Raw genomic sequence first — 120882 nt, forward strand, 5'->3', positions numbered from 1 at the left:
TCTGAATTTATGCTAAGGTATGCATAGAGGGTGAGAATTAGATATCAGCATGTGTTAAAGGTCTGTGCTGGTGGCGGGATAGTCTTGTTATTTATGAATCAATCAATGTCACATTGAGAATTGTTAGTGACCATGTTTAATCCTGTATGGCTGTAATTTACCATCCTATGGCCGCAATTATAGCATGATCCTGGTCACCAGATCTAAAAAAAAACACCTTAAAATATTGGCGTCGTGAATGTGGATGTATCAAATATATTAAGTTCTAATAAAGAACAGCTACACTTAAGTAAGATGTCTGTAAGGGGTTACAAGAGGTTACATTTTTGACTGTAGGCGTAGGCTGGGTATAAAGGTCAAGGGATTTTCCTTTTTGGCTTTCTGAGAGCTCCGGTTTATGACGTATAGGTCAATCTCAGTTCCCATTTTTTTTTTCTTCCATTCAGTTTCTCTTTTTTACAATTGTCATGACTAACTAAACGGCACAGTTCAAGAAACTTCATCACAATAAGTGCATATTTTAATTGTCACATTCAGTGTGGGTGTTTAGCATAGAACAGCGCTGTGCGCTTTATATGTTTGTCTTAAGTGAAAATATGAGGAAACTTTCAGCCTGGCTTCAGTTTCGAGGATACGCGCCAGCACTGCTTAGCTACGTCAAATAACAGGAAATGATGTGTCACCGAGCATACTGCTCTGATTTTTAGACACAGAAAGACATGCTCTCATACATACAGCATGTTATGACAGATGAGCTCACCTGTGACAGAAATCCTCACAATCACAATCCAAACCAGAGCTGCCAGTTGGAGGAAAAACCCCCGATTCCTTTTTTCAGAAATCATAGACAGAGAAGAAGAAGAAGAAGAAGAAACGTTGGTCACATGGTTTCTCAGGCAACGCTGCACATTAGAGTTACAAGGTGTTAGCGAGGTGTATATAGTACACAGTCACACTACTGTAGAGATGCTTCAATCCACGACCTCTGTGGCCACACATTGATCCCCAGATCCTCAAGATCCATATCATATTGATAATTCCTGGGGGAGTTTACTTCACGAATAAATGCATGTTTAACAGACATTTAGAAAAGCAGCTTTTGTTTTTTCTGCATGTTCTCCCTGCTTGTGTGTGGGGGTTTTCTCTGGGTTCTCCAGTTTCCTCCCACAGTCCAAAAACATGCAGATTTGGGGTCAAGCTGGACACTCTGAATTGACCGTAGATGTGATGGATAGACTGGCGACCTGTGCAGGATGTACCCCACCTTTTGCCCTATGTCAGCGAGGATTGGCCCATAGGATAAATTGGTAGAGGGTTGAGGGGTTTTCATTTTAGTTGTAGTTTAATGACATACTGTGTCTTTCTCTATCAGTGGTACCTGAAGCCTGTGAGGCAGAGTCTGAGTCTGCTTCATCGTTAAGAATTTTAAATAAAATGGCAGACTAAAATTGCCTAAAATTCCTCAACAGAACCGTCACTCTATCATTGTTTTCTTCACAGCTGATGTTATTGGCAACTATTTTCTGTTATATCATTTGTGAAGAGGAGAAACTCTGACTTTAAATTTAAGAAGCGATGGTGTCATAAACTTTGTGTACAAGTACAACCGTAGCAAATACATCTAACATTAGTTTTCGGTATCTGTGCAGTTGTGCATAATGTTGCTTTCACACCTGAGCTCCAGGATCACAAACCGATACAAACCAATAGGTACAGAATTTGAGATTTCCCAGAATTCCCCACAATAAATGAAGTGTTTGAATCCCAGCCAACAATGACATCAACTACCTGAGCAGTAGATGTTCCTAGAATTTAGGTAACAGCTCCACCCAAATATAAGTAACGTCATGGTTCATTTATGTGTATGAGTCATCGCTCTTACCGGAAACAGTGTAGGGTGTAACTGGACACCTGTTAAAAAAAACAAAAAAAACAACAAGTTGATGGATGAATTTAATTAGAAATATATTGTGAATTAACAATCACTTAACGTAATGTATATGAATGTACTGCAATATATGAAAACTAAATGGTAAGTAAATGTTGTGCAATATGTAACTTGTATGCAGTTATACAGTAAAATATTGTCTCTGATATCTTTACTCAAACAACAAACATGAAATTACATGAAATTTCACAGTTAATAAAAATGGTTCCATTGTCCTGAAAGAACACTCCCAAAAACTGTTGGGAAAGCCCCAGTGTGGAGTCTAAGGGAATGCCCAGATACTGTATGTTAACTTGAAGAATGAACCTAGTGGAACTAGAAAAAAGTATCAGTAACTGTATAGTTCCAACAATGGACTACAATGAGAAAATGAATTTCTGTTTTGACTTGTTAGAGAGCTCATTGTCACTGACCTAAGAAATATCCCAGGTGAGCAATTTGAATTGTATTGGTTGTGAAATAAATGAAAGGAAAGGGATAATGAAAGTTGTCAGAAAATGATTTTCTAAATCATAGGCTACTTTCACCACTTTGTGAAGTTAATGAAAATGTCCAACATTTAAATAGATGTTGATGTTGAAAAAAAAAAAAAAACCTTAAACACAACTGTATGATTCAGGGGGAACACCAAGGAGCCGAGTGTTTTTGTCCAGAATAGAAACTAAAGCAGGAAATTCCCATGGGTTAATGTTGTGAAGTTAAGGGAAATGTTGTGTCTTAAAAAAAAAAACGAGACCAGAAGAACTATGAAAGGGATATTAATAACCACGGAATACTGATTCGGAATAAGTCTAATAAAAACAACACCCTTCATGTGACCTTTAGAGGTGACAACTGTCAGAGATGTTGTTGCATTTTTCTTTGGAAGTCTCAATTATATTAGCCACTTTTGTTTGTCAATTGTTGTCAACTATGCACTGAACTTGTATATATATATTTATATATGTATGTATATATATATATATATCAAATGTCTGGGTTACTTTTTGTTTTCCCTGATTAATGTTCAGGAAGTGAGAGTTGAAATGTGTAATGATGCAATGTTTTCTTTTTTTTTTTTACAATGGACTTGTAAAAAAAGCCAGCAACAATAATCCCATTACGGCTGGTTGTGTGTAGTGTTTGTCTTCTCAATGCGTTTGCTAATTCTGTGATAGCAGTTATCAGCAGTATGGGGATTTCCTTTTGACCTCATACGTAGTGTACTCGCTCATCAGGTTCTTTTCTTATGAGGTAACATGTCTCAACACAATTTTTTTTTCATGTGGTTGACACAATATGTGAGTAACTAAAGTTAGATAGTTGTACATAGGTGTTTGTTTCGTTGGTATTCCTGCACAGCTGAAGTTTCAGTAATCTGAATTTTATTTTATTACTTTTATTTAAAAGACAACACGTGCTGAAACTCTTTGGTTTTTCTTCGTCTTGCTCAATCTTTTTCATGTTTCAGATTACTCTTCATTCCTGGGCTTTATTTGCCTTTACCGCTTGCCTTTCACTTGGCACTTAACCTAACCTTTGTCATCGACCGCAGACTCGAGTATTGTTTCTTTAATAATTAATTTGCAGTGTTCAAACCGCTTGTTACGTACTAAGTTCTTTTGAAAGTCCTGATCTGGCCACCTAAACAACTGCAGAGCACTTGTGAAACCCTTGACACCATTCACCTTCCAGGTGTAAAAGGTCTTTTTGCATGTCTTACTATCATTGCAAGGTCAACTGTAGGCATCATACAGTACCTCGACTAAATACTTAAAACTATTACCTTATTCCACCCCTTACCTTCAAGCCTTAACTTAATCACAACCTCTGACAGATACACACACACACTCCTAATATCCCTAAGCATAACACAGAAAACTATGTCAATGCATCTATCAGCATGATGATATCTAAATCACAGCTTTAATCACCACTATTTGCTTTAAACAAGACAGGAGAAAGAAACGGCTGCTACAAATCAAGAACTTACCATAATGCTGCCCTTCTCTCTGTGTGTCTGAAAAGCGACTGCAAAACCACTTCCTCCTCATTCTAGTTAAGAAAAATGGGCGGAGCCGTGTGAGTCATCTGGCCATTGTATATTTCTTTGGCTGCAGTCCGCTGATCTTGCTGTTATTGCAAAACATATACAGTAACACTCTATGAAACTGTCACATGTTCCGCAGAATCATGTGATTTGTGTGTGTGTTTGTGCATGTTTGCATGCATTCTCTATCAGTGATGTCACACCTAACATCCAACTTCCCTGTCAGTGCATAAATTCTTTAGAAGTGAACTCAGTCATGTGAAAAACAGACGTCATATCTCTGTCAGAGAGTTAAGTTTAATGACCCCTACCACCCACCATTATTATTATTATTAATGCTCATAGGGCCTCTTACATGCAGCCTTTCTTTGGTGATGAGCAGGAGTTTGCTGCTTAGTAGACAGGGTGTGGAGAAAGACTCAAATCATAACCAAAATATCTAAAAGAGATCATAAACAAATCGGTTCTCATTATTCTTAGGGATTTGGAAACTTTTAACTAGTGCCAACTCTGAGTCACATCTCTCTCTGAAAGGTGCCTCATTGAAACCCTTTATTTGTGTGTGTATGTTAACAGTCCCACAGGTTTTCTATATACATAGTTTGACGATTTTCATGCAGGGGATGCTCATTTCTTCTTGGAGGACATTCCGTTCTAACAAAAATGGTGTAAATGCAAGGCTTATGTGTGTATGCACAAAGAAATTAAGTGTATATATAGGTGTGTTTTAAGTACGTGAAAGCTAACATAGTGAATGTGAGAACCAAAAATAGTGAATGTGAGAGCTAAAAAAGGTGAATGTAAGAACTAAAAACAGTGAATGTTAAAGCTAAAAAAAAGTATACGTGAGAGCCCATAATAGTGAATGTGAAAACAAAAAAAAATTGTTGGTGAAAACAAAAAAGTGTATCAAATTGTGTATGTGAGAGGTAAAATTGTGTATGTGAGAGGTATTGTTTGTGTATGTGAGAGGGAAGATATGAATTATGGCCTATGCTGCCCCTCATAGTCTGTGGCTCTCTCTTGTGTTTGTGATATTGGGCTACATACTGTACATGATAAAATAAAATAAAAAATTGACTCGACCTGCCTTGACTTCTTAACCTTTTGGGATCTCAGAGCACAATAGCCTGACAAAGGTTGACAATAATAGTAGTTTGAAGCAACCAGGACTGAGAGGATTTGCCCTGTAAATAAAGTAAAAACTCTGCAGAAACATGGAGGACTAGCCTAAAGCGTAGGTCTGAACCACAGTGTAGAGTGTAGCTCATTCACTGCTATTTCCTCTTCTGTCCATATATGGTCAGTGACAGAAATGGAATTCTAGTTTCAGAAGAAGAGAATCCATTTTTTAAAGCAAGCGGTTTTGCATTGGTATACAACTTTGACATTTTATAGTTTTAGGCCCAGATAAATGTGATTAATTTAGCCAATAACCCATATTAAATTTAAGCAAAAATAATATTAAATGGTTTGTATTTATATGGTGCTTTTCTATTCTTGATGACCACTCAAGGTTTTTTTTTTACATGCAGGTATATTGTAGTCATAAGTAAGTAAGTAAGTATATTTTATACATTCTTATGTAAAATACATAAAATACCAGCAAAGGGAAAAGGGGAGAGCGTTCCACAGTCTAGGTGCAACTGCTTCGAAGGAGCGATCACCTCACTTCCGTGTGAAGTGTGAAGCTGTAGCAGGTCAGAGATGCAAGGTTTGACCATGCAACGCTCTCAAGGTATTAAAATGGATTCCAAAATTCACTGGTAACCAGTGAAGGGAGGCTGAAACAGTGCCAGTGTTCCAGTTAAAAGACCTTGCAGCAGAGTCTGGACAACTTGAACGTGGTCAAGGGCCTTCTTATTTAAACAGACAAAAAGACTATTATAATGTGAGAATATAAAAGCGTGAATAATCATCAATTCAAACTTAGACACAAGAGGTTTCAATTTAGAAATATTACGGAGATGGAAGAAACTGTTTAGGATGTTGCTCAAGGACCTTGCAGAGTCAGGATAGCACCTAGGTTCCATCACATGTTTCTGATTGTCTAATATTTGACTCTTCTCTCTATAGTTTATACACTGCAGTGAATATACTGTAAACCAAGCTCAAATCAGTCTATAAGAGGAGTGCAAGAGGAAATGGGAATATCTGGAGAAAACCCACACAGAGGGACACTGCAAACAGAGCGGTGTTGCTGTGTGGGTTAAACACTGCACCACCCCAATCTGCTAGTTCTGGAAGTTCCTAACTCTAAAGTGAGAAATGTGATTAATTATAAACCTAGGTATTTTTTTGGGGGAAAGGCAATAACTTCAAAAAGTTGGTTTGTGGTAGCCTCTCAGTTGTCTCCCATTGACTGACATGATGAAGGAAGGATGAAGGAAATTCTGTCCTTGACAGTGAAGCCCTGTAAGGACTTTCTTCGATGGTGAATTTCCCAAATTTCCCAAATTACAGTTTTAAAATAAATGATCACATAATCCAGTTTAGAAATAACCATTAGAATAAAGTGAAAAGAGGGTTTATAATAACGTATTTCTGTGTTACATTCGTTATATTTACAAATGAAATATGAAAATATAATAATTATTTTAAATAAAAGTATGTTGACTTTCTTTTGTTATGTTTATGGTATTATATGGCTGATTTCCTTTTGAAGCAGCGAGGCACCATGTTTTGGGAAATCAAAAAGCGTGCGTTGAAAAACGCGTGACATGCGGAAAACCCATTTCAAGTAAACTGCGTACTGTACGTCGGCTGCGTATGATTCTAATTCTGGTACGTCACGTGGTACGAGAACTCATAGTGGCTGCCTGGTAACCACGCAAGCATAATACTGGAGAGCACACACACGGACAGGTTTGTCACAGCTTCGTCAAATGGACTGAGTCACAAAAGTCAACGAGTACAACGAATAGCCAAAACGGTATGACACGAAGAATGCTAATGTTTTGCAAGAATACTAACGGCGAGCCAAGGGGACAAAATGAACGTACTTTATCCACACAGGCGGCGAGCTAGCATTAGCTAGCTAGTCAATGTTACCTGTCCTCTGATGTCTTTGCTGAAGTTAGCTCAGAGGCAACGTCGTAGCTTTGCTAAAATCTCTTTCCATGCAAGTAGAGGAGGCTGCTCAAACAAAAGCGAATGTTGCAACCCGACCTTGTTAGAGAGATTGGAGTCACTATATTGTAATTGAATAAGTGCAGTACTCATACAACGAAATTTGCAACCCCGAATGTTACAGTTACAGTTCAATAAGTCATGAAAACAATTCAGGTATTTGTAACGGTGAAATGGTACAGTGACTGTGTAAAGGTAAAGTGGTGTTTTACTTATTTTAAGACAGTATGGCAATGACATGAGCAGTGATAAAACTGGTACTTTTACTACACTCTTACACTCTTCTTTCACCTGCTTGACCACTCATGTACTTTTGGATAAAGGCTGTTGTTTTTGTCATATTAGTCATATTACAGTAGTTCATATAGTCCATCAGTCTAAGTTTGCCAAGTTAGTCTTTTCAGTTCAGAAAATGCATTATCATACCCACTGTCATAGCTGTTTGTCTTTAGTTCTAACATGTTATTTAGTTTTCTTTAGCTTTTCAAGATACCTTTGTTCTAATCAATCTCAGTGGTCTATGGTATCTTTTTTTGCCCCTCCGACACATTATTCCTTATATGCTATATCAATATATATTTACGTTTTGTATTCCTGTTATGTACAATTGTAAAATGAGTGAATAAAAAGAAAGATGTTGAGGGCCTGGGACCAAGTGGAGACCAAGATTAAGACCAGTGCACTATATAAATGTGTGTATTGTGGACATTGCATACATATATCAAAACAACTTAACCACCTATGTAAGTGACTGCGTCATATCTGAAATAGACATTTTCCATCCAATCACAATAATGATTTGCGCACATATATACGTTTTAGTCTTGATTGGTCTTTTTTTATTTAAAATGTTGAATTTGAAATTTGAAAGTACAACAACACTAGATAGAACAGTACAGATCCAAGTCTAATTCATCTGAGATAATATAAGATGCAGTACAATGATTAAAAAAAATGCTCTTTTAACAAATCAGTGGAAGGTTTTCATGAATTTGCAGTTTTTCCATAAATGCACACCAGTCCTCCACACTAGATTTGTAATAAATAGCATTCTCACTGTCTACTATTAATTCACTTCCAGCTTAAAGATGCCCCATGGTTCTGATGATGCTCGCAAGACATTTATACTGACCACAACTGGAAACTTCTATGGGCTAAAGCCTTCGTCTTCCCTGGTTGACAGCCCAGAGCTCAATAACTTCTTGGATGATGGAAACGAATTTGTCCTGTCCATCAGCAGACATGACAATGACCTTCACTTGTCGAATAAGGTAACAAAAGTGTGTTAAAAATGTTTAACATTACATTTTTTTGTGATAAAGGGGGAAGATTTACTGAAGTCACTGACCTGCAGTATGTTGATTTATTTGTAAACTACAACTGCCATGCAATTCAGTTGTATGATGACTTGAAAATATCTTTTAATCATCTCGTCTTCATCGGACAGATTGAAACATCAGGGGACAGCAGAGACAAAGTGTTGGTCTTCTTCAAGCTCCATCCCACAGTGATCACTGAAGATAACCTTCACAGCAGCGTCCTGGTGTCATCCATGTTGGAGTCTCCTATCAACACTCTCTATCAGGCTGTCAGACAGGTCTTTGCACCTGTACTGCTGAAGGTTCGTCTGTACTTATATACAGTATACTGTAGGCCTTGGTAACATTGACCACAGTGAAAGATTCTGCCAGATCACAGGGTGAACACAATCTAATGGCAAAATATGATATTTTAACTTGGCAGTATATTTTATATACTTGTAGTTAACAAATAAAATCCGTACTAATTTACTCTTACTCCTTTCTTCCCACAAGGATGAGCGCTGGCGTTCAGCATTTGACCCCAAGTTGGCAGGTCTGCTGAGTGAGCTGGAGCTTGGCCTTGGCTCAGTGGTCCGCCAGTCTGGAGCACAACCATCTTCCAAGAAAGGTCACAGAGAGGAAGATGTACTAGGTATGTTACAGTTGTGAGAGCTGGTTGGTCTGTCAAATATTCCACTTTTTGGGGGAGGTTCTTAGATGTTGAGAATAGAATAGAATAGAATTACTTTATTGGTCCCAGACTGGGAAATTATTTTGTCACAGCAGCAGTGGGTCTGCAAAAAACACTACACAATATAATTAGCAGGAAAGATATATACAATGCAATATATACAGTGCAAACAATGCTATAAGCAATACAAGAAAAACAAATACAAGAATAACCAGTACCTATGAGTGAGAGGTAAGATAATTATTATGTAAAGTGATGGCTTGTGGCAAAGAAGATTTCCTGTATCTGTTACCACGACAGCGAAGCTGAAGCAGCCTTTGGGAGAAGGTGCTCCTTCAAGGTCTTTTTCACAGGTATATTGTTGATAACATTTTAATATATACTGTATGTTTCTCTGGAAGAGTCAACAGAAGCTGTAGTGACATAATGCACAACTGCACTTGCCTCTCTGTCTCAGACTAATATATGTATAAGAATATAATAAATATATTGTATAGTAAATTGTATGAATCTGTGTGTGTGACCTATCATGTTAGTGTAGGAGTCTACAGTATGGAAACATTTCATTAGCATTTTATTTTCTAAAGTCCGTTTTCTGGTAAAAAGAAAAAAGATGAATATGTACAATATAATTTATAATATATAATTTTTTTTTTTTTTTTTTTTAATCCCCCCATGCAGGTATCCTAACTCCTGGTGATGAGTTCCAGTACTGGGCAGATGCGTGTCAGTCAGCAGAGAAAAACAGTGTGAGAGAAAGAGCAGCTTATTTCACCGAGCAATTTAAACCCATACAAAAGGTATGTTTGCAAACCGTTGTTTGACTGTCTACACAGTTCTTAATTAATTTACAACTAGTGAGAGATTATTAAGCAAGGAATTCACAGGTTGATAAAATAAACCCATTGTAGCTTGTCATATTTACAAATTTATACTTTAAGTTTGTTGTTTTTTAAAAATTACTTTTGTCTTGTGATTACAGGTAAACATTTCACACAGTTAATATTACAAATCTAAGGGGGAGAAATGTACATGTACACACTGTATTGCCATGTTTTCTTTAGGATTATGGTGGCCTGGATGGCTTGTCTATGTCTGATGTTGCGGATCTGGTGGAACAGAGCAGAGACGCTCTGGATGATGTTTGGCGGCAGACTGATTTTGAGCCATATCCAGAAACACGCATGGTTCGACTCATGGATGTCATCGGTGGGGCTCTCTCACACTTACACTGATCAGAAACAGAATGGAAAACACTTTTACACTTGTACATCCACATGTGGACATTATTTAGTGACTGGTTGTTGAAATGAAACCAACTTTATTTATCATACAACACTACACACTACAATACAGTTCAGACATTATGACATTCTTAATTAAACTGTAAAATGATTGAGATAAGTGTGTAACAAATACCAAGTTGTTTACATGTGTATAGCCTAGTGTTTGGATATGCAGTATGTGGGTGCCTTTGTAAGTTGCTATTTTGTCTTTTGTTTTTGTGTGAATACATTATTAGGTGGAGCTCTGGGAAGATATGTGCAGAGGAAGCTGAGTGGTCTCAATATTTTTGAAGTGCCCTTTGTGTCACTGAGAGAGAACCTGAGAATGGGTGTTGTCATCTGTGAGCAGTGGGTGGTCGCCTGTGATCATCTGACAGGACAGGTATGGATTTGAACAAAATAAACAAAACAAACACAAAACAGTGAAATACAAATGAAACCCATGTTACATTTTTTTTACAGAAGCTAGTGTCATTACTAAGCTGTTTTATTTAGATAAATGTTGAAATCATGATTTTTTTTTTTTCAGGTGTGGAAGAGACATGCGCTTCATGCCTGGAAGGGAAACAAACACTGCCCACAGAGCCTCCATTGCCTTGCAAAGCGACTGGATGAGGTAAGATGTGGTTCTAAAGTGCATATCTTTGTTTTTATAAATGTACTGTATAATTGTATTTCATATTGAGTGGATGAAATTCTCCTTTTAATGGAGCTTTTCTCGTTCCTGCATATACATCTTTATTTAAAGTCACTGATGAATGATCTGTCCTAGTACTGTGTGCACATCAGTGATCATTTTCTCCTGTTATCATTTGCCAGTAATGATATCACACATTAGTGTGTCACTTTACCACACTGATGGCCATATTAACAATTAAACAGTTAACAATCTGTAGAATGTCAATATTTACAAAATCATTTTGAAAAACCAGACACATGAATGAAACATAGATATATATGCTCCCATGTTTTTGTTTATCAGGTGCTGTCTCTGCGTATGGTTCATGAGAAACTCCTGCATTTGCTACCAGGGGGGAAGCAGCAAGCTCTGACGTCAGATCGTGTTTTTGAACCTTTCTCTGGACTCAACCCTCTACATTACAACCCTTACACTGAGGTAAACTGCAGGGGATTATGTGTGCATTTGTGTGACTTCTACATGACATAACTGTCGTCATGCTCCTGTAGCTGTAGTTATGATCATATCGGTGGACTGTGCAATAGGTTTTTTTTCTCTTCCTTAGATGATGTGTATCATAAATCTCATAAATTATTATCTGATGATACTGATGTAAGCAGACTATACATCCCGGTATCTCCACATATTTTACTTACTAGGTGCATTACTGTTTTGTAGCCTCTTTGGAGAGCAGCAGTTGCTCAGTTTGAGCACCTAATGGCTCCGTCAGAGCAAGAGATAGCTGCCAAACTGAAGAGCTACATTGCTGACGTGCAGGACAATCCCCAACAGGTAATAAAAGACACTGCTTTAACTTAGGTTTGAAATATTTTGTGTTGACAAGTCAACATGTGCCTTATATTGTGTGTTTGCTGCTGTTAAAGCTGTTGCAGGTGTTTCAAAAGCACAAGGAATTGATCAGACGTTCCACCATCAGTAAAGAGCTTCAGTCAGAGAGAGAGACCCTACTGGCCAGACTACTGGATTACAACAAAGGTACATAGTTCTGTCTTGGCAATAGTGTGACAGTGGGTTACTGGGTGGGTTTTTCAGACAGGGCAGCATTATTAATTAATTCAAGTAAATGCAGCATATGAACACACTGAGCAATGCTACATGTAGCTTTGTGGTAGAGATGAAATTGTGGCATAGAGGTGCAGATGTGGCTGATGTGATATAAACAGGAAAACTTCCCGAAAATAACAGAACAATTGAGCTGTAAAACAAGTATATTTTTTAGATTTATTTTCAGACACTGGTGCACTTAGCTTGCCTGAGGAGAGCCAACAGTGTCAGACTTCAAATTACCCCGATTCAGACTATTGCATTACATTTCAAGACACCCACTCACTTTTTCAGAAATGCTTTCATGTAAATGGGGAATGAAAAGGTCCATGTGTCATAGAAAGGCTTTACCACTCCAGCTGCTCACACATAGTAAAATACTTGTAAATGATTGTCTGCCAAATGATGTATGTTAAAAATAATAATTACCAAACAAAAATCCACAAGCCTTCTCTGCTTCTCTGCTCATGTTTATATTTCTTAGGACTGAAGACTGACTTTGAGGCCCGTTGTCATGGAGGTCCTGGTGAAAAGTCTGGGCCTCTTATTGGCAAGAATCTTCCAGAGGTGGTCAATAAGATCGTGTGGGTCCGACAGCTGATACACAAGGTCATTGAGTGTTTACAGTAAAGGTGCCTGAATTTGCATGAATTGAATAGTTTAATGTGGGCTTTCTTCATCACACAAAACTGTGTCTCGTATTTTTCCTCTGATTAGGTGGAAGACTCTGTCTGCATAGCCGAGGCTCTGCTTTCAGACTTGTCTGGATTCAAAGGGTTTCTACAGTTCTGTGATGACCTACTGGAACTTCTGAGAACCTATGAGCAGGAACACTTTGAGGATTGGTCAAGAGATATACTGTCTGGACTGGCTGACCCAAAGTCAGGAATCAGGTTGGAAACATTGGACACTGGAAATTAAATTTCAGGGCCACACTAATTTTAAAAAGTATTTTGACAATTTATATGTGACAGTGTTATCAATATAATCCTTTTCATTTGTGGAGTTCAAACTTTTATTTATAGTTTTCTTTTCTATGTTCATCATCACCCAGTAGTAACAACATATTCGCTGTACATCATAATTGGTGCTGGTGGTTGGTATTTTCAGTCTTCAGCCAATGTCTCCCTATGTACAGTCTCCAGGCCAGTAATCGTGTCATGGACCTGGACCACGTGGACGGCAGATTAAAGATCCAGTACTCGGACAAACTGGTCAGTCTGCTCCGGGAGGTCCGGCAGCTCTCTGCTCTGGGCTTCCCCATCCCAGCCAAGATACAACAGGCTGCTAATACTGCAGATAAATTCTACCGACAGGCCATTGTCCTAAAACAGGTCAAGAAACAAAAAATACATAAAAATTCCCCCTCATCTATTTACTTTTGTTAACACAATGTTACTGTGTTATAGGTGGCTCATTTCTACAATACCATTGACCAGCAAATGATCCCCTCTCAGAGACCTATGATGCTTAGTCTTGCCTTGGCCTTTGAACAGGTCATCAAGGTATGGCTCACATTTACTGTTGTAATTTCAAACAACAATAATAATAGAAAGTGGTATCTTTCAGAGAAAACCTTTTGACTTTTCTTTTTCAGAATCCTCGCTCACAGTCAAAGGAAACGGGGGGTAAACTGCAGATCACCTGGGACAACCCCAAAGAGTTGGAAGTATACATTTCCAAGCTGCAGTCTGCTGCTGAGAAACTTTCCTCCGAGAACAGAAAGCTACGCAAATGGCACACCGACTTTAATGACAAGGTTGTTTTTTAATTCACTTTTTCACTGAATACAGTGACAGTTAGCTTTAATTTGCTCTATATTATGTAAGCACTGCTTTCTGAAACATATTATGAGATGAAACACCTCCTGTTGTTTATCTGCATACCTCTTTGTACTCTGTGTTTCTCAGGTGGTGTCACTAATGAATGTGGACCTGCTCAGACACCAGCAGCGGTGGAAGGATGGCCTTCAGGACCTGCGTATGGGATTTGCCACTCTGGAGGCTCAGGTAAGTCAATTTCCAGTGAGAAACAGAACATAGAAAGTAAATAAAATGGAAAATAGAAAATACGAAAGAAAATAGAAAGAAGCTCAGTGCTTACGGGTTATTTTCTGATCCAGGTGCACATCATTATCATCGTCACATTATTGCAGTTGTACATGTGATACAAATTGGCCTATCTACTGCTACTCTAGTCAAACACTAGCTACTGCATTCAAAATCAATGGCTTTCTTAGTCCACTCTTGTTTTACTAGTACACTCTTTTGTCACCTTCTTGTCCATCCAGCAAGAGGCTCATTGTCGAAGACTCCCCCTTTTATAGAAGTCAGTGTCGCCTTGTCTCTCTTCCACGGTGTCAGTGATTGACAGGTGTCAAATTAATTAGATGGTTCAGTTACCCTTTAAGGATGATAGAGCAGACACACATATGCAACCTGTACAATATCTCCTAATTGTCTTCTTTAGAAAGCTGATGAATGTATGTCTGTAGGGCTTCAGGTCTGATGACATGCAGGCATGGCGTCAACACTGGAACCATCAGCTTTACAAGGCTCTTGAACATCAATACCAGATGGGCCTGGAAGCTCTGAACATGAACCTGCCTGAAATACACATAGACCTCACTTTCAGGTCAGTACACACCTTCTGTCGTCCACATTTCTGTCTCGCACTATGCTCTTATTTCATCCTTGGACATTTCCTCTTACTCTTCCTCCCAAACATACTGTACAGTATTTTCTCCTCATCTTGAACTGCTAACACTGAATCCTCTCTTTTCTTCTCTGCCTCTTGTGGCCATTTTTCTTTGCCTTTCCGTCTTTCTCATTCTCTTTGCAAACTGATTTGCGTGAAATAAAGGATAAAACGTGCCTTTGATTTTACTCCCCCCCTCTTCCTGTGAAAAGGCAAGGCCGTTTGCAGTTCCGTCCTCCATTTGAGGAAGTCCGAGCGCGCTACTTCAGGGAGATGAAGCGCTTCATCTCAATCCCAAACCAGTTCAAAGGGGTCAGTGCCCAAGGGGAGGAGCTTATCTTCAGTGTCATGATTGACAGAAATGCCACTGGGTTCCTCACCATCTTCAGAAAGGCTGAGGACCTCTTTACTCGCTTGCAGGCTATACAACACAGATTTAAGGTGCCTGAATGAATGATTTTTACATAAATAAGAACTCTGTGCCATCCTGTAAATAGTTTTGTTTTTTTCCATGTATTCAGCCTGCACTGAGTTACATAATATGAAGTCATTAATCATTTGCGGCAGCATCTAGGAAGCTAAGTGTCTTCTATAACCTTTTGATCTCTACTGTGACGCTGTATTTCAGCTTGATATTGGGAGATTAACCTTTTCTCACCAAGTGTTCAATGGAGCGTTGCAGTGAGACATTGCTATGATGTTTTCTCTGAAAGATTGCTGTTTGAATTAGTCATGCTTCCATATTTACATACTGAAGCTCTCTTGTTTTCATTGCCTGTGGTCTCCCCTTCAGTCTACTGTAATTGAACAGTGAGCATAGTATAGTTTTCCCTTTTTGTTGTGCAGGCATGCATGTCTAAACAGTAGGGGTAGGCCCTTGGCCAACACCAGACTTCTCTATTATCTCCCCTTTTTTGTTCTCTTTTCATCTAGTCATCTGTTGTATGTCTAGCTTAGATGTGACTTTTGTCACCTTTGGCACAGAAACATTTAAAATAAGGAAATATGCACTGCACCTAATCTCACAATAATTCTGTGTGTGTTACAGGAGTGGGTGGTTCCAGGACAGGTGGATTTAGAGAAGTTGGTGGAGAACCATTTGCACTCTGTGCAGGACTGGGAGAGAAATTTTAAGGCCCTGAAAGCCCGGGGGAAAGAGTCAGAACGTCTGCCCAGGTACATATACAGTATCACACATGGTTAAATAAAATGAATATCAAATCAGGGACAAGTAATACCTAATTTACTCTAACTTCGTGTGATATTTACACAGAAAGACCCCTATCAGACACCTAAAGGCAGATCACTTTATTAAATAGTGAAATGAATGAAGCCTTGTCACATTTGTGACACATCATTGACTAAAGACTGAAAATACCAACCACCAGCACCAATGACCAAACATCAAACTTAACATGTTCACTAAATGTGTCCTCATGTTTATTACTCTATTCACCTCCCTGTTCATCCTCTTTTCAGCTGACTTCAGCTAACTGATGTCTCTCAGTCTTGATACAGAACGTTGTTGCTCAAGAAGAAAAAAAAAAAAGAGACCCTCTCTTTTGTTATCTGCAATCAACCAGGTTTAGTCTCGGCCATTTGTCACTGGCTTTTATTTGTCCTAGCATGTTTAAGTTCTTGATGTTTCACATTAAAGGGGCAATATTATGCAAAACCAACTTTTTAATCATTTAAATCCTAAAAACTCTGGAGGCCCTATCAGTCGGCAAAGTGTGAAAAAAAACGACTCACTCATGTTTTTGTGGTCCTCCTCAGTCTAAGTACAGGAGATTAAACACGCGACGTTGACTTCCACACTCATTGGGACGTCACAATGCGCTAAATTCCTGGAATCGTTGTTTCTCGGAGCTCCGCTTTGTTCCGTAAAACACACGAGAATGCTGGCGAGGGCAACGGTATCTGAAAACCGGAAGTCCGCAAAAAGTTATATTCTTGGCTCCACTGTGCAGCACAGAGTTCTACACAAACTTCTAGCCTCAGAGGATTTATCTGTGCAGTGGAGAGCCTGCTAATTATCCAAATGCTAGCTGCTGTTAGCTCCCAGTAGCCTCTGTGGCTGATGTAATTTTCTGTCCCTTAAAGGGACAATGTGTAGTATTTATGGGTTTATATAACCCCAAATCCACTTTTTTATACATATTATGTGCTCCTGCATTGTCTAGTCGCTGTATAATAGTTTTTGTTTCATTTTCGTAGTGTTTCAAAAAGTCATGTTAAATAACATGGTCGCAGGCCGCGGTTGCATAGCCACTGTTAGCAGCGAGACGCCATGTTTCTACCGGAGCCTGTAAGGACAAACGCGAGAGAACAAATCAATCGTCGCTTTACTTGTAGCGGAAGTCCCGCCTCCTCTCTCTCCGCGTCGTCTGCTACGTCCGCGGTAGCTCGCCCTTTCCCTCGCCTCACGAACCTCATCTGCTGACACGGAGAAAGACGACGAGGACGACATTTGACCAGCTGCGGATACCGTATCGCTCAGAGAAGGGAGGGGGTGAGCTGAGCAACAGTTCTTTGTTGTAAATTTCAGCCTCACCTCTAGATGGCACTATAAACTACTTACTTCACCTTTAAGTTTCGTTTTACTTTTTTTTTTTTTAGGTGGACCTAAAGAGATACTACTAAACAAAGTGTCTAGAACAGGGCTTTTTTGGCAGGGTGATTGAACTGCTGTGGTGCTTCATCCATTTTGACCAAAGCATGTCACAGACATGTTCATTAGGACAACGGGGAACTAGTTTAACTTGGAGAAATAGGATATAATATGACTCCTTTAAGAACTGGGTAAAGCAGTGATTTTAAAGGCCCTTTGTCAACTGACACTACAAATAGCTGAACATTTGAGTCACAGCCACAAACCTTTTCTTCTTCCTCCTCTGTCAGTCAGGAGAAGGTAGACTGCATCACAGTCAACTGTGAACCAGTGAAAGCTGCCATCGATGATCTGATCCAGAGACTGTTTGACGTTCTGCTCTTATCACTAAGGAAGTCCATACAAGGTATAAACAAATGCCTGCATCTATTTACTTTCAGTATTAGTATAACCACAAACTCAAACTTTCCATATTCGAATTGCTTTGTCTCTGTTTTTAATTTCGTTTTCAATTCTTTCAAACTAATCACATGTCCTTGCTCACGTGTGTGTGTGTGTGTGTGTGTGTGTGTGTGTGTGTGTGTGTGTGTGTGTGTGTGTGTGTGTGTGTGTGTGTGTGTGTGTGTGTGTGTGTGTGTGTGTGTGTGTGTGTGTGTGTGTGTGTGTGTGTGTGTGTGTGTGTGTGTGTGTGTGTGTGTGTGTGTGTGTGTGTGTGTGTGTGTGTGTGTGTGTGTGTGTGTGTGTGTGTGTGTGTGTGTGTGTGTGTGTGTGTGTGTGTGTGTGTGTGTGTGTGTGTGTGTGTGTGTGTGTGTGTGTGTGTGTGTGTGTGTGTGTGTGTGTGTGTGTGTGTGTGTGTGTGTGTGTGTGTGTTGCCTTTTTCCTTGTTCTCAGGCCACACACAGGCGATAGACACTTTTGTGTCAGAGTCGATGGGGGTCTTGTCCATGCGACCAGAGAACATGGAGGAGATAGGTGCAGCCAGTGGCAAATACAGACAAATACTGGCTAGCAAAACTGAGGTTTGTCAAACACAACAAAGGTGTCATGCTTGAGATGACTGCAAGCAAGTTTTGATTTATTCTTAATTTCTCACATTAGGTTAATTGTAATGCAGATTGTGTTAGCTACCGTCAGTACTGTCAGTATCACAGCATGCACGGATATATTTAAGTGTATACAGTTATACTGTATGTCATGTTATATTTTTTATTATCTAATTTCTTGCCTGATGGGCCAAATGTTTGATTTCACAATGAAAGTCACTAATGTATACACACTGTATGCACTTCATGTCTATAGATCTTACCTCAGTTCCAGTGTGTTGAGGAGAAGAACCGCTTGCTGCGAGCAGTAGCAGGATCAAGCCTAGACTCACTGTCCTCTCTCAGAGCCAAGTGGGACAAACTGGAACTTGTCATGGAGAGTCACCAGCTCATGGTCAAAGAGCAGGTAACATAAATGCAAAAAACTTCTACCTAAATGTAAAGTTTCCTCTTTTTGTCCTTATTTTCTGTCACGGGCTGTGTTCTTGTGCTGCTTACTTTCTCTTCCCCTGTTTCTCCATCAGGTAGAGGTAATGCGAAGTAACGCTGCTGGACGTATCGACACATACAAGGCAGATCTGCAGCGTTTTAAGGCTCGCTGGGACCAGCTGAAGCCTAAAGATGAAGTGCTTGAGACGGGTGATCATGCTGCCCTTCTTGCATGTCTCCAAACGATCAGCGATAAACAGCAAGAATTCCAGGAACTCGAGCTTGTCCGCAATAAATTGCTGTAAGTTGTTAAAATGCTGAATGTATAGATATTTCTATGCTTTCTAAGCACCAGTGATAGCTGTGGTCAGAGGCGTGATGTTTTTGTCTCGCCCGTGCTTTTGTCCTATTTTTATGAATATGATATCCCAGGAATGGAAATGCTTTCTGCCACTTGGCTGGTTGGCAGAGGCACACAACCATGATGTGGTTGTTTTTTTCACTGAGAGTGAGGACTTCTTATAAGGATGATTAATGCCTTCATTCTTCTGCAAAATGCTCCAGTTAGATAAAAGGTATAAATCCTTTTTCTGTGGAGATGGGATTTTTAGTAGATTTCCTACATTGTATGTAATCAGCTATTACAGGTCCAAGCCTTACTAATAGGTGGACAATATTAGGGTCCTTTTGGTTTAATTACTTATGCATTTCCATTAACACATCCTACCCAAAATGACGAGAAATACTACAAAGATGTCACGCTCTCCTCTCCTCTCTTCTCAGTGAGGACTGTGGCTATTTTGACCTGGAAGCACCAGATTTATCTCTGGCAGAAGAGACAAAAAGAGACTTGGAGGAGTACAGCCAGATGTGGGGTCTATATGAGGAGTGGCAGCAAGGCTTTACAGAGAAGGCCCAGGAGGACTGGATCACATTCAGGTAAAGGGTTTAATCTTGGTACTTTGAGTACTTTTTACTCTTTAATAACCATTACTGTATGTACTTATATGCCCTTGGTTAACATATATGTTTGTTTTTGTTTTTTAATAGGAGTAAGACCTATGTGTTTGAGGAGTTTCTCTTTACGTGGCAGGACAGGCTGCAGAAGCTGGAGCAGCCTACTGTCATGTCTGTTAAACTACAAGCTGAAGTGGACAAATACAAGGTACTAAAAATTTTGCATATTTGAAGGAAAAGGGAAACGACATCGATTTAGTAAAATGCGTTAAAGTGATTATAATATAGCCTTTGTTCGATTTGGATATCTGCAATTGATCTTTCCATTTCCGTGTCTAGGACATGATTCCAGTGCTAAAGTATGTACGTGGAGAGCACCTGTCCCAGGACCATTGGTTGGATATGTTTCGTTTGCTGGGTCTCCCACGAGGGACAACTTTAGAAAGATTGACTTTTAATGACCTCCTCAGTGTGGCAAAAAACGTTATTGAAAAGGCCATGGAGCTCAAGGTTTGTACTTTTAAATATGGCCTGAGTATTAATATACAGTATATAAAAAGTACTGTCGGAACTTTTCTGTTTTTAGACCATAAATATTGCGCTAGAGGTCATAGGACACCAGGGGGCAGCAGCAGGTTGGAAATTGGGAAAACTGTGTTCTGTATATTGATATTGGAAGGGCTTTTATATGTGCATTGCACACCCAGCTTAAAACATTTGTTCATATAGATTCAACGGTATATTCACATATGCTATACTTGTGTTTTAGCGTTTGGCCAACTCTTTTGTTTCAATTTGCATCTTGATCTGAAAGATTTGATATAAAAATGTATCTAAAATTTGGAATGTACTCCATTTTCTTTGCCGAATAAATATGTGTGTCTTATTCCATTTAGGACCTGAACAGCCGTGCCCAGGCAGAAGTGACGATCAGAGAAGCACTGAGGGAACTGGATTTGTGGGGAGCTGCAGCTACCTTCAGTTTGACTGAGTACACAAACAGCAGTGGTCACTCTCTAACACTCATTAAGGACTGGAAGGATATAGTCAACCAGGTACATGTGTGCGCATACATTTATTCATCTGTAAAGATGTTGAGCTGTAACATAAAATACACTTCAGTTTGACAATAATACACATGACATCTGACCTAAGTGAGCATTGTTTTTTCAGCATTTCTGTGGTTACCCTGTTCTGTATAACTGACATTCACTTGTTACACAAACAGTGTTTTATAGTATTTCATCGTCATCTTTACTACTTCACATTCACACAATGTTTCAGAGAAATCTAGGCTCTACCTCCTTTATTGAAATAGTATACATGATCTACTTCGACAGTGTAACCTAGGATGTAACTACCTGATGTTCTAGCTCATTTGACTAAGTGGCTTGCAATATGATGAGGAAACTGGAAACATGTTGGGTGAAAGCAGAGAAAGGTTTACCTGTTCATTTTAATGCATGAAAAGATATTATGGCACAGTTAAGCAGCCTTTGAAATGTGAGGGCTGAATATTTTCTTAATTTGAATGAAAAAACCCTCCAGAAATGAAAAATTGAGAGTGATTTTTGGTGAGAAATGGATGATTTCATCACATACCTCTAGAGAAAAAGACAAACAACAACTAACATCATTAAATAGATTTAAACATCAATACAGTTCATTCCAACGGGCTTGCTTTCTTTTTATTGCTCTCTTTGAAATTTAAATCAGGATTTAGCACTGTCAAGCTTTTAACAGTTATTAAATATTTACTTTTGGCACCTGACACTGCTTAGTCACCAGGTAATTATTTAGGATAAGAGAGTGCGTCAACATGAACATGCTTTTTTTCTTATATTGCTGAATTCTAGTGCATTATAATCCTTGTATACAGTATATTAGTATTCATATGTGAATGAGTGGACCACACCAATGCAGACGACTTACTTATTTGATCATGCACACATATACAAATGCATATAAGATTGTTTCTAAATTACTTTATTGCCTTCAGTATCCTTCAGTATCCATCAGCTGTTATTGTCACTGTTTACCTGGCCCAAACTTAGTTCATTACAGTTGTTAATGGTAATTTCACGCGGGTCATGTAAGGAGTTAACTTCTATTGACCGATTTGTAGATTTAATATAAAATGCAGACACATTTACTGGCACATTAATTGAAATCTTAAGAATTTGCAGACATTGGCTTTATCACCACTCTATGCTCATCCAGGTGGGAGATAACCGCTGTCTGCTGCAGTCTCTGAAAGACTCTCCCTACTATCACAGCTTTCAAGACAAGGTCAGTTCAAAGGCTTGAATCTATATCTGAATCTTCCAACTTTTTCATTTTTATTCACGAGGAAGAAAAAATAAGAAATTCCTAAAATCCCTCTTTTGTAAAGAGAAACAATTTGTTGGATCATTCTTTTTTTTTTTTGAATTGTTTGCGATTCACAAGATTGACAATCATCTCTTCATGTATATCCAGGTCAGCCTGTGGGAGGTTCGTCTGTCAGACTTGGACGAGTACCTGCTGAGTCTGAATGCCATCCAGAGGCGTTGGGTTTATCTGGAGCCTATTTTTGGAAGAGGGGCATTGCCACGGGAGGAGGCTCGCTTCAAACGTGTTGATGAAGACTTCAGGTAATGTTTATGTGTGTCTTTTAACTTGAGAGAGCACTAGAGAGAGTCCAGTCCATCACAGGGCCAACACACAGTTATGAATAGCCATTCACTCTCACATTCACATCTGTAGTCAATTTAGAGTGTCCAATAAACCTCTGCCTGTTTTTGGACCGTGGGAGAAAACCCTAGAAAAAGCCATGCACGCATGAGGAGCATCAGCAATTTCTATATTCTATTTGTTGCACAGCACATTATAGAGAATTGCATCAATAGCAATAAATTAATATTATTGCGTATGAACCACTTACATACAGATAACACAGATTGTGCTAATCAAACCAAAAGACTATGTCCACCTTTTATATACAGTCAATGATCAACACACATAAGTAGAGGCCATGGCTAGCATTGTGCCTCACAGCGAGAAGGATGCTGGTTCGTGTCCCGGACTGGGCCGAGTTTGCATGTTCTCCCGGTGTGTACATGGGTTTTCTCCTGGTACTTTTCCTCCCACATGTCCTAAAGCATGCCGAATTTAACGACCCTGTGATGGACTGGAGATCTGAATGTATAGTAACAGTATCAAAACATCATCTTGACATTTTTCTTACATTAACAGGTCCATAATGTCAGACATTAAGAGAGACAATAGAGTTGTTTCTCTGAGCTCAAGGGCTGGCATCAGAAACTCTCTGGTCACCATACTAGATCAGCTTCAGCGCTGCCAAAAGTCACTCAACGAGTTCCTGGAGGTACGCATGTGAATTTCTGTTTGCATGGGTATTTGCATGCATGACACGTTATAAGTGTCACATTATATTTGTTCTTTTGTGTGTTTCTTGCAGGAGAAGCGTTCTGCTTTCCCACGGTTTTATTTCATTGGAGATGATGATCTGTTAGAGATTCTTGGACAGGCAACCAACCCAACGGTCATTCAGTCACACCTCAAGAAACTATTTGCAGGTCAAACACTTGTTTTTTTCTAGTTTATGATGTCATTCTCTTCTATTTTTTTCTTCATTGGTCTGGCACCTACCCTTTTCTTATTTAAATGTATTTATATCAGGGAAGGTCATCTTTGTATGCTCTCTGTGTAGGCATCCACAGCGTTGAGTTTGATGAGCAGTGCCAGAATATCATTGCCATGTGTTCTTTGGAGGGAGAGACCGTGTCACTCAGGAACTGCATACACATCTCCAGCCATGTGGAGGTAAAACAGTTTTTGTGTAAAGCTTTTCACATGTAGTATAGTAATAGTTTGTTAATACAGTGTGTTTAAAGCAAAGCTTCTTCTTTCCAGCTATGGTTAAAGGAGCTGTCTGTGGAAATGAAGGAGACTCTGAAGCAGCTGCTCTGTGAATGTATGTCAGCAGGGAAGAAAGGGAGTGTGGACCCGTCACGCTACCCATCACAGGTACACACACTTTTATGTTCCAACATGCAATATCTGTTCTGTGAAAGCATTTGCAAAGGTTTTTAAGGTAACCGATAACTCAGTGTATTTTAAACAGAGGCAGTGACTTATTTTATTATTGTTGCATTTTAATGAAATAGCACAGTATTCAAGACTATATTTCATTAAGACCTAGTCTGTGAAATAACTGTCTCCTAACTTTTCTGAACTTTTCTAAACCTTTCTGACTTTTGGTGTAGATTCTATGTCTGGCTGAACAAATCCAGTTCACTGAAGATGTGGAGCGAGCTCTAAAAGAGCAGAATCTGCAGCAGCTGGAGCTGGAGCTCAATGCAAAGTTGGAACATTACACTACAGTGGACACTAGTTCTGATGATCACGTGAACACAGGTAGGCCCGTGTGTACGTTTGTGTCGTGTGCAGTCATTGTTGTGTGTGTTCAAGTCATTGGTTATGTCACCACTAAACTTTGCTAAGTAGACAAGTATTTCCTAACATGTTAGGACAGCCAATTGTATAATTTTATGTGATTGATTGATTGATTGATTGATTGATTGATTGATTTTCATGTGTTTAATTATTTTCCATTCATTGTCTACCGTTGCAGGGCCAACGTATAGAGACAAATACCTTCCAATCACTCATTCGCATTATATTATATTACATTACATTACATTATATTGTATTATATTATATTATATTATATGCTATTCTATACTATTCTAGACTATACTATACTATATTATATTATACTTTCCCACACTCTGGGATGTCAACATCATGCGGCTAGTGAGTAAGATAGATGCTGATATTATTTGTCAAACATTTGAATATTACATGGGATGTATGTATTTGCAGCGCATCAAATGCAGAAATGTGTCCCTTTTATTTTATTTTATTTTATTTTTGTAGCAGATTGAGTCACATTCTTGACAAAGTTAATCTCTCTTTTAAAGCCGTAACAGTTGCTCTCTTGACACCTGTGCTTTCTTCCACTATCGGACCTCCCCTTGTGTTGTTACTTCAGACAGAGAGTATAATGGCTGAATGCTCTTTGCTGAATCTCTTGAACACCAGTCAGACACAAGAGCCTGCCGAGCGATAGAACTGTTAAAAGCTTCAGACACTACTGTATCTGGCAGGCTGCTTTAATGACCTGGCGCTGAATATAAAGCGGTGCAAGCCATTAAAGATAAATACATTTTTCTTATGTTTTTGAAGACAAAGAAATACATTTATATTTTAATCAAGGTTTCTCCATGCATGAGATGAAAATGTGTCTCTCAAAATGTGTATATATACGTATTCATGAAAACAATGCTTGGTTCGAGTTGCTGGGCCAATTTTTCTTTATACATTACATTTTTAAATTAATCATATTCATAGAAAGAGATACTAGAAATTTCAGCAAGGCACTGTGATGTGTGTAACACAATGTGCAGATAATATTGTTTCTTTTTTAAGTTTTGTATTTGAAATAGAACTCATTTCCATTCCATTCCGGCTATACCTGAAAACAACCGGGTAGGCTGAAAAGGCTGTACAGTAGTAGGACTGATTAAAACAGCTAAAGTAATGGCATGAAGGATAATCGAATTACCCAGTCAACACAAATGAGCCATAAACCTAGGCAAGGAGTAGGAGGTGTCTCCCATTTTAGTGTTGAGATAAAACAGAAGGGTGTACTTTTGAGGTATTTTGTATGCCTCTGGGGTGAGGCTGATGTCAGCGATGCATTATTTGGAAGGCATCTATAGTACATAGCAGATAACAGAATGCCCATTATAGTTTAAAATGACACAGGTCTAAAGCTTTAAAAGCATAAATAATCTGTATCTTTTTACTATATATTCACTTAGTTGTGACCCAGATACACACACGGGGAAGGGCATTGTGTTCAAACCACAAACCGGATGTACAGTTCCTACTGTATTTGTAAAAAAGAAAAAAAAAGGTTTCATTTTCTTAGTTTAATTATCACAGTGTGCTTAAAGATTAGGGATGCTGTACAAAGTAGTAGCTACAGCACTGTTTATAAAATGCCTCTGTAGTGTACCTTGTTCTGTGTTTTGTGCAGTCGTTGGCACTTAAGCAAGCATTTGTTGATGATATTGTCTTTCCAGGACATCAGTGTGATAGCTGTACTCATGTCTGACAAAGTCTCCCCTTTTACATTGTTGTTTAGAAATTTCACCTGACATGTTGCCTTTGTTTTCACAGTGAGTGGTCCCATTTATTTTTTCTCACAGATCAATACACTTCTGCATTTTCACTTGACAAGTGCTGCTGTTGTGTGGAAATGTAGAAGCTATTGTTATTCTATCTGCTTACAATGAAGGGCCATCATCTATTCAGAACAAGGCAGCTAAAACAGTTCCTGGCAGGGTTATATGTAAATATCTATTGACCAGGGGTTAATATCAATCCCACACCACTAAATTGAGTTGTATTTGGTTTGTTGGAGCTTAGACCTTTAAATGTTTAATCTAACTGATATAAAAGAGAAAGAAGGACACTTGAATTGAATTTCAAAACATGTAGTTTAAGTAACAGGACTAGTAAGAGGTCTAAATGGCATTATGTATGATGATGAAAATAAATAGGTTATAACATGGGCTGTAGTGGGCAGGTCTAACCGCTGACCACAGATCTGAAGCACCAGAAGATAACAGTGTAATTTTATGCTTTGCTGTCATCCCTAATACTGATACATGTCTTCCTGTGCAGAGTCCAGTGTCTTGCAGCTGAAGTTGAAGGCCTTAATCCTGGACATAATCCATAACATCAGTGTTGTGAAGCATCTTAAAGAGGCAGTAGTTACCAGTCCTGATGCCTGGGCCTGGAAGAAGCAGCTTCGCTTCTATATGGGAGCAGACAAATGCTGCCACATACATATGGTGGATGCTCAGTTCAGTTATACATACGAGTACCAGGTATGTCAGCATGTACTTGCTATATAAAAATATATAGTCCCTTTTTTGTAATTGTCTGCTGATCAAAACATTATTTGTAAGCTGATTATTTCCTCTGGGTGAGTCTAGGGTCGAATAAACTGCTGCTTATTAACAAATATATATAAGATGTACTTGTGAATTCAAACTCATATTTATTTAATGTCTCTTTAAATGCCACATTGAGAATTAGTACTGACAAATGTTTTATTTTAATAGATAACATGAGTTGAAAAACACATTATAGTGTGAAAATAGTCCAATTGTTTTTCCCCTAACGTTTTAATCAATCATTTCTATCCCCTGCTTCTCTCCTTACATCCCGCCCTTTTCTTCTGTCTGGTCATTTCACTGCATTTTTTTCGCTCTTGTTATCACTCACTTACTCCATTTCCATCCCAGGGGAATGCAGCAAAGCTAGTGCACACTCCACTGACTGATAAGTGCTACCTGACTTTGACCCAGGCCATGAAAATGGGGCTTGGGGGAAACCCTTATGGACCCGCTGGCACAGGCAAAACTGAGTCAGTCAAAGCCCTAGGAGGGCTGTTTGGACGTCAAGTACTTGTGTTCAATTGTGATGAGGTAAAGGATGCTCTTAATGATAATCTGAAGGATTTAAAGTATCAAACTTAATCTATGACTACACACTATTTGTTTTTTTTGACAACACTTCCTCCAGTTATACACATTTGAGTTAAATCTGGGATACAAATTATGTGGAAGCACACAGATGCACAATCACCTCTTCAAATCATTTAACATGCACATTTACAAGGTTGCTACTTGTCAATAAGAACACATTAGATCTCTCATGTGGGTTCTGTCTGTTTTTCAGGGTATCGATGTGAAGTCAATGGGAAGAATCTTTGTGGGCTTGGTGAAGTGTGGCGCATGGGGCTGCTTTGATGAGTTTAATCGCCTGGAAGAGGCAGTGCTATCTGCAGTTTCCATGCAAATCCAGGCCATACAAGACTCTCTCAAACACCACAAACACACATGTGAACTGCTAGGGAAGGAGGTCAGAAAATACCCAGATTAACACTTTCATTTTTCCTGGCCAAAAACAGTTTCTCACTATTACTCCATGCCATGTCTTTTAGAACATCTTTAATTATTATCTCTACATTTTATAATTGCATGTTTCAACTTCCAACTTGTCTTAATCAATATGTATTTATCCAGTGTGGATGAGTTGGTTGATTCATTAATCTACAATCAGTCTGTATTCAGGCAACTGTGAAAAATGTTGTGAGAATAATGTAATGTAGGTTTTCTTGATTCTCTCTATCCTCCAGGTGGAATTGGATCCAAATTCTGGAGTGTTCATCACACTGAACCCAGCAGGAAAGGGCTACGGAGGCCGACAGAAGCTACCAGACAACTTAAAACAACTGTTCAGACCTGTGGCTATGAGCAGGCCAGACAATGAGCTCATTGCTGAGGTCATCCTCTACTCTGAGGGCTTTAAAAGTGGAGAAATACTTGGACGGAAATTGGTTGCAATTTTTAACTTGGCCAGGTATAAATCTTAGGTGTAGCTGTTTTTTTTAATTTAGTTTGAAGTTTTGACGCTAGATGAAGAATATTTATTACATTATCTGCATACGTAAAATACCAATTTGATCTTCTTGTCTGTGGTGGTTCTGCTGTGCTGTTTTTTGTGTGTGTTTTTCTAAAACCCCGAATGCCACAAAAAGTGCTGCAGTTAATTGAGAGTGTGTCAGTATGCCTTTATCTTTCTGTCCAGGGAGCTGTTAACACCCCAGCAGCACTATGACTGGGGTTTACGTGCTCTGAAGACGGTACTGAAGGCCTGTGGCAGTCTCCTGCAGCAACAAAGGAGGAGTCACAACAAGGACAAAAGTAAGATCCCCACTGGCTATTCACTTATTTTAGGGTACAATATATCTGTGAGGCATCCTTACTTTTCCAGTAGTGACACAGAGAGAAGCTGGGTGCATCTTTGGTCATGACCTGGAGTCGTATTCATAGCTGTTGACAGTACATAGAACAAACTCATATTATATAAGGGGAACACAACTACACCAACACATTGCATAGATATGGGAATGGAAAGAACTAACACTGAGCATTATGACTTACTGATTGAAAAGAACATATTGAGGTCCACGATGCCAAACAGTCCTTTATTCTATGCAAACACAACAATAACTGAATAACAACTGTTGTAACCCACTTCTCATGTCTGAGGTTATGTACTGTGAACCAATATAAGCTATAAACACTCAAGTCCACTGCTGACCTGACAGTAGTTGAATTATTTTGATGGTAATGCTTAATGTGCAGGTTCAGAAAATAGCGAACAGTATTTAAAATAATTCAAAGATTTCTTGTTACTTCGAATTTGTCCTTTATTTAACCCTTATCATGAATCTTAACATACAAAATTGATGGGGCATTGTCATGAATTCTCTCAGCCCTTCTGTACAAATTTTAAATGTATTTATAGAGATTTTGGTAGTAATACAGTTAATATTAGACCTGAAAACCCATGTGTACAAATGGAGTTATGCTTGTAGATGGCATAAAATGAACAATACATACTGTTTGTCAGCATTTAATCTACACAATTTAAACAAGGTATTTATAGTCATCAAGGGTCATTATAGGCCCCACATAATGGAAAGCCAATAAAGATTACATTGTCAGACTTTTCAACGCGACATGAACATTTATTTGTGCTTCACAAGTGGAAGAAATTGTACAGCAATAAAACAGAAGTCTATTAAATAGCACAATTAGGCAGAAAAAATTAAGTGACCATTTTACATGCTGCAGTGGTTCATATCAAAAAATCTCCCTGACATCCTAAAGTTGATTTGGCGCTTAGGAAACGCCTGTACATAATATTTGAAAACAATGATTTGTGCCGTAATTCCTGTCAAACTTAGAAGAGTTCAGATATTTGAAATCTAGATTTGCTACTGGTGAGTATAACTCATCCTGTCCATCCTGTGCCATGTAAATACACAGAAAAAGATCGCCATCAGAAATTAGGGCCTCTCAATCGACTCACACTAAATGTCGGTGCTGTTTACAGGAGATGAGCCAACGAACTGAATTGAATTAGGTATATTAGGTCACCTGGTAAGATGAAAAATGCATTCTTCAAAAATGTGTTTAATTAATAATCAAATATTGTGGTTGTTGGATGCCTGTGGCCATAACTTACATGTATTAATTGTTTTACATGCACTAAATCCAGTGTTGATATTAGTAATAATTTATAGTGCAGTAGATCATTGTGAAGGTAATCGGAGGACAAAAGTTACAGTTGTTCCATTTCATTCGTTTCATCCAAGTGTTTTTTGGAAGTGCTGAAACTGCTGCGCTAACAGTGGCTTCTGACCTGAAAGAAAGCTAGTTATAGAGCTCATAGGAAAGATTCTAGGATAAGGTGGTAGTGAAAATTGAAGTAGTTTGTAGAGGCTTATCTTATACCCTGGTGGGTCACACTGTGAAAGTTTTGTTTATTTGAGTCTCTGCTGTATGTGTGTATATAGTATCTTGTAAATGCAATTCAATGTGTGTGTGTGTGTGTGTGTGTGTGTGTGTGTGTACGTGTACTTGAACACTAGATAAAAGGTTTCAATTCAACAAGTCTTCTGTCTCTATTTCCACGCTGTTGTCCTTTTCGCTCTCTTTCCAGAGTTATATTGTTTACTTCTTCAGTACTTCTTCCACCACCTCCTTCTTCTCTCTGACCCCCGTTTTAGCTCACTCTTTCTCATACCTGCATGCTAATGCCTCTCTAGTTGTTCTCGCTTGCTATCCTCTATTTACCCCCCTTTCTTTTCTGTCCCTTCTCATTATATATATATACCATATCTTTTCATTTCCCTCTCTGCTTCTTCTTAAAACTATTTGTCTTTTTCCCTTTAAAATCTTCTGTTCCACTCCCCACCCTCTATCCGTCCGTCCGTCCATGTTCCTTTTGTCCATTAGTGAGTCCCCAAGGTGTTCTTGTGTTTGTCTGACCAAGTGTTCCTCTCTGTTGAGAAAAAAAACAAAGCAAAAATAACACATCTCTGCCTGAAGGGACGGCCGACAACTTTGGAAAAGAGAACAAAAGTATTGACAAACACTAAAAACACGGCAGACTTTGATGATTACTGTGTTTTATAATAAGGCACAGTTCAATTTCATAACCTTTTTGATCTTCACTATCAAGCCTGTTATTTATTTGCTTTTCTTTGCATACAGTGTTGTTTTTTTTTACTGGCATACAGCTATTTTTCGATTTAACCAATATGTGTCATTTACATTCAGTCCAGGAGAGCAGTCTTGTGGTGCAGGCTTTGAGACTGAACACCATGTCCAAGCTGACGTTCACCGATAGCTCTCGGTTTGACGCTCTGGTCAAAGATGTCTTTTCCGGGGTAAACTTCACCGACGTGGAGGACCAGATACTCATGCAAGCACTAGAGCACGTCTACAAGGAGGCACGACTTGAGCTAATACCCAGCCAGGTGTGTACATAGAGATTTATTTAGTGGCTGAGTACACACATTATCGTTATGGTACATGATATGAATCGGTACTCACATAATGTTTGGAGTCATTATCATACATTATTAAACATTTATCAAAATGTATTAACCAACTGCCATCTCTATGTAGCTGAAGAAGGCGCTTGAGTTGAATGAGCAGCTGAGACAGCGCATGGGTGTCGTCGTTGTAGGGCCAAGTGGAGCAGGGAAGTCTACACTCTGGAGGATGCTGAGAGCAGCTCTAAACAAGACAGGCAAAGTGGTGAGTGTGTGGATTTTCATTTATTGATGCAGATTGTGCATATCATTGAAAGCTGCGTTATTTAGATATCAGGCAGCATAAAAAGGTATTTTTCAAAAAATGAATGAATGTTGAGTGGTTCCTTGCTGATGCTGTGTTTCTGTAGGTGAAACAGTACACTATGAATCCCAAAGCCATGCCCAGGAAGCAGCTGCTTGGACATATAGACATGGACACCAGAGAATGGGCTGATGGTGTCCTCACACATAGTGCCAGAAATGTGGTCAGAGAACCACAGGGTGAGAAGGAGTTTCATATAGATCATAATAATTTGTCTTGCTCAGCCAAACCTTTAAGGACTAACATGAAGTTTGAGTTCTGCACATGATGTACTGGGTTTGATGATATGTATTGTGTATTTACATATCTACATTTTTGTTTCTAGATGTAAGCTCATGGATTGTGTGTGACGGTGACATTGACCCAGAGTGGATTGAGAGTCTCAACTCTGTGCTTGACGATAATCGTCTGTTAACTATGCCGAGTGGAGAACGCATTCAGTTCGGACCCAATGTTAACTTTCTGTTCGAGACTCACGATCTCAGCTGTGCATCTCCAGCCACCATATCTCGCATGGGCATGATCTTCCTCAGGTCAGTCAGTAGAAAAACTCAACAATTGGATCCAAATTCCCTTTTTCCTTCTTTAGTTAGCTTTTTTTAACCACCTTTTTTTCTCTATTTGTAATTTCAGTGATGAGGACATCGATGTAGGCGCCTTGGTGAAGTCATGGTTGAGTGGTCAACCAGAGGAGTGTCGCAGCAATCTTGAAAGCTGGCTGGGAGACTACTTCCAACGAGCCCTGGACTGGGTCATCAAACAGGTAGTTTTATTTTAGGTTAGTTTATTAGTTCAGTTGACAGGGAACATGTACCGAGCCGGGTCTATACCAGAGAGTCAATATCAGCAACAAGACAACAACAGCAATAACAACATTACAGAGAAAACATCATACAAAACATTATACATTTGGTGTTCTATATACAAGATCAATGATCACATGATTGATTCTCTTTCAGCCATGTCTTCAGAGAAATTTTAAAACTGTTAAGAGTTGCGCAGTCTCTAATATGGAGTGGGATTGAGTTCCATTTTCCAGTTGCTTGGAATTAATGTGTGTGTAGAACTATCTCTATCCTTCTCCTACTTAAACAGTCAAGCTATTTCATTGTGGTCTGGATGCACTGAGAAACTTGCTTCAATGTTATACAGGGTTGAAATATACATAACTTTTTGATACATGACCTCCACTTGCACTGGTGGTTGGGGGTTGGTTTTAATGGGTTTAATTGCTGAAGTGTGCTAAATTCATGTCAAGTAATTTGTGATCAGACTGAGTGGATAGATCCAGTCTTCTTCAGTCACATACTAGGCTTTATCCCATGTTCGCCACAGTTTTTCTAAAATCTTTGTAAAGTTGTGATTTAAAGTTATACAACCCTGTCACTGCATTTTTTTGTTTTCTTCAGAATGACTTTGTGGTGGAGACCAGTCTGGTGGGTACAGTGTTCAACGGCCTGTCTCATCTTAACGCCGTGACAGAGCGAGGTCAGTTCATTGTTGGTCTTCTTAGAGGTTTGGGAGGAAACCTCAACTTCAAAACACGACAGGAGTTTGCCAAGGAGGTAAGGACCCTCGTGTTTTTGTACAAGGACATACATCCACACTCAAAACTGTTTAGTATTAAGGTTTTATTTTCTTTTTTATTTCACACATATAGTGTTTTTAGTCAAAAAACATGTAATTTTGTACTTCTGCAGGAGTGTGTTGATGTAGAATTATGTAAAATCACTACTCAGAAATGTACTACTCCTCGCGCTGGTGTCTGCTCTCATGTCTTTGTATTTCTGCAGCTGATGAGCTGGGCCAGGGAAAGTCCACCAGACGCTCGGAAACCACTAGACACCTACTACGACACTGACAGCGGCCATCTAACAGCTTATGTATTCCAGCGTCCTGAGGGTCTCACACTGGAACAGCTTTCTCATACACACACACTACCTGTTATAGAGACTCCAGACATGCAAAGAGGTCTGCACTGTTTCTCTCCGTGGCTCACTGCTCAGCACAGGCAGCCCTTCATGGTGGCTGGACCAGAGGGCTGTGGAAAGGGGTAATTATATGTATACGCTACATGAAAATGAGCAAAATCATATGTGATTGTATTTGTCATAAGTACAAACTTACACAATTATACACACAGCCAGACATTTTATACCATAGATGTTGGTACTCGCATAATTTGATGTAAATCTTATACTCCTACTGTCAGAATGGCAACAGTAAACATGCACACAGTACATTCTGACATAAAAGAAAAAAACACAGCTTGGTAGTTACAAAGTCATTGTTGAGTTCATTTATATTCACTCCCTTAGTAAAAAAAAAAACTAAAGTAAACAGTTGAGGCAGACTCTCCCAGTCAGACCTCATGTTGTTGAAAATGGGTTCGTGAGGTCATGCTGAAGGATTGTGTATTTGGGATTGTGAGATGAAACACACAGGCACACAGTCAGCACTGATATAAATGCATTTTTCAAAAGTTTGCCTTTTGTGTGAAGACACTGACAAGTCAGAATAAGGATTAAATCTTGATATGGATGGGTTTTTTTTTTTTGCTCTGGGTTTTGCAAACAGAAGTGCTGCCTCAAAAGTAATTGCCTCCCAACCCAGGAGTTTGATAAAGAACAGTTGTTGTGTTTGCCTTTTAAACTCCAGTTGAGTCGCTGTACATTTCTCATCATTTTGCCTTGCATCACTTTGCCTGAAAGGTCAGTGACGTTGGGTTTGTGACTTAAATCCACTGATCAAATAATATCTTATTCATTACATTAATTTACACATATACTGGAAAGTGTGCACATGTATGTTCAAGCACTCCTTATATAGTCTCTATATTTTGTGTGAAAACATTTCTCTAGGTTCCAAAAGCTCCCCGTCCCCACATGACCCTTTTTCTTTTATTGCTGCACCTTCCTATACATCCATGAAACAAATGTATTTAGACATGCAGCTGAAACTTAAACACAAAGTTATATTTTTTCACTTCACACGTAACTTTCTAGTTTCTTGATATTTCATTTATTTATCGTTTTTTGTGTTTAGTATGCTCCTGCGCCATGCCTTTTCTCGGCTGCGCTCCACTCAAGTTGCTGTGGTTCACTGCAGTGCACAAACCTCGTCTCGCCATGTGCTGCAGAAGCTCAGTCAGACCTGTCTGTTGCTCAGCTCTAACACTGGCCGAGTGTTCAGACCCAAAGACTGTGAGAACCTGGTACTTTACCTCAAAGACATCAACTTACCCAAACCAGACAAATGGGGGACCAGCAACCTCACTGCCTTCCTGCAACAGGTGGAGCATAGATATTTAACACTTTGAATGAACAGTATATGACATGGGATTTTAATGGCTGAAACAAGCATTTTATTTCCCGACCCTGTCTCTCCTCTAGGTTTTGACGTATAAGGGATTCTATGATGAAAATCTAGAATGGGTCAGTCTGGAGAATATCCAGGTGGTAGCCTCCATGTCTACAGGGGGTGCAGCTGGGAGCCATTCCCTCACCTCACGCTTTTCTTCTATAGTGCGCATCTGCACCATTGAGTAAGTTTTGTACAAAAAAAACACAGAGAATACATTTACCCTTTATATACCCCTATTATATTTTCCAACATTCACATAAATCTTTTTCTACTTCTCCATTTTGTGGATTTCCTCCCTTTTACCTCCTCCCGCACCCACACCCGTCTGTTTCTCTGCATCTTTGCCTCGGCTTTTAGCTATCCAGACAGGGAGCAGCTGCAGACGATCTACTCAGCATACCTGCAGCCAGTTCTTCAACACAGCCTTGGCAGCCAGGCAACCTGGGCCAGCACAGGGAAGACACACCAGCTGGCTGGTTCTTTAGTGCAGCTCTATGAACAGGTACTGAATGGGAGTTTTTTTTTTATGTTCCTGTCCACTGATTTGTTGCAGCAACAGTTATCAGACATACTGAGAGTATAAATAATTCACTGCAGATATAAGACGTATACATTTACACATACTGACTGGTGGTAGTGATCAGGAAGAAATTGCATACATTTTCAGAAAAAATTTACGAGAGCTGAAACAATTAATTGAATGAATTGTCATTATTAAAACAGGATTTCTGATTGTTTCAGCGTCTTAAATGTGAATATGTTCTTAGTTTCTTTGCGCCACATCGAACATTGTCATTTCCAGGTTTGACAAACACTGATCAATGTTTTTTAACATTTTCTGGACCAATCGATTAATCCAGAAAACAATCTATGATCTGTCAACAGGGAAAAAGTCTTATATGCTTTAAAAACATAACCTTGAATGGGCTTGTTTGAGTACTTTGCATTGCACGTACATTCAAAATGATAACAAGCTGCTATCTGTTGTACTATTTTTATTGACATCATGACAAAGTATTTACTATATTGCTTGGATAGGGAGGATGTCAGAATAGAAATGTACATCAAGGGCCCTCCCAATTTATATGACAACTTTTATTGGCCACACTAAATTATTGATTGATTTCCCTCTTTAATGCAATAGCGAGAGCAGCCTCTTTTTGGCAAAGTGTCTGACATCAGATGGCTATGATGCTAACAGCTGGTTCCAGCCAAAAAGCAAATCGTCCCTTGTATTAAAGTGGGCAGTGAGCCTATGCTGGTAGGGCAGTATTTGTAAGGAGTGGACTGTTGTTTTGTTGCAGGACAGAGAGAAAAATGTGAGATTTGTGCCTTATCAGTAATTCACTCTGCTGCAGTTCACTGTGACAAATTGATAAAACTGATAAAGAAGAGTTTTTTTTGTTTTTTTGTAGCAGCTGCAAAAAGATACTCCTGCACAAATTCTCTCGAAGGAGATTTAAGCTTCTAAGTTGTTCTTCAGAATATGGCCTCATAAAAGCTGTTTCTTGGGCACACGACCTTTAATGAAGAGCATTATCCACATGCATGACTTGTGACTCATCCTGCGTGTAATCCTTCAGCTGTAACGACGCTTTGGTTTCATTTTCCTCATCACTGCAAGCACATCTTCACAAACTTAGTCACGCTGTCTTGTCCTTAACGCCAACAAAACTCAAGAATCAAGATTCTTTTTTGTGTGGCAGAGCAGAACGAAATTACAAGCCTGGTTTTCGATTAAGAAAACACAGATTAAAAACACAGATAAAAGGATAAACCGGTTTAAAAAGGGAACAATAAATATAAATAGAATTATCAGACTGAATAGAATAGTAAATAAAATACAATGACAAGTGTTGTGCTACACATGAGTTGAATAAATAATACTGCTTTTGTTGCAGCTCAGAGAAGCAGTTAGTGGTATTTGATTGTGTTTCTGTGTGGGGATGCTTGTTGGTGTTGACAAGAAATAGCTTTGGTTTTCAGTCACTGTGGCTGTGACTTTACAGGCATAGATTCAGATGGTTCCTTCCCTGATGGCCATGTGTTTAATGTTGGGGACTGTAGCTAACTGCTTATTACCAGCTTATGACCCAATCATACACTAAAATTCCCCATATAGTGATAGGTAAGTACTCAACATTTTGTCCATAGTTTCACTGTACTTACCTTCTTATTATCAGCAGTAATAACCCACTAACACACTATAATTTACTTTATAGTTACCAGGTAAATGCCCAGTATTTTGGCCATAGTTTAATTGTATTTACTGTCTTATTACCCTTGGCAATTACCTGGTAACTGGTGTTACCATGAATTTACCAAACTGTGTTACCAAACTGTATCTCTGGCTGGAACACAATATTTGCTTTTAGAATCCATTTAGTTGTGTCCTTGTTTTTTTTAGTGCTGATGAGGTAGACCACAATTTTTTCATAGATTCATAGATTGAATTTATTGTTCTAAATGAATTATCTTGCAATATCATCCTTCACACACAGGTAAAAGCCAAGTTTACAGTGGACGACCACAGTCACTACTTGTTCACCCCGTGTATTCTCACTGAATGGGTCCTCAGCCTGCTGCGATACGACCTCACTGCAGGTAACCAAAGCTTTCTGTGTGCTTCAACACTTTTTCGACAGGTGTAAGATTGATGAAATGACCTGGGATATCCCAAACTTTTAGAAGTCAGACAACAAGCAACAACTTGCTGTGTTTCACTGGGAACCCAATCTTATGAACCTATTTTTACTCTTGTAAGGCAGGAAGCTGTAAGAATCAGGCCAATTTGAAACATTGCTTTATACAAACAAATAATGGCAATTCTTCACGTGTACAATTTGCTGTATTGAAAAACATGAAGCATTAACAACTTGTGTCAGTTTTCATGCCAGACTCCAGAAGGACAGCACCAGATGGTTTAGTTTTTTGTCAGGATTCTTTTAGCTCAGAGCTACTTTCTCTACCTTTCACCTTTTCCTCATTGAATCTCTTTGTCATTGAATTTCCTCTCTTGCCGGCGTACACGCGCTGCCACTCTTCTGGCCTCCATTTTTTCCTGTATAATTATCCCCTTCGTGGCTGTCTTTTCATCTCTCCCTCTACAAGGTGCTCCTGCTGTGGTAGTGAGTTCAGTCATTTATCTTAATTTAACATGCCAGCAGACAAAATGTCTCCATTCTCATCATTTTTAAACTTGCTCTTAGTTCTTACTGTTTACCTTCATTGTGTTATGTAAAAGACCCCCAACTACAAACACAGGTTTCATCTGTCATCTGTTATTTTAAATCTTATTATAAACTCATTATAGTATCGCTAAAACAACAAACCCAATGGTGGTCTAAGATGTTTACTTAAAATAAAATTCAGTATTGTCAGGTTTTCTGTAAAATAACCACTGAGGCACAGACAATGTATAGAATGACAGCTTGGCACTTTAAGTGTTTTCTTCTGTGGTTTTAAAAATTTAATGTCGCTGGGAAAACCCCAGAGTGTCAACTGTGTCTCTGTGCGAGTCTCTTTCTTCAGCTCTTTCAATATAATGTGACAGACATTGTTGAGGCCAGGGCCTTATGAGAGCACAGTTCTGGATTCTTTTCCCTACAGTGCTCTCTTCGTGTCAGGCTGCACTGTGTCAAGTTTTGAGAAAATGTAATTAATTTAGTCCGAATTAAGGGAGGTTGCTTTTTTTCACCCAAAAAACAAACCTCGACAAATTTTGAGACACGTCATAATGTAATTACTGGTCCTGTCAGTTCTTTGCTGAAGCTAGAACATGCTCACACTTATGTGTTATACTTAATGTAAAAAATGGAAGCACATCTTTTTTGGCGTGACTTTGAAATGTGAGCGTGTGCAATGCATGTTTTGTTTTTGGTGTGTTCCTTTTTAGCTCAGTCTAATGTGACAGACAACGTGTTGGAGGTGGTATCATACGAGGCCCGGAGGCTGTTCAGAGACCGGCTAGTTTCCTCCAAAGACCTCCACTCCTTTGATAACATCCTCTCCTCCATCATACGGGGAGACTGGGGCTCTGATGCTCTGGACAACATGACAGGTATGGGTTAGATCTCCACACACTCACATGCAGTTCACGTTTATCCGAATCCTACTTACAAAATTAATCAAAAACTATAAACATCTTAATGAGGATATGAAAGTTGACAGGAACTGATTAGAGATTTAAATAGTTTCTTATTCTAAATTGGCATGATAAAACAAGCGCATCGCATTTTCTCATTCACCAGAGAATGGAAGTTGAGAATGTAATGTAATGACATCATTCGAAAATTCTTGGTACAAGTGAGATGTGTGCAGCTGCTTTTTAAATTCCTTGTTGGTCGTCTGTCAAAGACTACACACACACCAGCCTGCCAGTTTTTTTTTTATATATGAGATTAAAAAGGACAAGTCATGAATCAAGAGTCGTATCAGATTAATGTCCACTGCCTCCTTACTGCCCAAGGAAAAATGAGAGTGAAAGACACATCGAGAGCTTGTCCTCACGAGAAGTGATCACACACTCACACACACACGACACACGCATGCACACACACACACACACACACACACACACACACACACACACACACACACACACAGTGATAAAATTAATTTTATTTATATTGCACTATAGCATATAAACTGACAAATGAATAAGAAAATATGAAGTGACAATACAATTATAAAAGCTGATTTCATAATAGCTCAATAAATATTTAATTAAAAAAGATTATACAAAATCTCATTTAAACACCGTCATAAAAAAAGAAAGAAAACAGTTACTATTTGGATGTTAATGAAGAAATTAAATAGAATAGCGACCAATAAAAATGCCATAAATGCTTGGCAGTATCAACTATATACAGTATTCTTCAAAATAAGGTTAATCTGTAAGTGGTTCTAAACCAATGTTTGGTCCTAATACGAAGTCGAGCAACAGATTCATATTGAACATGTAAAACACTTCTGAGAAATGTCTCTTCTAAACTATGGCCAGATGTGCTGTCTGCCTGAAAAATAAACATCTGTCTTCTTCTCTGCAATATCTAATAATTTTAGTCTGGGATCTGAAAATGGCTCAAAATGCCTTTTGCATCCAGACTCTAATTTTCCCATTAATGTGAATGGTATTAGCTGTGACGGCTCATTTTTTTGTGTGTATTTTGTCTCACATCTGTGGAAAGCTTTGTGTCATGTGAGGTGTTCATGCAGTGTGTTACTAAGAGTCTATGATGTTCTCCCCTGTGTGCAGATGGTTTCTATGTGACATGGGGAGCCTCTGAAGGGGCTGTAATGGCTCCGGGCCAGTCGCTGCCTCCTCATGGTAAACAAGTGGGACGTCTGGATTCTGCTGATCTGAAACAAGTAATACAGAAGGTACAGAGCGCAAGGAAGTGTTTTTTTCTGTGTGGTCTGGCTTGCGTCTGAATTACATTTTGTACTTTTTCCAGCATTGCAGTACTTTGACCATTTTGAGATTTTAGTTGAAAACATATGGTCTTCTTAGCTGCAACAGTCAATTGCCAATTGTCAGTCTATTCAATACAAAGTCGAAAGTTAAAGATGAAAGTTATTGTGTTACTTTAGTAAAATACTGAATGTAGCATCTCACTTTTACAAGTTAAAAAATTATAGATCCATATAGGGCAGCTGCTAATGATATTTTGAATATTGATAACATGATCATTTCTTCATTAATTGATTAGTTGCCTGGTCCTTAAAATGTAACAAAAAGTGTTTCCCAAACCTCATAATCCTGTTGTCCTCAAAATTAATGTCCTGGTTTGTCCACAAACCCAAATTATTCAGTTTTAATGATTCATTTGTTAAATGGAGCAAAAAGACTGAAAATAGTCACATTTAAGAGTCTCAAAGATCAGAGGGCTTGTTTTTATGATTAAAAAAACCCCCATAAAGTTGTTGTCAGGTAATAATTGATTAATGGTTGATCTGTATTTCCTTTTCACACTGTGTGTCTTTGCTGTGTGTGTGTTTATGTTTGTTCTCGTCGCCCCTGAAGGGCGTAGTGCTGTACAGTCGTGATAACAGGGAGCTGGATCTTCTCCTCTTCACGGAAGTCTATGACTTTGTATCGAGGGTGGATCGGGTCCTGAGCAGACCCGGTGGCTCTCTGCTACTGGCTGGCCGGAGTGGAGTGGGTCGGCACACGGCCACGTGCCTGGTGTCACACATGCATGGATACACGGTGTTCACGCCCAAAATCTCCCGTGGTTATGCTCTCAAGCATTTCAGCAATGATCTGAAAACGGTAAGAGTGTAATGCTTTTTATAAGATTTCACCTGCATTATTGGTTCACATCTTTCTAAGCTATACGCTTTTTGCAGAATGCATTCAATAATGGCATTGTGGTCGCAAGCACTTTAATTGTCTTCCCATTAACAATCCATCCAAGTGATTGATTAGTCCATGTATAGTTTCGGAAGGAAGATTGGTGTCAATATACATGTATTGTTTTGTGATGTGTCCATATGTATATCACATTTCTTTGTTTATCTGAGATGTACTGTATGTGTGTACATTTTTATTTATCCTTTGTGCCGTTTGTGTAGGTGATGCAGCTGGCAGGTCTGGAAGGTCAACAGGTGGTTCTGTTGTTGGAGGATTATCAGTTCGTTCACCCAGCTTTCTTAGAGATGGTGAACAGCTTGTTGTCATCAGGTGCGTGTTGTGTTATTGTTTGTTGTTTTGCTTTGATTTTTATGATAATTAATTTGATTATTAGAACCTCAAGAGAACCTTATTATTAGGTTAAAATTGAAATCTGAATTACATAGCCGCACCTGTTTGGAGGTTACATGATCCTGTACTTAAGTGGTGAAATTATTGTGTGCATAATTTCCATTTGTTTTCATGCATCATGGCCCAACCACCTAGTAGGAAGTATTAAGATTGACTTTTTCTAACATTTATGTGTTTGTGTGTATGTTTTGTTGAAGGTGAAGTTCCAGGTCTGTACTCTCCAGAGGAACTTGAGCCCCTCCTCTCCTCTCTCAAAGATTCTGCCTCCCAGGATGGATTCACTGAGCCACTCTACAACTACTTTTTGTACAGTCAGTTTCTCTCTATGTACCGTATATTATGATTATATATGACCCCACTATGCTGACTTGTAGTGGCGTGTGGACTGCAGAAACTCTGCATCGTCGCTGAGGTTAAGGTTGCTCCTTGAGAATCAAATCAATAGCTCTATTACTGTCTAAGTAAACAAACTTAACAACTCCCTGCTCACACCCACTATCCCAACTCTGCCCAGGAGGCATCAGCTAATATCGACCACCACAAGTGTATATCTTCACATTGTCCCCGATTGTCTCAGACCACATTGTTTGTGTCATACACCACTTAGGAATCCAGAAGAACCTTCACATTGTTTTGATCATGGATTGCTCCAACTCCAACTTCACCATCAACTGTGAAAGTAACCCAGCTTTCTACCGCAAGTGCTCTGTCCAGTGGATGGAAGCATGGACAGAAAGCAGCATGAAGAAGGTTAGACCAAGACTAGATATTAAATCAAGAAAGTGAAATACTTTCATCTTATTTGGAAATGCCGAGACCTCTTTGATAAGATTTCTGGGGGAAAAAACCCAATGCAGCTCCATGCATCCTCGTATGCCAGTATCTAGTGTCTCCATATCCAAGATTTAATTTGCTTCCTGTGTTATCTCATATTTATAAACTGAAGACTTTGCACATAAAATTTAAAAAGCAGATAAGAGAGATCCATTTTTAGTTGTGTTTTATACCATCCGTTTTAATTTTGCATCAATACTTTGTCAGATTCCTGAGCTTCTACTGGCAAAGACAGAGGGAGGAGGAGAGGAGAATGAAAGAGAAAAATCTGCCAAGAGAACAGACTCAGGTAAAATCACATGCACATGAATTCAAAGTTCATTATGATTCATAGAGACTCCAGTTGAATGTATACATGTTGCATTTGTAATAAGAGTTTTTGGGATGAGGGGGTTAACACTGAAACTTCTTGTTGCTATGTGACTAATTACAGTGCTTTTCGTGACATTTGAATTAATGTCTCATTTCTTTTCACTTATTTTATTACTTTTCAAATAATATCTGATAATCCAATAACAAAAGTTCACTAAACAAGAAACCAAATAATATGAAAGACCTTTAAATGATTTGAGACAATTAATTTGAGTCACGACAAGCATTTCTGTCAGTATGCAGTAACTCTACCACTTTTTACCTTTACAATAATGACATATCAATGAGTCTTTTACCTAATTTCCTATCTTTATATGTTTAGTGTCAGTTGCAAATGACCATGTTAACTTTAATGTCAGTGCAGTCTGTACTCACAGGCTTCTTCTTTTCCAAGCAGGGTCCGGCCAGGCAGCTCTGTGCCGTTTGTTCCTGATGGTCCATGAGTCCTGTAGAGAGCATGGTGCAACACCCAGCCAATACATGGCCTTTCTGCATGTTTACACTGCATTATACAAGCGGAAGCAAAGCCAGCTCACAACAAGACAACAGCACCTACAGGTAAAAAGACAACTATACATTATTCACAAAAAAGTACAACCACTAAAACAACTACGACTCATTAACTACTTTTTTTACTTGCATCTGAAGGCAGGTGTGTCTAAACTGAATGAAGCAAAGGCACTAGTGGATGACTTGAAGAGACGGGCCGCAGAGCAAAGTGCACTGCTGAAGACTAAACAACAGGAGGCAGATTCTGCCCTCCAGGAAATTACTACCTCCATGCAGGTGGGTGTCAGTGTTTGTCATTGTGTGCGTATGACTGTGTATAAAACAGTCACCCTGCAGGGTTTCATTTTTACATGTCCATCATCCTCTCAACTCTCTCTTCTCTTCCAATCTCTTCTATTCTCTTCCCATTTCTCCTCTTGTCATCTGCACTGTGTTGTAAAAACACTCTTTTCTGGATTCCCCTAAGCTGTGAACCGAATGATTTATAGTTTATGTGTGTAGGTGTGTTGGTCTAAATGCAATGGTTTGTTTCTAACCGGAGCACGTAAACATGAAACTTTCAAATCTCCTCTTAAAACTCACTGTTACTCCTTCAGCATGATAATTTTTTTATTTAATTTTAAATTGTTTAAATGCGCTATGTAAATATAGTGGATTTGATTGATTGGATATAACTTTGCATCTAGTGTTTGCTATATCCTGACTCATCATTTCTTATGCTGGTCGTTAAAAAAGAAACTGAACCCTGTTAATTAGTTTTATGTAGTTCCGTATTTACCCAGTAAGATGAAGGAAACTGTCGGCCAGTTTGCAGAGTGATAATTAACTTCTAGACTCACTGTATTAGATATGAAACCATGAAATGGGCTGAAAGAAGATGGAAACATGGGAGAGAGAGGTTAGTGGAAGATGAGATTTGGTGAGGGAATAAAAAAGTGGGCAGCATATAGAAAGAGGTCAAGGTTTAAGTGTGGGAGTAATGGATGGATGGAGACACAGTCAATAAAGCTTAGCTTGAATGAGGATATGATGTGATATGAATCTAGAGAGTAAAATGCTGCAAAACATTCACCGCTTCTCCATTTTCCTCCTGAATCATCGTGTCTTTCCCTAATTATTACAAAACCAAATTATCCTAGAGTTCCGTATTATATCTGTGAATAGCACCTTGAGTTGAGTATATTTTATCCATCACAATGAGTCAATAGAGCTGCAACTAACATTTATTTTCATCATCAATTAATCTGCAGATTATTTCCACGATTAATCGATAAATTCTTTAGTCCATAAAATGTCATAAAATGTTAAAAAATATTGATCAGTGTTTGTCAAACCTGGAAATGACGATGTTCTCGAGTGTCTTGTTTTTTCCACAAACCAAAATGATTCCGTTTTTAATGATTTATTTGTTATATGGAGCAAGGAATCCAGCAAATATTCACATTTAAGAAGCTAAAACAATCAGAAATCTTGTTTTAATCATGAAAAAAGCTTCAAACCGATTAATCGATGATCAAAACAGTTGACGATTAATTTAGTTATCGATTAATAATCGATTAATTGTTTCAGTGCTAGAGTCAAACATCACATGATATTTCTGATTGTCTTGTCCAGAATGCCAGTGACCAGAAGACAGAGATGGAAAAAATAAAAGGGAAGATGGCTCAAGAAGTGTCAAAGATTGAAGAGAGAAAAGCCAAAATTGACGATGAGCTGAGAGAAGTACAAGTGAGTTGGCTGAGTGACTTGTGCTGCCAATACAACGTTTCTCTGTCTGCTATGAAAATCACAATCACTTACACCTACCCTGTACTTTTTTACCACTTACAATCTCAGCTGTACTTATCCCTCACTTACCTCTGTGCCGCTCTCTCTCTGCTCACCATTGTTATCCTCTAGCCTTTGGTAGATGAAGCAAAGCGTGCAGTGGGAAACATCAAACCTGAAGCTCTGTCTGAGATCCGCTCCCTGCGCATGCCCCCTGATGTCGTCAGAGACATCCTGGAGGGCGTACTCAGATTGATGGGCATCTTTGACACCTCTTGGGTTAGCATGAAGAGGTGAGCGAGAGAAGAACATGTAAAGGAATAGACAGGGGAAGGGTTAAAAAAGAGGGAATGGGTTGATGAATTGAGACAAAGTTACCACATACTTAGTAATTAAACTGACAGGAATTTCATCACTTCTTGGGTTACGGAAAAGAGGTGTGAAGAAGTGAGGAAGTGTGAAGGGAGGAAGAGGAGGGCAGGTTTGACGTAGTTGAAAGGAGATATTATCAACTTTTGCGTAAAGTTGAGATGTTTTAAAAGTGACAATCATCACATAAATTCACATTGCTTAAAATAAATGAATGTGTGCAAAAGTGATAAATATGTGAAAGTCATTAAGACTGTGAACACCTTCACAGACATCACATAATAGATACCCTTTATTAATGAATGGCGTGTTTTCAGTTGACTTGATAAATATCAAATACAAAGATTGGGATAACATTTATTATTCACACATTCATTTTATCCTTGATGACGCCTAATTTGATTCACTTTCCATTATAGTTACCAATAAAACTGAATTATTTGTCATCCACTTTGTAGCTTTCTGGCTAAGCGTGGTGTGAGGGAGGACATAGCGACATTTGAAGCCAGGAACATCAACCCTGAGATTCGACGGAGTGTGGAGGAGCTGCTCAACAGGAACAAGGCCTCCTTTGACCCCAAGGTCAGCCATTCATGGTAGTAGAATGAGAATTTGATGTTCGCCAGGTGGATCGTATTAACCTCTTGTTGATGTTTTTTTTGTGTGACGGTTGTATTGAGGTTTTGTCACTGAGTTGTGTCCTTGTGTTGCTGTCGATGCTGTGGTCAGAATGCTAAGCGTGCAAGTGCAGCAGCTGCTCCTCTGGCCGCCTGGGTCACAGCCAATGTCCAGTACTCCCACGTCCTGGAGAGGATAGAGCCACTCGAGAGAGAGCAGGCCGGACTGCATGAGTATGAACCTACACCTACACCCAACACATCTGACCATTTTCAATTGATTTAAATTGATTTTTATCTGGATATTAGATGTGTGCACAATCAAGATAAAGGTTGTGGCGTTAATAAACAACATTTATTTTGTTATTTTTGTAAAGATTCCTTATTTTCACTTTTCCTGAGTGACTTCCTGATGCTTTCACTCTTTGTCTGTGTGTTCACAGAAACCTGAGGAAAACGGAGAATAGAAAGAATAAGCTGGAGGATCAACTTAACTCTGTCGGAGCCAAAGTCAGCGACTTGAAAGACAAGTATGCTCTCCTCTAATTTTACATCTCTCCTTTCAGCCTTTGATTGTTCATGTTTTTCAGCTGCGAAAACAAACAGTACACTGGAATAAATCACCATCGTGATGTGTTTGTAATAAATCATGTTTCCTAATTTGTCAACATCGTTATGCCGTTCAGATGTCAAAATGTTTACCAATGTCTACTAGAAAACAAAAAAAACAAACACTGGAAACAATCTGCCTGTCATTCAGCATCCCTCTCAAAAACTGTAGAAATACTGTTGGAGGTGGGATTTTTGTTTGCATTCCTCTCGTCTCTACCTTGTCACAATGTCTGCTCTGCATACAGATTCTTTTTTCAACGGTGTGGAGTTCATGTAGAGTATCGTTATCATATGTAACTTTGCTAATATCTTTTCAACCTCTTCTGACCTTTCATAAAACACATTTATCTTACTCGTGATCTCTTTTACTCCTTGTCACCTTTTTCTTCAGTTTCCAGTGTCATACTGCAGAGGCAGCGAAGTTGGAGGCTGAGGTGACAAAAGCCCAGGACACCATTTCTGCTGCTCAGCAGCTCATATCACAACTGGATGGAGAACACACGCGGTGGAACACACAGGTAGTTTGATGTATGAGTATGGTGATGTATGTATTGGTGATGTATGTATTGGTGAGGGAGGGTGATGCACATTTATTCAGAGCAGGGATCATTTACCATCTAAAAGCATTGTGTGTGTGTGTGTGTGTGTGTGTGTGTGCGCGTGTGTGCGTGTGTGCGTGTGTGTGTGTGTGAGTGTGTGTGTGCGTGTGTGTGTGTGTGTGTGTGTGTGTGTGTGTGAGTCTGAGTCTGAGTGTGTGTGGGTCTGTGTGTGTGTGACAGGGGATGAATCCTGCTGTCTTGGGTTCCTTCTGGCTGTTTTTACTCCTCTCCACAGCATCTGTCTGCACCTTAATTAAAACACTCAATCTCCTCTTGACACACTCACACTCCTGTACACACCCTCACACTCACTGCCTCCCTCAAGGCGAGCACCAAAGAGACAGTTTACTCGCTGCTCACGTACAGTAACGCCACATACTTACACATACACATTTGTGTTAACATACATACTTCCCTCCAAACAGTACTTGGTAGCTAAAGTTCCGTAATTGTGCATTTTAGCTGAATTTCAGAAGAAGGGATGACCATAGAAAGATAAGAGCATGTAGCATTAGTGTAACTGGTTTTGACTTTTAGCAAGATTTTAATTGAAGCTCAGACGTTATTAGGATATTTGATAGCATTAAGAGCAGAATTTTTTTTTATTTAACCTTTATTTTACCAGGATAATCCCATTGCGATTGTAAATCTCTTTCCCAAGGGCGTCCTGGCCAAGAGGCAGCAGCAACAAACACATCAGCAAGAATAACTCTTCCAATTTTCAATAAAACAATAACAGACATTAGAGAAACAAATGACAGAAACTTAAGAGCAGTCACGGACCAATGATTTGGAGCACTTCAGAATGATTTTAAAATTAAAATTATCCAGAGTATCCGGAGTTTGAGGGTGTTCTGTTCAAGTCCGAAGTAGCACAAGAGTGAAAGAGTGTGAAATGCGTAGTATCCAACAGATCTTTGGTGAAAATGTGCACAAAGGTAATGAGTGGTGTGGTGTCCTGATGTATAATTATTTACCATATTATTTAACATATATGATCCTATGGTATGGAACAGTAGAACCCCATAAGATCTATCATTAACCTAGAAATCACTGCACTGTGGGGCTATGAGTTGGATTTACCCTTCTTTATATCCCTTCTTTCATCCCAGTGCCCCTTTACATTCCAATCCTCATTGTCCCCTCCTCTCATTTATTTTTCTCCTTTTATACTTTTGTAACATGTACCTTGTGCTTCTCTTTCAATCAGATGTCTGAGATAAAGAATGAGTTGGACACTCTCCCTGTGAGGACAATGCTCGCCGCAGCCTTCATTACCTACCTGTCCGCAGCTCCCGAAGACCGTAGAAGACACTGTCTGGAGACTTGGATGGCTCAATCTGAACTACAGAGTAAATTTACTGTTTAGGCTAATGCACCAGACGGCCATCATAAACACACTTCTATCCACAAACACACATACATGGCACGGTGCATTGTGTTGATACATAAGCTACAAACACAGCACAGTCATCACATTTAAAGCAGTGGTGCGTAAATGTAAATTTTAATTTTACATTTTAGTTGATGTTGTTAATCTCCCGCTGTATCACTAAATGCTGCGTCGTTCATCTGAAAACTGAATACTATCAGACCTGAATGAAGGTCCATAACTAGTGACTGATACCACAAATGTATCATGAAAATCTTTACTGATATTGTTGATCACAAGTGAGTTATTTTTTAAATTTGATTTGCCCCATCATAGCTATTCAATATGTAATTATTTTCATGTTTGGCTTGGAAACGGAATGCAAAATATATAAAATATAAATATAAAAATATATATATTATACATGTATTGTATACATAATATACCACAACATGGGATCTAATAAACATTGCTATTCTGACAAATACAGAGAGAGTTGTTAATAATTTAAGTTACATTTCAAGTATATATTAAGTTATACACTACAGTTTGAACTCCAAAAAAATCATTTATTTTGAAATGCACTCATTAGAACATTCTGATTTACTGTCAGCTCTTGTGTTCGGAAATGAGCATGCTATCCACACAAATCAAACTATATAATTAGTGCATTCCGTTTCAGCATTAATTGCTGCCTCAATATTAGCTCACATCACATAATTTAACTTGACAGTCTGTGCAAGTAAATCTAAAATGGCAACCTCTTACAGGGCCATCTGTTGATTTGACTTAAGTGGCTGTTGCAGTGTCCAGTAAATGCAACATCTCGGGTTTGATGGAAATCACCAACCCTATTCTTGGCTCAAAATATAAATTGTGTAATAAGCAAGTACATTTGTGTTGTTTGTGTGTTTTTGTCAGAGTTTGATTTGCGGTCATTCCTGTGCTCGGAGAGTGAGCAGTTGATCTGGAAAAGTGAAGGTTTGCCATCTGATGACCTCTCCATGGAGAATGCACTGGTCATACTACAGGTCAGACTGATTGCCTTTCAGTCACCTCATGTTAATATCTCTGCTTTTATTGTAATCACATTGACTGATTTCACATGATCTACGTGTATGTTATTGAAACAATTTCATCACTAATCATCGATTTCTGTGTGATGTAACATCCAGCATTTACCTCTAACAGCTATTCTCTACCTTAATTATTATCATGCTCTTGCCATTCATCTGTCCTTCACTGGTCCGTGTTGTGCTTGTGTGTGTTTTTTTTTGCCATTGCTGCATTCAGATCAATGATCTCAAGTTACGGGTAAGAAGTTATTTGGTCCTTCATCCATGAGTGAACACTGAGTTTTCTGTGTTTTTTTGCTGTGTTTTTTGAGTTCAGGGTCGACCATGTACACCCATATTTATTTTTGACAGAAGTTACTTTGGTTGCTTTGTTTTAGTTGTTGTTTTTTTTAAGCAAACTTTAAATGAAGAGTCTCAGCAAATCTGTATATTTTTTGTACAGATCAAATGTACACTACCGTTCAAAAGTTTGGGGTCACCTGTTTTTGATTAAAAGCCACACTTTTATTCATTCAAGAGTTGCAAAATCAATAGAAAATTTAGTCAAGACATTGACAAGATAAGAAATGAAAATGATTTTTATTCAAAATAATAATTTTACCCTTTTGTCAAAGGACCAGCAAAACTGTTTTAAGCTCTGCTAACATCATTGCACAAGGGTTTTCAAACACAATGTACCATTAGAACACTGGAGAGATGGTTGCTGGAAATGGGCCTCTATACACCTATGTACATATTCCATTAAAAACCAGACGTTTGAAGCTAGAATAGTCATTTATTTCTGATTAATTTATTGTTGTATTAATTGAAAAAAAAAAAAAAGTGCTTTTCCTTCAAAAATAAAGACATTTCTAAGTAACCCCAAACCTTTGAACGGTAGTGTATCTTTAGTCATTTTTGTGCCTGTATATAAGGATTATAAATAAGAGTCCCGTGTCTTCCTCAGTAAACCATCTCATATCAGTGTAACCTGAAAAACAATTCTCTCTAATTTTTCTAACACCTCAAGAGTGTTGCCTGTCCGTTCCTGATTGACCCATCATCCCGAGCTACAGAGTGGCTGCGCACGCATCTCAAACAGCACAGACTAGAGGTTATCAACCAGCAGGTAAACACACACACATGCATTCATACCGCTAAAGAAATTCATGTTCAACATTTCTGTTCCCCAGGTTTTCCTTGAGTCAATTTTTCAGTCAGCAGCGATGCACCTGATGCTAAAATTCCATATGATCATTAATATCAATGTGCCTCTAATGATTATCACTCATAACTTGCACAAGTGAGCACCAAAAGCTGCAAATTAAGATACAAAAGACCACATACCAGGTGTTACGCTCAGGAAAATCTCTTTATTACCGACCATGGTTATGTTTCAAGCACCTTTAGTAAAACATTTATAAGCTGCATGGATTATTAACGTATTTCAAATGGGCCATGCCGTCAAGACATCTCCTCATGGACACCGACACAATACCACCATTACTGAAAAAAATTCTGAAGGAAAAAAATGACTTTTAGACCGCAACTAATCAGTCTTCAATCAGTTGCTGACTTTGGCATACTTATTTCATGGTATAAAGCAATGTTATTAAACATTTGGACTTTACTATTAATCTCTCAATGTTGATACACTTTATTTTATACACAGTCTACAACTACTTTCTTTAAAGTAAGCAACATTAAATAGTTAACTTAAATAGTGTTTACCTATTACCTACATATTAGAATGAGAAATAAACATTTCATTTGTCGACTTTTTGAATTTTAATAAGCAATAAGTTTCTGGGCTTAATAGCAAAAATATCTTCAGTGGGTTCTTGCATTTACAGTATATGTCTGTCTTTTTACTCTCTTTAGGACAACAACTTCATGACATCTCTGGAGTTAGCAGTCAGATTTGGAAAAACCCTCATTATACAAGAGATGGATGGAGTTGAACCCGTACTCTACCCACTGTTGAGGAGGGACCTTATAGCACAAGGTATTGCACTCCCACACACTTTTTCAGTGAAGTAAAATCTAATTCTTTACAGATTATTGCATTATCCTCATTATTTTAACCAGCATGACCAAGTTTGATTATCCAATCCTGAGAGGTGTGTGTTGCTTCAACAGATATTTTATTTTCCAATAATAAGAATAAAGTGCTGGATTAAAATCCTGTATTCTACTCCGTATATAGCCTCACTCCATCATGTTTGTGTCTTTGCAACAGAGACAACAGAGAGTAGGCTGCAGTTATTTCCCCCCAGAAAAATTGTAAATATACACAGTGGCCTTTGTATATCAAACTTGGGCAGAAAGATTCAGGTGTAAATATCACCCTATACCAAGTCTAATGTTTGATTAATGAATCAAGCGTACACCAGGATTGAGTGGCATACGCCTGGTCAGCCTTTGATAAATAAGACGGCTGATAATGATCGTAATTTGAACACCACACCCTCATAGATTCACGATTTGGAGTTGGTTCTCAGATGAAACCGAAAAAAGTAGTGGTTGTTCCTCACAAACCGTGACATCATCAGTGGGTGTTTCATATTCTGTGTCATGAAGACTAGCGGGAAGTAGAGGAAGTATGGAGATTTTGCCGGTGTTGTGGTTACTTCGGCCTGAGTAATGCGGTGTAACGTCCTCCCACTTTGGTTCCTCTTAAACTGGTGTAAACACCGGTTGTTATACCAGCAAACAACACGGTTCTGAGGCTCCAGAACCAGAATCATATCTGTCTGAAAGAACTACCCGATGCAGAATATGACCAATAAGAGAAGCTTAAAGCTGAAAATAAGCATCATAACGTCCGAATTTCAAAAATAACAAGGTCATTCTGTTTGTTGGCCTGAAAATTTGGATCAATGGAAGTCGGAAAGTAACAATCTGGAGAGAAATCACTGCTGCGGTCAACAGCTATGGTGTTGACAAGCTGAGTTTCTAATAAAATGTATCCATTCGTATTAAAACTTGTTGCTCGATCAGACCTCAAAATCGCGTGTTACTGTACTTCTCCCAGCCTGTCACTGAGGGAAGGGGGTCTGTTTCACTGTCAGACGGCACACACCTGTGTCTGAGAGCTAGATAATAGTAAACATTTAAACTTGCCACATTCACAAGAAGTAGATGCACTTTGAATATTTTGAATTTATTATTAACACAGATCCTACATACACCATAGACATGTGTTGTGAGTTCTGAAACCGGCCTGGAGCTCCACAGAGCCACCTCCACATCCAAGACCCTGGTCTTGGATGATTAAAAACAGCCAAAAAATGTGCCAGTTAATTACTGACAAAAATTTGATTTCTCTCTGTTTGCAATAAATGACACAATGAAAGAGATCAATGAAACATCTAATAAGTGCATCAAAGAAAAATCAATGTGCAGTGTGTTTCTTGTGTGCATATTTATACATTCATTTCCATTCTTCCGTCAGCAGATCCATGCTATATATATGTGTGCATATATATGTATATCACAGAGACGCCTCAGGTGTCAACTCCTTTTAACACATCAGATGGGTTAATTAATCCCACTATTAAACTTGAAGGGTTTTCCCCCATGTAGTATTTATAGCTATATGTACTGTCAAAGTGCTTAACAAAGTTGGGGAAAAAAAGAAGATAATTTCACATCGTATAACTTTGCTCATCAGAAAAGCTGATTGTGTGAGCCACTCATCTGAAATATTCAGACAGACAAAAGCTATGTAATTAGTGGAAATAAATATTTACTGCATAAAATATGCATGCACATGTGCCGTGCAGTAATTTATTATATCTACTAAAAATGACGAATTCTTCTGTGTGTGAAATTTAAATGAAATAACCTTTTTGATCGCGCAGTTTCTGACGTAACAGACGACGTCTGTGTTTCTGCGTTCCAATAAATTCACACCAACGACTAATACTACGAGTGTAAACAGAGGGTGGAAACACACCAACCTTTGGAAAAATGAGGGTGAGTCATGAGGTTCTCGGTTCATCCGGGGAGAACTGGTTGTTTATTTGAAGCTCCGAATGAGTGGGCGCAGAGAAAGTTAGACAAAGGGCAACTTATTCATTTGGAAGTAGTGTTGAACACGACTCAAAAAAGAGGCAAAGAGACAAAGGCTCTGCGACACTGCATTTCAGGCATCTAGATATGACGGTGAGAGGAGAATGTAAAGCCATGAAGATAGAATTTAAAGTGACCATTGAAGACAAAGCCTGAATGGTACACTACATGTTGCTAACAGGTCTGTTTCTTTCTGTCAAACATCTACACACATGGACACTCACAAAGGCCCTAGATATGTGGTTCAGATAGGGGACAAGGTTATCGATTACAACGAGGACTTCCGTCTCTTCCTGGCAACGCGGAATCCCACACCCTTCATCCCACCTGATGCCGTTTCCGTGGTTACAGAGGTCAACTTCACTACCACCAGGGCAGGTTTGCGAGGACAGGTAACCCACAATTATACACAAAATTCATTATAACTGCTTACGTTATCTCTGGGTATTGATGTTTAACATAACACTTTGTCACAGCAGTGTTGATTGGACTCCCTGAAAAAAAACAGCTTTTATAGTGGACAAATAAAATGCATAGCCTGTATATACTGTATGTTGCAGCCATACTGTTTGTGTCTCTGTTGTCATAATGTAATGCTTGTTTGTGCCTGTGTTTAGCTGCTAGCCTTGACCATTCAACAGGAGAAGCCGGAACTGGAGACTGAGAAAACCAGACTTCTTCAACAAGAGGAAGACAAGAAAATACAGCTGGCTCAGCTGGAAGAGTCGCTGTTAGAGGTATGCAGACAGACGCCACCAATTATGTTGCCATATGAAATGATGCTATAATGTGCTTACCATTTGTACATATTATTTGGTAGAATATACCTTAAAGAGGTAGTTTGAAACATTAAATTGTATGACACAGACCCCTGGAGTAGAGTGGATGCAATTTTGTTAAATCATTTAAAGAGTTTCTGGTTCGGAGCAGAGGAAAGTAGATATCATTATATATTATGTGTGTGTGTGTGTGTATATGTAATACACACACACACACACACACACACACACACACACACACACACACACACACACACGTTATTGAAGTCTAATTTGATTCTGTCTTATAATCCACACAATAATAGTTTTTAACAGGAAAAGGTGTATTGATCACACAGTGGAGAAATTCATCTTCTCCATGTGACCCATCCTAGGGTTAGGGTAAGAAATCGATTAATTCTTAATTTATTTTTCCTCTCTGTAGCTTCAGTCCCATCTCCTTGCATCACTTCTTTCTCTCTCGTCTGTGTACTCTGGTTCATAAAGATAACCCGTTGGATTTTCTCGACACGGTTCATCTTCATCAGTTTCATAGTCAGACATGTTTGTTTGTTTGATTTCCCTCACTCTCTCTGACTAAAACAGGTGAAACACTGCGACTTGTGACTTGCGCAACTGCCTGCCGTAGTGACCTCAGCTCTCTAAACGATTTAATGACGTTACATCCACTCTACTCCTTGTCTGTGTCGTACAACTTAATGTTCAAAAATCCCAACTATATCTTTAAGCCGACATATTATCCTTTGCCATTTTTTATTTTATTTTAAAGGTTATTTCTCTCAGCACTTGAGTTGTAGAACATAGTTACTTACTGCCACTGTTGGCCTGAGAAGAATGTTTAAGACAGAACACACAGTGTGTGCAAACCAAGCAGGAGGAATCCATAGTGTTGGAACAAGGATGTGATTTGTCACCAGCTTTCCTCCCCTGAACACAATCAAATGTGTTTGATGGAGCACCGGCCAAGTTGGATACACTACTGCTGCTGCTGGTGGTAGAGACAGAGGAGTGATTTACTTTCTCTGCACTAACTAAGCCACCTTAATTGGTGGGATACCTTAGCTGACTTTTGGAAGTCGCAAACTTTCTTAAATTGCATTTCTCATCACTTATTCATGCACTTTCTATGCAGCCTTTCTCTCATTTCACACGCACGGTAATGAGAATATCATTAAATGGGTTTTAATGCCCAAATATTGTAATGAGGATCCCTCTACTTCCAGGCAAATACTCCATGCAAATACACTTTAATGGTCAAATACACAGAGTTAAATGATATTATGCAACATGGACACACAGCATAATGATTACTTCTTGTGCCCATAGTTTAAGTAAACTTTAGACACAGATCGGCAGATCCAAGAGCTGGATGTCAGTGCTTCAGTGGTACTAGACATGTAATTAATCTAGAATTGTAGGAGCATATTTGACTTGACATGTCCATGCTCTACTGCTTTCACATCAATTTTATTTGAATTTATTTGAATAGATTTTATCCGTTGGTTTCAGAGAATAGATTCCACCAAGTGAAGAGGGGACACTCAAAAATGAATGTCCTGCAGCCAGTTGAGCGATACACAATAACATTATGTTTACTTCTTGTGCGTTAACACAACACCTCTGTTGTTCTTTTGCTTATCAATGACTCACTCTCTCCCCAATTCTTGAGATATATTTTGTTTGAATCTGTCCACTTCCTGTGTCAGACCCTGGCTACAGCTCAGGGTAATATTCTGGAGAATAGGGAGCTGATAGACAGTCTGAACCAGACCAAGGCGAGCAGTGCCCTCATCCAGGAGTCACTACTGGAGTCACACAGCCTGCAGGCATCTCTGGACCAGGTAATGTGCTTCATTTACACACACACGCATGCACGCACACACACACACACACACTGAAATCAGTTCTGTTCAGACCTTTATTATGTCCCTCAAGGGGAGAATTTGGTTTGCAGCAGTGGTTTCACGTAACCTGAAAAAAAATCACCTGTAAGAGTGTTTGTTTAAAAAGTCCACTAAAATATCAGCAACTTATTATTACAATTTATTATTCACCCACTTATTGTCTGTTTCAAATTTCTGATATAGATGCTGCTGTATTCCAATTATCTTGTTGGCTGTATGAATAATTCAGGACAGATGACTTTTTATTTTGAATTGGGAGGTTGCCATACCATGAGAGAGCACATAAGACCCAGCATTTATACTTTACTGTCAAAGATCCTAAAATGTTCTTATGTAATACATAAATGGTGGAACCAAGTTATATTTTGATGTTCTCAGAATTGGACTAAAAAATGTATCATATATCAAAAGAGCTATAATGTAATATCTATCAATTGCATTTTCCCCGCCTAGTGTTACCATGAGTTTTTGTAAACAATTTTTTATTCAATAGTGGTAAGCTCACTTTTTAACAGCTTATCCGTATGAACTGGAACAGTGTCTATCTATGTAATTGTGTTACAGGAAATAAACTATTTCAGAGAATTAACTGTGGAATACTGAAGCATAACAACCAAGATTCCACAGCACACACTGGAAGTGCGGAGATTTAATTTAGTTTGATTTGGTTTAGTAAGTCAGGTGTTCCCTTCATCAGAAGAAGCTGGTCAGAGATACAGAGGCAATACTTGTGAAATCCATAAGGACGTTTTCTATCCACTCTGCAAAAGCAGGATGAACTGTACTTTGGTGTTTCTGAAACAAAGCGTTGTTTTATATTTGGATCAATTTGAGGCCATTGGATAAAGCTGATTGTTACACTCACTCTACAAACATCAGCATTCAGAGATGTACAAGCTTGGAGCTATGTGTTTCATAATCTGACTCTAGGGTGCAGTGTTACACCAGAACTATTTATTTAATTAATTAATTATCCCACTGTTTTTGTCTTTCTTATACACTCTCCCTAGTCTTACCTTGCTTCATGCTGCCCATATTAATTTCCCCTTCTCTCTCCTTTGATCTTGATTTTCTTTTCCTTTTTTTTGATCTTTGAGATGCCTCTTTTCATGCTGCTCCTTGACTTGTTTCTAATTTTTTACTATTTTAACTTTACTCCCTCTCCTTATTTTTCTTTCAGGAGCGGGACGCCTATCTACCTCTCGCAGAGAGCGCCAGCAAAATGTTCTTTGTCATCACAGACCTGGCAAAGATCAACAACATGTACCGCTTCAGCCTCGCTGCTTTTCTGCGCATTTTCCAACGCGCGCTTCAGGCCAAGAAGGTGACTGGAAGCAACTCTAACAGCACTATACTCCTATTTTCATCCAACACAGCAGTGTTATGCCACCGTGTTTATCTAAGTAATTCAATAGATAATTAAAATACTAATACGCACACTTAAAAGTACATTTTCTCAGACATGTATTACAGTTTGCCAGCTTTAGCATACAGGATATGCTAACGCGTAGTGCTACGGTTTGATGTCATACTCCACATCAAACCCATGTATTAATCCATGTTTTACTTGGTTCCACTAGATTAGAAGATGCACATTGGTTTTGTTAACCGCAATTCTGCGTCATTGCAGTGTGCAGAAGTATATAACTGTGCTGCTTTTAATGTAAACTGCACTCTTGTGTTGTTGTTTTTTTATTTAGTTAAAGTCTGTGTAACTAATGTCTCACTCATTGGACCATCATGCTAGCATGCTAACCCAGCTGCTGACACTGCCATGCAGACTGTGCAGCAAAGACTTTTGGATGATTGTTTTATTGCCATAAACTCAAGGGAAAAGATGCCAGAATGTAAAGTTTTAGTGTGGTGTCAGCTAGTCAGTAATAAGGTGGTTAAATCTGGTTGGTTTTTAATGTGTAGACGGTCCACAGTATCTGTGCATGTCTGCTTTCTCTTTGTAAAATCTAGGGCTGAAGCCAGCAGCTGGTCGTTCTGTCAAGTAGTAATAGTTCACACCAAAAAGCTATTTTCTTTCAATCTTTTGTACCAGACTATTTATTCATAGATCATTTTTTTATGTAATTCTCGGCACAGTCTTTTTAAAAAGCTGTGTGCTTTGGGTTCGTACTAGGTCGTGAATCGGGGAAGTTTTTGTCTTAGTTGGGGTCAGTTTTATATCGTGTATATCAGTGAATTTTTGTTTTCTTCAGCGATTTTATCTCAGTCTAACCTGTGCAGCTGTGCATCATCATCATCCTCATCATTATGGACTGTCCATCACACCGCAGCTCTCCATCTGAGCCCTAAACAATGTCTGATAACCAGAGTACACACACACACACACACACACACACAGAGAAAGAGAGGGAGAGAGTGTGAGCCTGTTTGGTTATTTGTTATATTGAATGAGCATGTTTAAATTGAGCCGCAGATGGTTTTTGAGATCTTGAAGATAATCCTGTCCTCCTCTGTCTAACATGGCAGTACTCATCAATCTGATCGTAGTACTTTACATCAAACCAATGTTTTCAAAAAATGCCAAACAGAAAATCAGGCAGGAAAAAAAACAAGAAGGTTGACCTGGAAGTAAGGAAGGAAATGTATATATATATGTTTTTATCATTTCTCTTAGGTTATCTCCCTCCTCATGTTACACAGTTTCCCCCCCCTCCCCCTCTTTTCATTTCACCTTTGTATATCAAAGGGATATTTCTATTCCATACATTCTGTGACAGTTTTGTGGAAATCACAATGCAGCCTCAAAGCCTGTAAAAGCAACCACTGGTGCCCCGATCTGATCTTGTGCATGAGGGAGAAAAAGAACCGGTGTGTGTGTGTGAAAAAAGAAGAGTAGTTGGTGTCCTTTGAACAACCAGAGTCAATCAGGTTGTCCTGATATGACTCATTTAATGAGAGAAAAGAGAAATGAACTCGGTGAATCTCTGTAGTGGCAGGATACTGTATCTCACAGTCTAATATCTCATTCACTTTAATGGCTCTTGCCCCTCATCGCTCACCCCACTAATTGTTTGTGTGTGTGTGTTTCAGGAAGTAGAGAATACAGAAGCCAGGATTGCTGCTCTGGAGGCCAGCTTGAAGTATATGGTGTATGAGTATGTCTGCCGCTCACTTTTCAAGGTAATCACACACATATGCTTTATTTTTTCTTTTGGCTGGTCCTGTAGGAAACACCACAATGGATTCTCCCTGCACCTGCATTGTTAATTTGGCAGACACAATCCTCTGTGTCACCGGGATATCATTTATTTAAACCCAGCGGCTGGATTTATTTTACAATTTGGGGTTAAGTGTCTTGCCAAGGGAACACATTGGCATGTAAACTAGATGAGCATGGGGTTGAACCCATAACCTTCCTGTTGGAAATGACCTGCTTTATCACTGAACCACAGTTCCCAGTGTATGGGGGGATACACTCATTTCTTTAGAGCAGGGGTCACCAACCTTTTTGAGACAGAGAGCTACCTTAAGGGTAAAAAATAATATGGAGGGCTACCATATAATATTTTTTTGTTTGTTTACCATTTAAATGATTAATATTATGCATTCAACTGCATACACATTCATTCCAGTGCTTACTCCTAACGATTACCAGTTTTTATAAACAATATCAAAGATATTTTACTGAGCGATCATACGGATACATGCAAGTGAGGTGAAGTGAAGTGAGCCCGCGGGCACCGTATTGGCTGCCTGCGGGCTACCAGGTGCCCGCGGGCACCACGTTGGTGACCCCTGCTTTAGAGCATCTCTAAAAATGTATCTTCTGGTTTGTTAGTGGTGATTCGTGGGTAATGACAGCAAAAGGGACATTTTCCTTGAGGTATGAGATCATTGCATTGCAAATCAGGATCATTTTTAAAATTCTCATTTATTAAAAAAGATCCCAGAATTGTTATCTCTGACCTTTAGTTCCTTGTTAAAGTGAATGAAATAATGAATTTTATCTTAAAAAACAAAAGTCAACACATCAACACATTCATTTTTATCCACTCACAGTTCCCTTGGTGACACGCCTGATAAGAACTAGTGAAAAAAAAGATTCTGTAGACTAGAAGTTAACTTCATTAACATAAACTGACTTGAATGTATTTATTAATTCTGAAGCTAACAGACCTAAAACTAGACAACAAATATGAAGATTTATGCAACAAACATTGCAGGTATTCCCAAGGCCTGTGAAAACCATCACTATTTGCTATTATTTGGTCTTCCAGCCAATCATGTTGCAGCTTATTGATCTTTTAGTCCACAAGCACAGTTGGACGAGCACATACATTTACACATTTATACAATCCAACCTCTTCCATTAACACACTAATGAAGTGTCAAATATTGACCAACACCGCAATCATTGCATTGATCAGGCACTAAATAGTTAATGTAATTCCTCAGTCTTTCTCAGTGTGTGTGTGTGATTGTGAACTGCTGACCACGTCCATAGGCTATCTGCTTGGACACAAACGCATGCACCCACAGATGCTGCAGCCCAGTTATTAACAGAGAGGAAGCACGAGACTATGTCATCAGAGCGCTGGTCAATGTCCCCGTCTGTGTGGCTGAGAAATAATTCTAGGCAGAAAAAGCAGAAGGCACCCAATGAAAAGATAAAGGTGGATAAAAACAGAGAATAATTAGAGAAGGAAAGAGACTTGAGATAAGAAAACATCACGGTATAAACCTCTGTAAAAAGAACAGATCACCCTCTACTTTCAAACAGCTGTGTTTGTGTCATGGTGGTGATAGTCGGTGTGTTAACCACACATTCACCACAAACACAACTGATTCAGCTTAATAAGGTATTGATTGAGCGTGGCTCGATACATCAAAGCTGTAATAAAGGATCAGGGTTATTCTACCAAATATTGATTGTTGGACCTCTCATGAGCAAAACTGTTTTTTTTTTTTTTTCCTGCAGGCCTGGTGTCATTTTGTCAAGCTTGTGTTATTTGACCTATAATGAGAATTTTATTTTGAGCAGCTTTTGCTTTCTACTCATACATTTAGCACAATGCACAGTATGCCATATGGATTTATCCAAGTGATATATGTAGTTAATTTACATTATTTATAGCTAGGACTGCAAAGATTATTGGATTTATTCATTATTAATCTATTACTAAATTAACTGTGAACTATTTTGATAATCGATTAAGTGGTTTGAGTCTTTTTTAGAAAAAAATATTATTAAATAATTAATACATTAAATTATATTTTTAGCGTCAGCGGCGCGGTTCTGCTTCGTCCTCTGCCCAGCGTCAATCCCCACCGGGCACGTTACAGCAGCGGCGCATATTGTGTTTTATTTTGAAAGGGGGGCGGAAATGTTTTACTTCCTGTCCTGTCTGGTGCGATCTGCTCTGTTGAAATTTACGAGGTTCAGCAGCGGCAACGGCAAAAATAGAACTGCTACCTATCGATAGCGCTGCGGTCCGAAGACCCGTTTCTGGGACGCTGCTGAGACGTTCTGCAGCGCGCTCAGTGGAAATGCTCTCATTGATTAGAATGGAAGCGATTTGCAACGGTGACCCGCTGACTGTAACACGTCCAGTGGAAATCCAGGGTTAGTATCAGCTCAGCTTGGTTGGAACATTGCCAGAGTGGGTACTAAAAAGTACCAGGTACTAGGTACTATCCATAATGGAAAAGCAAAATAAACCAAGTAGTGCTACAACTGTGTAGTGAAAACTCACTGCCAGTGGTGAGACTACAGTAACTCCTTCTCTCACCCCTTCCTTTCCTAAGCACGTCAGGGTTTGCATAGCAAAAAGGATGTACGACGAAAAAAAAATGTGCACACTCAAAGACTTGACAGACACAAATACAGCAATACGAAATGTTTGCCATTCTTTGTTTGACTGGTCATATATTTGTTGGATCTCTCACCCCAACTGAGTCCACTGTCAATTCAGAAGGTGAACTTGAACTTGGCAGCTTCTTGTAAATCATTCAGGCGTTGAATCAAAAAGATGAACAGAATAGAAAGAGAGGGAGGGCAAGGTAGTCACAGAAGGTTAACATCATCCCAGCTCAAGCTGCCTCTGCAGTTGTGTGGTCAAGGTACAGAGTGTAATAATAGGACACAGCCAAAAAAGGAAAGGTTTTGAAGATTTGTAAAAATGTTGATACACACAGATCCATTTGTCTTCCTGTTTAAGACATGTCAACAATTACTGGATCTGACAGCAGCTACAGTGAACGGCTAAACCTATTAGATTAACACAGCTGCTTGACGTATTAGCACTTAAATAAATCATAACAAAAAGAGGTATTTTTGTCTTCAATTCTGCTTTTAATTTGATTTGATTGTCCATGCAATGCATTGGTCTTGATAGCAATTCATCCATGCATTTTCTACCTCTTTATCTTCCACAGGAGGGTCATGGGGGGTGCTGTGCTAATCTCAGCTGACATAGGGCGATAGGCGGGGTACACCCTGGACTGTTCGCCAGTCCATCTCAGGGCCACATGTAGAGACAGACAACCATTCATTCTCACTCTCACACCTACTGTCAATTTAGAGTGTCCACCTAATATATTGCATATTGCATGTTTTTGGACCGTGGGAGGAAGCTGTAGAACCTGGAGAAAACCCACACACACACAGGGAGAACATGCAAACTCCTAGAAAGGCCCTTGTTCCAACCGGGGCTCGAACCTGGGTATTCTTGCTGCAAAGGCAACTATTCTCCTTAACCACTTCTTCCCTAACCCTCGAGTCCCTGCTCGAAAATGACATGCCCAAACTAAATAGAGTGAATCTCTGAAGTTACAAGTTCTATGTGGATTATCTTGGTATCAAAATACAGATAGCACTTGTGAGATTCCACCAGAGGTGTAAGTTTCACTGCAGATGCCACTGTGTCAGAGTAAATGTACATGGAACACAGCATAACTGAAGGATTTTTTTCTCTCGCCTAAAAAAATATTGCATTTTAAAGCAAATATCACCTTTAAAATATGCAGTAGGAGCTTAAAAACACGTGGAGGTCATGTAACAACATGTGGACATGTTTTGAAAAAAAAAAAAAAGGTATGATAACTCGCTGTAAATCAATGCTCCCTGTGCGGTGCGTAATAACAGCTCTGTGACTCTGCAGCGTCTTCAGTTACGCAGCGCCATAGCTCTGGCTTACCTTGGTCAATTAGGGTGATTGACAGCTCGTTTTAAACCTCTAAACCGGTAGAATCAGACCCCAGACTCCAAATGTGTGTGAATCACTTCATTAGCGAGTCAAAAGGACACAAATGCATATGACGCATTTGTGTGGACATTAGCCCTTCTCTAATCGGAACGATCTAATGTCGCTCTGTAATGATCAATCAGACCGGGACTTGTTCCCAAAGCATGCTGGGAAGTGTAGTTCTTCATTAGAAGTGGTTTCGTTCCGGTGGAAATAACTTGTTTTGATAAACAGCAAAGGTAAGACAACATTTCTGCTTGTATTTCTTGAAAGTCAGTTGTTGTTTTGCTCTTATTTTGGGGCTGGATCCGTGATTCTTGGTCGTAGAGTGATAGGTACCACTGGAATCTGTAGATTCTCCGTTGTCCAGTCGACACATGTTTTTTTGTTTACATAATCACGCTGATGCTCCGGTCCCACTCCTGCTGTTTGCATGTCTGTGTTTGTTAAAGTGAGATATGGTTTTATGACGCTTTTGTCGCTGCGTCTGACGCTACCCCCTATCCTGGGGGCAACTGTGAAGAAGAGGTTACTGGATTTTGTTGGTTATCTCTCCTAAATGACCAGCAGATGAGAAAGAAAGAGAGGGAGGTATAAAAAGAGTGTTGGGATGATACAGCCAGTGGAGCTGTTACAGTTTTCAGGCATTTCTGTCAGTTTGTAGAAACCCTTTACAAGCCCTAAGGGTAACTTTTCAGAGCTGCTTATCTTGCAGTTTGAGTGCGAGCTCATGTTTGCCCTTGTGCGGGTGAGGTTTTGAATTTTTTTGTTTGTTCTACCATGGCATTCTGCTTTTGACTGTTGTAGGTTCGAACATGACAAATTCATTTTCTCATTTGATTCCCATGTCATCTAAACATCAATCTCTCCGTGTCTCTGTTTCTCAGGCTGACCAGTTAATGTTTGCTATGCACTTTGTGAAAGGCATGCACCCCGAACTCTTCCAAGAGAATGTGAGTATTTAAAAAAATATATATATTGAATCCCATCATGCTGACTTTAGTAACAGATCAAATGTGGAACAAATGGAATTCTGTCTTCCTTTGTGGTAGGAATGGGATGCCTTTACTGGATCCATTGTAGGAGAAATGTTTAAAAAAGAGGTAAGAGTGCTGCATCTTTTCTCTTAATAAGAAATCCTCCACATTATTTCTGTCTTTGACTTTTATCTCTTTTCACAGGAGTTCCCTTCCTGGATTGATCCGGAGAGGCATGGAGCAATGGCCGTTTTTAAAGTAAACACTCCTATAGAAACATTTGTTAATGACACGCTTAATCACACATCAGCTGCATATACAGGATTGTCATCTGCACCTTGTAGACAATCAATAAAAGTTATATGTAATATAATTTGTTAATTACTGAAATAAATTATTACATGTCATCCGTTCATTTAAACTTTTGCCATCCTATATTCGCAGACTACATTTCCAGCCCTCTACCAGTCCCTGTGTTTGAGTGACTCAGACCTTTGGCTGTCCTTCTCACAGAGCTCACAGTGTGAACAGGAAATCCCGTCCTCTGTTGCCAAGAAGATTACTCCCTTCCAGCAGGTCAGCTTTCAATCAAAAGCGCTAATTTCCTCTGCCAAATTGAAAGACTTAAATTAGTGACAGACCACACCAGCAGTGTACATACAACTGACAAAAAAGTGTTTTAAGATCAATTTATTTAATTGCTTCTGTCAATTTAGCAGATTTAAATGAAATATTGGTAAAGTACATTACATTTTGGCTTGTCCTTATCTTGCAGCTACAATTTCATCCAGCTTTCCCCCTCTCAGTGTGGCTTATGCGACAGTTTACATTACTCCTACGTGCATTTTTCATGTGCAACCAAATGTAATGGCATTCAATCTATTGATGGTAGCAGAAAATAAATAGGTATCCTCCAAATATTGGTATTTCTATGTTGTAAATCACAAATTTTCTCTTAATGTCGCTCCAAACGTAGATGCATTTCAAAACCTCACATTGAGGAGGACTGACGGAGGTTTATACTAAATAGCCTATTATTACTTTGAAAGCTGTAATGACAGCCCATTAAATTGATTATTTTTTTCTCACACTGTTAAAGAGAAGACATCATGATAACCTCAGAAAATGAACAAAATGATGGTCCTTTAGCTCACATATGGTTCTGAGATAAAAGAAAGATTGAGTTTATTTAGTAGTTAAAAGAGCAGACCAGCTTCTGTGAACTTGGTAGTGGATATGTATCCAGGGACTGACCTTCGAGCTTGCACATTTTTATAGACACCTGCTGTTTCTTTCTACATCACATATCTCTCTGCCGTTGCTCTCCTCTTTCCTCAGCTATTATTGGTTCAGGCAGTCAGACCAGACCGACTGCAGAGTGCCATGACTTCATTTACCTCCCAGGCCCTAGGTAAGTGGTTCATATTCAGTACTTAAATTTTTCACTATAACTCCAGCCTCAGTTGGCTGCAGTAATATTCGGAAATATTCTCCAAACGTGGGTCAGAATTAGCATGGATCCTACAGCTTTATCCTCCAGATGAGGAGAAAGGAGGTGCTGTGTCAATCTCAGCTGACATAGGGCAGTAGGCAGGGTTCACCCTGGACAGTTTGCCAGTCCGTCGCAGGGCCACATAGACAACAACCATTCACTCTCACACCAACGGTCAATTAAAGTCTTTTCACACCTAATAGTCTAGACTCGGTAGGATTGGGGACTTTCAATTGGGGGTTGCAACATTCTTTCCCGATTTTTTGAATAGCGTATTCCCCTCCTGATTCGTATTAGAAGGGCTGGTGCGAATACACATTTAGAGTATCCCATTTACCTAATCCCCATATTGCATGTTTTTGCACCCGGCGAAACAGAATAACCAATAAAAAACAAAGTAAAATAAAATTATACATTCACAGTATCCAAGAGACCAAAACAAAAAAAACATAATTGATTACAAGTTTTCTCCTCTTTCCTTGCTCACACTTGCTTCATGAGCAATGCTGTCATCACAATAATGTTGAGTTTTGTATTTGTAAGCAAAGGATAACCATGGAAATGGAGGAAATATCTCTGCCAACATAAACCAGATACATAAACCAATGAAGAAGAGAGTGGGAGGGTGGAAGTGGTGGAAGTGTTGTGGAGGTGTTTACATCCTATCTAGTATGCAAAGGCCATTGTAGTTCCCTGATTCTCGTGGGAAAGGGAGGGATAAGCACAGGAGTGAGTCCTCAGCTTGTTGCTCGATGTCACTAATTCCTACACACTGGACCTCTAATTGTGTTACCATAAAAAAACTAATTAAGCACAGGTTTGGAGCCATGTTCATGTGAAGCCTTACAAAATTAATTAAAAACCATTTACCATTTCATTTTAACATTTACAAGAAGTTGGCTAATTAAAAGCTTTTAGACGTAGGTCTGCCTTCTCACCATATGCTGCATCAGAGTCGCTCCAACTGTTGCATACGCATTCGTACACAGTCTGTGTTTGACTGCTAAACATTGACGTCATGTTGTTTGTTTGCGGGTGTGCGGTTGTTACATTATTTTCCCAGTCAGCTGCATGCTGTGTAGAAAGCGTGTTTGGCATGTACTGCTGTGACTGAATGCGTTTTAAGCAAATGCAGGACTGGAATTATAAACCGAATCTGTGTCTGTGCTAAATAAGACAATTATGATTAACTGCTGAAAAGTGTACACAGTTTAATTTGGTGTTTTCTGACAAGCTTGCGGTGTGACTTTTCCCTTCTGAACTTCAGTGTGAATGCTCTGAGTAATTAGCTGCAAACATGGATGGAAAGCGTGTTCTGTTGCCCTTTTGCTCAACTACAGCTATTTTACTGTGTCGAGATGCTTTTCACACCCTACATTCTGCCTTCATACACTACACTCAAGCACAATATTCTCAGACAAGTCTTTCACACTTACCTCCTGAGCCAAAACTGCTCGACTTCTGATCAAATATTGTTTTTCTCACAGTTGGTTTACTTGAACGTTTACCTTTCTCGCTCTGTCAGTGCGTATCCACATCACATTACACCACATCATCAAATTACATTACTTATTTTTAGTTTTGCTCTAGCCTTAACCATATATGTCTAAACCTTATTGTACCTTAACTTGAAAGCATGTGTTACTTTACCTTTTGTCCTCATAAGGAAGACAGTTGATTACATTTAGAGTTACTGAACAGATTTAGGGCCCCAGACTCCCCACAACATCAATAATAGACCACACAATCACACTCATCACACACAAACATTATAGAGCATCTTGGAATATTTCCTGAAGACTTCCCTTGACCCTCACCATAAAGACTAATTGCCAGTCCATCACCATTACGCTAACCTTAAGCTAACCCTAAACATATCCACTCACCCAAAGGTTAGCATTTCCCAGCAGGGAACACAGCTTTTGTCTCGATTTGGGCAAACTGTTCCCAAATAACTGGCTTTTAGTCTGACGTTTGTCCTCTATGGTAGTTTGAGACAGACAAACACACATGGATAAAGAGTTGTGATGTAGCTACTGTTGTGTTTTTATTATGCTTAATGAGCTCATTCATTTAGTCCCAGACAATTCTAATTTTGTGTTGGTGTTTGATAGCACTATCTGGGGAACTGGTAATTGGTGTCAGGTGAAACTAATATGTAGTTGTTTGTCTGCTCAAAAAACAACAGTAGACAAAAGTGAGAGGAGGAGATTCTGGATTGAATGCAGCATTACTACCAATCACTGAAGCCTAACAAATAATGAATCACTACTGAATAACTAAATGAAAGTTCATCAAACCTTCAGAGGCCACTGGATTTGTTGCATGTTGCAAGCAATAATCCATCTTGCCAGGATTATTGCTGTTTGCCTCTGGCTAAACAAAAGTGGACCAATCACTGTCCCATGAAAGAGAAACCACTGGCAGACATGGACTTGTCTTAATTGTGAGGATAGCTGGAAGTTACTTTTTTTAATGTGGCTCATGAAGATGCTACTGTGAATGTTGCTATAGCTTCAGTAATATTACAGGTACATTTGGTGTTATCACTTCATCCAGAATGGTAAACAGAGTTGTTTTGGTCATTAACTGGGGTTGTTGAATCACATTTGGTGTGAGTTTATCAGCAGGACTCAGTCCTCATGTGTAGCCCATTGATGTTGTCTGGACTTTTTATCATTTCATTTTGGTGTCATTGGATTTATTATCCAAATAAAGCCATTGTCCCATGTGAGGGTTTAACTCACAACCTTCAGATTATGAGACTGATGCTTTTGCCAACAACAACATTCGCTTAGTTTGTGTGCACCAAAATGCCCATACAATCTATAACCAACTTAAAATGCTTTGCACAAAAATGAGCCACTGTTAAATCCATGACCATGCCAAAACAAACTGCCCACATAAAAGCAATAATCAACATTAGATGCACTTGTACATTGCCCCTTCAAAATGTGCCTGTCAGTAAGGGCTGATTGCTTGGCCTGTCAATCCGTATTCTAGTTTCTTGAGCTCGTCATCCCAACACACTCAGTGACATTATTGCAGTCTTGCAGCACAATATCTTAAAGCACATACTGTAGTGCAGACTGTAGGAAAGTTCTTAGAAAACAAAACACTGAGAAATGTAAGATTCCTCAGTGTTTGGCATCACTGAAGGCTTTGTTTTTTAATTCTTTGCCACGCTACTGACATTCTCACCACATTTAATTTGACTGCAGCAGAAGTTATTTATCTCCATATCACACTTTTTTTTTGATAATTTTTAGCTGAATGTTTGTGTCATATTTTTTTCTCAACTCTAAAGTAGTTTCATAAATGCTTTAAATTGGACACTCAGTGGAGAACCAGCTGAAAATAAGTGGTCGCAAAAAGAGATGAAAGTGGGGGGAGCTATGGGCATGGAGAGATACAAAAAAAAAAACACTTTTGTGAGCTGCAGTATTCTGACTGCCTTGCTTCCTGCTTATAGCAGAAGCTCTATTGACTGAAACTCAGTGTCAGCTGTTGAGCAGCTGCTAAAGAGGGCTAATAATGATGCCGGCTCATTGAAGACGAGAACTGTAGCTGTATTTATAAATGTCTATTTTCAGTCTTTGAAGGTGTGTATGTTTTTATTCTGCCATTATCTTTTTTGCCTCTCTATAATTCATCATCTTTAAAAATATGTCCTATGTGTGGTTTAAATTCACCACCTTCAGATTATGACACTGACACAGCAACCTACTGTACCAAGAAGGCCATGTCAGGCTTTGTCAAATGTAGTAAGTGATCGGGTAAACATACAGTACCATTAGTGTAGTATAATAACATTAAAATGTAGAATATAGGAAACATGTACACAGTTTTGATATAACTTTACATTTCTGTGGAAAAAAAAACAGCTTCTGCAGGTTAACGTGTCAAAGATTTAGTGTGAGCTATACACTGACATTTGAGCAACAACATGACCCTGGCTCTCTGGAGTGCAACCCTAATTATTTTTACTGGTAAAACTTGTGTTTGTCCTACTATTTCAAACTAACAAATATCTGATGTGAAAAAGGTTACAGCGGGTTATTTCGAGACATGATTGAACACGACCGTGCATGTGCACGCGCTTCAATATAGCACTCATATTATGAGTTGAACTGGTTGAAAGTTCCTAATATATACGTATATATACATATATGTATATATATACATCCAACTTTCAAACACATCATTCCTACCTTTGTTTTTGACAATGTGCATGTACGTAGGCCCATGTGTGCACGTCCACACTTCAGATTTTGTGGATTTAATCCTTCTCTCTGATGTCGGTCAAACCTCTCTCTGTTTGTCACGTCTTTATCTCGCCTTTTTGTCTGTCTGTTGACAGTGGTACTAAAACACAGCGTTATTGTCGATATCATGATAAATGAGAGATATCAAGCGCACTGACCACAAAGTGAACCCCACCAGTGAAGGTGGAGTGTGTGTGCATGAGGTGTGAATGTGTGTGTCTGTGTGTGTGTGTGTAAATGAAAGAGTGAGAGATGGAGACACAAAAAAAGGCAGGAGAGTAATATTTTGTGTTTATGTGTTTGTGGTGAATCAGTATGCTAATGAGGCAGGGTCTGTAATCCTCTTACAACTAATCTCGCTCAATCCTCCCAGTCCAGGCACAGGCATTGCTCATGCACGCAGACATGCCTGATTGAACACACACACATTCATTCACACACTGGCTTGTTCACTTAACTTTTATGCATTAAAAAAATCCTCCCTCTCTCTGTATCTCAGTAATTACCCTTTCCATTGCAGTGGGTTTTTTTTTATAAAACAATAAAATAAGTATTAATGGGGAAAGTTAAATGTGTCTCATGTCAGTTGCGGTGTGTAGTGAAGTGTCTGCTCTTTAATTCTTGGCCATTCGTGGCTTCCACACCTGAACTGTGTATGAACCACACGGAGACTGTAGCACTCTGTTTTTCTGGGTTCATCTTTGCCCTGGTTGTGTGTCATAAAAGCCAAGGTGAACTTTGCTATTCACAGACAGGTGTTGCTGTCTGCAGCACGAATACTGATTACCTGCACCGTGCGAGGTAGTTGGGTATTCATTTGTGCACATGCACGTTTTTTTTCCCAGTCAGACATCACAAGCCATGTGGTCAGATGACTGTATTTTTTTTTTATGTTGCCATGGCGATGCAGCAAAAGGTCGCTGTGAGATGTTGTCTTCCAAGACCTTGTGTGCATGTGCGTGTATGTACTTTAGTGCAGCAAATTGCATTTGGCAGCAGACACCAAAGTATATTCAGACTGGGTCAGTTGTTTCTACAAGAGAAGACAGCACTTGTGTGTTTGTGTGCAAGTGTGTGTGTGCATATGTATGTGAGTCTGAGAGAAATCCACTAATGATGAATTACATCAACAATCTCTGAACCGCTGTGTGCTTGTATCTCTGCTTGTGTGTCACTATTAGCTCATAATGTGATTCAGTATATTACAGCAGGATTAGAGACTTATGCTCAGTGAGAGAAAACACACACACGCATGCAGATGCTCGCACACAGACTTAGACACATTTTCAAAAAAAAGCCTGACATTTCAACACCATGGGGCTGACTAGGTACTTTTCTGCTGCTTGAGTGTATACTTAATACTCAGTATGCACAGTACATTATCCTCCTAATCTCTCACTCTGTGTCTTCCTCTTACTCCCTCTTTCTATCATTGTCCAATTTATGCTCTCCCTCTTCTTTATAGACCCCCCCCCCCCCAACCTTTCTACTCAGCATCCCCATAAGGGAAACATCCCATCCCTTTTTGTCATCTTTTTCCAGGTGATTTGGCGACCATGGGTCTCCATCATGTCCCTTGTTGTTACTTACTTACCTGTACCCCATTACATTGTTGGCTGTTATTCTTTATAATTATTTTATTATTGTTGTCCTTTATTTAACCAGGTAAAAAAGCTAAACTAACTAAATTTAAAACCTATTTTCCAAAAGTGACCTGGCCAAGACGGCCCTCTCTGTGCAGTGATTCACTTTGGAGTAGAATACAGAATTGTCATATGAAACTACTTTTTGTACATTTCAGAACTATCTTTCATACTTTTCCTTTTCCTCTTCCCTGCAGGAATGAAGGAGCTCTCCCCCCCTCCACTGAACCTGCGGCGTCTCTACAAAGAGACATTAGAATGGGAGCCAGTGTTGATCATTATCTCTCCAGGGGCAGACCCGTCCCAGGAGCTTGCAGAACTCGCTGCAGAAACCATTGGCAGAGACAACTATCATGAGGTAGAAACATGAGGGGATTTTTTTTCTCCCCGAACAATTACCAAGAGCAGATTTGCAGCAAAGGCTGTCTTCCACATAAAATGATCGTGCTAGAGCTTGTTGAGTGTTCTATTTAAATGGAAACACAGGCCTTACAGCTTTTGTTAATGTTCTGACAGTGTAGCTCATTTGTTTTTGTTCGCAGTTTGATCATTTTTTTCTTTGTAAGTATACAATTGTTATATACAATTATTTTTTAGAACCATCTGCATTATACGGACAAAAGTATCTGGATGTCTGACCATTACATGAACAGGGACTGCAATGACATAATCAAATACATATACTGGACTTTTATGTGGAGCTGGTCCCCCTTTTGCAGCAATAACAGCTTCCGTACTTCTTGGAAGATTTTCCTCAAGATTTTGAAGTGTTTCTCTTGGAATTCATGCCCATTCATTCTGTAGAGCATTTGTGAGGTCAGACACTGATGTTGGACCTAGCTCGCAATCTCTGTTCCAGTCCAAAAGGTTCTCGATGGGGTTGAGGTCAGGGCTCTGTGCAGGCCAGTCAAGTTCTTCCACACCAAACTCGTCAAATCATGTCTTTATAGTCCTAGCTTTGTACACTGGGGCACAGTCATGTTGGCCGTCCTAGTTTAACGCATAGCGATGTCTAAAATGTGTTGATATGCTGAAGCATTGAGATTGCCCTTCATTAGAAATAAGGGGCTGAGCCCAAAGCCTGATTGAAACAGGTTTGTCAAATACATTTGTCCATATACTGTAGGTAGTATGTATTTTATTATTATTATTATTATAGGAGTTCACAGACAGCGGTTTTTACCGCAGTACTGTAGATAAGTAGGTAAGTAAGTAGATTCATATAAATCAGATAAATTTTGAGTTCCTGGCCTATGGGAGAGGGTTATATTGGGACAAATCACATTGTGAATCTCCCTCTTCAGGTATTTTATAGTTTCCTCCACCAAGAAAAGATATGAATTAGATTACTGAATGAGATTACTTGCTACTAACTTCTGAAAACTTTCAATGTACAATCACATTTTCCCACTGATGTCTCCCTTGGGCTCTCTAGATCTCTATGGGTCAGGGACAGGCTGATGTGGCCTTAGCAACTTTACGCGAATGTTCCCGAAACGGAGACTGGCTTTGCCTGAAAAATCTTCATCTCGTCACTGCATGGCTTCCACTCCTGGAAAAAGTAGGTTCTTTATATGTGTTTAAGTCTTTGAATGCTGGGAGAAGCCTCATAGGAAGGACTTTATACAGTATGTGTCTGTGTAAAGCTGTTTTCAGACATCACCTCCAGGTAATGTCTGCAGATTTCGGCCTTGGGTTTTTCTTTTCACGAATCATCCAATCAGTGGAACATTGTTTGAGTGACAGGCGTTGACAAAAACAGAAGAGTCTCTGGAGGATACAGGTGAGGGAATGGTGCCTGGCTTGAGAAGGCAGGAAGCAGGGTACTTTCCATATTTACTTGCTGTGGATTCCCCCAGAGTTTTCCCTGCTACATTCTCACACAAGCTCACACAGATCATGTGTGAATGGAAATATTGTTTGCTGCACCTAGAATCTCCATATGATCTCAGACAGCTTGTTGTGGCCGTGGGTCATTCACATATCACCAACACTAATTTGCCTAATCTTGGTCTTTCACTTTGGTAGAAACACACAAGGATGGTCTGCAGGAACCTTTACTCTCCTTGAAAAAGGTTTCAGCACAGTCTTCTAACTCTAACTGATGGACTTTGCTGAGGCATTGCTGCATGTCTCAGTACATTAGCACCGCCTGTTTCTTAGAGAAGTCGTGTGACAGTATTGTCAGGACGTGTGTACAGGACAAGAATAAAAGTTTCATGGTATTTCAGAAGTCCAAAACTCCACGCAATTTCGCGCGCACACACACACACACACACACACACACACACACACACACACACACACACACACACACACACACACACACATCCACAGCTATTCTTCTTAGGACACTGCTTTCACTTTCATTAATTTTGACAGCCTAAACAGTCTTCTCCCTAACCTTAACCATAAGTGGTTACCCCCAACCTTAACCTATAGCTACAAGTAACCAGTTCCTGTGAAAGGAGGTACTGCCTCATTTTGGACCACGTTTTGGTCTACTGGTCCCAGCAAGGTCAGTGTTTATGCCAGAAAATGTCCTAAAGAGAGAGAAGTACACATACCAACACACACCCACCTTATATTGCAGTGCAAATTTCCATTTCTCAACCTTTCCCTCACATTAAGGTTTTCTACTTGTGGGCCAAATTGGTCAGTGTGCTGCTGTTCTCGGGGCTGTTATTTGGACCATCTGTTATTATTTGGCTTTCTGGATATTTGTTTGTCTGTCTGTGGACAAACCTACAGTTATCATGCGTTCCTTTATTGTACATGTACTGAGTGTATATATGTAGGGTACACATTCACACCCTTATTCTGTGAGTCTTCATCATGGTTTTGTGTTGATGTATTTGTGTGCAGGTGCTTTTCCTGCAGTTTCTGTTTAGTGCTCTGTAACTGTAGCAGGTCATATGTCACTGGGAGGCACAGCTGCTGGCAGTGATTGGCCTCTATGTGAGCACATGTGTGTATGCGCCCTCAACTTTGGGAGTGTGTTGCGGTGTTGGTGTGTATTTGGTTGTTGCGGTTGTTGGTGTGTATTTGTACTGTACATGTGTATTGTGAGGTCGGCCAGAGTTCCTTCCTGTCCAGAGTTGTCTGTGCTCCCAGTGTGATTTTAACCATGGATTAACACAGCAGTCCTCTTCTACTCTTATCCGTCTCCATTGCACTCTCCTCACCAACCCTCTCTCTACCTCCACCCATTAATCGTTTGCTTTTTCACTTGTTTCCATCTTTGTATACCAGCAATTTTCTCCTTATTTTCCTTTCCTCCAGTCCGCCTTCATATAGTTTAACTAAAATCCCTTTTCTGTCTGGTCATTGCTTTTTCTCCTTCCATTTCTTTTTCGAGCTCTTTGCCCAGCGACCGAGGCTGAGGTCCCGGCAGTCGAGCTTGAAATGAAAAACCGATACAACAAGGGGATTGAGGGCGGCATGGAGCATGGGAAAGACAGACTCAAGGAACTATAGATGTGAAAGGAGGGAAGCAGATAAAAGATGAGTTGAGCCTCAGCAAGCAAGTGGAAATTCTACCCAGAGAGGAACATGTTTTAGGATGTGCCTGTGTTAAACTTCCATAACAGGCTTTCTTCTTTTTCCATTTTCATTTTGCCATCTGTCTACCCAGTCACTCCGTTCTTCCACTAACCCAGTTGGTCGGTCAGAAAGAAAAGTGGAAAGTGTTCATAATTGAAGTTGGCTGCATCTCCTCTCATCCCTGTTCACTCATATTCTTCCTTTTGTTTTCTGACACTCTTTTTTCCACATCTCTTACTCTTACTTATTCATCTACCTAAAGTGCTATGTATTTTATCTGTCAATCAAAATCTCTTTTTATATTCATTCCATGATGAGCAGAATAGGTAATGCAGAGTTTTGTTGCAGATCTTACAGAATCAAATCATTTGGGATATGCCTAATCCAAAAAAGATGACAGAATTGTATCATGATTTGTAGAGCAATAAAGATGTAAGCTAACAAACAACTGACAGTAAAATACTGGTGGATGACAAATAAGATACAGATGCTTCTTTTTTACGAAAGATGTTGGCTCTTCTCTTTTTGAGTTTGAGATTTTCCGTGATAGTTTTTGCTTCCATGATCTTCTTCTCAAAAGAAAGAAAGAAAGAACCCACCTCCCTCCCTAGAATTCATAAATGGATATAAGTCAGTGGCAGTGCATTGTTGGGGTATGAAAAAATGCTGTATAAAGAATTTACTCTCAAAATGATGAATGTATGCACTTGAGTGAACTTTGCGGTAAGTACTTTTACCTCAGACAAGCAAGGATCTGAGTCTGAATCCAAACCAGCTGACTGCAATCTTTGTCTTTGTGGTTTTACTCAGATATAGAATCCATCAATCCCTAGAGTTTAGAAGACAAATTAAACTGCATGACGCAGTGGTTGGACAATATTTTTCTGAAAATGATCAAGTCTTGTCTAATTGCTTTAACTCATAATTGACACTTGTTTATTTGACCTTTATGATCTCTAAGCTATGTCTCATAAGTTTAATGTGTGCATTGTCTCTGTCACTCAGGAGCTTAATGTTCTGCAACCCAAACCGGGTTTCCGTCTCTGGCTGACGGCAGAAGTTCACCCCAGATTCCCCTCCATACTGCTGCAGTCCAGTCTCAAGCTCACCTATGAGGTACTCGAACACGCACACAATCACCATCACACACCCACAGATATAAACACCAAAACAAACGTTACTTCTACCATAGTTAGCATTACATTTTATATTGGGTATGGTTGACCTAATGGCCAATTCACTCTTTTGCTGTGGAGGCATCAAGTGAAATGCTTCTCATTCATTTTGGATTGAGCAACATCAAGGGTTGCTGAATTGCACGATTCCTCCTGGGGTTGGGGTATCCGCTGGAGACCCATGTCTCTGCTTCAGACCCACTCGCACTCGCCCACAGGCCACTTCCCCAGGCCTGGCTCCTGTTATCCTCCAGGCAGGCTGCACTGGCCATAACACATTGTTGGGGTTCTTCAAAATGGACATGCACCTAGGACCAATTTAATTACATTTATTTTTATTTATTATTTATTTACTTTTTATCCAAAGCGACTGACAATAACTGCATTTCAACATTTGGTGACAAACAAGAGCTAGAAGTAAGTAAGTGCCAATATAAAATAGTTTAGTACTTAGCATTTAGCTCTTTGTAGGGTCTCTGAAATGCCCCTGACAACTTAGCGTGTAGGATAATTAGGGCACTCAAATCTGTCTTATCTCCAAGATAATTACTTCTGTTTCCATGTGGATTAGGCCATAATGTGACACTGATTTGTGCACAAATGCACCAACATTTTTTTAGCATTATGCAGTGGGCTTAAGCAGGTAGAGAGGCCTGCAGCTTGTGAGTTAGTGATGTGTGCTTTAGAGCTCAGTGTGATTCTGAGGGGAGTTGTGCTTGCGGGGGTTCACTACTTCAGCAGCTAACCATGCTGCACAAACAGCCCCTCTCTCTGACACGTATACTATCATACTGATATGCTTACTTACTGATATACATTAGAAGTATGCACCCACACATCCTGATTCCATATTCACATCAAGGCAGTGGGATATATTATTTCTTCCCTTCCCCAAGCATTTTTAATGAGGCCACTCATAAATATGATATATTCCCTATTTCCTTACCTTTACCTGAGCCATCACACTAAAATGCCGTAGCCTAACTCTAGCCTAAAACTATTTCTAATAATAATAGTTCTAAAGCAAATGTCCTCACAAAGACGGGTTTGTATCAAAATGTGTCCTCCCAACCTACTACAGACTTGGACTCATGCACACACAAGAAGACATATCATCCACTTTACCTGTCCTACAACCCACTTTACAAAAATAAAAGACACCCCTTAAGGAAATAACTGAATTAATAGAATACGAGTGTAGCCGCTCAGCCTTTTTCATAGGGTGAATGTTACATTATCTCCAATGAAGATACACAGAACCAGAATGTAGTAACTTCAAGTCATAAAAAGTGACAAGGAAATTGATAATTGCATTCTTACTATCAACAGTGAAAAACAAAGTCATGGGGGTGCTGCTTTGCTGAGGTTGATTTAAGTAACAATGTTAAAATAATAAACAAACACCATGCAAATAAATGAAATCCACAAAGGCTGATAACATATGTAGTGAATTTGAAAATCAGGAGTGCTTTTTCAATGTACAGTTAAAACCTCCAGATGGACATAGCAAATGTTCAGCCAAGCTGATATTGTGTGAACTCATCTCAGTGTGTGCTCACTGTTTCTATCATGGACGTAACATATTGTTAACAGATGAATCAGTTGTACTGAGAACTTAAAGGGACAATATGTAGTATTTATGGGTTTATATTACCCAAAATCCACTTTTTTATACATATTATGTGCTCCTGCATTGTCTAGTCGCTGTATAATATTCTTTGTTTCATTTTCGTAGTGTTTCAAAAAGTCATTTAAAATAACATGGTCGCGGGCCGCGGTTGCATAGCCACTGTTAGCAGCGAGACGCCATGTTTCTGCCGGAGCCTGTAAGGACAAACGCGAGAGAACAAATCAAGCGTCTCTTTACTTGTAGCGGAAGTCCCGCCTCCGCTCTCTCGCTTCGTCTGCTACGGCCGCGGTAGCTCGCCCTCTCCCTCGCCTCACGAACCTCATCTGCTGACACGGAGAAAGACGATGAGGACGACATTTGACCAGCTGCGGATACCGTAGCGCTCAGGGAAGGGAGGGGGTGAGCAGAGCAGCAGGTCTTTGTTGTTAATTTCAGCCTCTCCTCTAGATGTCACTATAAACTACTTACTTCCCCTTTAAAGAGGCAGTATGTATGTGCTGACTCGTGAGGACCAACTGAAGTACAGTATGACATACATGACAGCATTTTTAAACACATGCACCCTTTGAAATAGAAATAAAAGCATGCACTATCATGGGCTGTGGCCCTTTTCCTCTCTCTCCTCACTGAATGTTACAGTTAATTAATAGAATTTTATTTTGTTCATTAACAATGTGTGTTTGTATATGCACAGAACAACTTCAACATTTTCCTTCCTAACATTCACTTCTTCTTTGGCTCCACATTGTTAAACCAAAAGATTTGTTCCACTAATGTGAGAATTTTCAAATTTCACATGCGGTCCACTGTTTGCTGGTCCTCCACGCTGGGGGTTGAGCACAGAACACAAAGCCGACTGAAAAGAATCAACTTGACACACTTTTCCGAATTGTTTTCTCACCGTCTCTCTGGCCTCACCCAGGCACACATATTTGATAAAGGGGGGGGATTTGGGAAACACTCTTGGCCACCTCAGGAAATTATGCTTCCTACTTCTCACAATTCAGTCTTCCAGTCTCACAATAATGCAGCCTCATGTGGCGCCCTAATCTAGTAAACACAACAAAAACAGAAAATAAACAGTTCCAAGCTCTTACAGCTGGCCTCCAGTGTAACTGCTGTTTGTGAGGTTGATTTGATTTTGCTCGCTGTAGACACATTTGTGTCTTTTTTTTTTACTTGTTTATCATCTGTAGCAGCTTCTGTATCTATTATTACGTCCCTTTTATTCAAACATGCATTATCAGTGCTTAATATATATAAATTTACATTCAGATAACAGACTTCCTACATTGGTTCAGAATAAGGAAATTCACTGCAGCAACTGAGCTGCGTCAAATCATTGGACGTTGTTGTGCCTGTACAGTATAGTAAACAAGATATTATATTTTGGAACCTTTGTCCTCATACACTTTAATATTGCTGTGCTTTTATGACAGTATAGTGCTTTGACCTTGGCGTTTAAACTAGCATTTTAAACTTCAACATTTTCCATTTTTACATTGTCCATTTCCTGTCTAAAATGTCTCTGTTTGTCTGTCTCCAGGCTCCTCCTGGGCTGAAGAAGAATCTGCTGAGGACATATGAGTCATGGACTCCTGAGCAGATCAGCAAAGGTTGGTTTCCTTCTCTTTGTTTCTCTTCTTGCAGTTTCTGTCATTTCTGTTCTGTTTTATTCTGAATGATTCTGATGAATAATAATAATATTAAAAAAAAAAAGAAGCAATTCCTCCCTATGATTATAGAATAAAGACACAACAATAATAATGATTCAGTATTGTAACTGGTTGGGTTCTGACATGGTGTTGCTTGTTTGTGTTAAGGAGGCGTCTTGGCGAGAGCTCAGTCTCTGTTCTGTCTGGCCTGGTTCCACGCTGTTTGCCAAGAGAGACGCAACTACATACCACAGGTAAAATACACAAGCAAGATCAGTTCCATTGCTGTGTACTTTCCCTCACTTCAGGGGTTCCTAGATCACAGGAAGCAGGGGAAGACCTCTGTCTTGTGGCTACATTTTTCGAATGGTGGGTGAATGAGAAATGCACATGATGTCATACACTGGTAAGTGTTGGGAAGGCAAAAAGGGAGACATACTACAAGCGTCTGATGGTGGTCACTGTTTTATGTATTTTGATAACTGATGTGTTTTTAAACTCAGCTTCACCAGTCTCACAACACCTCCAAATAAATCACAGGTAGTGTTGTTTTTTTTATACCTGTGCCAGAACCAACTCATAATATTTCTTTATTTGAACTACAGCTCTGGTGATAAATCTGTTTTTACATAACAAGATTAGAGGCTGGGAACATAATTTGTAATCCTAAAGACAGATCCAGACTGTTTATTTTTCAGATGAAACCCAGCGAGTATTTTGTGTGCATTACCACAAAATATATACAGCGTGAATTAAACAAATTGAGAAATTATGCCTGGAATGGAGTTTTTTTTGACTAATTGAACTCAAAAACTGCAGTTGCAGTAAGGAAATTTATCAAGATAAGAATTTGTTTAATGTCATCACTGATACTTATATAGTAACTTTAACTTCATATTCCTACTACTGCTACTACTACTAGCTTTAGGACACATTACTTAAGTTTGTACATTAGTCATTTAGTGTGCATAAATATTACTACTAGTACTCCAACTACTACTACTATATATACTTGAACACAATTAACTTATAAGTGTTGTAAATAGATTTCTTTGAATTTCCAGGCTTTTGTATATTTATGCTGTTATGCTCAATTTTAGGCAAACCAAACATCGAAATATTCTAATACTAAGATGGCGACACATTATACAACAGCCAGGAGAAGCAGCGGTCAGCTCTCCGGCACACAAACGGAGCACTCCAAGTTAACCAAAACACAAGGAAAGACTGTGGCAAAGAACAGGTTTTTATTATTAAACTTCCACAACTCCTGCACAGTTGTTTCTCCTTTGTCTGTCTATCCTCAGGCTTGATTCCAATACGCGTGCCTTAATCACTCTCTTATGTATAGCTGTTTGGAGAAAAAACTGACCTAACCAAACCAAAATATGAACCCTTAACACCACCTATTTTTTAAATATAAAATTATTATTTCTTTCTTAAGTTGTGCTTGGTGATTAACTTATTCTCTTTGTCTTTCCTTCTCAGACTAATACACACATACACATTGACATCTGACCCTTACACAGTATTTACGACTAACTTAAGACGTCATATTTTGTTCTCTGCAAAAAAGAAATGATTTGTGTCTATTTTTAAACTTTAGAGTGAGGAAGTAGGATCTGATCATAGTTCTCTCTGGAGAGGCCTTCAGGTAAAAATCTAATGATGGATGTGAAAATGTCCACAAAGTTCTGTTCTCAGGGCTTTCACAATAAATGGGCCGGTGAATATATATGCACCCAACACCTTTCAGATTTATATTTGTAAATCATGTTTTCCCCCTACTTTGAGTTATGCACTATTTTGTGTTATGCTCCAGCAGGTTTTTTGATAAAAGTATAGTAAAAGTAATGTTACTTTGCAAAGAAAGTGATAGTGTAAAGAAATGTATTAGGTTTAATACAAATAACGAGTAATATGTAATATATTAATATATTAACTAACCCAACACTGTTAAACCAATGCTCCTGTCACAACTTTTCACAAGTACAAATGAACAAGATAAGCAAAACAGGACGATTATGTAGCTCTTTAAGTCATTCTAGTCATTACCTGATATATCTACATAAAACAGTTGCCCCTAGTGAGCATGACCTTCTCATGACCTTCAGATTATAAGACTGACGCGCTGCCCACTACACTAACGAGGCTGCGTCTGTCTGATACCATTCGAGGGGGCTCACATTGTTGAGGAAGCAAAGACCAAGAACATAAAATGCAGTTCATTTGGCACACAGTAATGACGGTATTGTAACAGACTCCATAAATGTTGTTATTTTATTTGCATATCAGGCCAGAAAATGGGACTGGATCACAATTTGTCACTCGTGACACGTGAACACACATTGTGCCAGGTGTCAAATGACACATTTATAACTGTCCACTTAGTTGTAGCAAGTAGGTTAAAACCACATTTGAACACACTGCATTTGTTTCTAATTTGTCATGTCATCGTGCAAAATACTTTGTAAAACCAATGCCCCGTGTGAGGCTGGAACTCACAACTTTTAGAGTAAGAGACTGCTGAGTATAGTAAGTGAAGGACCAAGCAGATAACTGCCAGTCAGTCAGTGATGGAGTGTCCAGATATTCTGATGCTTTGCCTCCTGTGCTAACATTGCTACAGCTATGTGTGTATGTGTGTGGAATGAATTCCACTTCAGAGGAGGAGGTTAATGAGGTTTATTTGGCACTCAGTCACTGATAAAGTGGAGACGCATTCTAATGCCAGGTGTGAACTGGCTGATGGAAAGCTGTCCACAGCAAGTATACACCTATTAACATATTCATCAAATATAAGTATAATGTGCCCCAGACACTCGCACTCAAGCACATCATTTCTGAACTTGGTGTCACCTATAAGAATCTGAAATCCAGTTTTGAAGTCTTGAGATCTGTCATTTGTTCGGCACCATGTTAAGGCTCCAGGCTCCTATTAGACAATACAGCGGTCTGTCACACTGGCGTCGACTCATATGCGGCGTGCTTTATCATCTCTTTTCCTCCAAATGGGAACAGTAATTACAAAACTAACATCATGTTGTAATGAAGAAGACCTAAGACTGGTGAATGAGACGATTAACTCCTCAGGGAAATGGTTAGTGAGGTTGTAAATGAAGTGAGGAATAATTTCCCCATTGACTTCTATTCAAACAGAGTTATTTTTGCAACCAGTGGAGTCGCTCCTTGGTTCCAATTCAATATAACTTGCTTTATATGGTCTGTGGTAGTCTTTTACTACTAAGTAAGTAAGTAACACATTAGCTCTTAATATCTTGAATCCACTGTGAAATAAATAAATATATGTATTTTTTTTTATTATTATTGTTAATTTTCCCTCCTATCTGCTTTGTCCAGGGTTGGACTAAGTTCTATGAGTTCTCATTGTCAGACCTCCGTGCTGGATTTGAAATCATCGACAGGCTCTTTGAAGGTAAGAGAGCAGGTGACAGATCACAGTGCTGTTATATTGTTCATGTCAACACATGAAACATTTACATCTCAGTGTTTTGTGTATATTATGCCACTTACGCAACTATATACTGTACGTATGTCTTGGTAATATGGTAACAAGCTGTATGTCTACCTGTGTCGCTGTCTCCAAGGAGGTAAATCTTTCCAGTGGGAGTTTGTACACGGTCTGTTGGAGAGCGCCATCTACGGCGGCCGCATTGACAACCCCTCCGACCTCCGCATCTTGCGCTCGTACCTCGAGCAGTTCTTCTCGGCGCGCCTCCTCTCGGCTGGTCAGAGAAAGAGCAGAGGAGGAACACGGATCTTTCCATCTCAGATCAGCCTCCCAAATTCATGCAGCATATTGGTAGGTTGTCAGAATGATGAAGTTTGTCACACACACACACACACACACACACACACACACACACACACACACACACACACACACACACACACACACACACACACACACACACACACACACACACACACACCTGAATAACATGAATGCATATGTGTTGTGTAAAGCATTCTCCAACATGTTCAAGGTATTAACTCGCTGAGCACTGCGTTCTTTGAATACTGAATAGCTTATTGGGAAGTGGGTGTATGTGCACATCCTAATTATGTGCACAGGCACACACACACATCTACTGTGTGCTGTGCAGAATCAACAAAACAACAACAGGGTGTCCATGCATCCTTAAAAAGTCTTAAAAAGTTTTAAATTCATGTATATAAAATTAAATCTTAAATTCAATACTCATAAGTCTTAAATTATTCGGGGCAGGACTTTTTCTCGCGGGAGAAGGAGGTGTAGAGAGGTGCTGATATAAATGGTTATCTGCATGCTTGCTAGCTAGTCTGCGACTATGGGTAAGTGCAAATTTATTGAGAGTTGGCTGGACGACGAGCCTATCTTTATAGTGTATTCGGTCTTAAATTTCATTCAAGGTGGCATTAAAAAGGTCTTAAAAAATCTTGAATTTGACTTGCTGAAACCTGCAGATACCCTGAAGAAATCATTAAAATGCTCCCACAAAAAACTGACTGACCGGGTGACGTTTTTAGCTTCTTCAGACCACATCCGAACAGTCGTAGGTCAACTGGTGAAAAGGCTAAATGAAGGCAATGAAGTTGTACTCAATGTCATACAAGTGAGTAGATTTATGGTTTGTGGTTAAGTCACTATTGGATTTTCATTTGTCTGTGTTGTTGGCTTTATTTTAAGTTGGTTTATGAAGTTGTAATTTCCCTCAAGTTCCCACAATTTGTCTGCACATAATTTATATTCTGTGTTTGCAGTTTAATATACACACACAAATGAGTGCCCATATTATGTCCAAACTGTTTATTAGAGGCCTGTTTTTTCCAGGCCTTTTAGAATGTTAGCAGACTGCAAAGACATCGAAAGATCATTTTGTGAGCAGCATAAATCAATGTGAAAATCCTTGTTTTGGATCTGTTTATACAATTTCTAGCAGAAAGTTTTAACAATTTAAGTTATTTGGTGCCATATGCAATATTATTAGAAATGATGCATTTCTTATGTCTTTTCTTGCATGCAGCCATAAAATAAAGGTTCATTACTAAATCGGCATCGAAGCATCAGAGCAATGAGTCAAATAAAATAATGAAATCATTATCAACCTGCAGTCAAATGGAGCATGTTTGGAGCATGTTTTGCTTGGAAATGTAAAACTTGTGTCGGGTTAATTCTCATTCTTGTATTTACATTACTATTCATGCATGTGGATGAGTTTGTGTGTGTGTGTGTGTCTTCTCAGGATTACCGAAGTGTAATCGAGGGTCTCCCAGAAGACGACAGACCTGCGTTCTTTGGTCTGCCCGCAAACATAGAGAGATCTTCTCAAAGGATCATCAGCTCCCAGGTGCATACACACACACACACACACACACACACACACACACACACACACACACACACACACACACACACACACACACACACACCTACACACACACACTCACACACACACACACACACACACAGAAAGGAACTCAATCTTACTCCAATACATACAGGCGTGTAAACAAACACATTCAACAAATTAGATTAAATTACTCTACATGCCCGTACATGTTAGTTGCTCTTATAATCTATATTCCTTGTATAATCCAAATTTATTATCTGGATGTTTTGGAAACAACGGGACTTCAGATTGAATTTGATTCTGTGGCTCAGGGACAGAACCGTCATAACAGCTGTGCACTTTAGACTCACGCCTAATAGGGCTACCTCAGCCGGTGTCATGTGAGCCATTTAATACGTTGACTTCATACTTAGCGCAAAGCCCCGCTGTGTTTATTTGTGCAAGCTTGACATTCTTTGCGGTCTGTGTTTATTTGCAGCCAATGCATCAACAGAACTGATGTTTGCTCTGGTTTAGCAGAGTAAGACCTTGCATAAACTCAGTGTTTGCATTGATATGTGTGTGTGTGTGTTCTGTGACAGCTCAAAGTAAGACTGGTTTTAAATAATTACCAGGGAACAGGTGGGTCTGATTTTTTTTTTTTTTTTTTTTTACTTCTGAATTCCCTTTTCCCTCTTCATTCCTTATTTAAGACGAATGCTCCAGTAAAAACATGTCCACATCTATTTCCTCTCAAGTGCCAATCTGCATCATGTTCACTTTATGCATGAGTTCATTCTCTTTTATCAGCTGGCTGCATTAACTTTTTCACTATATTATACTATTCAGTATCAGATAATAAAAAAATATATTTAGATTTGTTTGTTAATTTACATTGTGGCTTTGTTGTCTAGTCTCCAATTTGTTTTGCAACACTTAATCACGTGTGTGTGTGTGTGAGAGAGAGAGAGAGAGAAAGAGAAAGGTAAAGAGACAGAGAGAAAGTACTTGAATTTGTTACCTCTTTAGGAACTTTTCTGGCATAAACCCAGGACCAGTAGTCCACATGGAGCCCAACACCCGGATTATTTTAGGACTAAAATTTGAATTGTGTTTAGTTTAAGTTTAGTTTAGTGTTCATTGTTTAGTCCAAATGAACTAACTTAAGTCAGTGCAGTGTCCAAAGAGGAATAGCTGTGCAAACGTGTGTGTATGTGTGTATGTGTGTTTGTGTGTGTTACTTTGAACACAAACCTGTTGCTGGTAGTCACCTTCATTCTGGTGACATAAAAGCAGTTTACTCTGGGGTCAGGACTTCAATTTAAGGTTAAAGCATTGTACCAGGAAGACATCCGTTTCAATTTATTTCAGTGTGAAATAAAATTCACCTTGCACAGACATGAAACTGGGTTTGGATGGGTAATCCATCACAGTGAGGAACATGTCTGCTTTTATCATCGTCAAGGTTATATTATTATTGTCAGTATGCCGTATTGGTGTAAGGTCTGAGAATGTAAATTGATTTTTAAAAAACATGTACACTGCAGCAGGGATGGACCTTTCAGTTCAGCTGTATGACTCGCCAAACGGTTGAGGATGGACATGCCAATGTTAAGGTTATGGCAGCGATTCTCACCATGGAATTGACATGATTTGTCAGGTTACTGACTTTTTCATACTAAATGTTATCCATCCATCCGTCTTCTACCACTTTATTTTGCAGGGTGGCCGCGGGTCCTTAAAAAGTCTTAAAAAGTCTTAAAAAAGTCATAAATCAATTTTCCTAAAAATAAGGCCTTAAATATTATTAAATTGTCTTAAATTCAGATTGCATGGGTCTTAAATATTTGTGTGCCATGTCACCGCGAAAATGCGGTCAGTCTAGTTCAAATATTTTATTTTCCCAGTAGCCACTGCGTTATCTATGGGCTGGTTCAGAGGCTGTAATGGTTGGGTGACAAGTGAAAGATGAGACCCTATCACTGCCGCTGATAGAGTCTAGGTCTCGTCTTCAACTCGGCACTAGCCTACTGCACAGCTTTTTATGATTTAGGCTAAAGCGTCTACAGGTGGCGGGCAGCATTGATTAACCACTCGACAACATGGGAAAGTGCAAGTTTAATCACAAATGGCTTGAAAATAATGAGTATTCTTGGTTGAGGTCGGTGCCTGGCAGCGCGTATGAAGCCAGCTGCATCATATGTCATAAAAATGTTCCACTTTTGATATGTATTTCCATTGTAAGTTTGGTCTTAAATTTCATTTAGAGGTGGTATTAAAAGGTCGTAAAAAGTCTTAAATTTAACTTGTTTATACCTGTAGACACCCTGAGAGACTGAGGTGTTCTTGATGAGTTGTGTGTTTCTTTTTGTGTAATTATTCTCAATAAGCACCGTTGAACCACACATAAATGCATATGGCTCTTAATGTCCATTCATAGTGTCAGTGTGGTCAGCTGATCACTGAAGCCACCAACCTAGTTTAATTCACACAACTCCCTCAAGGGCACTTGTGTCCCTCCACCTATCTCGTCCATATGTCATTGTCGCCCCTCCTGCTGTCAGTACATGCTCTCTCTCTCTTTATCGCTCTTTCTCGCTCTCTCCCCCCCTTCTTTTCCCCTTTTGGTGGACACATAAATGATCCAACATTAGAATCCATAATAATAATAATAATGCTTGTTTGTGTGGATTATATATGCTTTATGTTTAGTTGAGCAGTCAGTATAACCGCATCTGTTTCTGTGTTCTCTTGGGGTCTTTATTGAACATTTTCACTATGACCATGAGAAATATTCCCCCAATATTCCACAATCCCGGATTACACTGATTTAATCTAAAAGCCTCGCCTGAATGGACTGCTACCAGTATGATTAAAAGTGACTTACCTGCACATATTGTCTCAACCCTTTTTTTTCCCCAGTTGGGTATGATGGTAAAAGTCTCTGCCGGGTAGTCAGTGGCTGAGATAAGGGCAAATCTTAATATATTTAAATCCCTTTACATTTGAACCCCAATATATTTGAACGCTCCATCCTCAGCTGCCCTCATTTTTACCGCCGTCAAGATGAAGTTCTAGATTAGCTATCAGTTTTTATTCTTCCTTTCCGTCCTTGCTGTCTCTCTCTCTCTCTCTCTCTCTCTCTCTCTCTCTCTCTCTCACACACACACACTCTCTCTTGCTCTCTCCCACTCCCTATGCACACACACACACTCTCACACCTTCCCTCCTGAGCAGAGAAGATAAAGCAGGTGTAAGTAAAGAGTTCTCCTGGACCAAATGAAAGCCATTTATCATACACTTTGCCTTCCCCACAACACTCACACACTCACTACATACAGAGCCACACTACTGCACAAACACTCACACTGTGTCTAGGTAAAAGCACTATCCGGGGCCTTGAAGCCTGAGGCGAAACCAGTTTGATTAAGTGTGTGAGAAGCTGTTAGGAGATGTGTTTGGGGTCATGCCTTTCTCACTTGTAATATTTCCACATGTCATTGACCGTCATTGTAGTATTTAGCCACCAGATTATGTACGTGATATTGTATTACTGTGCTTTTGGGCCGAATTAGTGGTAACACTTTGGATTAGGGAACACTTATTCACCATTAACTAGATGCTTACTAACGTGCATATAAGTGGCATACTAGCCCTTTATTAGTACATTTTAAGAACGTATTAACACCTTATGTCAGAAGCATCTTAATTTATGTCGTAATAGAGGTAGAATAAGGTTATGTAGAATAAGGTGCTAATATGTGCTTAGTGATTACTAATAAAGGGCTAGTATGCTACGTATATATGTTAGTAAGCACATAGTTAATGGTGAATGTGTGTTCCCTAATCTTGTGTGTTACCTTAGTAAAAGTTTGTACTGTATTCATATTTTACACATTCTTTCAAAGAGGACAAGTACAAGTTATGTACAGGAAGTTGCAAACAGTATTGGATTTATTTTGGTATAATTGTGTACACTTAGTCATAACTTTACCTCAGTATAATTCCTTTGTTTAATTCAATCATTTGTTGGTGTTCATACTTCACTTCTCATTCCCAGGTGATTTCTCAACTACGTATCCTGAGCCGCTCAGTGGCAACTGGGTCAAAGTTTGACAGGGAGCTCTGGTCGAGTGGACTTTCCCCTGTCCTCAACTTATGGAAGAAACTTAATCAGGTCAGTTTTTTTCAAGTCTGGCTTCTTAAAGCTTACTATTCACAGAGAGATCACAGTTAAAAAAAAAAAAAAAGTTCTTTCTCTCTTTGATGTCACCCTTGACTCGGGGAAACCAAAAAGCAAAGATTTCTATGTGTATTTAAAGGTCCAGTCAGAGTCAAATTTAGGTGAAATTATTTTCATTTGACAGAAACAAATTCTTGTTTTTCATTTATCCAATTTGAGTCTTTAACCGTTAATGCTTACACGGCATGGATCTTTACCCTTGGTAAAGTGCCCTGGGAATAACACACAACTCCTTATATGGACATCCTGGGAGTCTGTGTTTATAGGTCACATATTCAGGCTTTTAAAAAAATTGTTTTTACGTCTTCTTACGCCTTGTTGTGACAAAGATATGATTAATGTCATATCGCATTTCTAGTATAAATTATAAAGTAGCAATAATTAAATAGACCATTTTTATTTTTATTTTTGTTCATAAAAACGAACTTTGAACTGTGACGTATTTCCAAATGTCCCTATTTAAATCCGATTATCAGGTGTGTTTATATAGTTGGTGAAAATGAAAAAAAAACATCATCAGATTGCTTAGGTTGTGCTGAAAATAAAGGATATAAGACACTATATAGCACATTCTTATAGCCTCTGTATACTGTACGTTTTGAAATAGTAATCGAAAAAAGCAGCAGAAATGCTAAGTGTTCTAAGGGTTAATATTTACAGGGGCCAGGGATATTGAACTGCAAAATGCAACTAATACTGTAAATCATACGTTCATTTCTAATATCCTTGATATAAGCGATGCTCTTAATAGAGACATATTACCGTTGCATTTTCTTCTATCAACCTCCACAGTACCATCGTATTTCTGCCTTAATAAACGAGCCTTAATTATCCCATGCAAGTTTTATATTTTTTCCTGTGCAGCAGCAACTAATCTAAATTAAAAGTTGTGAAAGCTAACCGGAAAGCAGAAGAGTCTAATCTAGTTCTGTGTATGACAACTATTGGCTTGTCTGGCCAGTCAACAGGGTTGTGTGAGGTTGCTTGGAGACCAGCACCTTTCAAATCAAGGAGCAAATCTACCTCAACATTAAATAATTTAGCCCCCATATTCCTGTTCTCCCTCTCTCGCTCTGCCTCTTATTCACAATCTGATGCTGTACAAATGTCCTCGCTTTCCCTTTGTCTCCCTTTTTCATTAACTTCCTGAGGGTGTTTTTTCCCCAATGTGTAGCTTTATACACATGCTTGAGCTTATTCAGTGATTCTGTGCATGTTTTTGGATTTGTCTGTGTTTATTATAATCTTTATGTGCATGGTTTAATGTTTGTTTAGATGCAACGTAATGTAGTCTAGGTGGTGCAGGGACTCTCAAGGCAACATAAACTGTTTGTTTGGCTGTTCAGTTCCATCTCCGAATAGAGTTGTAGACGAGCTGAACGCGCTTTTTCCCTTTCTCGTCTAATTTATCTCACTTTCCGTTGTCTCCACCCTTCTGTCCAACAGACCTACTATTCCTCTCGCTCCCTTCTCCTCTGCCTCTTAACAAGTATTTGTGTGAAAAACCAAATAGAGTGTGAGGAAGTACAGGGTGTGACATTTGCAACAGAGTACAACCGAATCTCCATATTTATTTATATTTTCTGGGTACATAAACACCCACACACACTCGATTTATGTGTAAACTAATGCAAGGAAATTGTGATCCTTGTCGACTCTGGAGACAGAAAGGAACTCTTTTCTGTTTGTTGAAAGTTTGTTATTTTGAAACACTTTATTAAGTTATAGAGGCAGAAGGTGGTTCAGTGGTTAGCACAGTTGTCTCATAGTAAGTAGGTTATGATAGCAGCAGTCAATCTTGTTAGTATTATCTTGCCATTATGTACGTAAAGTTGTGTTTTAAAATTGTGTTTTAAAGCCATGCCTTTATATTGTGTATATATAGCATCCACCCTGTCAATCTGCTCTGTGTCTCTATCTTTATTCTGTTTATTTATATGTCAACGTTCTCTGTCTGTCCGCCGTTGATCCATCAGGGCTCCACACTGATCCATCAGAAGGTGGCCCCATCAGCAGAAGGTCACTCCTCACCAGTTTTATCATTCATTGCCTTGGAGCAATTCAATGCAGTCCGCTTGGTCCAGGTATGTCGGGCTAGCAACTAGCAGTTTTATGTGCTAATGTGTATATTTGAAGTGATTGAGTTGAGATATGATCTCAAAATCATAGGATTTTCTGTGGGCGTGCTGCTGCTGCTCTCTACCATTTGTCACCAAGCCATCCAATACAAATCGATTGTGTCTTGCAATATAAATGTGATTGGTAGAATGTGGGCTGCTTCACAGAGATGCATGAGAAGACTGTGACTCACACACGGCGAGATTATGTATTTTCATCCTTGTGTGTTATGGGTGTTTTGAGCCAGTTGACTGTCATTTTGGGAACGGGTTAACACCACAGGTGGTGATGAAATGTGCACCTGTTCTCTCATTATATAATAAAGGCCTCAACAGTTCTGTCATGCAGCTCTACTGTATGTGTTGATGTCTGTAACCAAGTCTTTTTCTTTTGGAGTAAGACTTGATTTGATTTTTGAAAGAAGGATTCAAGTGAAAATAAGAAAGATTATATCTTGCTATTCAGACACCTATATTAATAGAAAAAACACAAAAATTGTGCTCAGATATCACCTGCTGTCCACACTACCCTGTTTTTTGCGAGCCAAGAAAATGTAGACATGTAGCCCGAGCAGAGATTTGGTCTGCTCGGGCCAAAAACTGAGACCTTTGAAAACGATGACACAATTACCTGCATCCACTTCCTGGTTGGTTCTTATCTGCCAGAGCTAACTGTTATTAGCTGTGAATGAAAAGCTCTGTTAACACTGAACTTTTTAGTTTCAAATTCACCTCGTCCTCAGTTTCATAAATAGAAATCCTCCTGAGAGGTCACATGATGTACCGTACAGGTGTGTACGTGTGGATGCAGATTACTTCTGATACGGAGCTGAACTCTTGTATGGATCTTTTTTATGTTAGAAAAAACACTGAGTCACATGAAATAAAGGAGCGTTGGTTCACACAGACCATGGTAATCATCATACAGCCCAGCTGTAATCAGCTGTCAACCAACTGAATGCAGTCTATTAGTCATGCTCGACTGACAGCCATGTCACACCAAGGCTGTTCCTCACAGTCCATGTAAATAACGCTTTTCCTTCACATATTTCATGCTACACCAATGATGCCTCTCACTGCTGCCGCTGGGAAAGATTTTCTGTCATCACCTTTGTCTCCACCTTTCTAAATCAGAGTCTAAAAGGTTCCAAATTTGAATTTGCTGCTTGGCCAATTCAGGGAACATCCAAAGAGCAGTGCCATCAGTGCCAAGTCTGCTGCAACTGCATTTCCATTTGTTGCAATAAATAGTTTCATTATGACATTCATTATTCACAGAGTATCCACCAGTCCCTGGCTGCACTTAGCAAGGTCATCAGAGGGACACAACTGCTGACTCCGGACGTCCAAAAACTGGCCACTGCCCTGCTCAATCAAGAGGTAATAGAATTTTAATTAATGCTGGAACTGCTCCTTTCACTGGATCTAAGGTTAAAATGTCAGGATTTTTTTGCCAGGCCCACAGCCTTTTGGGGCAAACAAACATGGGTAAAAACTATTTCATGGGGTAACAATCAAAAATGATACCTAATATATTGTAATAAACTTGAAACCAGGTCTATAATTGTAAATTATAACACTGTTAAAGCTGTACTCATGGTCACAGTATACCAAGGATCCTCAAGTCAGCTAAAAGAGATTAAAAGATTTATGGTTTCCATATTTGTACTTTAAGTGTCCATCTGTTTTGACTTTTTATGAATGAGGACACCTTGCAGTGCATTATGGCTGACATAGGTAGCTGCCAAGTATGAAACACAGATAAGCTTTTATTTCTGGTTTAAAAATATATGCCTTCCTCCTTGGAATTCAACCGCGTTGGGAGTACAGCATCTTTCCTTGATCATTGCGAGAACCTACTTTGATATATTCTGTGTTGTCGTGTGTGTGCAATGGAAGTGCAATATTTCAACGACTTGTTGGATAATCAAGCAAATGCACTCTTTGCAAGGCGGCGCATCTTTGCAGAGTTTTAACAAGGCTTGCTTTAAAAAAATTACAATCATTAATTATGATGCAGAAAACGTAGTTCAGGCTGATGGCTGGCTACTTCCAGAGATTAAAAATTCCTGCAGACCTACATCACAGTATATCAAAATGTATATATTAAAACTAAAATAGCTTAGTGTATCATTTGCTGACTAATTCCATGAGACCTTGGAAATGGCTGCAGCAGCAGCTGCCATCTTTGATGATGATGCCGAGGAACAATTTGCCAAGCCACAAAGTCCCTGACAAATACTAGATTTATCACTGGCAGAATTGAAAAGCTAATCACTTTTGTGGCTCTAATTTGGCAAAGTTTTACATCGCTGCCAGAAAGATGACAGAGCCACTTGCTCTTCGTGTGGAAGACCGAGAGAACACGCAGTAACAAAGTGAAATGAAGAGACCAACATTGTATTTGATTATTCGATATTTTTTGCCTCATTTAAAGACTGTGAAGTTGTGAAAAAGTGTGTTAGTGTGTGAATCCTGTTACATTCTGCAGTAATAAGAATCAAAATAGGGTAAAGCGTTTAGTGCCGGCACTTAATTCTATGCATGTGTAATCATTCTTCACTATATCAATGTAGCATATGTAACAAAAACAATGACAGATATGTAGGAGATTTCATTGTCTGTATTCATTATTTGTGTCTCATTTTTCTTTTCCTCTGTTTGGGATGTTTTTTAACAGTTTTAAAGTTAAGCTACCTGTGTGTAAATGACAGTGGAAATGCAAGGAGTAGAGGTAAATAATACCTGGGGTTAATCATCTAAAGTAATGGACAGTGCACAAGAGAGGTGAAGAAGAGAGTGCTGGCAGGATGGAGTGGGTGGAAACGAGTGTCGGGGGGTGATGTGTGACAGAAGGATAGCAGCAAAAGTGAAAGGGAAGGTCTGCAAGACGGTAGTGAGACCAGCTATGATGTATGACTTAGAGACAGTGGCACTGTCAAAAAGACGGGAAGGGAAGCAGGAGGTGGTAGAGCTGAAGATGCTGAGATCTTCCCTGTGGATGACCAGCATGGACAGGATTAGAAAGAATTGAGCATATTCAAGGGACAAGGGAGATGGTTTGGTCACATGCAGAAGGGCGATAGTGATGTTGATGATGGAGCTGCCGGGCAGAAGGAAAAGAGGAAGTGCCCCAGAGAAGGTACATGGATGTTGTGAAGGAGGACATGAGGACAGTTGGTGTAACAGAAGAGTTAGGGCAAGATGAAGGCAGATTCTAACACTGTGGCGACCCCTAAACAAAAAGAAGACTTGAAACCTTCAAGGTTAAGTAACATTAGATATTTCTGACCAATAGCTGCAGCCACTGTCTTTTAATAACCTGGATGTTCAGCTGCTAGGAGTTACATTATTGTCTGTATTGTAGTCACGATTGAAACTATATTTCAGTGTAATATGTGTCTGTGACAAATCACGGTCATTTTAGGACATTTCTTAGTGATAATGTAATTTAAAAGGAAGTAGCTATAGGACTCAAAGACCTGTACAACTTCTCCTTGAAGATACTGTGAAGGTTGTCAGTCATCTGGGTCATTGCATCACCACAAGCCCACTGAACTTGTTTGAGTTTTCTTGAGGATGTGTCATCTCTCATCCAAGATGCTTCTTCATGTCCCTGGAAGAGTTATCAACAGTACAACTCCAGTGTTTCTCCTCGTTGTCCTGCTCTCTCCGTTTCACAGACATGTCCTGCTTGACCACAGCAAACCACTCAATTAACAATTAGTAAACTTCCTGCAGAGTCTCTTTTGTCATATATATCATCATATTATATCATCAAAAATGGCTGTAAATAACTGATGTCCCTGTCTGTTTCTGTCTCAGTGTCCTTCAAAGTGGCAGAATAAATGGGAGGGACCAGAGGAGCCGATGCAGTACCTCAGAGCTGTGGTAACACGGGCAGTCGCCATACAGGTACATATATAGGTGCCCGATGTGCACATCGGCCTGCTGCTATTACCATCTCCATCAAATAAAGTGGTTTCCTGCACTTGGAGCAGACATTTGTTAACAGCCTCACAAATGTCCTTGGGATGAAGCCTAAGAGTTTTCTAATCAGCATTAGTGTAATGACTGAGGGATCCATTTAAATCCATCATGCGTTTATTTCACGCAGAGATCCTTTTTCGTCTCTTTGTTATACATATAAACAGATTTTTTTTTTTACCATCAAATTATCTGAAAAATGACCTTACACCCCATATCTTAAAACATCCACTGGAGGCCCGCGTTTTGCCGCAGACCTCGTTTGCGGTTTGCCCGCCCACTGCCAAAAGTCTTTTAGCTGACCAGAGTTAAGTACTGCAACGTTATGACTCTTGACTGAAATTATTTCCCCCAAAAGCAGGGTTCATAAATAAAAGCATGAGGTTCTCGGAAGTACCGGCAACAGGTCGGTGCCAGGATATAAAGTTTTGCGGCGGAAACTGCACTCTGCCTTCTTTTCGACTGTGTTCTCCTACCTCAGTATTCATACACACACTTTCGAAAATGATCCATTTCTATGTGAATTAAATGCAATTGATTATTTGTGGAGGTGTGTGTCTGCTGGCTGGCCCGGCCCGCCTGCCTACACATCTGTTTGTCTGTTTTTCTTCCTGTCTGCCTGTTATCTCCTGTCTCCCTTCATGTTTACCTGCACTCCATCTGGCCTCATGGAGAGAAAGTCTGTCTGGAGGCTTCTCTGTCCTTAACTGTCTATTTCTACCCATCGGCACTGAGTGATATCTCTGTTAGCTGTGTGTGTGTGTGTGTGTCCTGTAAGCTAATCAGTCTAATAAAGGTGGAGTCAGCGAGAGCTGCTGTTGAACGTAGAGCAAACAGCACAGCAGTGCAGGACGACCTTGGAAACACCCAAATGCTCACACACATACACATTTCTTGTCTCGTTGCGTTTGTTTGTCTCTCTTGTACGACCGTGATTGTGTGTACACATAACCATAAGCGTCTACCTGCAACTATGAACCTGTGTGTGGGAGTATGGGCTTGCATTTATGCGTATTTGGTATAATGCTTAATCCTAAGTTAGGTCTAAAGCTGGCGCAGACTGATGTTGTGATTAAAACCAGTGATTAATTTAATGTAGACACTGGATCCCTCTCTGCCTTTAGTTATCAGCAGTTTTATTTAACTCAATGACTCCAAACCCACTAGTTTCTATGGTGACACAGAGACAATGGCCCCCGAGCTTAGAACAGAGGTTTAAAGTAATGAAATGCATTTACTTGTGTTACTTTAATTGAGTATGTTTTTTTTTTTTTATAGTCATTTTTAAGTTTACTTTTTAACTGAATTAAGACAATAAAAAATTGTAAATTCATGGACCAGAAACTTTAGCAGTGGATGATGAGGACAGATGAGGACAGATGAATTAAGGTCCCTGATTAAGTGAAGGCCACATTATACTTCTCCGACTGCGTATGCGTTATCCGTCTGCGTCACCACGGAGACGCCTCGAGCATTTATACTTCAGCGTCGTGGTGACGGACACTCGCTGCAATTTCCCGCCCGATCAGTAGGGGTCGCTGCGCAAGGTTGTTGTGCTTCTGGCTACAGTGAGCAATGGCGTCCGAGAAAGAAAGAGAGAGAAAGACTGTTGTTGTTGAAAAAGTGGCCGTTTCTCACTTTTCTGTGTCACAGAACGCAGTTTTAAGATAATTTGAGGCGAGAAATAGGCCATTTAGAGTCTAAACATGTGCTGTGTGTGTTAAGATATGACGTATTTATAGTTCGGCAGCGGCGTTATCGGCGGGGATCAGCTCCGCCTCTGTCAGGACACCCGGAGCGCACTGAGAGCCGGCACAGAGCAGCTTAGCTCGGCCTGTCCTGAGGACCAATCGCAGCTCTTGCCGTCTCCGTAGTCCCTTGACGGAGTGACGGACACTTAAAAAATATTTCGTGCAGACGGAGACTACGCAGAGGCTCTTCGACAGTCTCTGCGTCGACGCAGAGTCTCTACGTAGCCTACGCAGAGCACTTTACGCAGAAGTATAAATTGGGCTTGAGAAAGTGAAAGCATTTGTGACCTTTGACCTATTTTGACTGATGCATGATGTGTTTACATATTTTATTGTGTCAGCACTTTAATTTGCCTTTAATTAAAAGCAATTAACGTGAGAACTTTTAGTCGGAGTACATTTTATACAAGCTACTTTTTTTTTCTTTACTTTAACTAGAGTACATTTTTAGACCAGTACTTTTACTTGTACTTAAAGGTGCATTATGTAATAAATAAATGTCACAGAGACTCAGGAATAATGTTCATAGAACATACGGAACTCACCAACAACAACAGTACAGCCAAAATATTAGCATTAAAAAAATATTTTGCAGACTGCAAATCATGTTTATGTTTTGAAATCATGCTTTGGCATGTGGCTCCACCTACCGCTGTCTACCAATCATTGCAATCAGTAGAGTCTCAGCTGCCGAGCAACCACGGGTTGCCAGTTACGTCTGAGCTACAATAGCGTAAAAAAACGAAAACCTAAAAGGACCTCAGTATTTTAAATTTGAGTGTAGTAACCGTTTTTGACCACATTCTTACATATGGCGCCTTTAAGTAAAATTTGTGTTTTTTACTTACTCTTTCCACCTCTGGTTCAACTAATATAATGAAAAAAAAAGTCCCAGAAAAAGATTTACACTTCAATCTAATATAAACTCTCAATATGACCACTTCTGTCATGCTAATCATGGCTACACGTGTAAAGTGGGCAATGAAATCAGTTGTGTCATAGCAATGAAGACAAAACTATGAGGACTTCGGTTGAGTGTTTTAAGTAGTCTTTTCCAGTGACTCAGAAGGAGCCTGTTCATCTGATCACAGCACATGTTGTCGTCTTCATGTTTGTGTACTCGTGTGTTTGTGTTTGCATACACATTCCCCTCCTGTGTGTGTTCTCCATTAGAAGTAATGGGTAGGCTCAAGTGTTATCAGCTTTGTTGATGTGGCGATAAAAGGATGAAGGCACATTAAATTACGCCGCCCAGCTGCACAATTTATTCACTTTGTGTTAATTGGTAAAACCTCTTCTTCTCTTGTTTACAAATACGCACCGACTCCGACGCGATTGTTGTCCTCCATGCGAGCGTGACGAGGCAAACGTAACGCGCAAACATCGGCTTTTGCGATTTTGTGCAAACAAACTATTTCGAGTTGTTTAAAAGAACGTGTTAAACGGCTGTCGTCATCCATAATGTAGCGTAACTGCCTTCTTCACGATTCGTTCTTTAAATACTTAATGAATTTTTTCTCGTACTCCCTGGTTCTTGCTCTCTTTTCCCTTCATCATCACACTCCCTCCGCAATTTGTTCCTGGTGAGAGGGAGCGCATATTTTCGAGCAAAATAGTCTCAAGAAATGTGAGGCAGCTCTGTTTGTGACACATTACACTGCTTGTACTGAAGAAGAATATTTGTGTTTCCCTGTGTGTGTGTGTGCACGCCTTTGTTTTAACAGAGTTGGGTGGAGCGTGCAGGCCGACAAGCTCTTCTGTCAGACACTCTGGATCTGTCTGAGCTCTTCCACCCTGACACCTTCCTCAACGCCCTGAGACAGGAAACTGCCAGGTAACATTGAAACTTTATTATACGTGTGTTTTTATACGAGCAAAACACTGAATAGCACTCCCTTTCCTCTCTTAAATGTAGGCACTTGGGTTGTTCTATGGATAGTTTGGTGTTTTTCTCAACGTGGAGGAGCCCCATCCCACAAGCCAAACTACAAGTGAAGGTACAGTTACAACAACATGCACACAGAATCTCCCCTCTGCTTATATTTTTTTTCTCTTCTTCCTTTTTCCTTTCTTTGTATCATTTAAAATAATTGACTTTCTAAAAAATAAAGTCACAAAAAAACAACAACACAAAGCTGCAGGTCATGTACGAGTATGAAAGCGGCATCCAATGCTGCGGCAGAATACTGGCCCTACGGACTGAGCGAATTAGAATAAAAATGTCAGAATAAAATCCCAGATGCAGCAAATATGGCCGAGTAAAGACAAGCGTGTGAAATAAAGATCAAGTAAATGTGCTGCATATCCATTAGAGACAGTTAATCTCTGCACCTGACGGACAGATATGGAGCACTCCTGGTACGGCACTCTCTGTGTTTATTTGATTCATTCCTTTAGGTACATTGTCTGTCATTTTAATGTTTTAGTTTTTCTTTTTCTGTCATGCCAATAAAGATGGGCACAGCTTAACATGCTCCTCTAAATATACAACGAGAGAGAGAGGCTGAGGGGTGTGGGTGCTTAAAGAGAGGCTGCAGCTGCAGGGAGAGAAGGCGAACACTCAGACATCTGACAGTGAAAGAGAAAGGGGATAATTGTTGTGAAACTCTCACACACACACACACACACACACACACACACACACACACACACACACACACACACACACACACACACACACATATACACATATACACAGTGCAGCTTTTTCTGGATGTGTTCCTTGTGCTCTCTTTTGCTTTTTTTCCCCCCCGTCTCTCTCCGATTATGGTGATTTCAGTGTCTTGTGTTTGAAGCCGAAGTTCCCTTTTTGTCTGAGTCACTCGACTTAATTCACCGTGATAAATAATCTGTCTCTCTCCCGTGTACCATGTGCATATCATGTTCATCTGCTGATAGTCATGTGTACTTTTGTGTCACCGTTCTTACTCCACTTTGTCATTGTCGTATCCTTTTCTTCTTCTTTGATTCTTTTTTGTTAACCCACTTTATTTCCCCTTGGACTTTTATTTGTGTCTCTACCTCATCTCACTTCCTTCAACTCGTCACTCACACACACTTTTGTTTTTAGGTCGGAGGTCTCCAGTTGGAGGGGTGTAGTTTCGATGGTGCCCATCTTTGTGAGAATCAACACAATTCTCCCAGTGTGTCGGCTGTTCCACCGTGCTACATGGCCTGGGTTCCCCAAGTATGTGTTTGTGTTTAAAAACATCAACATACTGAATTCTTACCTGCAAAAAGTAGAGAATTGTTGTTTTTCATAGTAGGTTAACACATCTGTAACAAGATAGTTTTGTCAGAAGCCAAAATATAATATATAATGATATAAAACAACAGCATAATTTCAAAATATGTAGGTTTTTTTTGCTACATTTATTAGTAAATTAGTACATTGTGTGCATTTTCATGAAATCATTCTGATTCTACCTGTGATAAATGACTCAGTTATCCAGCTCTGGCAAAAATGCTATCAACATTTTATCACTCCGCTGCTTGTAAATGACTTGAATATACAGTAATTGTGATTTTTTTTTTTTTGCGTCCGATCGCAGACCTCCGTTGCTGACTCGGCTGAATCAGAGGAGACGATCTGGCTGCCTCTGTACACCAGCTCAGAGAGGGTGAAGGTGGTCACGCACATCTGCCTGCCCTGTGGCACCAACCCTAACCAGTGGATACAGACGGGAGCTGCTCTCTTTCTCAAACAGCAGTGAAGGGATGTGAGTGATTTTTAGTGAAGAGTGTCAGCAAACTGTTACATTACGCCATTCTCATTCGCATAATGTGATGCAAGGTAAAGGACCAGAGAGGGAATACAACAAAAGCTGCTTTCAGTAATAGATGAATGAAACAGCCTTTTTATGTTGTGTTTTTTTCCCCTCACAGCACAGAGGTAGTGAACATGACTTTAAAAAACATGATTTGGACAGAGCTAGTTTGTATTTTTGCTGAAAATTTTAGCCTTGAATATTTATTCGCCGTTATTATATTGCAGAAGTGTATTTTTTGACCTTATTCATACAAAATAAAGATCAAATAAATGTCATTATTGTTGTGATTTTTTATTATCAGGTATCGCAGCAACCCCAACCAAAACAGTTTAATTGCACATTCTAAATGTGTGTGTGTGTGTGTATACTGTTGGCCTTGCGGTGGCCTGGCAACCTGGATTGGTTCAAGCTCCCTGTGACCCTCATGGGGCGAGGATAAATCGGCAGAATGAACGTACACACTCGACAACACAAAGGTGGTTTCGCTCTCCCTCTTTCTCCGACAGTGGTATCTGCAGCTTCACAGCAGGGGTCTGCCCTACTTGCTGTTCGTCTGTACTTCATTTCCCCGTGTGTAGGAATTTTAATTAAAGCGGCAGAGCTTTTCTGTGTTTTTGCATCAAGGTAAGACACCTTTTCAGGACAGATGGACGTCTCAGATGGCAAACCAAAGGTATAATAGTGTAGGAGCAGGTGCAGTTCCTAACAATCCAGGTCAGGTGAGGTGATTACTGTGTTTGAGGAGGAGTTATGCTAATTGTGGCTTTTATAACGCATGTGCTTTACATGTTAGGCATCAAGTCTTAGTAAAAAAAATAACGGTGCAAATGTGTGTGTTTGTTCCTGCATTATTTATGTCATAAAATGTGGTCCTGATGAGACACAGCCTCATTTTTGAGGAGCTAGTTAGTAGGGATGTTAATCTTTGGGTGGCTCACGATTCCATTCGATTCCGATTCTTAGGGTCACGATTTGATTCATACGATTCTCGATTCAAACGATTCGATTCATACGATTCGATTCATACGATTCTCGATTCAAAAATTGATACAATGCATAGTGTGTTAAGGCAAATTATGGCATCAAAACAATACAGTTTGTGTAAGATAATGTGATCACACAAAGGTAAACTTAAGACAAAAGTTAACATTTATTCATTCAAAACAAATAAAAACTTACTGTACAAGTGGTGTTTTGTGTGGTTTTTCAAAATAGAAACTTTGAAAAAAAAATAAAAATATTTTGAATGAAAGTCAATGCAGTGGTTCAAGAAGAATAGCTGTGCAAACCTGTGTGTGTGTTTGTCCTTGTATAAGAGAGAGGGAGAGACTTTGAACTGCAGTAAACACAACTGATGAGAGTCAGTCTGCTCGATCGGCATCTCGCTCATTTCTGCTGAATTGTTCTTCACAGACATGAAATGCTTCAGCGTCTCTCCTCAAAGCAAAAAAAAAAACGGTGGTTCCCTCTCTTGCTCCTGAACATGCATACACACGCAGCCGTGCACTGAGGCACACTGACAAGCACTCAGTTAGTCCCTAACCTCTGTGTGATTGGTTCTGAGTTGTGCTTGAGTGGAGTCAGTGAAGCTGTGATGGATGGCCACAGAGAGAGAGTGTGTGTGTGTGTGTGTGTGTGTGTGTGTGTGTGTGTGTGTGTGTGTGTGTGTGTGTGTGTGTGTGTGTGAATCCAACCAAGAGCATCAAATTTGATTGATAACTTAATTAAGTTATTTTTTTTCTAATTCTGTTTGTGTTTATATTTGTGATTGTGTTCAATCATTTGTCAATAAAAGTGTGTGCGTGTGTGTGTGTGTGTGTGGAGACCGAGAGAAAGGGGTTGAAATGAGGGAGGAGTGGGTATTGTGTGCACTGCAGTGTGACAAAATGCAAGTGAAATGGAACAGCAGGTTTGAAAAAGAGAGAGGATTGGATTTCGGCAAAAACACGGCCCTCTGGGTCAGAGAGTGAAAGAGAGAGACAGAGGGGATGTAGGCTCAGGGAGAGAGAGAGAGATTGCAGTGGCTATAAAATCCTGTATGAAGAAATTTTTACAGAGATGAGATTATGAGGACGGCACAGGTGATGGAGGCTGGAGAGAGAGAGCAGGAGTTAAAAGGGAAGAGATGGAGGGAGAGGCAGAATGAAAAGAGGAATGGATAGAATGTGTTGTTTTATTGTAGTGTGTGACAGTTCTTTAACTTTCTGCAGTCTTAAACTGCTGTATACATTCTCTGTCATTGTTTTTTTTTAATCTGTAGTAAATAATATGATCACGTACTGTGATGAAACACATCAGTGCAGGTGTTAACAGGGTTATAATAACAGGCATTTCCATGTTTATATAAATGGCTCAACACACCACTGTCCACTGTCAGTCTGAACAATTCATTTAGGCTCTAAGGCCATCAGAGTTACTCTATCTCTTCTTTTTTCTGCTTAGACTGTTTCAGTTTGGTCACAGTGATTTGGTTTTGTGGTTTCGTGAAGCAACATCATTCTGTTTTCTCACCCTCTCATTGCTCTGCAGTGGTTTGCAGAAGGCAGAGAGTGGGACAATGACTAGATAGCAACACGCTGCAGTCGGTGTTGCATTCATAATTGGCATTTTTTTATTTTTCCTCACACAAAATCTATCTGTTGTGACGATGTGTGAGAGCTACCAGTTCTGGAGCTGAACCAAGCAGCTTGAATTGATCAGCTCTCAACCAGCATCCTCCTCCTCCTCCTCCTCACGTCTGGATGGGAAAAGACCTTCATTCCAAACAACCAGTCTGTGTTTATACACACTGGCATTTGTTAAATGTTGCTGTATCCAAACCTTTTTCCTGAATTATTAAAAAAAAAATTACATTACATACATAATTAAAAAGCAAAAAATATGTACTTCCTTCCCCCACTTCTCTTCTTTATGTTTGGATGTCTCCTCGTCCTGCAGCCGGACGTTAGAAAAACACAGATGGCTTTGCCAAGGGCTTGACTCAAAGATAATCTGTTTAAAGATTTTGATTTTTATAACGAGCTATACCGTGCCAGGAGTACTGCGATAAACTCTGCTCCTGTCGCTGCTGTAGTGAGATGTTTGTTTGGATTTCTGGTCGCAAACCCACACAGTATGAATCAGTTTTATAACACTGATTTTTAAATGCAGCACTCACCCCACACACACCAAACAAAAGTCTGAGTTGAGCATCCATAAAGTGTTGAAAAAAAAAAACAGTCATAAGCCTTAGATTTAAAGCCATTCTCCCACAAGTTCTTCCGCTAATTATTCAATGACACACTGTGTTTGGGGCTTTCCTATGTTGGTATCCAAACCTTTTACACACACTTTTTAAAGATGACAAACCTTTGACACTTGATTTACAATATAAATCATGACGAGAGCAAACTCTGTGCATAATATAACCGTTTACTGCTATTTCTATATCACCTAATGCTATTTGAAATACATAAACCAACTTTTTCAAACCTTTTCTACATGTGTTATTTAAGGTGTAAATAGCTGGAAAGAATTCTCCGTTTGTGTGTCCTCCCAGCCAAGTCTTTGGAAATGATAGTTTTAAAACACAATACAACACAAAGCTCCCAAAGCATTACACAGTGCTTATGAGAAACATAAACAATCCCTTTTTTTTTTTTTAATCTGATAATCTTTCTTTGCACATTCTCGAAACAATGGGAGATATGAAGAATTTGTTTTCTCATCCTGTAGATATGAAATCTGTTTGGATTTGTTCATTTAAAGGTGCATTATGTAATAAATCTAAAGCAACTGGCCATAAAATCCTCCTAATGTGTCACAGAGACTCAGGAATAATGTTCATACAACAAACTGAACTCACCAACAACAGTACAGACAAAATATTTGCATTAAAAAAATATTTTGCAGACTGCAAATCATGTTTATGTTTTGAAATCATGTTTTGGCATGTGGCGCCACCTACTGCCGTCTACCAATCATTGCAGTCAGTAGAGTCTCAGCTGCCGAGCAACCACGGGTTGCCAGTTACGTCAGAAAACGAAACCTAAAAGACCTCTGTATTCTGAATTTGAATGTAGTAACCGTTTTTGGACACATTCTTACATATGGCACCTTTAACAACATCAGTTTGTCTTACTTTACTTTCCCATCTTGCAAGAGGGTCACCATTAAACTATTTCTTATACTTCTGACATTTTTTTGGGGGGGGATTTAAAACATTAATCACTGCTGCATGTGAGAGAACCACACACAGTGGTGTCAGTGCTAATTATCAAGAATAGTGATACAATACTCATAATATGGATGGTGATATGAGGAAAAATACCACATAAAGGGGTTTATTCTTTCACTATCAGGATTTAAAGGAAGCTGCTGGTCTGTTTTCAGGTCCTGGGACTTTGTCCCCGGGGTGACTCAGTACATCTCACCTCTGCAGTGGGATTTTAGGGGCGAAAAGTGAGAGGAAAAGCTAACACCACCCATGCGATGCTTACGAGGAGGAGGATGGAAATGTACTGAAAAGACACGGAGGGGGAGGTGTGGAGAGAGTTGACAGGAGCACCAAATGTTATGGAGGACAAATTGGATTCCTGCAGGTTTGATTTGCACAAGAATTTATACCACTAACCCAGATTTGCTCCTCAAGCATTAATAAGGGGATTTTTTATTTAATAATAATGATAATGCAACCATCTTGGTAAATGTGTACTCATCCTTATTATGTAAGTACTTGTCTGTATCAATGGATGTCTGGTCTGCTAGTATATTGGCTATATGTTTAATTTGGCTATTTTCTTGTAATAAAACAATAAATAAATAAAAAATGTATTTTTTATGGTAAACTGTAATTAACCTCCTTCCATTGTCTTGCTCAGGTTTTTATTATACATTTTAATTGATTATATTTTTTAAAGTGATCTAAAGTTATCAAACATGTCAGAATATCCAGCCACACTGATGCTTCCATGGTTATGGAGGACATTATTATCTGCATACCATCATCATGTAAAAGCAGCACTGCCATCCAGGATGAAAATAGAGTTGTTTTTTAAAATAAAGTAATGTGCAGTATGAACATTACACATGTACAGAAGTCAAAATGACACTGTTTACCTGCAAGAGGCAGAAAAGATATCCAGTTAAGTTTCTGTAAACACTTTTGACTGTCATTTGTGTTTGTTTTTGAATAAATTATTATTTTTGTATAGTCACCCTGGGTAAAAATGTTGAATAAAGTTTGTTCACGTACCAACAACATACAAATATACACAGCAAAAGCCAACCAAATATGTCTAATAATTGTATTTGCCCTGAGTACAGCTGCCATTACATTAACAATTGCTCAGTTCAGTTCATGGAAGTCATGAACTTCCCCATAATTAATGTGATTATTTACACCTGTGATTCTCCCACTGTGAGCTGTCAAAATGGCTGCTGTGCAAATTAGGGCTAACTGCAGGTGTGTCAGTGTAGAGGTAGATAGGTGGGTTCATTATCACAGCAGGTGGAAGTTACAGGTTGGGTTGAAGCTAATGTTGTTGTCCTGCTTTTAATGTGATATCTGACTGCAACCTTTATATGTGTTTGTGTTTCTAATACTGTGATAATAGCACACAGAGGTACTCAAAACGCCATGCTAATCGCAATTAGCGTGCTAGCTAGTTTAGCTCTCAGTGTGGTAGTAACCGAAGCTACCGAGTTTCATCGATTCCCATGACCGAGGAGCTGGAAGTTACTGTTTCTGTGTCGTGCTATGCCTGAATGATTCCAGAAGAGAGTGTTGTCGTGTGCGTGTCTACCTCCAAGCCTTTATTTTAGCATTTTAACAACATTCGAATGTTGTCAAGCTGCTATTTTACCTGAAGACTTCCTGTGTTGGCACGTAAGTGCTTTTCAAAATAAGAGCGTGTTTCATCGTTAACTTGGATTCTACCACATACTAGACTGAGAAAGAAGCAAAACTTTTTCTGGACCGTGTGCAAAGTCGATGTCTCCTGCCTTCCTACAATCTTGGGCTGAATTGATGATACCTGTTACGACCTCCATCCCGAAACCCACCCATGCACATCCTTCCTGTGGCAACATCCCGTTGTAAGTACCAACTTGCATCAAATGCACATTTATTTTGGTAACTCGTGTGCCTCGTTTACATGAAGTGATTACATTTTAGATTACATTAAGATGCATGCATGTGAGACTAGAGCCCCTTAGTTAAAAACAATGGCCATGGATTGGAGCAGGCAAATACATTTAGCAACAATATCATAATATTGGGTACAGTGGACATCTCATGAAGTGACAGGAGTGGATATTTGAGTAACTAATTTTTGCCTTCATATAATCTCAAACCATCTGGTACCTCTGGGCGACAACACGCCTAGGATGCCCTGACTGATACTGTAAGTCACATCACTATGCATAGACTTCAATGGACAGTGTATTTTATTGGTTTCATATATAAAGTGCAGTAAAGGCATTACACGTCTGCACTGAAAAATAATATAAGGTTGATTGTGTTGCTCATGAATGGAAAACATTTAAGATCCAATGAGGCTATTTCGTTTATGGATTACAAACCTAGAGCTTCAGTTCAGTGGGTAAAACAGATTTTGTTTTGCCTGCCAAGTTATTTCATGCATTTTCTTTGTTTATATAAGTGTGTGTGCAGTAGCACAAATGTGTTCCCCCTCGGTATACTGAACAGGAGGGTGTGTATGTGAGAGAGGGTGTGTGTGAGTGAGTGAGAGGGTGTGTTCTTTCCCTGGAGAGAGATGTTGCCTCCAGCAGAGTCAGAGGGGCTGACAGATGACCACGAGGTCACTCGTCTCTCTGATCTGCGATCCTCTCAGGAGACACTTACATACTTCAGGGGAATTTCCTTCTTTCTTCGCTGGCTCCATCTTGACTCTCATCTGCTGATTCCCTCTGTTCTCTTTCACTCTTCCTCTTTTTCTCTGCTCAATGCCTTTTCTTTGTTCTCATTTGCTCTTTTTTTCCCTGGCCCTTAATGCCTTACTGTCTTCATACTTTGTTCTTCTCTCCTCCCCTTCTTTTACAACTTCTCATTAATCTTTCTCTTTTTGTCTCTGCTTCTCATCAGTTACATCGCTTATGCTTGTTTCCTAAATCCATTATCTATCTGCAGATTAATGGGATTATTGCTCTGTTAGGCAGGAATCCCTTGGGAGTTGTTGTCAATTCTCAAAGTTTTTGAGACTACTGATTTGTTTTTATTTTCTATAACCTACTGGAGCAGTGTCTCATATAAACACTCTCATTATTGAATTTAAAGCTATAATGACATGCACACTTTTTTCCGGCAACTAATCAATCATCACATTAGTACTGATATTTTGGTGACAGTCGACCCTGTCAGACACTGTAACCCAAATTTAAAAGAAATTCTGTGACACATGGGCTCATTAATTGGATCAAATGAATACAAACAACCATGCTACCAAACTACACATCTTAAATAGTTTGTGTAAATCCTAGTCATTTATACCTTAATGTTGGATAGAAAGGTGTACTTTCTATCCAACTGTAAAAACTGATGCTTTTTTAAAGTGGTCACCAACAAAGCATGCATTTTTGTGCAAGTATCGGTACATAATGTGCAAATTTATGAATATTTAATATTTTTGCTCCTGAGAAATTACTCGCTGCTCCTTTTGTGTGAGAGCTTTTTTAAGGGTTGGTCCATCAAAGAGGATTGAGTATCAAGCCAATATGTTTCATTCCTAATACCCTCAGTTGAATTTTAGAGTCGTATCATCCATATGCCTTTTGAAAAAGACAACAAAAATCCAAGGGAACAGTTCATCTGCACTCTGTTGCTCTTTCCTGTTTTTCCAATATCTCGTGCTGTTTAGCAATCCATTTGGGGTGACATGGTCTTTTATCCCTGATATTGGCGTTTAACCATGATTCTTGCAGTGTTTTTGTCACCATCATTGGACACACACCCTATCCAAAATGTGTCTGAAGAATTCAGTCAGAATCAGAAGAAAATTCCAGTTTATGGACTCAAATGACTGTTTGGAAAAGCACTCGGAGAGCGCAGACCTCCGCCAAGGCAGTTCAGTTCAATACACCCTGCCTGCACGCTTGAGTCAGACAGCCAGTGTTGTAACCAGTGGTAGCATCTACGGATCATGCCCAAAATCCCTGGTCCCATTGTGGACATTTCCTGAAAATTTAATCCAAATTCGTCTGTGACTTTTCGAGTTATGTTTCTAACTAGCAGACAAACTAACTCCGGCGAAAACATAACCTCATTGGCAGAGGTAAAAAGTGAAGACCCATAGTTGATTAACTTGGATGCCAAAAATACCCAATGTCTCACCTTGTAACCACATGCCCTTCAGTTCATCTCGGAAAGCTTGAATGTTTTCTGTGGAACTAAAACTTCTTCATTTGCAGAGTATGCTGTATCCTGTGCAATTCTATTGGCTGTATTTGATCATTTCAAATGCCCTCAAAGTACCATCAATTTTCTTCTGTTAAGAACAGTTTCCCTCTGAAAATAATTGCATCCAAACCTCAGTGATAAATAAAAACATTAATAATCATTACACAATTGTCCCCAATAAAAAAAAAAACTAAAAGCGACAGGACAGAACTATCCACTGCTGAAGTGGTTCTAGTTTGGCCTCTGTGGTCCTCTTTGTACTCTAATCTAATATTGAAGAATGTTCCAGATTAGAAAGATGACAGCAGCTAACTGACCAGCTGCACTAACCCCTCCCCTCTGCCGTCACAGCCAATGAAGCACCATGGATTAATGACCCGCTCATACCCGCAGCCAATCGCCAAACTCATCTGCAGCCTAGGATGCCCTTGAGCAAACGCATGCACACATTATTTAGTGGATGCAAAACAGCGTGTACATTTGTCGCTCACAAACTTACAGCTACACAATCACCACTTAATTCAGCCTCCTCCTGTGGGCAGCGGGCCGCTCAGTGCTGATGTTTATGGTTTCTCTGAACCTGCAAATCACCGTGGTACAGCTGGGCAGATTTATGATTGTGGCTCTTTCTCCTGGCCCTTGGACTATCCATGGATCAAGCGCATAATAACACACTCTCTCACACACATTCTGCTCTCGAGATGATGCATATTCTCAGAGGGCGTGAAGGCTCTTTATGTTAAGTTTGTGGCTGACTGTTGTTTGCAGAGTGACACAATCTGCGTGTTTGAGTCTGTCGGCACAGACGCAGGGTTTAACCCCAGTGTTGGAAGATTTACTGCAGGTGCAGAATCGTGTTTTCGTTTTACATCAAGATATTTTAATGGAGAAAGGTTTAGTGTAACAAGTTATGGATTGTTTGACCTCAATTATTGTGTAGACCCAAATTGCAGATTAGAGAGCCAGACCAAAGGTGTTCAGTTTTGTGTATTTGTTAACTTTAAACTGTTACTTCTAAACTAAAGATGGACATAGGTTATAGAAAAACCCATATTATGGTTCGACCTCTGCTCTGTAGGGAGCCCATAGTTAATCAGCCTAAGTGTGTGTTTGATTAATCCAGTTTAACCTGCAGGGGTTTTCAAAAGGCTGCTGCCACTTGTTCTGCCACAAGCTCAGGGGAGACCGTGCCTTACTATTACATTTTAGTAGCTCACTAAATGTTGTGCAACAGTGAATTATGTCCCCAGATGTCTAGCTGATAAATATGCATATTTTTTTTCAGCAAATGTCTTTACTGTTGCTGAGTAAGGAGGGTGACTTCTACATCATACAGTGCAGACCTATTAGGGATTCTCATCACTGACGGATTGTAGGGTGTAAAATTAAGGTTAATACGGAATCTTTATATTTTTCTGCAGTAAACAATGTCAGTTTTTGTTAAAAAATGGGAAAACATCAATTTGTGGTAAAAGTGAGGCAAAGCAAATTCTGTGAAATTGCACATTCAGTAGGGGGGTCTGTGTTTGTGATTGGGAAAAAATGCATTTTAATCAGGTTTGCAGTCCTCGCCTGTATCCATTTTGTTTTTTGATGACTCATCGCGACCTTGGCTGCTCTTGTGCAGGAGAGCCACAGTTGGAGTTAGCGCCAGTAACACTCATGCAATGAAGGCCTATTGTGTTGGACCACATACTGTAGGCAGACACAAATTCAATTTTTTTTTTTTTTTTATAAACACCAGGCCATGTGGATATAATCTGTCCTTGAGATGAGTTGTTTGGATTTCTAATATTTTGCCAGACGAACATTCTGACAGCACCAGAGAAATACCAAACATGTTAAATCCTCAACCTGTTTTAACATAAGCCTCCCTCACAATTCATTCAGTTTATTTGCTGAAGGTGTGATGAGTCTACACTTTTCTTTCTTTCTGAATAATAAGGGATTTGCTCTGGAATATTTTCTTAATCTCTGTGTTGCAGTTTGTTTGATATGTTGTATTATAATATACATGCTGACAGATTTCTTTTCATCGCAGCTTTTGTACTGAAACCATATTCAAAGCGCTTGGATACATTACTTTAAGGTAGCTGCAACTCCTTTTGTCCACACATGAATGCCTTTTGTTAGGCATTCATGTGGACATCGAAGAAAGAAACATGTTTTCTTACTGTACATATGACAATCAATGAACAAGGTTTGATTACTGTTTAGTGAATTGAAGAATGGAAGCAGTAGCAGTCAAATATAATTTGTAAATGTCAGTGATGACCAGAGTCTCGTTATCTCTGAATAGTTGCATGTAATGCATAAGAAATGCCAGCAAAACTCATTTTATATTTATGCTTTTTCGAACCTATGCTTGACTTCTCAGTTCCCAGTCGGACTTTGTGTGTCTTTCCCCAAAAAACATCAGCATTAAACACAAGCGACACACAATTTGTGTACAGTAACCCAAATGCATGTTTTGTTTGTGTGTGTGAGACTGCCTTGATGTCTTTCATCCATATCATCAGCATTGCATCAGCAGAGCAGTGGAAGGTTACAGAGAATTGTACCAGAGAACCCCTTGTCAATCTTCTTTTATTTTTTGAGGAACACAAAACTGTTATGAACATGGCATGCCTCAAAGTCTTTGCTTAATGCATTAAACGTATCTTATGAAAGATAAAGAAACCGGGTGCAGTTAATGCGATTATTTTATTTCCCTGCATCATACAAAACACATTACCCTGCCGATTTAGTCTATTTGTTCATTTATGCGTTTTCGATTTTTGGAAATGGCAGTAGCCTGAGCAGGATTAGCTCGGTGTTTCTTTCACTCACATGCCTCATTAGTGAAGATGATCTCAGCCAAGCAGGCCGACAGATGCCAGAGGGACATGTACAGAGACGGCTGATGAATTAAAAAAAAAAAAAAGACAGAAAGATCTATAAGAAATCAAATGGAAAGTAAAAGTGGTTTTGGAAGGATCAGAACAAAAATGATTGGTCAAAAAAAACAAAAATAATAGATAAGTGCAGCAGATTGTTCCTCCAGTGGATTGAAAATGGGGAGCATGGTCTGCTTTAGAGAGAGAAGGGAGGAGATGAGTTTTGCAAAAGAAGACTTCCAGAGAGTGAGAAAAACTTTAAAAAAACTTCAAGGTTGGAGTGCGAGGTTGATCTTTGTCAACATGATTTCACTCTTTATCAGAGACAAATACAGTCTGCTGAAACAGATGTGTCGGACTGCATTGCTCCAAAATGTGTTTAACTGTACCACCCCCACATGTCAGTCTCCTGTCTTCTTGCTTTCTCTGCTACAATTTGAAAATTTAAGATGGCATAAAATGTCTGTCACTAAGTGGTGCTGTGTCCTTAAATTTGGAGGTTAAGCTTAGAGTTTTAAGTTTAAATCGGGGTTTAAACCGCTGCCTGAATTGACTAGACCATTATTTATCGAGCACGACATATTTACAGTTGGGATGTCTTGAAATACTAATAAATCGTTGTCATGTGAACAATAACTTTTTCCGAGAAAACAACCTTTGCTCATATTGCCCCTTTTCTCTGAGAACAACTCCTGAGTCTCCAGCTCTGTTAGACGGTGTAAATAATTGTCAACACATTGCCTATACAACATGGTGTTTAAGCATGTGCTATTATTTTAAAAACGATGTAATAAAAAGTGTACTGTAGTTCACAGGCAACAAATAAGCAGTTACCAGCTGAAGATACTTTATTATTTTTTCCCCCCTTAAGCTCTTTGTATCGCAGTCATATGAGAAATGTGAATCCCTGAGTCAGGAGTTTGCACAGACATGAATAATTGTCTGGAAGTTTCCACCAACATCATGAAAAACAGGTCAGACACTCGCTGTAAAATATGTAGCTGAGGGGCATTCAGGGCAGCCAGTCTAAACCGTACTTGGTGCCGTTATGTGTGTTCATTTAGGTGTGCCTGTCCTGAAGCGCACACATCATTATCCTCATGCAGTGTGTGTGTGTGTGTGTGTGTGTGTGTGTGTGTGTAACCGTGTGCCCCATGGTTGTTGCAAGTGATGAGTTATGGCAGTCAGACTGAGGTGTCAGAGAGCAGACTTCCTTTACACTGTGGATAAACCTGTATGTGGCTGTCTGCACAGAACTGTGTGTCCCTCTGCTGTCCTTTAATCCACACACTGACTTTCTCACTCTAGGTTAATGCAATAAAGTTTTTATTTTTTTATTAAAATGGCTAAGTTGCTGTGAAGTGTGTCCTCCCAGCAGAAATGTGTAGTAAATTAAACATGTGAATTTTTCTCACCTTGTCTTTGTCATTCAAGAGAACTTTGTAGAAGATTGTTAGTTAGTTAGTTAGGCAAAAAACATCCCTCAGTCTTTAAACAGCATGACAAAGGCCTCCGTTTGTTTGGCCTCGAGGATGCTTCTCATTTTCTGTGATGTTATATCTGGGCACCTACTTGCATGCACAATTTCTTTTTTAAATTGCCATTTAAGCGGCTTAGCTTTAGAAGCCACATTCATGCAGGGGTTCTACATGTAGAGCCATTTGTTTAATACACACATTAATAGATTTCAGTCACTCACTGTTTTGTGTGTGCGCGTGTGTGTGAGAGAGAGAGAGAGATAAAGAAATGCTCTAAGGTGAGCTTTGTCGCCTCCACAACCATATGTTTCCTGTTTTTACAACTGCTTTGGTCTGACCAACCCCAGTTCTCCCAGATGGACTTCTCTTGTACACACACACACACACACACACACACACACACACACACACACGACGCATAATAACTTGTATTTCACAGACGAACCACAAAAACACTTTTCCTGCTCCGAGCGTTCACTAGGTGAAATGTAAATATGTCACTATTCCATGTTTTTCAGAAGCTGTTATTTCCTTCTCGTGTTGTTTTTGGATTCATGGCGATCCCTCACTCTATCTCGAGAGGTGGACAGGTTGCGTTTGTCCTTGCCTTTTTTTTTTGCGTGCGTTTTAATTCTCATACTTTCTTTACCTTTTCTGTTGAGTGATGTGAGGAATTAATAATATCAAGTTTTCTGAAGCTTTTTTTTCCCCTCTCCATTTATTTTTTTAGTCCAATGGTAAGCCATCTCTTTTTTGTCAAAGTTAAGATCACTCATATATGGCGTTCACTGTATTTAATCATATCTTAATATAGTGATTCTGACATGTTTGGTTTTTGTGGATCGATGAGGTCAACGGTGACTGGATATGTTTAAAATAACACATCTTTTTTTTTTTTTGGAAATGGCTGTTGAAGCTAGCACAAATATCAGGTTTTACAGAAATGGCTGTGAAAAAGGTCATGAATGTTATGCACAAATTTGCTCTTGTAAACAAGAATACAGCATACTGTGAACAGAAGGTCCCCCGTGTTTAAAACTGAGTGGCCCGTGAAACATTTCAGGTTTTGTTCTTTTGACCTTTTGTTTTGCTTTTTCCCTCAGACAGTCATAGCATTTCTAACTAATTTTTAAATTAGTTGTGTATATGTAGATATCTAGGGAATATGCATACAGACGTCATGTGACTGAAAGCTGATTTCCATTCTGGCTTTGCATTAGTGTTGAGCTGTCTGGGCCACCGTAGTTTAAAGAACAACATATTTTCGTTATATCGTTTAATATTGGAGTAGTTGGCTTTGTCTGTCATTTCAACAACAGCTTAATGTTAACCCTGAAAAGTAATTTGATAGCTCTTGAAATCATGGCAGTAAAGGATGACCTTCTTAGATTTACACGTGTCGGGTAAAGATGCATTTCAAAGTATCATGTCTCACATTCTCCCCTGTCATAACATCTGGTAACATCCACACATGTCAGAGTTGTAGGTGGACTTGATGATGGACTGAATCCAAACTTATAGCATTGATGTTAAATCATCATCCAGACAAAGCTATTCTAACCTAGACCCCAATGTGTGATTCTTCTTGTAATTTCTCTTTGCCTGTAGTCCACATTGTGTAAGAATTACATTATGACCGCCACATTTTCAAGTTTACTTCATAACAAATCTTGCTAAGGCTGATGCAATCACAACAAAAACACAAAGAGTAGGCTTTGAAAACAATTCCATTGTTGCCTTTAAGCTCTGTCTGATTGGGGCCTAATAAGAATATGGCTAAGTAGTTCTGTAGAAACATGCTGTGAAGGTCTCATTTGCAGCTACAGAAAACCCTTGTTCTTTATGAGCAATTAATTCCGAAAAACCAGGGACTCGCTGGATTCACATTGTTTTGTGCCAGTGGTGAGTGTAAAGGGTTAATAAATGGTCTATTTATATACACACCGTTCTACCTTTAAACTACGCGTTTCTACAACCCAGGTACAATTAATGTTATTTTTTCTGTCGCATAGAAAACATGTTGTCGGGTTGGGTGTTTTACTTTGGGACACATTGGCACCTAGACCAGCAGAGCTCGGGTTTGAACCCCCAACCTTCTGTGTAGGTAAGCTCTTAAAGCTCCTGTACCAGTTAATTCACTTAATTGAATAGTTGGTAAAAAATAAAGTGCACCATGAAGTTATTGTGCTCTTTTGTATCCAATACACCACCAAGCACACATGGTAGTTGATCACTTCCATTGAATCAAAGTGAGTCTGACACCTCAAGGTATTTTCTTCCATTCTTCTTTATTACCCCCGCCTTCTTATTTCTTCTTTTTTCTATCCGGTCTCTGTGCCCCTGTTCTCTTCCTATAAAGTGCTGCTGCAAATGCAGTTTCCCTAACCTGACTTTTCAGGAACCAAGACAAAAAAAACCGTTTTTTTTTTTTTGCTTGTCTCTATCGTTTTTAGAAGTTGCATGTGAAACTTTTAAATCCCTTGGCTGGAGATTCATATCCTACGGCCATAAAATGTAGCAATTACCAAGTTCAATAAAACATCCCGAGAAAAGTTGTTTATCGTCCGAAAACATTGATGATATATTGTCACGTACAATACACGCTGTAGTCTGTCTCTGCGGTCTTTAGAGTCTCGGTGTGGAGGAGGCTGCAGTTTCGTACCATCACGCACCTCCACGTCGTCACTCACACTTAAAGCTAATCATTTATTTAATGTAATAGTTTGGATCTGAGAGAGTCATTTTTATTGGACTATTTTAAATGTGCAAGTGAAGACCTACAAGTAAGACTGTTCTTTTTTTCTTATGTCTACCGATTCCTCACATACAGTGTTTCTCCATTATTCAAAAGAAATATCTAATATTCATACCTAAATGAAAGCTGTTCTATAATGTAGCGTGAAAGAGGGGGAAAGATGGCAGCAAGGGACAAGGAGGGAATGGGGAAGACTGGAGGTCAGGAGGGGCAGAGAGGTGGTGTGTGTGAAGGGGGGGTGGGTGTCTACTTAGTTCTGTGTTTGACAGCGGAGAATAAAATACCATTTAAACCATCACCCCTCATCCTTAGGAGAGGATGCTGGCCATTTTGAGCAGCATATCAAATAAGTGATTGTGCCAAAATCATAATGTGAACTGGTGAAACTGGGCACAACAACAAACTGCCATTGACTCTTTTTTTTTTCTTTTTCTAGATTTGGCCAGAAACACAATATGCCAAGATGCTTTTAAGAGATGAAGAGACAAATTGACAGTTCTCCTCCCATTAATTTCTGCTGCATGTCAGTTTAGTGTGTAGTGTAGGGCAGCGCTGTCTCACTACATCGTGTCTCAGTTATGCATCATATTCTCACCATTCTTTCTTGCACGCCTCAATGACTTCATCTGCTCTCCCCCTCCTACTCATCATCTGTCCGTTTGTCACTTTTTCCAGGTCTGTGTGTCTCTATGAAACGCTCTTTTCTTTCTTAAGGCATTTACTTACTTCTCTCTGCCAACCCCCTCATTCTTCTCCATCACTTTCTTTCCAGCACTGTCTGTGTTTTTCAGTAGGTTTTACAGCAGCATGTGATTTTCACATTATGATGAATGTCAGAATATATCTCATCATATCATAGAAAAAAAATAATGCTTTCACAACACATTATCTTCAGCGTTTGCTGATTGATACAGGAAAAATTGTTGACAGTGGCACTTGTTTTGCTTTGTGATACATGTGGACATTTAAGTGCAGAGGGCTGTGTATTGGAAATAATCTGGCAGTACGATTTGTATCCTGATATGGGGAGACGATACAATATTTTGAAATGGAGCTGAATCTACTCTTTTTTTGTTATTAAAACCAGATTTCTTATTGTTTTAGCTACTTATATGTGAATATTTTCTTTGCTCCACATAACAAAGAAATCATTAAAACTGAATCATTGTGGTTTGTTTACAAAACAAGACATTTGAGAACGTCATAATTTCCAGTGAATAATAATAAATCATAATTTACACTGATCAACATTTTTTTTTTAACGTTTTCTGACATTTTATGGACCAAACGATTACTCGTGACAGATTAATCGATTATGAAAATAATTGTTAGTTGCATTTTTAAATATTATAAGCAAGGTGATATGATGTGACTCACCCACTCATAGTAAAAACTATGATATTATATACGCCATCTATATACAGAGGGGTAGAGAGAGTCAAATGTTTGTGGTTCTTGTGTTGTATTTCAGCCTCTGACTTTCAAACTGAAAACCACAACTTTTATGATAATTGATACAATATCATTCAATGAAATACAGTATCCCCTTGTTTGATTCATTTCATACGTCTTTGGCAATCTGTATTACAGGACATGTAGGAACCCAACGTAATAATAAGTACAGCTTTAGAAGATTATTATTTTTTTTTAGTAATATACAATCATAATCTTGCAAAATTAGACATCCTACAGGTTTTCTATTTAAAAACAAAAACCAAGACCATAGGGCCGGGCAGCCCACGGCCGAGGGGAAAGGTATTAGGCTCGTAACTGGAAAGTCGCTGGTTCAATCCCCAAGTGCTTCCCACTGCTCCTGTTCCCGGCTTGTGTGTGTTCACTGGTGTATAATAAGGATGGGTTAAATGCAGAGGACCAATTCACTATCACTAATTGGCAAAAATTACTAATTCTAATTCTACTAATTCCAATGTGCAGCTGATCCCCTGGAGCAAAATGTCATGCTCTACTGAAAACCACTGACCAAAAATGAAGATATGAAAATGGTTATTTAAACACCGAGCACTGCAAGGTATTATGCTAGTTAGAGGTCATTATTAATAAGAGTGAAAACTGACCGTCGCTTGAATTCTGAAGTGTGCAAGAAAGGTAGAAGGGGAAAAAATACAATGACAGAGCTTATTTCATGTGTTTCTTTTATAAGTAACAGCATGGTGATGATTTGCCCTGATAAGACGGAGAAAGACTGCATCATGGGCGAGGACAAAGTCAACAAGGCAATCAGAGATGGCAGTCCTCACCCCATTCATGCAACAAGCCTCTGTTGGTCATATTGGCAGGTGCAGGTGTGGAAGCACAAACAAACACACAGACAGAGCCACTGAAAACAATACTTCACTCCCACTCCGTGGGGTGAAGTAACTAGAGGAAAATAATGGAGATGACAAATCCATGTGAAACACTGGGATCAAAAGCAAAGTGAGGTCCAAGCACAAATAGGCACAGTGGAGGTGGTGAGATCGGGTAATCTGGGTCAGTTTATTTTCTATTACAAAGAAAAACTCCAGACTACCTCAAGTACAGTGGTATGCAAAAGTCTGGGCACCCATGTACATTTTCATGATTTTCCTTTATAAATCATTGGTTGTTTGGATCAGAAATGTCAGTTAAATATATCATTTTGGAGACAAACACAGTGATATTTGAGAAGTGAAATAAAGTTTATATGATTTACAGAAAGTGTGCAATAATTATTTAAAGAAAATTATGTGCATAAGTTTAGGTACCCTTGTCATTTTATTGATTTCAATACCTTAAGCACTAATTATTGGAACTCAAAATTGGTTTGGTAACCTCAGTGACCCTTGACCTCCATACACAGGTGTATCCAATCACGAGAAAGGTTATTTAAGGAGGTCAATTGTAAGTGTTTCTCCTCTTTGCATCTTCTCTGAAGAGTGGCAACACGGGAGCCTCAAAACAACTCTCAAATGACCTGAAAACAATGATTGTTCAACATCATGGTTTAGGGGAAGGACACAGAAGGCTATATCAGAGATTTAAGCTCTCAGTTTCAACTGTGAGGAACATTGTGAGGAATTGGAAGACCACAGGCACAGTTCTAGTTAAGGCCCGAAGTGGCAGACCAAGAAAAATCTCAGATAAGCAGAGGGTAAGGATGGTGAGAACAGTCACAGTCAACCCACAGACCAGCTCCAAGACCTACAACATCATCTCGCTGCAGATGGTGTCACTGTGCATCGTTCAACTATTCAGCGCACTTTACAAGGAGATGCTGTATGGAAGAGTAATGCAGAAAAAGCCTTTTCTCTGCACCCGTCACAAACGGAGAATAGAGCTATTTGGGCAAAATAAGTGGCGTTATGCATGGTGGAAAAAGAACACAGCATTCCAAGAAAAACACTTGCTACCTATAGTAAAATTTGGTAGCGGTTCCATCATGCTGTGTGGCCAATGCATGACTGGGAATCTTGTTAAAGTTGGGGTTGCATGGATTCCACTCAATATCAGCAGATTCTGGAGAACAATGTCCAGGAATCAGTGACAACGGTGAAGTGTCGGGGCTGGATCTTTCAACAAGACAATGTCCCCAGACATTGCTCAAAATCTACTAAGGCATTCATGCAGAGGAACAAATACAATGTTCTGGAATGACCACCTCAGTCCCCAGACCTGAATATTATTGAAAAGTTGTGGTGTGATGTAAAGCGGACTGTCCATGCTCGGAAACCATCAAACCTGACTGAACTGGAGATGTTTTGTAAAGAAGAATGGTCCAAAATACCTTCAGCCAGAATCCAGACTCTAATTGGAAGCATTTAGGGGCTGTTATTTCTGCAGAAGGAGGATGCACAAAATGTTTCTTTTGTGGTGCCTAAACTTGTGCACATGCCTAATTTTGTTTAA

General features: G+C 39.3%; 2 protein-coding genes across 6 annotated transcripts in view; one reads left to right on the forward strand and one right to left on the reverse strand.

The window, feature by feature from the left end:
• LOC310925062 (T-lymphocyte activation antigen CD80-like) overlaps positions 1-1414 on the reverse strand; it is a gene marked incomplete at both ends in the record, with an annotated part of 2419 nt that extends 1005 nt beyond the window's left edge. The window contains 2 exons of the mRNA XM_083886930.1: positions 684-696; positions 1379-1414. Of these exons, the coding sequence (XP_083743056.1) occupies positions 684-696; positions 1379-1414 (49 nt within the window). The remainder of the gene's footprint in view (positions 1-683; positions 697-1378) is intronic.
• Positions 1415-8194: 6780 nt separating this feature from the next.
• On the forward strand, positions 8195-101436 carry dync2h1 (dynein cytoplasmic 2 heavy chain 1; the record flags this gene model as incomplete). Of its 5 annotated transcripts, none has more annotated exons than XM_083887222.1 (96): positions 8195-8377; positions 8554-8727; positions 8921-9059; positions 9780-9898; positions 10163-10307; positions 10621-10766; positions 10914-11000; positions 11367-11501; positions 11742-11855; positions 11948-12059; positions 12613-12737; positions 12846-13021; positions 13267-13462; positions 13538-13633; positions 13726-13887; positions 14039-14137; positions 14623-14762; positions 15038-15266; positions 15874-16001; positions 17727-17842; positions 18328-18455; positions 18736-18885; positions 19004-19209; positions 19692-19847; positions 19959-20073; positions 20205-20375; positions 20762-20920; positions 22086-22154; positions 22344-22498; positions 23100-23232; positions 23326-23443; positions 23578-23690; positions 23781-23894; positions 24134-24284; positions 26622-26827; positions 27248-27430; positions 27684-27866; positions 28144-28367; positions 28596-28711; positions 31139-31338; positions 31490-31621; positions 31767-31899; positions 32046-32253; positions 32354-32483; positions 33130-33285; positions 33514-33773; positions 34766-35012; positions 35113-35264; positions 35441-35585; positions 37585-37687; positions 38979-39143; positions 40341-40465; positions 41109-41357; positions 41660-41768; positions 42047-42160; positions 42457-42599; positions 42891-42972; positions 43450-43613; positions 43704-43841; positions 45180-45293; positions 45465-45625; positions 46160-46283; positions 46431-46552; positions 46762-46848; positions 47322-47448; positions 48740-48881; positions 49823-49932; positions 50195-50215; positions 50987-51085; positions 51838-51961; positions 54259-54422; positions 54648-54767; positions 56516-56650; positions 57894-58037; positions 59759-59848; positions 64800-64865; positions 64965-65015; positions 65094-65147; positions 65334-65465; positions 66228-66300; positions 72487-72647; positions 73725-73850; positions 76838-76948; positions 80184-80253; positions 80461-80546; positions 83653-83728; positions 83901-84115; positions 85539-85643; positions 89686-89802; positions 91845-91952; positions 93264-93365; positions 95811-95900; positions 99448-99557; positions 99639-99720; positions 100794-100910; positions 101275-101436. In XM_083887222.1, 96 exons carry the CDS (start codon positions 8195-8197, stop codon positions 101434-101436), a joined length of 12924 nt encoding a protein of 4307 aa, XP_083743348.1. The 5 variants fall into 5 exon arrangements, with proteins under 5 accessions (XP_083743348.1, XP_083743350.1, XP_083743349.1 ...); XM_083887224.1 differs by having other exon boundaries at positions 43453-43613; XM_083887223.1 differs by lacking the exon at positions 50195-50215.
• Between the last annotated feature and the right edge of the window lie 19446 nt (positions 101437-120882).

This window comes from Microchirus variegatus (genome assembly GCF_963457635.1).
Source record: "Microchirus variegatus genome assembly, chromosome: 3".
Classification (NCBI taxonomy): Eukaryota; Metazoa; Chordata; class Actinopteri; order Pleuronectiformes; family Soleidae; genus Microchirus; species Microchirus variegatus.